This window comes from Peromyscus eremicus, chromosome 7 (assembly GCF_949786415.1).
Source record: "Peromyscus eremicus chromosome 7, PerEre_H2_v1, whole genome shotgun sequence".
Taxonomy (NCBI): domain Eukaryota; kingdom Metazoa; phylum Chordata; class Mammalia; order Rodentia; family Cricetidae; genus Peromyscus; species Peromyscus eremicus.
The window spans coordinates 49,717,864-49,831,338 of NC_081422.1; the positions used below are offsets into that span (position 1 = coordinate 49,717,864).

General features: G+C 48.4%; 1 protein-coding gene across 1 annotated transcript; it reads left to right on the forward strand.

The window, feature by feature from the left end:
* Positions 1–19,996: 19,996 nt before the first annotated feature.
* Tmem266 (transmembrane protein 266) lies at positions 19,997–106,218 on the forward strand. Its single transcript, XM_059266920.1, has 11 exons — positions 19,997–20,215; positions 46,205–46,338; positions 49,587–49,775; positions 67,011–67,165; positions 69,757–69,830; positions 82,752–82,808; positions 83,840–83,978; positions 86,273–86,388; positions 99,145–99,334; positions 103,687–103,749; positions 105,366–106,218. Exons 2-11 carry the CDS (start codon positions 46,301–46,303, stop codon positions 105,953–105,955), a joined length of 1,611 nt encoding a protein of 536 aa, XP_059122903.1. The 5' UTR covers positions 19,997–20,215; positions 46,205–46,300; the 3' UTR covers positions 105,956–106,218.
* Positions 106,219–113,475: the final 7,257 nt, after the last annotated feature.

Genomic DNA, 113,475 nt, shown 5'->3' on the forward strand with positions numbered 1-113,475 from the left:
GAAAAAAACTTAATAAAAAACACACAATATGAAAGAAAGAAAAATTTAAACAACTTCCTTTCTAACCCTGGAGGCCACCAAGGGCCAGTTCCTTTGCATCTTGAGGCTTCACAGTGAGCTTCCCTACCTCACCCCTATCAGCAGTCTGGGCCAGGTAACCAGACTGTGGGGCCGTCCCGTGCATCTCCTAAGATGTTTAGCACCATCCCTGGTCCTTGCCTGGTCCTGGTAGATGCCAGTGAGCTGTCAGCCCTCTGCAACCCCAAATTACCAAGTGTGTCATGGGGTATATATCTTCCTGAAATGAGAACTGCAGGGTCACTACAGAAAACTCAGTGATGGTCTGATTTGTAAACTATAGAATTGGGGCAATTTGGGTCAAATGAAGATCATAACTAATGCGTGAGACAAAGTTGGCTTTAAAATTTGAAATAGACTTGGTGTTTCTAAGCAATGCCTAGATTATTTCATAAATAATGAGATGTAAACAAAATAGCTACAGAATTCAGATTGTCTGAACTCCCACAGGTCTTAGGTCCAGATGCAACAACATATTCTAGGATGACTGCAGTCATCCTTGGGGTATTTTATTTGGGCATTTTAAGTGTACAAAATACTGTTAGGACTGGAATAATAAGTTTGTCAAACAAAAAATAGTATTTCTGCAGAACTCTGAGTGGTTTATGATTTGAGGAAGTCGTTTGACCTGTAGAGTGCCAGCTCTGCTCACCAGTTTCCTTCTGACCAAAGAGCTTCTCCAAGACAGCCCTTCAGGGGCCTCAGGGTGAAGGATGAGTGACAAGGTACTTTGTGCTTGGTGAAAGGCCACAATTGCTCAGTAATCTTCATGGCTGTTAGAAAATATGGCTGTAGACGTGTGATTTAGGGCCCACCTCCAATCTGTGTTCTTTCTAAATGCAGTTGCAGAAATTGCATGCCACACCCAAAGACTGTGACAGTTAAATATATGCTTTCTGGAAGACTTAACGTCTTTGGAAGAGACCTGCTTTGGCTGAATGTCACCTTTGGCTTATTCATTGCCTTTGGGGAAGGGAGAGCACACACTGAAGACAGCCTGATGCATTTTCTTCTAAGATCAGAGGAGACTGGGCATCTTCAGGGTAGTATGGCCATAGACAAGGTATAGCCCAGGATAGCTTCAAACTTGTGATCCTCCTGTCTCCACCTCTTCAGCTTCTCCTACTAAGTGAAGGGAAGAGCTTGGAACTGGGTAAATGACTGAAGATTTGATTTAGACCAGATGAGGTCTTGTTAATACCTACACACCAGCCTTAAATGAAGCAGTTCTTACCTGTGTGAGGAGGCAGAAAGCTGAGGAAGCTGTGAAAGTTGTCTTCAAGGCCAGAAAAGAGAAGCCCAATGGAGACATTTTGAGGACAAAGACAGGAGAAAATGAAGCCATGTCTCGTTGTCACTTGTACACATTGACTGGTACTGGTTCCTCCCCCTTTCTAAAGATGGTAACACCTCACATTATAGCAGGTCACATTCTTTCCTTCTTTTAACAAATTGAAGGCTTATGTCAACCATGCATGAGAAGAAAGTTTATCTTTCAAATGGTTCAGAGGATCATTAGCAACAAAGAATCATAAATTAAAGTTTATACATTGCTTTTAATTTTCGTTTAGATTTTCTCATTTTATGAATATGATTGTTTTGCTTGCATGTATGTCTGGGTACTATATGCATGCATGGTACCTAGAGGGATCAGAAGAAGGTGTTGGAACTCTAGGAACTGGAGTTACAAATGGTTGTGAGCCACCATGTGAGTGCTATGAACTGAACCCAGGTCCTCTGCAAGAATAAGTGCTCTTAACCACGGAACCATCTCTCCAGCCCCTATACATTGTTTTTTTAGATATAATACTATTATATATATATATATATATATATATATATATATATATATATGTACAGAATAGTATAAATGGAACTTTATTGAGAAGTCAAAATACTCATGTGACTTGCTTTAAGTTTTTTATTTTATTAATTCTTTGAGAATTTCATACCATATATTTTGATCATATTCACCCCAACTCTCCCCAAATTCACCCCACCTCTCTACCCCCCCAATTTTGTGTTCTTTTAAAAATGTTTTTATAACCTATTGATTCTCAGTTTGTGCTGATCATACATTCCTGGGTGTGGGGCCATCTGCTGGAACATGGTCAATCTACCAGGAGCCACACCCTTACAAAAAACTGACTCTTCCTCCCCTAGAAGCCATCAGCTGTCTGGAGCTCCTCAGTTAGGCTCATGAATCCCTTCCCATTCCATGACAGATTGCTGGCTGGCTTGGTTTTGTGCAGACAACCACAGCTGCTGTGAGATCATGAGTACAGAGATCCAGTTATATACAGAAGATACCGTTTTTGGTCTGGCCCTCCTCACCCTCTGGCTCTTACAGTCTGCTCCCTCTTCCATGATGGTCACTGAGCCTGGGACGGGGCGTGTGATCGAGATGGCCATTGAGCACTCCACTAACACTTATTCCCTACACTTGTTGTGATTTTCTATGTTAACCACCATCCACTACACCAAGAAACTTTTCAGATGAGGGATCAGAACTGCGCATCTTCTGTAGAGACATACAAATTTAGAGGGCCATTTAAAATAATAATAATAGGTATATCTCTAGGGCCTATGAGCTCCACTATCAGGGATCATAGCTAAATTTGCAGTACCAGGCATGTGTTTCCTCCTGTAGTGGCCGTAAATCCCATCAGAAAGTGGCTGGTTACCCCCTAGCATTTGTACCATTATTGCATGCATGTGCGGATCTTGCCATCCGGGTCGTAATTACCGTTTACCAGGTTCACAGCTGGGTAAGATTATTAAAATTTCCCACCAGCAGTCTGCACAGCACCCTCATAGCACCTGTGAAAGATAGCCAGTCTGGAGGAAGCTTCCTGATCAGTACCAACTTAACTGTTCCATGTTCTGTGACCAGTCTGTGTAGTGTCTTCAGCCATAGGGTCTTACTATCTAGTTCTGGTGGGCAACTAAGAGAAATGTCAATATCCTGTATTTTGGGGGTATCTCCAGAACCCTATGACTTGCATTATTATTATGTTTATTCACTTTATCGTAGCAGTATAGACCTGAACCCACAATACCTCCCAGGTATGTCTGTAAAATTTTGAAAAGAAGTACTAGCTTAAAGTATCAGAGTTTTTGGACTCTAGTCTTCACTTTTCCACAAACTAGAGGTATAGCTGCAGACAGGTTACTTTACTTTTCTAGGTCCTGGCATCTTCTCTTGTCCAATGATAAGAACGAGCTTGTGGTTTAAGTATCCAAAAATAATTCCTCTGCTCTGTTAAACCACACAGTGCCTTAGGACAGCCGTACAAAATAATTCACACAAGTGAGCTGGCTTTACAAATTATGCTTTGGTTATATTTGTTGGAAGGCTCGAGCATAGATGAATGGCATTTGGCAGGAGGAAACCTTGGTCTGTCTGAAACCCTTAATTATACACTGTAGGCAGCTTTGTAGCTTGGTCTGTGTCAAAGGACACCACATTGTCAAACGACACACCAGGGAGATAGAATTTTGATGCAGCTTGTTCATCTGTAGATGATTGGCTTGTGTCAGAGAGGTAGCTTCCAGATTCCAGCAGAGTCTGCTTTGAAAACCCGAGTCCTCCTGTCTTTAAAGTGCTCATGTCTAGTTCCTATGGAGACAAGTCCATGGTCATTGACCACACTCAGTAAGGACCACAGGTAGTTACACATAGGATTTGTTGCAAGACTTTGTTTATAGTCATGTAATATTACCATACTGGGTATAAGGTGGTGTGTGTGTGTGTGTGTGTGTGTGTGTGTGTGTGTGTGTGTGTCCATGTGTGACAGCGCATGTGGAAACCGGAAGTCCATATCAAGTGCCTTTCTCAGTCCTTCTCCATCTTAATTTTTGAGACAATCTTTTTCTGATCCTGGAACTTTCTGATCTGACTTGATGGTTGGCCAGCAAGCCCCAGGAATCTCCCCATCCCCACCTCCCCAGTGCTGGGATTACAGCTGTGTGCCTCTGCACTTAGCTTTCACGTGGATGGTGGGGATCAAACCTGGGTCTTTATACTTGCATAACAAACACCTGTAGACTGAGCCCGCTCCTCAGCTCCCACAGCTGTACCTCCTTAGGAGGCAGAGTTTCACACATCTCAGGCTGGCCTTGAACTCACTGTGCAGTTGAAGAGGACCTTGACATTCTCATCCTCTTGCCTTCATATCTGAAGTACTGAGGTTAGAGGTGTGTGACCACCATGCCTAGTTTATGGAATGCTGGGGACAGGACCAAGGGCTTCCTGCATGCCAGACAGACACTTTACCAGCTGAACTGTACCTCTAGCTCTTAGGTGTAGGAAGGCAAGAGGCGGCTATTGGTACCTTCCCCATTGCTCTCCGCTTTACTCCTTGGAGACAAGCTCTCTCCCTGAGGCTTGAGTTCACTGTTTTTCTGGCTAGGTTGGCTGGCCAGCTAGTCAAGGTGATCCTCCTGTCTCAGCCTGCTACCCGACTCTGCACTGGGGTTACAGGCACACATAGCCACACTCAGCTTTTTACATGGGTTCTGGGATCCAAATTCAGGTCCTCATACTTACATAGAAAATGTGTCTTCCCACTAAACAAGCTCCCTGGCCCAGAAAATCTTTTTATACTAAGATTATCTATATCTATATCTATATTTATCTATCTATCTATCTATCTATCTTATAGATATATCTATTTACCCATATCTATATTAAACACACACACACACATATATCATAGACATCTATAATACCTATTGATAATTATTACCCACTGTTGTGGTAATACCTATTATGAGTATTTTGAATTATTTTCAGTTGTGGTAAAACACATAAAATTTACTAGTTTAACCATTGAATTCAGTGGTATTTAGTGAATTTACAGCATCATGCAATCATCATTGCCATTCAAGTTCAGAAGTCTCCATCTTGCAAAACTGAGGCTCTGCTCATTAACTACAAGAATTCTGTCCCTCCACAGCTTTATGTTACTGATAGCTCAAGTACCTCTTTATTATATTTTATAAAAGCTTTTAATGCTTTCTATTTAGTTCAGCTTCCTAACTTGCTGAGGACAGCAAAAAGGCCTGTGTAACGAGAATGCTGAAATTAGGGGAATAAGATGGGAAAAGGAGCTTGAGGGCCATGTAGATCTCATTGACAATGTGGAGCTCATAAAATTTATGCGGACATCTTTGGAGTGTGGTGGACAAGTGAAATGACCAAATTTGTTTTAAAGGATCATGGACGTCCATGAAACACTGACTGGGGCGTAGGACGGCAATGGGAGAACAGCCGGAGGCAGTTGCCTAGGTAATCCGTACGGTGACTTGGCTACGGGGCTGTCAGTGGAAGTGGATCAGGTGGTTGGAATCTGGGCACAGTTTGCAGGTGAAGCCCACAAAATTGGCTAATGTGTTGGGTTCAGGGTGGGAGAGAAAGAAAAGAATGAAGACTGACCTCATAGTTTTTGGGTTGAACAGCTGGAAGGATGAGATTGCCATTTTTTGATATGGGGATAGAGGAGGAGGAGGTGTTAAGTGGAAGAAATGAGGAAGAAATGAGGAGTTCTGTTTCAATCATGTTACATTTCACAGTCTATTAGAGGCCTAATTGAAGATGTCAAACAGGCAGTTGAATATGCAAGTCTGGAGTTCAGGGAGAAAGTGGGGCTGGAGTCAGACATTTTAGAGTAGAGATAATATGCAGGTGACATTTGAAGCCATGAGTTTGAATGAACTTACCTAGGACAAGAAAGAAAGTATGGATGGGGGAAAGCATCATAGAAATGAACCCAAGGCATGTCAATATTTAGAGGTCAAGGGGAAGAGCCAGTGATGGAAATAAGACCACCCAATGAGGGAAGAGATTGACACCAGATGGTATAGTCCTCTCATAACCAAGTTGTTAAAGTGCTTCAAGGGATAGGAGTGGCCAGTAGTATCTAAAGTGGCTGTGAGATGGAGCATTGTATTTAGCAATGGCTTAGGTTGGGATGAACCTCCAGACACCACACTCTGTATCTATCGGATGATGGGACTAGATGGGGACTCTTGCGTCAAGCAGTTCCACTTCATTTTATTGCTACAGCAATTTGGCTGGCACTTATCAAACGTGGCTTACCTCATGTTCATCTATGAACTGAGAGTAGCCAAAATGAATCACGTCACAGTCCTGGATCTCAAAGCAGGTTAGTGATCTAAGACCAGCACTTAGAAATCCCTGGGCTGAGTCTTCTGAGTCCTAGGGCTCTGTTCTCGGATAGCCGTGTACATTTTTCAAACTGGGGCTGTATTTTGTCCTCACCAAAGCCTGGCATTGAGGTGGTTCTTTAAGCTTTCTGTTCTTCCTTCTTGAAGATCAATACCTTATTTCTTGATAGACAACCACCTCCCCTGTTTCCTGTCTTACCAGCAATATAAAGAATTTTTCCTTCTAACTGAGTGTTAAGCACACTCAGGAGGTTGCTGTCTAATTTTCTGAATATTCTCTTTTGAATTCTCCAAGAGATTGAAGAATGGTCTTGTTTTTGTACAACCTCTGATTTATTAGTTCACCTTACATACAACAGTTCATTTTCTTTTTCTTTTTATATATCTGTACTATATTACATCATTCCCTCCCCTCTCTCTCTCCTTCTGTGTGCCATCCATTCCTTCTCAAATTAATGGCCTCTCTTTCTGAAATTATTGTGACACACACACACACACACACACACACAGAGTACAATCTGCTGAACCCATTTAGTATTGCTTTTATGCATCTGTTTTTAGGGCTGACCACTTGATATTGGATTGCCGATTAGAGAGCTCATCCCTGGGGAAGACTGATTCTCTCTTACCATAATTAATTGTCTGTAGCACTTCATCTACAGGTGGAGTTTTGTGAGACTTCCCCTACCCATAGCCAGCCGTTCTTTAACAAATAGATTTTGTACACTGTTATGGGTAGAATGTGACGGGTCTCCAGTGGGCTTATCTGTTTGAACACTTGATCTACAGCTAGCGGGCTGGTTGGAAAGGTGATGGAATCTTTGGGGTAGGAGGTATGGCTTTCCGAAGTGGTTCGGTGAGGATGAGCCCAGCCTAGTTGGGCCTACTTCTGACCCAAGGTCTCTGTTTCCTAGTCCATTGAGATGAGGAAGCTGCAGGATAAACTCCTGCCCCACAGATTGACCCACGCCCACCACTGTGTTGTCTCTGCCATGATGGACTGGTTTCCTCTTAAGCCATGGGTTGAAATAAACCTCTTTTCATGTAAGCTGCTTCTGCCCAATATTTGTCACAACAATGAGAAAAGTGACACACTGAGTTTCTAGTAGGGTCGTCTTTTCAGGAAGTTGACCGAATCTTAGGTAGAAATGGCATCCACAGGCAGGGCAAGAAGACCTCAAAGAAAGACATGAGCACAGGGAGGTAGATGTCTTGAGGGGTTCCTGAGAAGGGACATATTAGATGGAGTCGGGGCCTCAGGAGGTAGAAAGGGGACAGGGACGAGAACTCATTCAGCAAAGTGCTCACCTTGCAAACATAAAAAGCTGAGTCTAGGATGTAAAAGGCTAGGCATTCTGGCACGTACTTAAAATCTCAGCACTGGGAAGGTGGAGGGAGATGGAACCCTGGGGCTGGGTGACCCACCAACCCAATATGCTTGGTGAGTTCCAAGTCAGTGAGAGATCCTATCTCAGAAATTAAGAGATGGTGCCTAAAGCATGATACCAAAGATTGTCCTTTGACCTCTATATGCATGTGCACATGAACCTGCACATACACACACTTACAAACATGCATAAACATGCACAAATACGTGTGTGTGTGTGTGTGTGTGCACACACACACACACAAACACGCACAGACACCATGTATGCATGAGGTAGAAATGACTTAAAGGCAAAAGATAGTCACATGAGACCATTTGATATCCTAATTAAAGATAGCATTAAGCCTCATAACTGCTACTGATAGGTTAGCCTGAAGAGCTGAAGTCAGGGTCAGGTAGCTTTTACCATATTGTGCATACAGGAAACCCATTTGGGTGTTAGAAGGGTCTAAGGTATGACGTTCAGGATTATCTCTTAGAGAATGCTAATGGGGTAATAGCGTGTAGTGGTCGTCAGGTGAGAATTCGGAAATAAGTTGCCTTGGTTTCTATACTCAGTCTCACACATCCATGAGATACCGAGGGTGTATCAAACAGATAAGTGGCCTAGTGAGATGGCTCATCGGGTAAAGGTACCCGAGTGCAATCCCCGAGACCTACACAGTGCGAGGAGAGACTGACTCCCTCAAGTTGTCCTCTCACTTCCACAAGTATGCCATGGCATGCGCACACAAAACCTGATAAGGTCAAAATCTACATAACATAGTAAGTTTTAAAAATGGATTCCTGCCCCCTTCCTACCCAAGGCAGAATTGTAAAATCCTTAGGACTTGTGAGTTCCAACTTATTTGGAATAAGGGTCTTTGAAGATGTGATCAAGTTAAGGATTTGAGAGGGAATTCTGCACCATCAGATGGGCTGTAAATACTATTAGAAGTATCCTTTTAGAAGAGAGGCGTACAAAGCTTGGATGCAGAAGAGATGGCATTGTGGCTGTGGGGACAGATTGGAATGGTGCAGCCCTAGCCAAGGAACCACCAGAGCCACCAGGGAGCTGGAAGGAGCAAGTACCAGGTTCTCCCCCTGATTCTGGAGGGAGCCCAGTCCTACTGACAACCTTGACATACATTTCTGACCCCTAGAACCATGAGACAATCAGAGTGTCTGTTGTTTTCAGCCACCAACATCACAGTGGCCTTTGCAGGTGCCTCAAGAAACCAAATAAGCAATACTAGTTGTTACGGGAGTCGGGGAGCCCACACCTGAGGTCTGATTTGTGATATTAGAAAGTCAAGTTCAGGGCACAGTTGTAATCTAGCAGCAGTTAATTGACACTCTGTTTAGAGGCCAGTTCCTTGGGAGGAAGTGGGCACGTTGTCCCAGAACATAGGAAAGAACTATCCATCTGCAGCCAATGCCACAGACTCTGTGAGGCCCGGAGACGTGTTCTGCTGTGGCACGGGGTGGGGGAACATCACTGGGCTTTTTCGTGGTATGGATGGAGTCTCTTCCAGGTTCTGCTCCTTCACTTTGATTCACTGTAACTTAGACTCGTTATCAGCTCACAGGTGTGGGACCGTGGGTCCCTGGTGGTCAACATAAGCATTTGGGATAACTAAAGAGAACCTTGATTGTTTTCTCACACATACACAGAAGAAACACATGATCAGCCTCATTTTCTTTCTTTTGAATTTGAGGAATTTGATTAGCGTCGACTTCATTAATTAAGCTGAGATTGATTCAACCTTGACAGTGACAGAACTGGCGTCTACACCCCTATTCTTAGTAAATGCGCCAGGCTAAAGCCACACATGAGCCTTTCATGCGCAGACACCATTTAATGTCACCACAGAGCCCTCTGTTTACCTTTGGGGGACCGCATTCTCCCTCGGAATCTAGGGTATGAGTTTATTTGGGTTTTTCCTGGCACTTGCCTAAAGGCCCCTCCGGTGCCCTTTCCAACCACCTCAGCCTTCTCGCTGCTTTCCCGCTATGGCTGTGAAATGCATCACACACGTTGCTTGGTAAACCCCAAGGGCTTAAAACAATAGAATATGTTTTTCTTTTTACAGTTCTGAAAAAATGGAAGTTCCAAATCAAGGTGTGATCAGGGCCATACACCTTCCCCATTCTCTTGGTGATTCCTTCCTCATGTGCCTTGGCTTGTGGCTGCCTGGGTCCAGCCTCTGCCTCTGGCTTGCCCGAGATTTCTTTCCTGTGTCTTTGTTTTATATAGGGATAGGTCATTGTTTAGTATCCAACCCTGACTCAGTGTTACCTCGCTGTAGTGGATTATGTCTGTGATATATAATTAATATATATATATTACAGTTATATATATAACACTGGCTGTGAAGTTTCTAAGTCAGGTCATATTCTCTAAGGTTTTGAGAGGTCATGTGTCTTGAGGGAACACAATTTAGCTCACTGTAGGTCCTAAGGTTAGGAAATTTACAGCATCTATGGTGACTAGGCAAAGTAAGGCATTTATCATTTGTTAATATAAAAGCGTAAGGAAGACTGAAGAGAATAGTGAGACCATCCTGTCTGCTGTGAGCGGTTCAGTTAAGACCATAGTTCTGCTGGGAACAGCTACCCATCCTGAGCTCTCCTGCTCTCCTCTGAGACTACTCCAGCAGGACTGTTCTCTACAGATGGATCCAGGTCCCATGTCACCTGCTGTTTCTGCTGATATGGCCACCTGTCTCCTGGCCCAGGGCCTTTGTTGTTTTGTAGTTCTCTGGATATTTTGGGGATTTTTCCAAAGGCTCCCTTGCTCCAGGTAGGTGTATTTCTCCGTGAAGGATCACTCTCCCTAACCCCACCCCCACATTCACGAAGGTCACTACCTGGCTTATTGCTATCTTTGCATTTGCAAACCGGGCTCTAAAGTGGCCCAGGAAAGCAAGTTTCTGTGTCACTTGTACCATGTCATTATCTGTACAGACAAGTCATTGACCTCATCATTAGTTCACCAGTATTGGGTCCTTTCTCTCTGCAAGAAAGGGTACTGCTTCCCTTAGTTTCCTGTTTCATATTTTGTGATTGCAGTTACCCACAGTCAGAGAAATAGTAAATGAGAAGTCCCAGAAAATAAACAGTTTGTAAGTTTTTGTTTGTTTGGTTCGGTTTTTGGGGTTTTTTGTTTTTGTTTTTTTTTTTGGGGGGGGGGGACAGGGTTTCACTGTGTATTCCTGGCTGTCCTGGATCTCACTCTGTAGACCAGGCTGGCCTTGAACTCACAGAGATCTGCCTGCCTCTGCCTCCTGAGTGCTGGGGTTAAAGGTGTGTGTTACCACTGCCCAGGCAGTTTGTAAGTTTTTAACTGAATGCTGTCCTGAGTCTCATAATGGTATTTCCTGCATCCCCCAGGATCCAAACCTGGATGTGAAGCATCCCTTTGTCCGGTTCTTTAGCACTGTCTGTGCGACCCTGCCATTGCTCTCTCTAAGAGCCTATCAGAGCAGTGATCTCGATATCACAGTGTTTGTGTTCAGGTAACCACTATTTTGCTTAATGATGCCCCAGAGCACAAAAGTAGTGATTTGGGGGGAATTCTAATATGCCAAAAGGGAAGCCAAAAAGTGCTTCCTTAAGTAAAAAAGTGATCATTCACCATAGATATATATGTACAGAACAGACAGCAAGTAGGAATTTGGTACTAATGTTTCTAGTTTCATGTGTCCACTGGTGGGGGGGTGTCTTAGGACACCCCCCCACACTACTACAATTTGTACTGTAACCAGGTATCACATTACATTCTACACTCTCAAACTGCCACGTTTCTCCGGTCACTCACTAGGAGATTCTGTACAGGTTAAACCCCCACTACAGACATAGGGCCTTTGTCACCGTAAACTATCTCTGCTCACTCAAGATGACATTCCTGCCATACTGGAGCAAGATTGGGCTCCCGACTTGCCATAGCTCCTTGCAGCATCTGTCAGTCTTGATTCCAACCCCAGATCAGCCGCTCACGGTCTGTGTAGTCCTGTGTAAGGTCCTTAACATCCCTAAACTCAGATGTGCATGTCCCCAGCACAGTTACTGTGAGATCTTAGTGAGATGGGGAATGTCCACCAAAGCTTCCAACATAGCTGGTTGTGGTCACTGCTCCGTAAATCTGCCCACGGTGATTACAAGTACTGTCAATGGTACGGCCGAGGAATGGCTGTCTTCCAGCACCATGCAGATTCAAGAAGATGCCCTCTGGATCACATGGCTGTACGAGCATCCCTCCCATCAGGTAGTGTTTTATTTCTGGAGTATCTTCCCCCCACCCCCATTTTTCACCCTTTTCTCTCATTTCACAGGAAGAATCATTCTTCCCTCTCAAAACGAACAATCTTTGTTCCGTCAGCCCTGCCCCTTCCCACCTGTGCAGAACCTGAATGTGAAGTTTCCATCACCTCTCCATTGGCTGTACTCTCTCAACAAACTCCATTTGTGCCTTTGCTTAAAAACATGCTCAGCCCCGCAGCCCACTTACCATACTGTTTAGGGGGTGGTGAATATGATCAAAACATACTGTACAAGACTCTAAGCTCTCAAAGAACTATTAAAAATACAACTAATAAGTAAGTAAATAAAATTTAAAGATGCTGCTTGTATCTTCCTTCCCCATCAAACTTTGTGAACTCTTTTAACATTTATTAATTGAACAAATAATATATTTCATAAGCCCTAACAGATACAATGGCAGGTCCAGGGAGCTAGATAAGGGATGGTACCTCCATTGTCTTGGCGGCGTGGTCTCAAGCAAGATCCTCAGCCACCCCTGTTCTGGCACCTGCCTAACCTTCTTCCTTATGCCGCTCACCTCAGCTTCTCTTCCCTGCCCAGTTTCACTCTCTTGAACAGCCCATTGTTCACAGCATGTCGCCTGACTAGCTCATACATCGCTTTTTTTTTTTTTTTTTTTTTTTTGGTTTTTCGAGACAGGGTTTCTCTGTGTAGCTTTGCGCCTTTCCTGGAACTCACTTGGTAGCCCAGGCTGGCCTCGAACTCACAGAGATCCGCCTGGCTCTGCCTCCCGAGTGCTGGGATTAAAGGCGTGTGCCACCACCGCCGCCCGGCCATACATCGCTTTTAGATCCCAGTGCGGACGTTGTTTCTTTGAGGAGACCCCTGCCTTGCCCTCAGCTGTTCCTTCTCTTGTCCAGAACACAACTTGGTTTCTAGCTTTCCCTCCCCAGTCTCTGGGCTGCCTTTTGTGTGTCTCTGTGGTGCTGAGGATCGAACCTAGGGCCTCAAGCGTACTAGCCAAGCACTCTAACACTGACCAGACCTCAACTCTCTTTTCACTCCACCCAGAGCCTTACGGGAGCAGGGATTATGTCTTAACTAGTCATCCCATGCTCTTCTGCCAGCATGATGTCTGTCTGATGGTAGTCCCCCGTGATAAAAGAAAGGGAGGGACGAAGGACATCTTGTAAGAATCAGTCAGAGGGAAGAAAATAAGGTATTATGACATGTTGAGCAGAGTGTTACGGTAGAGTTCCTGTATGTTTGGGGAGCAGAGAACAGGAGTGAACTCACAGAAGTGTGTGAGATAATCAGGAAACACCTCTCTGAAGGCAGGTGGGCGTCAGAATGAAGGAAAGGGGAAAAGGGGATACTGGCAAAGGGAAGGCTTTACAGAGACATCAGAGAACTTTGTTTTCAGAATTCTATATAGACTGAGGCAGGAGAAGCATGAGTCCTGGGCCATCCTGGGCTACATGGCAAGACATAGTTTAAAAGGGGGGGGCAAAAACAACAACAAAATTCGTGAGTTAGAGAATTTCATCTGTGAGCCTGGAGAAAAGGAAGCTTGTAAAGAAATAGCAATGGTGAGACCGGGCACATTGTTCACTATGCTGTGGTGAACCTGGTCTATTTCCTGTAAAACTGAAACATCTGGAAGGAGCCAGGGAGAGGAGTTTAGAGCAGAGCCATGGTGTGATTCGATTCGCATTTTAAAGGCTGTGTTAGGCATCGCGAACTCCCATATTTGGCTGGTGTGTTAGAGAACGGTGTAACTATTTTAGAAAGCTGTTTGGCAGCGTCTTACAAAGCAAACCATAAGCACATCCAAAAAACTGACAACCCTACTTAGATATTTACTCTAAACTGTTGAAACTATATATCCAAAAAAGACTTATGCAAAAATGTTCATAATGCATTTTTGGGAAAACGAAAGCTGAAAATAGGTGAGTTTTTCATATGCAGGTAAAAGGGAACGAAGCCGCTACCCACCTATACAGTTACGCACACCTGCAGTAGAAGGCGCAGACTAGCACTGAAATTCATGGATGTTATGTTAAGCTAAAGAAGCCATACACACAGCCGGGCGGTGGTGGTGCACGCCTTTAATCCCAGCACTCAGGAGGCACAGCCAGGCGGATCTCTGTGAGTTCAAGGCCAGCCTGGTCTACAAAGTGAGTTCTAGGAAAGGTGCAAAGCCACACAGAGAAACCTTGTCTCGAAAAACAAAAAAACAAAAAAACAAAACAAAACAAAACAAAAAAGCCATACACACAAAAGTCTCTCCTATATAATCCCTAAAAATCCTACCTAATTCAAAAGCAGCAAAACCCATCTATGGTGCTAGAAATCAGAATGGCAGTTGCCTCTGGAAATGAGGAGCGAAGGGTCAGAAAGGAATGTTCTAGGAAATAGAAATGTTTTAGTATGATATTTATTTGCTCTTTGTGTGTGTATTTCCTGTGTATGAGTACAGGCATGCACATGCCATGACATGCATGTGGAGGTTGGAGAACCACCCCGGGTGCTGGTCTTTAGCTTTCTCTTCATCTGAGGCAGACTGCGTTGTTTGCTGCAGTGTCCCCCAAGCTTCCAGGAGTCTCCCATCTCTGCTGCCTATTTTGCTACCGGAACACTGGAATTCAACTGTGGGCTGCCATGTCTGGGGATGAGTTCTGGGGATCTGAACTCGGGGCCTCATGCTTGAGTGCATTACCCACTGAGCCGCCCTTCCCAGCCCACGTTTTAAATCTTAAGGGCGTTGGCAGCCTTGTTCATACTCATGAAGCCGCACATTTAAAATGTGTGTGATTGTATAAAAATTACTCTTCGGGTTTCAACTTCCTTGAAATCACTGTGGAAAAGGGTAGAAAAGAGAATTAAAAATAAACTTGGAGAGGTGCACGCCCAGAATTTGAGCAGTGAAAGTGAGGTAGGAAGGAGGGGTGGAGTTTCTGGATCATTAAGGTGGTAGACTTCAAAAGTAGATTGGAGAAGAGAGGGTGGAGAAAACGGGGGGGGGGGGGGGCGGGGGTGTGTGGGTCCAGTTGACAGAGAAAACTGTTTCCGGAGGAGACCTTTGGGGATGGGAGATGAGATGAGTTTCAGAACAACTGGTTGATGTATCTCTTGGGCATCTGCGGTTCTGGTGGGTCAGAGATACAGGCAGACGGACATCAGGAAGGAGATGTCATGGAGGCCATGGTGAATGGGAGAGTGTGTGTAGACTGAACAGAGACAGGAGCTAAAAACAGAGCCCTGGAAACCTTGACATTTAAAGGGCAGGAGAGAGAGAGAACCCCTGAAGGAATTTGAAAAGATGCTCAAATGTCTGTCACGTGGCCAAATAAGCGCAAAGTGGTTCAACAAATATGGAGGGCCTAATCCCCAGTGCTACAGAAGAGCAGAGGGGTCCTCACCACCAACCCAGCCCCACTAGCTGAGAACCTCCAGGCTCCTCCATCCCCTCCTCGTGCTATGAGAATGTTTGTCCTAAAGGTGCCCAAAGCTCTCCGGGTCTCTAGATGGTTGACCTGTTCACAGCTGTACCATCTACATGCTCTGCACTTTGCCCGTGGCCTTTGTGACCCGATAGGTCCTTGTTAGCCTCATCAGGGTACCTCTTCTTGCCCCGTGAACACAATCCCTTCCTAAGTTTCTTTCCTCCCTTCTCTTAGCACTCACTGAGATGTGTCCTCTGATGTATATCCTGTGCTAGGTGCTGAGGATAAAAAGTGGAGGGTGGGCCCGGCTGCCTAGGTGTTGACAGCATAGTTACAGAAAATGAAAATAAATAGCTTCAATAATATAATATGATAGAGAGTTATTATCAGGGTACCCTGGAAATATGGAGGGACCCTCTGGGCTGGGGAGACGGCTCAGCCAGAAAAGTAGTGGCCATGCCAATATAAGCACTGAGTTCAGATCCACATGTGTAGATGTGCAAGATGACTCAGTGGGTAAAGGCACCCGCTGCCAAGTCTGACAACCCAAGTTTGGTCCTGCGACCATCACGGTGAAGGAAGAACACTCAAATGTTGTCCTCTGACCTCCACATACGCTCCTTAAATTGGGCGTTGTGGGGGGGATGTGTATACTGCCAGTGCTGAGGAGGCAGAGACGGGCTAATCTCTGGCACTCACAAGCCAGCCAGTCAAACTGAATCACTGAGCCCTCGGCCAAGTGAGAGACCAAATGGAGAACTACTAAAGAAAACGCACAGCCTTGACCTCTGGCTTCCACGTGCATTCACACATGCCCATGCACAAACACATATGACTGTACACACGTACAGTAAGTTAGGAACAAAACAGTAAATATAAAATCACAGCGACATGGAGGGGACCGTGTATTGAGGTGGGGCAGGCCCCCCAGATCGTCTTGCTCTAGTTGTAGGATGTGTGAGGTTGAGGTGACATTGGAGCTTGGACATGTAAATGGAGAGAAACCACAAAGTGTTACGTTTAAAACTAAAGAGTTGAATCATTTTCCTAAGAGCAGTTGGGAGCCAGCTGGGATCTTGATTAAAATAAATGGTCAACAGATTTGGAGAGGGGAGGAGATAGGTATCGGAAGGAAGGACAGATGGACAGAGGAGGCTGGGGGCACAGGGCCCAGTTAGGATGCTGTTTCAGTAATCGAGTGAGAAGTAATAGTGTCGGAATTAAAGGAACAGCGTGAACAGAGAGGGTGAAGTTCCAGGCTCATGTCTGATACAGCTTTGAGAGGATTTAGCAACTGGCTGGGGATGTGAGTGAAGAAAAGGTTGAGGATGTGGTCCAAGTTCTTCAGTAGGGAGAACTGGGCGGATGGTGACTTCATGAACCCAAAACACCGTCATAGGCTTAGAAACAGCCCGAGTAGAAGTGAAATGTGAATTTGGGGGCTTAGATGGCTCAGTGGGTAAATCACCTGCTGTGCAAGCATGGGGACCTGAGTTTGGATCTCCTGCACCCACAGAAAAAACTGAGTTGTGGTAGTGCATGTCTGTCCCCTAACACTGGGAGGAGGGGACAGGGAAGTCCCCAGCTGCTCACTGGCAAATCTTGTCAATTGGTTCAGGTTCAGTAACAGACTCTGACTTAAAAATTAAGATGGCAAACTATGGAGGAAGACTCAGTGTCTGTCTCCATACACACATGCACACCACACACACACACACACACACACACACACACACACACACACACGGCCAGGCTGTGTCATTTGGTTAGTGCTTTGTGTTGTTATGTGGAACCACTGTGCTAGCATTTCAGAAAGCCCGTGTAGGGAATGGCCATCAATGGGCAGAGGTGGAACGTTAAAGGACAGCGGTGTTGAAGGTTGTGAAGAGGAACTGAACACCTGGAAATGATTTCAAAGGAAAAGAATAAAGAGTGTTTGATGCACCGAGAACCAACCACATGGGGAGTTGGAAGAACCCTGGGATGATCACCAATGTCAGTTTCTACAGATATGAGTGGGATTTAAAATGCCCACTAGGTTTGGTAATTAGCCACCAAACACAGAGAAATTATTTTCATACAGGAAGTGGAGAACACAGTGTTGGAGTGGAAAGAGAGAAACTGGAGAAGGCCAGTGTAAAATGTAGTCATTTCAGTGTGCAAAGACTCAGAAATTTTCCTTCTCATCTAATTTGCCAAAAACATTTTTATTTGAGGATATACTTCAACAAAGAAGATAAAGGAATTTATTTAAAAAACAAAACAAAAAACAAACCAAAAAACAAACCAGAACATGGATCCAGGTCAGGATGACAGTTGATCAGCAGATAGACCCACAGAGTAATGACCACTTAACAAGAAAACTAGATATTTTGATGATCATACTATACTTTTTTTTTTTTTATAAACATCTGTTTCTACTTTCCATAAGAAAAAAAATCAGTAAGAAACCTTTGAGGGACAGAAGGGAAACCTGTGGAAGAAATTGAAGACTAAATACGAAGCAAGTTAAAATGGAGCATGCGTGTGAGGCTGAAGAGGCAGCTCCAGAGGGTCAGAGTGCTTGCCTTGCAAGTCCAAGGACCCAGGTTCAGATCTCCTGCACCCTCATGAGAAGCTGGGTGTGGACACCAGCACCTGTGACCCTGGGACTGGGAGGCGGGTGTGTGGAAATAGGAGGATTGCTGGCACTTGCTGGAGGACCCAAACAAACAAAGAAAACAAACACAGAGCTCCAGGTTCAGGGAAAGACCTTGTCTCAAGGGAATAAGATGAGTGATAGAGCAGGATGCCTGACATTCTCCTCTGGCCCCTGTGTGCATACCTGTGCACACACAAGTACATAAACACCACACATACATGTGTGCCCACACATGGACACAGTGTGGTATAATTTTGAACAACATGATGCAGTGTAAGACAAAGGAAACATGCAGTTGAATTTCTCCATCTGATGATGATGCCCTCCCTGGCTTTAATGAAATCGTGCTATATTCCTTTCTGCCGTGATTGACTTGCACTGCCTGATTCTGCAAGGTATATAATAATATAAATGCTTTTTGTTGATCTTCAGTTCGGATCCAATGTATTAGCAATTTTGCGACATATAAGACTCTAATTTTGGAAGTCTAAATGGTTTAGACAGTGATGTGTGAAAAAGTATTAATACAGCTAATTGAAGTCGGAATGCTGAAAAGGATATGAACGGTACAACAGTCATCCTTCACTGAGCCAGTGCCGGGCTCTAGCCAATGCTCTGGCTTTGACAGGTTACTGGGTTTATAACAATGCTAAGAGTTGGGTTCTTATTTCCAGTTTCCAGGTAAGCAAGCAGGTGTGGCGAGGTGAAGTCACTGCCCAGTGTCATGTAGTTAGAAAATAGAAGCATTGGAATTGGTACAGGTTCTGTGGCTCCAGGATCTTCATTACACTGCTTTCCTGCTTCCCTGGGAGAGGAAGAGAGAGGGATGCAGATGTCAGCAACCGCATCCTCCATCCTGGAGAGGCAGGAGGTACTGACCCAAACTAATACTGGACCCTAAAATTAAAACGTAGCCTAAGTGGTTGCCTTTGCAGGTCAGAGCTGGGAGTGGGAGACCAAGGGGAAAACCTCATCTCCATCACTTTTTGTACTGTCGAACCATTATCACTGTGAATACAGATTACTCTCATAACTCAAATCCGGACATGACATGGTGGCATGCGCCTTTGTTCCCAGCACTTTGGAGACAGAGGGCAGGCAGATCTAGGTAAGTTCGAAGCCAGCTTGATCTACATAGTGAGTTCCAGGACATCAAGAACTACATAGTGAGGCTGTAGTCTCAAAAATGGCTAATAAAAAAATTCAGACTCTCCATTCAAGGCCCTGTTAAAAAGTTCTCTCCAAAAGCTTCTCAAAAACTCGCTCTACCCTCTGGGCTCCCATGATGCTCTGCTGCCCCTGACTTCACTGCAGCTGTCCTTGGAAAGCTAGATTGTCCTGCCTAAGGTGGGTCTCGGCCATTGGTGAGCGAACTGGATGAGTAGCTGTCCCTAACACTGGACTGTCACTCTTTCTTCCAATGCAAAGAACTTGGGGGCTATAGCCTGTGGCCACAAGTGAGCCGTTTGGTTGCCGCTGTGGGAGGAGATGGGCAGAGACTGCAGAGTGGATGATCTGTTGAGCCTCCATCGAGTGAGACTCACAGAATAGAAATGAGTCTTGGCTCGTTAGGTTCAACGCCATCATTTTGTAACATAAAAGAGGAAACTGAGGCCAAGTGGTAGCGAGGACTCAAAAGCCCCAAGTGAACTTAACTTTCAGTTACAATAGCGGCATTAGCTCATGTTTTAAAGTGTTTTTGTTTTTCTAATGACCAAAATAATATATAGTCAATGCCTACCTTGGATTTTTTTCCTATAGTCTTTATTTCTAGCTTGGCTTTGTGCTTTTGTTTTTCTTTTAATGGTCTTATTTTGTGTCGTAAACTGGCACAAATTCCTTTTGGATGTCACTACATGACAGATAGATGGATGGGTGGGTGGATGAATTAAGGACTTTCCCAGGATCGTATATGGTTGGTCAGCAACAGATCTGAGACCTAGCAACCATCACTGTGGAATGTCAAGCCACTGAAGTACCTAGTACAAAAGAGCTTCAGGGTTGCCATGACAACTAAAGTAGTCCTCTAATTTCCATCCTCTGCGTAAGGGTCAGACTCAGAATGCTATTTACAGGCGCAGAGGTTACAGTACCCATCAGGGACTGTTTGCACAGGCTCCTCCTGCTATGGAATCAGCAATTTGATAACAGGAAGGTGGACCAGATCTAAAAGATGTGAGCAGAGAAAGGCGTCTAAAGAACACAGTCCTTCAGGAAAACTGTCATGAAGAGGTAGGAAGTAGACCCAGCTCCTGTCCTGGTTCTGAAATTAACCCATGGAGTGAGTGTCAATAGGAAGTTGCTTACCCCACTGTGGGCCCTGTTCTCTTTATCCATGAAGTGAGTTGGTTGGGCTAGTCCCTTGGTGACATCTAAGGTTCTTACAGTATAGAAGCACCCCCAATTCAATAACCGAAGAATGTCCCATCAGTACCATAGAAGGCCAGACCTGGTGCCAGAACCCGTGGCTGGACCCACATGGAAGAAATGTCCTTGCTCCCTCTTCATCGCCCACACACTTTCCTTACATTATTTTATGTTTCTCGTTGTTATATGGCCTCTGTGCCTCAGCTGTCAAACAGTGGGAAGCACTTCCTCAGGCAGTTGCTTTCGATCAGGCAATGTCTTCTGTGGCATCCCTGTGGCAGGCACTCTCCCTTTCAAATGAATTTGCATGTTCACAAATTGGTACATGTTGACAAATTGGGAGTCTTGCCCTCGGACTCCAGGAAAGAGCTTAAGAGTTCTCTTTAATGGTGTTCGTTCATTAGACAAACTGTACATTTTTCATTCCCTTCTGCCCTCTGCCACTGTAGATCTGAATACACAGAACACCAACCATTCCACAGCCTGAATGCGATGCTGTCTTGACCTTTCCCACCGAAGAACTTAGTTCATTACTTTTGAAGGCAGCCTCACTCAAATCCTTAGAACGGAAACAGGGTGCAGCTAGCTCCTTCAGCATAATGTAACACCCGACAGTACCACCCTCCCAACCCCTACCCCCCACCTCCTACCCCCTGACCCCCGTTCCCAGTAGAGGTTATCTCCACTGAGGCCTCTGGAGCTGGGCTTCCACTATCTGCATTTCTCCTAGCATTTTGGTCTTCTGGACTCTCACCAGGGAGGCCCAATAAGCTCTACTTAGAACAGTGGTTCTCAACCTTCCTAAGGCTATGACCCTTTAACACAGTTCCTCATGTTGTGGTGACCCCCAACCATAAAATTATCTTCATCACTACTTCGTAACTGTAATTTTGCTACTGTTATTAACCATAATGTAAATATTTTTGGAGATAGAGGTTTACCAAAGGGGTCACAACCCACAGGTTGAGAACCCCTGGCTTACAGCATTCTAGGGCCTATCTAGCTCACAGCTTCAAAGTCTTCTTCCACATTCTGCCTAAAAAACAATTTGGTCAGGTTTATCATATCAACAACTTTACTACTCACTACCAGTATTCTATGTTAGTTACTTTTCTGGCCGCTGGGACAAAATGCCTGGTTAAAGTGATTTTAGGAAAGAAAATTTTATTTTAGCTTCCAGTTTGAGGGTACGGTCAGGCAATCATTGTACAGCTCCAGCTGTGGCAAAAGGAACATGAGGCAGCTAGTCATGTTGCATCCACTCAGGAAGTTGAGACGTATGATAAGGTGCTCAACTGGTGTGGTGGTTTGAATGACAATGGCCACCTTAGACTCATATGTTTGAATGCTTCATCCCTGGTTAGTGGAACTGTTTGGGAAGGATTAGGGGGTGTAACTTTGTTAGAGGAGGTATATCACTGGGAATGGGCTTTGAGGTTTCAAAGGCCCACACCAGGCCCATTCTCTCTCTTTCTGCCTGCTGCCTGCTGCTAAGGTATAAGTTCTCAGCTACTGCTCTAGGGCCATGCCTGCCTGCTTGCCTGTCACCATGTTTCCCACCCTGATGGTCATGGACTAATCCTGTGAAACTGTAAGTAAGCTCCCAATCAAATGCTTCCTTTTATAAGTTGCGTTGCTCATGATATCTCTTCACAGCCATTGAACAGTAACTAAGACAGATGTTGATACCAGGAACTGGGGTATTGCTGTAACCGGTCTGGCCATGCTGTTGTTTGGAGAAATATGGGAGATTTGGGGACTTTGGATTAGGAAAGCAGTTGAATGCTGTCAGTGGGGCTTAATGGGCCCTACTAGTAGGAGCATGGAAGACAGCGGTGTTGAGAGCAGTGTGGCTGTGGAGGCCCAGCTCAAGAGGTTTCAGAGGGGCATGCTATTAGATACTATTCTTGTGATATTTTGGCAAACAGTGTAGCAGCTCTCTGCCCTTGTCCTAAAAATCTGCTGGGAGCTAAACTGAAGAGTTTTGGGTTAATGTTGGCAGAGAAGATTTCAGGACAGCCTAGCATTGACTGTGTCACATAATTATTAGTGATCACTCTTGTGCAGATCTATAATGAAAAAGGAGCAAGCAGGGCAAAAGAAATACAAAATGCACAATTTGAGGTAAAAAAGAGAACCAGGAAATGTAATGTTGGATCCAAGTCCTGTGCTCAAAGAGATGAGAAGTTTAAAGGCCTGAGCCAAATCTAATAAAGGGAGTGGTACCCTCAGGGCAGGACCCACCCAACTACGGTTCTGTGAAAAGCAAAGCTTATCTGAGAAAGCATCAGCAAGTCAATGTATTACGTATACATACAGACACTTACATATACAGTATAATCACATTATGCAAACGTAATTCAAGGAGGGGGCCAGGTTCCAGCCCTAGCAGGCAGCAGAACTTGGCAGTCATGTGGTTCTGGCTTCATCAAGAAAAGTACAAGAAAGGGGTTGTGGAATTTTCCTCCATAATTAAGGAAAGCCACTGAGACCATGTGCACAACAGGGGAGTCCCTGCATAATGGCCCTGAAAGGCCATCGCATGAAGCTGTGAAGGTGAAGCTTGGATTTTGTTGGAGATGCTAAGATGTTGGAGCTGCCAGAGCCATGGGATCCCTGCTAAGGAAAGCTGCAGGGAGGGTGTGGAACCAGCCCAAGAGAGAGAAGCAAAACTAGAAGGAGCAGGAGATATGAAGAGCCATCTAATAAGCCCTTTCACATTAGACACAGAGAAGAGAATTTGGAGTTTGCCCTGCTGGGTTTCAGTCTTGATTTGGTGTACTATATCTTCACTATGCCTCCCATTCTTCAATTTTGGAAGGGTAATGTATATTTTATGCAATTGTATGTTGGAAGTATGTTACAGTGAAAAGATTGCCTTGATTCTCAGAAGAGACTTTGAACTTTTAAATGGTTTTGAGACCGAAAGAATGTGGGGATTTTTGAAATTGGACTGAATGCATTTTGCATTAGGGTATGGCTACAAGTTTATACAAGCCCCATAGGCTCATATGTTTGAACACTTCATCCCCAGTTAGTGGAACTATCTGGGAAGGAATTAGGAGGTGTGGCCTTGTTGAAGGAGGTGTCACTGAGCGTGGGCTTTGAGGTTTCAAAAGCCCTTGCCAGACTCAGTCTTGCTCTCTTTCTGCCTGTTGCCTGCTGTCAGGATGTAAGTTCTTAGCTACTGTCCCAGCACCATGCCTGCCTGCCTGCTGCCACACTTCCTGCTACGATGGCCATGTACTAACCCTCTGAAACTGTCATCAAGGCCCCAGTCAAATGCTCCCTTTTCTAAGTTGCCTTGGTCATGATCTTTTCACAGCAATTGAAGTCCCTAAGATATCTGGCTTCCTTCTTTTTTCCCTTTATGTTTCAGTCTGGACCCTGGTCCACGAGATGGCCCACATACATTCAGGCAGGCCTTTGCTTCTCAGGTGTGCCCCCTAGGTAATTCTAAACCCAGTCAAGTTGATAATGAGAATTAGCCATGGTGCCATCCCATGCTGGTAGGTGGGTGGTAAGAAAAGCACCCTGAAGCTTGGTGCATCATCATTTCCCTGCTCTGACCAGATGCACACTCAGACTGGGGGTAGAAGTAAGGGCCTGGGAATACACTGTCATACTCCAGGGACTGCCTTCTGCTGAATGGAGAAGTCATGAGCGACTCAGGCTACTTGAACCAAAAAGAGCATTTTTCTGTGTGCAGTCCGAGTGGAGCCTTCCTCTTACTGCACACAGACAGAGGCTCAGGGCATGTTGGCAGTGCTGTGAGGAGTCCCCGGGAGAGAGGGGTGGGCTGGGTTGCAGATGATCTACAATGCCTTTCTGTCCATATCCAGACCCCGTATGCTGTGTCCCTGACCTTGGGCTCTTTGTGAGCTGTGTACCCTCTAACTTCTCTACCTTCCTATACTCTCTTGCACCCAGGATGCATTCATTCAACATAAGTTGGTGAAATTGGGACAGGCTAGGAAATCTCTTACAACCTTCCCTCTGAGAGACAATGGGGCTTGTGCCAGGATGTGGGGAGTGGTGACGAATGATAAGATCTGGGGTGTGCTCTGAAAGAACTGATGGATTTGCTAACAGACTGGATGTGGGATGAAAGGAAGGAGGAATCGGGGTAACTCCAAGCCTCTGGGCCTGAGTCACTGGAAGGATGTAGTTGACATTAATAAGACGGGAATGGCAGTGGGGGCACATTAGACATCCGAGTGGAGATGTCCAATAGGCAATCTGGGGTAAGGTCAGCGAGTGAGGACAAAGATGTGCCAGTCATCAAGCAGAGCTGTACTGCCCAGTAGAGTAACTATCAGCCACACGTGGCTCTTGAAGTTCAGAATGAGATAAAATGCAGTTCCATAGTTAGATCTGCCGCATTTCCGGAACCCCTACAGCCACACGTGATGGGGCTTGCTATACTGAACAGCACCCATGTTGACTATTTCCAGTTTTCTGGGAAGTTCTGTTGAAGAGTACTGATATATTTTGAGTCTCAGTGACTCTGTGAATGAATGATGGAGAAAAAGGAGCATTTAGAAGTTGGAGAAAAGTGGAAGAGTAGCCTGTGGAGGCAAGGTAAACTCCGGGAGAGAATGGATTCCTCCGTGCTCATGAAGCATGAAAATGGAGGGAAGGAGATGTGGCTCCTGGAGAGGACAGGATTCACCAGGCCAGCTGCTGCTCGGAGGTCAGATAAATCAAGGGTCAGTCATTGGCAGATTTAATAAGTAGGTTATTGGCGACAAGATTGGTTTTGAGGCAGCAGCGTACAAGACTGAGTAAAAGTGGGGAGTGAACAGAAGAGGAGGGAGGCCACACGAATCACACCTTTCCAAATCCATGTGCCCTGACGGAGCAGGGTCGGTGATGCTGCCCTGAGGATGGGAGGAGGCACGCACCACATCGGAAGCATCGAGATCAGTCTCACGGAGAGAAAGAAACATAATGCAGGAGTGAGGAGAGACAGTTGAGAGAACTGTGCCAGAGAGTAGGAAAGGAGGTGGGTGGAGGCAAATCCCCAGGCAATGGGGGTGTACTATGCAAGGACGGACGACAGTTGAGACAGTTGGGCCACAGAGCGGTGGCAGGCAGGGGACAGCCTGCGGTGGTGGGGGTGTGCGCAGGTTCACTTGTGGTGGCCTCGATCTCCCCAGGGGAAGAAAAGGTCACCAGCCGAAAGTGTGAACAGAGGCTTCCTGGGTCTGAAGAGAGACGGGGAGGTGTAAAGTCATTGTCCTGAACAGAGGGAGAATGGGGGGATTGGGCACAGAGGCAGGGTTGCTGAGCTCTCCCCAAAGCCAGACTCTGTGTTCACATAGGCAGTTGTTTGTTGTCCCCGAGTCCCTTGTGGTTTCCCATCCCTGCTGTCTGCTGAGTCAACTCTCCTCCTCCAGGCTGCAGCATGGGCTCCCTGTTCGTGATTAGCCTTTCACGTCTTGCTTTGCCCAGTCCTCTCCCATCTAGCCATTCTTGGCTTATGCGTCCATTACTCCAAGGTGGAGGTCAACAAATATTTCCTGAAAAGTGACAGATAGTAAATATAGTTTCAGCTTCACAGGCCATATAGACTCTATCACACTGATAGACCCCTGCACACAGAATACAGAAGCAGCCAGACAACATGTCAAAGATGGGACATTACTGTGTTCTAATAGAATACTATTTGCAAAAACAGACAGTGGGCTGGATTTAACCTGTGGACCATAGTTTGTCCTGCTCAAAGTGATGATAGGGATGAGGTCTCAATTATCTCTGTAGCCTCCACAGCTGACATGAATCTGGGTACTGGGTAGGGACTCAGAAACCATTTGAGCAGATGAGAAATGAGTTGATATGTTCAAATAAGTGCTTAGGGCCGTCAAGGTGTGCACGCCACAACGTTCCAGCACAACTGTCAATCATTAGCCCTTCTGTACTGTGCATATGGCAATATGGGAACACGAGCCTTGGATGCCCAGAATAAAAAAAAAAAAAGGTCAGAGGTAGTTTTGTGGTGTGTCCTATCAATGCTAAGCTGCTGCCCTGTCTAGGCAACCTTTCTCCTAGGTTCCTGGGTACACAAGCCTCCCCTCCTCAGTACATGAGACCATCCATTTCCCAAATAAGTGTTGTGTTCATTCTGACTTACTGTTCCTGTTTCCCCTCTGGCCCCCAGCTCCTTGCAAAGAACAAGTAGCTTTCAGGTACCTATCATATGCAAGGCATGATGGGAGAATCATAGACCCATCCCTTAAGGAGCTTGAACATCCCATAGATTCTGTCCTTTGCCCATTGTGATGGCTATTCTTGGTTGTCAACTTGACCATCCCTGGAATTAACTAAACCCCAAGCAGCTAGGTATACGCATGAGGAATTTTTCTTGACTGGATCATATGAGGTGGGAAGATCCACCTTAAATCCAGATTATTTAAGGTAGCAGCCTATATAAAGGATTCGGGAGAAGGAAGCTTTTGCTTTTGGCCTGCTTGCCTTCAATCTAGCTGACAAATTCATTCCTTCACTGGCATTTGAGTCTACTTCTTCAGGATTCCAACATACACTGAAGACCAGCTGAGACATCCAGCCTCATGGACTGAACAACTATTGCATTCTTGAACTTTCCCTTGGGAGACAGCCATTATTTGCCAGATGAACCACAGTTGTAAGCCACTCTACTAAATCATATATACATATATATATATATATATATATATATATATATATTATTTCTATAAGTTCTATTTCTCTAGAGAACCCTGACTAATACAGCTACCCATGATCTCCTGGCCTCCTCTTTAAGGCTTCCCATGGAACCCCTACCCACCTGATTTCCCCTTTCCTTTCCACTTGTTTTGTTAATTGACTAAAATTATATACATTTATGATATACAACATGATATTTTGAAATATGCATACATTATGGAATGGCTAAATTATATACTCACTACCTCACCTACTTATTCCTTTGTACTCAGAACACTTAGAATCTCCCTTCTTAGCAATTTCACACGTCCAACCCATGATTATTAACTGTAGTTACCATGTTGTGTTCCTTTTTCCTCCTCCTCAGTCCTGCCTTCTGGTGGGTTCTCTTGGGTCTGAGTGCAAGTGTGGATATTTCCTTCTCAACACATCACACGCACTGCCGAGCCCAGCGGAAGCCCACTCTAAGTTCTCTGAGGTCAGTGGTATCCAATAGAAATATAACTTAAACAGATATGCAATTCTAAGTTTACTAGTAGCACACTCACAACATCAAAAAAAAAAAAACCAAAACAAAACATGAAATTCATGTCAGGCTAGTGAAATGGCTCAGCAGATAAAGGCCCTTGCTACCAACTCTGGGACCCATGTAGTAGAGGGAAAATGGCAACTTCATAGTGTCCTCTAACCTCCACATGCATGCCCTGGCACAAATGCATGCCCCACACAGGCTTATATACACACACCCTGGCACAAATGCACCCCCACACGGGCATATATGCATACACCCTAGCACAAATGCACCCCCCACACGGGCATATATACACACACCTTGGCATAAATGCACCCCACACACAGGCATATGTGCCCACACCCTTGCACAAATGCACCACCACATGGGAATATATGCATACACCCTGGCACAAATGCACCCCCACACAGGCTTATATACACACGCATAATAGATGAACGGATATAAAAAGAATTTAATTCTAATTAGTTTACTTCATAGAATACTATGAGATCCACATGAAATCCATATAAAAGTTACCAAGGAGAAACCTTGCATTCTTTCATTCGTGTTGGGTCCTCCTCAGTGGCCGGCATGTGTTTCTCACACTCAGCACACTACAGCTGCACAGGCTGAAAGCCGGTGCTCAGTAGCCGTGTCTGGCTTGGGGCTCTGAGTATATGCTCACACGGGACCCAGGCAAACGGCCAGCACATGCAGCACTGAGCACCTCTGGTCAGGCACTTCACAGTCCCTCTCCATCTTCGAAGCACCTTATGGAGTGGAGTTGTCCTCATTGTTTAGGTGAGAAAACTGATGCATGAGCTTCTTATACCCAACTGTAGGTTACAGAATTCATACTTGTAACCCAAATTTGAGTTCAAAGCCTACACTAAAGTAAGCAAGTAAGCCTGGTTACTAAAATAGAATGTTTGAGGGGCTGGAGAGATGACTCAGTAGTTAAGAGCACTGGCTACTCATACAGAGGACCTGGGTTTGATTCCCAGCCACCTGCAAAGCAGCTAACAACTGTCTGTAACTCCAATTCCAGAGGATCTGACACCCTCTTCTGGCTTCCGTGGGTACTGTACACACATGGTACACAGACATGAGTACAGGTAAAACACCCATACACATAAAATAATAGTAAATAGGTCTCTTAAAATTTTAAAAATAGAGTATTTGAGGAGCTGGAGAGATATCCCAGTCAATAAAAACACTTACTATGCAAGCATGGAGACCTAAGTTTGATTCTCAGTACCTATATATAAAAAAAGGGGGGCATGGTAACACATGCTTGTAATCGTAGCTCTGGGGAGGTAGAAACAGTTCAAAGTGCAATCAAGAGACTTCGTCTCAGAAGGTGGATGTCTGCTGAGGAATGACATCCAAGGTTGACCTCTGACTTCCACATGCGTGCGCGCACACACACGCACACACACACACACACGTGCATACACTCACACACACACTTCATACATACCACACAAAATAAGAAGATATTTGAGCTGGGAAGGTTTTTGGAAAAGTATCCAAATGCTGAGGTCCATAAATGTCCAGTGTGCCCAGAACCTAGTCTTCTGTCGGGCATCCTAGGGGTTCAATCACGTGAATGAATGAATCTAGTCTCACCTTATGGGAGTAGACATTAAGATCTAAAGACAGGGGAGGCTTGTCTGTCACCCTGGAGCCCATGTTGCTGGTCCCCACTACACCGCGCTTCTTTGATGCTCTTCTGCCAGGCAGCTGACCTGGTACATGAAAACACAGACTTCTGACACCCAAAGATTTGTTTTCAAGGGAATAGATTGTAGCAGAAAGCCTTCCCTCTGTCCCCAGCCTCAGGGTGTGCCATCAATATTCCTTGTCAATTCCCATCTTTTTTCCCTTACTCTGGCTGCCCAGCTGATGGGTGAAGCCAGCAGCCAAAGCCTGGTTGCATGATGAGAAGCCGGGTCTCCAAGTGAAGCCCACACTGACCAACAAAACTCACCACACGTGGCCACCACCCCCAGCTTCCACCTCAGGGTTGTGATCTGTCATGACAACTCAAGCTGCTTCCCTGGCAGGCAAGCAGCATGACTCTCCAGGAGGGTCACACTGACCCACCAAGCCAGTGGCTGCCTGCCACGCCTGGATGCCTGGCATAAAAGCCCAGCTGCTGGGGGGCACCCTCAGGTTTGTTCAGGGCCAGTCGGCCAGCGTCCTCTCAGGGACCTCCAAGCAGCTGCCTCCTGACAGCGTCACAGTAGATGTCATAGATTGTCAAAGTATAGAACTAAGAGAGAATTTGAAATCATGCATCCCGGGGCTTTTCAAACTGCAGTGGAGTACACCTCTGTGGATGCTGTCAAGGCACAGATTTTGGATTCACTTGGTCTGGGATAGGATCTGGGAATCCTTACTTCTAACAGGCACCAGGTGGTGTTCCTGCCACAGCTGGTCCAGGGACCACACCTTGGAAAGTGAGGCTCTCTCTATCCCTGTCTGCCTTGCATTTTAGGCGAGGAAAGTAGGGTATGGGAATGATGTGGGTCACAATACAAGGCTCGTATATGACAAACTATATGTACTGCCCACAGGACTCCTAGGCACTTACTGCTTACAGACTTGCAGTGACACCCTCTTCTTTCAATTAGATTGTTGGAAGTAAGGATACATCCTGTTCTCCTGTGGGTCTCTCTTTGATCCCATCTAAGAGGCCTTGTAAGCTATGGAAAACATACTCTCTAGGGTGAGAACTTCTGAGAGTGTCTTGTCTTTGTACCACGTACTCCTGGGATCAGAGGCAAAATGGGTCAAAATCCAAGTTGGAACCAGTTATCAGGCCTGAAGTGACAGCGGAGGAGAGAAGTGAAAACATCTAGTGCAGGAGTCCAGGTGTCCAGAGGGTTGTCCTGAGGCATTCAAATGACAGTCCACAGGCTGAGAGAGAAGTTTGTTCACTCGCCTCGTTCCATTATGTGCTGGCTAGTGTTTATGTCAACTCGACACACGCTAGAGTCATCTGAGAGGAGGGAACCTCAATTCATCAAATGCCTCCATAAGATCAAGGCTATAGGCAAGCCTATAGGGCATTTTCTTAATTAGTGATTGATGAGGGACGACCCAGTAAATTGTAGGCCGAACCACCTCTGGGTTGGTGGTCTTGGGTTCTATAGGAAAACAGGTTGAGCAAGACATGAGGAAGAGGCCACTAAGCTCCACTCCTCCATGGCCTGTGCATGAGCTCCTGCCCTGCAGTTTCTCACCCAGTTTGAGTTCCTGCCCTGGCTTCCCTCAGCGGACTGTGACTCACCATATGTAAACCAAATAAACCCTTTCCTCCCCAAGTTGCTTTGGGTCATGGTGTTTCATCAGAGCAATAGAAGTCCTAACTAAGACACATTATGCCCATGACGTGCAAGAGAGGTCGTGTGGCTGCTTTTCAAACAAGGAGCCAGCCCCAACCCTGGTGCCTCTAAGAACGCTAACATTTGTTGAATAAACACACAAAGGTCAAAAAAAGACAGGGCACTAATAACCAAACATATTGAAAGACTCCACATACTCAGCAGTGATCGCACACTTCAAAAGTGGCCGTGGCAAAATCGGTTTTCCCTTCAGTGCTAATGAAGGGGTCTTTTCAGGGTGTTCACAGCCCAGCGCAAGCCTGAAGGTGTAGGATGCGCCAAGGCTACCCAGTAAGTGCTAAGGGTCAGAGTTGGCCTAGCTCTGTCTGCTGTGATTGTCACTTCCCCAGTGCTTAAGAAAATGGATAGAATGAAAAGACAAGCCAGCATCTTGGGGAAACAGCTCTGGTAACAGAATTGTCTCCACAGGAAAGTAAAGGAGCGGATGGAGGGATGGCTCAGTGGTTAAGAGCTCTCCCAGAGGACCTGAACTCATTTCCCATAGCCCACATAGGCAGCTCACAACTGCCTGCCTGCAACTCTAGCTCCAGGGATCTGACTCTCTTCTGACTTCCAAGGACACCTGAACACCTGTGGCGTTTGCTCAGACACACAGTCACACATATACATATACATTTAAAAAATAAAACATGAAGGAAGACTTAAAAAGAAAATAAAGGAGAAGAAACCCAGTCTAATTAAAAAGGGAGTATCAGGATAGACCACCAAATTAATGTATGGAGGTTAAGCCTGTGAAAAAATGTTGAGCATCATATACAATCAGAGAAATGCAGATGAAGACTGTGAGATGGTTACTCACCAGCTGCTGGCAAGGATGTGGAACAATGATGGGGATGAAAAATGGTACAGCTAACCTGGGAGACGGTTGGGCAGTTTCTTGCAAAGCAAAACATAGCTTTCCCATGGTGTCTTGCAGTCATACTCCTTAATATTTACTCAAATGATCTGAAAACGATGTCCACATAAAAACCTGCATACAAGCATGTAACACAGCTTTGCTCATAACTGTCCCAAACTGGAAGTAACCAAAGTATCTTTCAGGCCCTCCATGTGGTGCAGTATTGATCAGCAATCAAAAGAAATGAGCTATCAAACCATAAAACAATATGAAGGGATCTCAATTAATATTACTAAGGGGCCAATTTGAGAAGACTGCATTCTGTATAGTTTTACCTGTTTGATGTTCTGGGGAAGGAGAGAGTCTAGAGACAGAGGGAAACTCGGGGGCTGCAGCATGTGTTGGGGTGATGGAGGGAGGGGAGAGTGGGTGAACCGTGAGGATTTTTAGAGCTAACAGTTTGACTTCTGTATGATGCTGTGGTGGTAGACACATATTGTTGCAGATCTGTCAAGACCCATAGAACCCAACAGCACAAAAACGAATCTTGGTTTAAACCTCGTTTAATGATAACATAGTGATATTGATTTGCCAAATTTAACAAATGCAGCATGCTAATGTTGGGGAACCGTAGAGGCAAAGGCAGGAATATGTGGGAATATTGCATGCTTTCTAGTCAACTTTTCAATAATCCCAAATCTTTTATAAAAAAAAATTAACTCCATTAATTTTTTTTAAACATATGTTACTGAATCAAGCAAGGGTATACACATTCGGGCATGTTTCTCCTTAGGCACAAAGATGACCTTTGCCACTGGTGTCTCCTCCTCCATGGCATGGGCTTGTTGGGAACTTTCCCTCCAGTTCAATGGATTAGTGAGAAATACCCTTCACATGCAGAAAGCATTCTCACAAGACCATCCTGGGGCCTTACCTTGATTTGATTGTCTTTGGAAAGCCGATAGAGATGAGCCTGGGAGGTTGCTTTTTAAGTTTGCTGATTGTGACCCTGACCCAAAGAAGTGTATACTCCAGAGTAGAGGGTACATTAATAAAATCTACTGCAACAGAAAACAGAAAAGTGATTCGTAGCCTGTGAGACAACTGAGGTGAGGAAGAATGGCTTTTTCTCCTGTCCCAAGTGGAAACCATGGGATGGTTGGAGAAAGCTTCATGTAAGAGCCTTTTTCCTGTATTTCCCCATTACTGAAACGATCAGGATCTTACACTGACGTATACATCCAATATGACAGTGTGTCTTTTTCCTTGACAAGCTGTTATTAAATTGACTGTGTACCTTATTTTGATGGCTTCTTAGAGGCAAGGAAATGTGGTGTTTAACAGTAACAATCCTCCTGTGTTATGACTCTGTCACCCACCAGGATTAAGGGAAACATGATAAAAAAGAGACTGAGGTGGGTTAGTAAGTTGTCAGTTACTTGTTGCAAAACTGAGCTCTGACTAGCGTTTCCTAGCTTCTTAGCTGCCCGCTCTGAAGCTATTGTTACCCCTATCTTTCACGAAGTCCGTGTTGTTATAAACCCTGGTGAATGAGTTGCCCAGATTAGGTAGGTCCAAGGGAAGCCACAGGAATGGGCTCAGGCAAGGGGTATCTGGAGAAAGAACAGGGTTTTTGAAGAAGAAATAAGATGAGAATGCCAATGGGTCCACAGGAGGACACTCGTGAGACAGGACTGGAGTAAACTGAGGCCTGTGGGTGTTTCTGAAATTAGAGACCCTTACTAAGGTATTTGAGAAATTAGCAGTAAGGGGTGGGATAAATTAGGTCATTGTTTCTCAGGTAGCCATTCACCTGGGCTGCTGAAGGAGTTCATTTCCCCGGCCGCCTTATCAGAACTGCCGGCATAGCCCAGGAATCTGTGTTGTAAGCAAGTGCTCCAGGGGGTTGTCCCTGTCAGAGCCTCCTGAGACTACCTACCACAGGGCTCAAGGCCAGAGGACTGAGTCTCCTTTTTAACCTGCTTTGGGCTAGGTGAACAGTCTGCAGCCAGGCCTGCTCACCATTCCCGTGAGAGTCACCCCAGTCTTCCCAACTGTGCTATCCCCCTGCCTCGGTTATGTCACACCTTTCTCCAGATCATTCATCTAGCTTTCAGCAGACTCTCTTCCATCATGACTTGCCTTTTCCTGCCTTGGGCCCTCTGTTCTGATCAGATTGAAAGCCTGAGTGCGGGGATTGCCTTGGACTGTGCTGCATCATGGTGCCTACCCTGAGCTTGGTACTTCCCATTCTCGCTGCAGGTGCCCATGGCCTGAGGCACCCTGGTACAGCCATCTGCAACCTAGATGCCATGCCTTGTTTGTCCCTTGTTTCTTCCTTCTGGGAAGAAATTATCTTCTGAAGGAAATGAGATCCAGCATCCTGTGAAATTTATGACCAGCATCACCAGGTTACTTCTGGGCTCTGAGTTCCAAGTGGGCCTGGTTCTTCAAAGAGAGATGCTGGTGAGTGGCATTTCTGGAAGTCCTGATTCAAACTGGACATTGCCTGGTATCAAGGAGCACTGTGCCACTGGGGTGCAAATGAGAGAGTAGCAAAGTCTGGCCTTTGTCATCATGACACAAGAATCTGTGGTCGTTGAGAGGAGATTGGTGTTTCTGGGAGTACAGTGAGCAAACCCTATAATGGAGGGTAGGATCCCGGAAGCTCAGATGCCACTTTCAAGGAGTTTCTAGCAATAGTTTGAGCAGTGAATTACATATTGGTGGTCTACTTATTAAAAGAGATTAAATCTTCCTAAAATTCTTTTCCTGATTGGTCTGAAATCTATTGAATTACGTCTGCTGTGTTTCTACCCACTCTGTCAGCTTGTAGGTCCTCCAGTGTTGGGAGGAGGAGGACACTAGCAGAACCCTATGGATTAGCTATGGGTTTGGTTTATTTGAGAGGTGGGTGTTTATGAAGAAAATAGGATCCTCAACAGATTGGCTGTTGCTGAAACAATCCATAGAAACAGTTGATGGGGTGGTTCCCAAGCCAACTGTGTATCCTTTTGTTGCAAGGACATCTGTGGCTACTTTAGATTTTTTTTTTTTTTTTTTTTTTTTTTTTTTTTTTTTTTTTTTTTTTTTTTTCTGAGACAGGGTTTCTCTGTGTAGTCTTGGTGCCTGTCCTGGATCTCATTCTGTAGACCAGGCTGGCCTCGAACTCACAGAGATCCGCCTAGCTCTGCCTCCCGATTGCTGGGATTAAAGGCGTGCGCCACCACCGCCCGGCGCTACTTTAGATTTTTACCATTGGTCCTCTGCTTTTCTAATTGTAATTCCCTCGCTCCATGGGGAAGGTGCATCATTGAACTTGAACGGATCTTTGGACTTAGTGAGTCGACAGCTGTCTTTGAAGCTCATGGTTGATTCAGGGGTCTCCTTTCCGAGGAGAACTTTCTTACTTTGCTGTGGAACGTGAATAATTACAGCCTTTTAGAAAGACATTTTATTTAACTATTAAAGTTTTTTTTTTTTTTTTTTTTTTTTTTGGTTTTTCGAGGCAGGGTTTCTCTGTGTAGCTTTGCGCCTTTCCTGGAACTCACTTGGTAGTCCAGGCTGGCCTCGAACTCACAAAGATCCACCTGCCTCTGCCTCCCAAGTGCTGGGATTAAAGGCGTGCGCCACCACCGCCCGGCTTATTTAACTATTAAAGTTTTAAATATATTACTCCTTATCCCTGAAATACCACTACTGGGAATCCATCCCAAGTAAGCAAAAATATCAGCACATAATAAAATATATCCAAGCATTTTTCACAGTAACTCCCCACAGAAGTCCAAAAATAAACCAAATCTGAGCAGGGAAATTGTTAAATAATTGGTGGGCATTCACAGCATGGAATATGATGCAGTCATTCATTTAAAAAAAAATAGGTTAGAATCTTCCTGCTTGACTTGGGAGTTTCTACAAGCAAAAAGCAAATATATGTGAATTATGTTTTTTGACATAAACAATGAAATATTTCTATATAGTTTTCTGAACACAAAGAAAAAGAATGGTGGACAATTTGTTGACATTGGTAGCTACTTACATACATGCATATGTGTATCAAGGCAAGACAACCGTAAGGTAGGCAATAGAGAAGCAACAGACCCTACTAAAACATGGAATTGTGACAGCTGATTTGTATAAGGTTATGTGTATATGCATGCACATTTATGAATTAAGAAGTAAGAAAATGTAAAACATTACCTAATTTATGGAAAGGATGTGTGATTAAAAGTGGAAGGATTTATTTTATTTTTTTAAAGAAAAACCCATCAAAATTAGTTTCTATATGTTTTCTATCTGAGCTCCTAATGTATTTTACTGACCGCCCTATAGAGCAAAAGGCTGCTTTGGTGATGTGCATAGCTGGTGTTTCTACTTAGGATTTGCTTGGTCAGGGGTTGGGGAGGGCTAAGGAGACAGCGCATGCTTTACAACCCTGCTCATTATCGCTAATTCCCTAGTCAGAGTGCTTTGAGTTCCCCAGTGTCCCCGCAGAATTCTGGAAAGAAAATGACTTCACTTGGAGCGAGGTTGCTGGTGATGTTCTTTTCTGCTTAGACTGTCCAAGGGCAAAATCTGGGGTGTCGTCCATTCTAGCAGAGGTCACCCCAGTACTCTCAACTTAGGGAATTTAGGGAAACTGAAAATTGGGAGGGGAATGATATTGAGGTGAAGGAAGGAATTATGAGAGTGATCCTCTTAAATTCCATCTCTGAATACTCATTTGGATGATTTGGTTTGGTTTTGTGTGACCCACACTTCATGAGGTCAGTAGTGACAGAGAGAATGCATCGCGTTAATAAACAAACAGCAGACAGAGGGGTCCACAAAAGACCCCATGCACCCAAAAGGAATGCCACTGTGGGTCTGGCCATTTGCTGAGTAAATCTGCAGCTGAAATGTTTGCAGTAGACGGAGAGTGGAGGAGAATGCCTGGGCAAGTGATTGATTTTCTTCATTTTAGCTCCTTGTTAATGGAGCAAGGAATTAACAGGTCAGGGCGACAACAAGAGTGACCTACACTGCTGTACATAAAACCTCCTCATCCACTGTGTGTGTGGGGGGGGGTGGCTAGCTGCCTTCTCCTGGGGGTGTGAGCATCATGTCTACCAAGGTATTGGAGTGTAGTGAATTCTCCCCACAACCAGTTTCTGTAGTAGACTTTTGATATCAAACCTATATCTTCCATGCATGCAATTCTATTATCTCCAAGTAAAAGAGGCACAGAAGCTTGTGGGGGTTTTTTGGGGGTTTGTTTTGTTTTGTTTTATTTTGTTTTTTAACAGCATGGCCTTGTAAATTTTTACCAGTCATTCACCAATTGGTCAGTCTCCTTTGAAAGCCCAGGTGTAGCACAACCTCATTACCTAGGCAACAGCTCTTTCTGACTCTTTCTTGCTAAAAGAACTGAGATGATGTTTATGGAAACATTATGCTCCCCAGATGGATGAATCATGACTGGTCTAGGCTGTCCTAGAACTCCTAACCCCTACCTGCATGTTTTCCTAGTCTTCTTTGTAGCCATGGGACCCAACTCTATGAAGATACTAGCTGGCAAGTTTAGAAAGATATGCCTATGGAGGCTCCTCTTTGTGCAGACACAAATTTAACTCTTTGTAGTTTGGAGCTAGTATGAAAATGTGCACGCTGAGACTGAGTCAGATGTTCTGCAACCACAGGGCAGCCAGCATGAGGAACACATCATACACAGAGTAAAGGACCGTGTGAACGGCAGGAGCCTGGTTCTCAGTACGCTGAAAACCAGTGAAATACTGATGAAGGATTGTAGAAGGCACAAATACATGGAAAAATATCCCGTGTTCATGGATTAAAAGAGATCCTATTTTAAATATCCATACTGTTCAAAGCAGGTGTGTAAATTCAATATAATCATCAACAAAAGTCCACTGTCATTTTTCATAGAACTAGAAAAACATCATCTGGGGTGGCGCACACCTTTAATCCCAGCACTCGGGAGGCAGAGCCAGACGGATCTCTGTGAGTTCAAGGCCAGCCTGGTCTACAGAGCAAGACCCAGGACAGGCACCAAAACTACACAGAGAAACCCTATCTCAAAAAAACAAAACAAAACAAAAAAGGAACTAGAAAAGAAATTTAAAATTCATTGGAACCACAAATGACTCCAAATAGCCAAAGAAATATTAATGGGAAGAGGTTGGAGGCATCCTATTTTCTGATTATTATGCTTCAAATCTGTAGTAATTAAATAGTGTAGTATGGCATAGTATGGTACAGACACAGAAATCAGTGGTAGAGAATGGAGAGCCTACACACCAACCCTGCATGTGGGACTGGGGAGATGGCTGAGTGAGTGGGTAATGTGTTTGACTCACAAGCATGAGGACTAAGTTTGGACCCCTAGCACCCACTAAGTCAAGTTAAGTCAACTGTAGTGGTGTGTACCTCTAATCCTGGCACTGGGAGGTGGAAATGGTCCTAGAGACTCAGTGGTCAGACAGTCTAGCTGAACAGTGACTTCCCAGTGAATTCCAGGTTTAATGAGAGCTCCTGTCTCCAAAAGTAAGGTGGAGCCAGGCTCTGTGGTACACACCTTTAATCTCATCACTCAGGAGGCAGAGGCAGGCAGATCAAGGCCTGTGAGTTCAAGGCCACCCGGGTCTAAGAGTGAGTCCCAGGACAGCCAGCGATACTCAGAGAAAGCATGTCTCAAAAAAAAAATTTTTTTTAATGGGCAAAGGAGGGTGCTGGAGAGATGGCTCAGCAGTTGAGAGATTCCAGAGGACCTGGGTTCAATTCCCAGTACTGACATGGAGGCTTACAGCCATCTGTAACCTAGTTCCAGGGGATCCAGTTGCTTCTTTTAACCTCTCTAGGTACCAGGCAAGAAGTGGACATAGGTATTAAGTAGACATTGCTCCAGTGCTGAGGCATAGAAGGGCATAAGTATGCAAAAAGGTGTTCGGTGAAGCCAGTCATCACTAAAATACATAAAACCATGAGGCATCTCCACACAGCTGTTAACATGCCCTCATCAAAAGTCACAAAGTATATAGAACAGGGAACCCCTGAGCACTGTGGGATATACATGAGTATAACCAGTTTGAAAACAGTATAAATGTTCCACAAAAAAGTAAAGGTACTGTATAATTAAGCAATCCTACTTTTGAATATAGACCCCAAAGAAATCAAACCAGTATCTCAATGTGAGATCTACAGTCTCATGGTCACACAGCATTATTCACAAGGACTGCAGAAACAGAATCAATCCAAGTCTTGGGTTAGTCGGTTTCCCTTTACTATAAAAACACCTGAGATAATTATCTATCAAGAGGAAAGGTTTATCTGGCTTATGGTTTTAGAGGTGCCAGCTCCTGATCATGCACACCCGTTGGCATTAGGCCTCTGGTAGAGATGCCAGATGGTAAAACTGCTCACTTCATGGCCAGTAAGTTAAAGGGAAGAAAAGGAGGCCAAGACCCACAATCCCCTTGGAGGGTCTTCTCCCCAGGAACCTAATGGCCCTACCCTCTTAAAGTTTGCAGGATAAGGCAGTAGTGCTACCCTGGTGATGAAGCTTTTACACATGGGTCTTTAGACGCCACTTAAGATCCAAACTATAGGGGATGGAGAGTTGCCTCAGTGTTTAAGAACATGTATTGCTCTTGTAGAGAACCCAGTGCTCCATTCCCAGCATGCACATGGTGGTTCATGACCATCCATAACTCCAGTTCCAGGGGATCCACCACCCTCTTCTGACCTCCACGGACACCAGGCAGGCACACAGGTGGTACATGTACATATATGCAGGCAAAACATTTATATATGTACAATAAGTAAATCTAAAACAGATCCAAATTATAGCAGACTCTACTGACTGATGAATTGATAAAGAAAATATACAGCAATATTATTTAACCTTAAAAAGAAAGGTATCTGCCATTCCAACATGGTAGATGAATCATGAAAACATTGTGTGGAGTGAAATAAACCAGACATAGAAATATAATACTACATAACCTCACTTATATACAGAATCAAAATAAAAGGTTGAGTTCATAGTAACCAACACCTGAATAGTGGTGATCAGGAACTGAGAGGTGAGAGGAAGCAGGAGATGTTGGTCAAACAGTAAAAACCTTTAGTTGCAAGATAAATGAACACTAGAGACCTACTATGTATCGTGATGACCAATAATGATAATGATAATGTGTTGTTTACTTGAAATGTGCTGAGATCACAAGTGTTCTCATTACCACCAAAATAATAGCAAAGATAATGCAGATTATTACTTGATGGGACAGAGACAATAGTTAGCTTGGCCATGACACTCACTTCATGAAGATTGGAATCTTTCTATGCTGCCCAAAGTTTGCCTTGAGCACCAAGGCTCAAGTGATTCTCCTGCCTCACCCTCATGAGTACCTGGGACTTCAGTCACAATACCCATCTCAAACCTTTTGTTTTACATCCTAAATATATACAGTCTTACCAAAGCTTAGGTCCTTGTAGTATTGCCAAGCCCATCTTCCTGCAGGAAAGATACAAACAGCGGTCACTGCCTTTCCTGCTTGCAAACAGCATTCCCAGAACCATCCCTGTTTCTACAGCCTGGCCAGAGCAGGTTAACTTCACTTGCCAGAGAGAGAGAGAGAGAGAGAGAGAGAGAGAGAGAGAGAGAGAGAGAGAGAGAGAGAGAGAGAGAGAGAGAAAGATCTACGTACTTTACCTTGACTAATCTTACCTATTCAAAGTGTAGTCTGTATGTGAGTAGATCTGTTTCCAACAGAAATGTGTTAGAAATGTAAATGTTCAGACCTCCCCACCACCACTGTGCTAAATTAGAAATGTCATCAGCAGTCTGAGACCTGTAAGCTCCCAAGAGAATCTGGTGCTGGAGCAGTTTTGAGAACCACTGAGCTAGAGGGTCAGAAACACATGGACACTTAACAAGCTTCCCATCTTCCACCCCCGAGTTCGGCTTGACATCTTTGCAGAGTAGCCTATGAATTTATATTTCCCAGTGGGTCAGAGTTAAAGGGAACCGGTGAAATAGGCATGCCATTTGATGTAAGGATGAAGAGGGAACCGCGACCTCTGAGGACAGGTGAGCTGAAGTGAGGTGTTTTTTCATGTGGTGGGTAAGAAACTAGTTGGTCTCAGAAGCCCTTTTAACCCCAAATCCCGAGGACAGCAGAGTAGCTGCAACCATCAAACATGGCATCAGTCAATAACATACGACCAACAGGTAGAAGCGCCTAGAATTTCGCTGAAGCCTAAAAAGCAACCTCCACCCACCCGAGCCAGACTCAGTAAATCCGAAGCAGGTTTTCTCTTCTACTTTCACCAGGTTTAGGGGGCGGCAGGTTTGCACTTCAGATGTTCATTTATGGAGTGCCAGACTGCACCTGCTTCGTGCTAGGCTTGTGCTTTGAGGGTGGTTTTGTTTGGCAAATATTATTTTTAAATAACAGCCTGCCTGAGTGTTCCCATTATCTTAAGGCATTTTGTCTTTTAAAACGTGCCGCTTGCCAAGGACCAGAAGTTCCAGCACAGTGGCTAGTTACTGTCCACGCGATGTGACTCCACCCTCTTCCCCATCTTACCCTTGCTGGGGGGCTAAGAGACAGGCATCCCTGAAAGATGCATCTCCATCTCTTCTCCAGGAAAGGGCTGCCACCTGTCAGGGACTCTGCCCCCCAGCCGGCCCCTGCAGCGTAAGCGAATGACCCCAGGAGACTATTAAACATAGCAAACGCCGCATCAGTCACTTTGGAAGATGATGAGAGACCAAGTTATTGTTCTGAAAACTAATAAAAAACAAAAGGTGTCTTTTTCCTCTATATATGAATGAACTCTGTCTTGGTCTGATCAAACCATTGATGCTGATTGATAACTAATATTAAAATTAAACTCACCGTTTTGTAAGCTTAATGAATGGATGGATCTAGTAAATCACCAATGGCTGTTAATGTCATCAAAAGAAGGACAAAAGTTAGCATTTGTCTCCTGGTAGAAGTTGTGACACTATCCATAAAATCCTGTAAAACAGAAGAACCTGAATCTAGCTAAAGTCTATGGAGTAATTACACTTTACAGGAAATATATGAAACAGAGGGACATATTGATTAATTGTATCTACTGAAGGGATACAGTCACCACAATCCAAGCGTATGGGACAAATGACCAGTTTTTACCGATGCTGTGCACAGGATAAGGAAGGCTGCAGAGGGCCCTGGGGGTGAAGTGTGGCCGTGGGTTGGCTTCTGATCCAGCTTGCTTTCTATCACTGTGATAAAGACCATGACTGAAAGTGACTTGGGAAGGCAAGAGTTTACCTCACCTCACGGGTTACAGAGGGAAGCCAGGGCAGGGAGTCAAGGCCGGGGCCGCAGCAGGGACCAGGGTGAACACTGGCTTGTTTTCCACAGTTCCTTCAGGTTGCTTTATTATGTAACCGAGGCCCACCTGCCCAGAGTGGCATCAACCTCAGTAGGCTGGGCCCTCCTACATCAATCATCAATCAAGAAAATGCCCCACAGACTTGCCTATAGACCAATCTGATTAAAGCATTTTCTTAATTAAGGTCCCCTTTCCCCAGATGATCACAATTTGCATGAAATTGACAAACTAACCAGCACAGCTCCTTGTTGGAAAAGCCTTTTAAAAACTACAGGACTGGCAAGGAAATGTTGGGTGTTACTAAGAAAATATTGACTTGGGATTGATGATACATTTTGTGATATGCCTTTCTGGTTGTGAGCCTTAGCTCTTAATGGCAGAACTGAAAAGCCAGTAGGGGTAGGTAGACTTTCCTGGGAAGGGAAGAGGAACAGCAACACAGAGGAATAAGTAACATTAAAAATGTTTGGAAAAGCCATAGGGAATTATATTTATGGATACTTAAAATCACACACACACACACACACACACAGAGGCTACACCATTTGGGGTGACAGTCCTTCCCAAAAAGAAACCCAAAGACTAACAACTCCTTTGAGTTGTTGCTCAGGGAAGTTCAAGAGACTCCCAAGACAATATAGGCTATTGATGTTGCCCTTGGTGCCTTTCAGAAAAAGAAGGTAAGACCCTGTTACTGAAGACGCCACACATTTTGGACACTGGGTTTAGAGGAATCGATCTGGTTCTGACCTTGAAGCCTCCTCACTGAGGACTAGCTCTTATAGTTTCAGAAGGAGCCAAGCATGCTGCCAACAGAGAAGAGCAATCAATAGTCCTATGCAGCTGTAACACCAGTGAACACTACACTAACCAGGATGGCAAGACACTCTGAAAGGTGTAATAGTGGCACCTAGAACCTGGAGGTAACCAAGAGGCACGTAATTGGACTTAAGGCCTGATCCACAAGAGGGATTCGTGCCTGGGACTATACATTTAGCCAGCTGCCTATGGCTGGTAGAGCCATATACCTAGAAGAAACTCATGACATCCAGTTTCCTAAGCCAGTGTTGTCCTAACTGTAATCTAAATACTTATCCACACATAGTGGGGTTCTCACCTCTTATCAAAGAAGTTTTTTGGTTTTTGTTTTGCTTTGTTTTTCAGAGACCATTACAGAAAGCCACAACCGGTCAAAACACAGAGAACAACTGACTATGGGTTGATACACCTACAACACTTAAGACTTGGGGAACGTCATGGAAGGGGGGGTGCAAAGAGTGTAAAAACCAGATAACTAAGAGTTACTATGAGAGTCACTTCAAAAGAGAGAGAGGGAGGGAGGGGGGGAGACAGAGACAGAGAGAGAGGGAGGGGGGACACAAAGAAGAGTGAAGGGGAGATGGGTAGAAGAATATAATTATGGTGGTTTGATGAGAATGGCCCCTGTAGGCTCATATGTTTGAATACTTGGTCCCCAGTAGGCAGAACTCTTTAGGAAGGATTAGGAGGTGTGGCCTTGTTAGAGGAGGTGTGTCACTGGGGGTGGGCTTTGAGGTTTCTCTCTCTCTCTCTCTCTCTCTCTCTCTCTCTCTCTCTCTCTCTCTCTCTCGTGCTTGTGGATCAGATGTATGCTCTCAGCTACAACTCCAGCACCATACCTACCTACCTTCTACCATGCTCCCCACCATGATGCTCATGAACTATAACCCTCTGCAACTGTAAGCCTCCAATAAACTCTTTTTTTTTTTTTTTTTTTTTTTATCTTTTTTTTTTTTTTTTTTTTTTTTTTTTTTTGGTTTTTTCGAGACAGGGTTTCTCTGTGTAGCTTTGCGCCTTTCCTGGAACTCACTTGGTAGCCCAGGCTGGCCTCGAACTCACAGAGATCCGCCTGGCTCTGCCTCCCGAGTGCTGGGATTAAAGGCGTGCGCCACCACCGCCCGGCCCCAATAAACTCTTAATCTAATAAACTGCCTTTGCCATAGTGTCCTATAACAAAAGAAAAAAGATACTAAGACAATGATCAAGACATGTACGAAATTCTCTAAGAATAAAAATATTGTATAAAAATAAAGGAGCCTTTTGTTCCTTAGCTCTATTTATGGAAATAGTCTCAGATCAATAAGATGATATCCAGGATCTATTATTTTTCTTTTCAAAATAATCACAAGGGCCAGAGAATGGACAGGTTTATAGAAGAAACAGGACTGTTGTGAACTGTTAAGTATTGAGGTTGGGTAGTGAAGAACTAGAGATCCATTACACAGTTCTCTACAGTGTTATATATATTTGAAATTTTCCTTCCTAAAAGTGAAATTAAAATCCTTTACAATTATAATTTCTTCCTTTTTGTCCATTTCATATTTGCCATAACATGTTGTTCTAATAGCTTATGTTTATTATTTCTAATTATAGTCATCAGTTTTTACTCTTCTTTAATTAGGCATGTAAAAAGCTTGGAGTTTTCTAAGTTGCCAGCCCACCAGACTGGAGGTGTGTGAACAAAAGAGACTGCCTATGGTATCCTCACAGGGCTATGACCTTGTATAGCATTTCAGGTGCTCATACAGGAATGGCGGTTTGCCAAGACCCCATCTGGGAAAGAAGTGTTGCTCACCTGGGTCCAGCTGTGGGTACCTCCCCTCTGGTTCCATTAGCAGTTGAGGTTAGACAAGCTTCTCAATACCAGGAAGACATTGTGTGTGTGTTCACAAAGAGAAGGAAAAAATTGGAATTGATTAACTTTGCATGGTGGGTGATGAATTTTATAATGTTTCCTGTATAATTAATATACAACCCCAAATATTTTTAGGGGGAGTCTTCTGTTTAACGTTTAGACCTCTTTGCTAAGGTCCACTGAAGCAAGGTAAAACCCTTACCTTAGTGAGGTATGTCCACAAGACATCTTCCACACTGGCCCTGCCCAAATTGTCTCTGACCCTTTGTCCCAAGTTATCTTACGCCCTACTGACTTCCGGTGTCAAATGATTGCCGGCTTGAGCCCCACACAGTTCTCGAGAGCTCTCCTTTCTTCTCTGGTTACGCTAAGTCCAGCCATCCCAGAGCTGCTCCCGCATCATGAGAGTGAGCTCCTCCCTGGCCATCTGTTCCTGGTGTTTCCCATCCTGAGAGTCATTTTCCTCCAGTATGACTCTCCCTTTGTCTCTCCAGCTGAGCCTCCTCTCTGAGCAGAATTTCAGGTCAGGAGAATGAGGTTTCTATCCTGTGAGGAATTCTGGTAGGAACAGCAGTTTGTGCACGGCGCAGCCTACGAAGATTACCCCTTTGAACCCCCTCCATAGTGGCTTGTCTGAAAACGTCCAGGGCAGGGTCTGTCTGCCCATGTCTCTTCAGGATTGTTCCAGCTCACAGAGGAGCCACCTGTGGTACTGTCACACTGGTTGGTAGAAAAGCATAAACTATTTACCTAAGCCGAATTTAGGGAGGAAAGCTTTATATTTAGGTCTCCAAATAGTTTTTTGGGATGTGATCAGACTCAACAGCTTGTACCATCTTCATTTATAAAAGTTTCTAAACACAGTAATAAAAGCCAGCACTTATATAGTTTGCTACTGTTCCAAGCATCTCCTGTGACTCTGTCATTTAGGTAGTTCTGGTGTTATCCTTGTTTGGTGAAACAAGCAGAGCGTGTAGGTGCAAGTGAGGATATGACCCTCAGCAGACTGGCCGGAGGGCCAGTTCCCCTAGCTGCTGTCTGTCTGCTGGTTCTCTCACTGAAGACTCAATTGAGAAGAAAAGAGAGACAGAATCATAATTCATGGTAGGATTTGGGGGTGCAGCAGCTTAGTGGGAATAACATGGGTGAATGAGGAAACCTGGGGGTTTGGAGAGAGAGAAGCGTAACACCTAACATTACCACTTCAAGGCATTACTGGAAAGATCCATTCAGCAGCGCCATCAAGAAAAGTGCTGTATGGGAGATAGTGCTAAGCACTCCATTTTTAGATGAGATTAGGAGGAATTCATTTTGGCCTCTGAAGGTAATAAATGCCCATTTATCATTTCAGGGCACTCTGTTTTCATGAATCTTATAAACGCCCCACTTGGAAATGCTAAGATCAGGCTTAAGGACAGCTGAGCCCCACTAGACATCAAGACAACCCATGGCTTTGGTTGCATCTTTCAACATGACCAACCCACAGTAAGTACCTTCGGAACCTGCTCTCCGGATCTAGAACGATGCTGCTAGTGTCTCATGAGGTGAAGTTCTGCTCCTTCAGGCAATGGAAGCAAACCTCGGAACAGGACTAGGAAATGCTAAGGGTGATAATAAGATGAGAATTGCAAGGAAATTTAGAAATCATAAGAGGGTTTCTAAAAGCAGGCTTTATGACACCAGGCAAAGGCCTCTTAAAGGAGAATTGCTTTCAGTTCCCGAAACCCAAGGTGCCATATGGATGAACCATTTAATCTTACCAAGTGTGGTAAGTCATCAGGCGGCAATTTATTTTGTGTCTGGCAACTCACTGGTAAACAATACCAAGATAAAAATAACCCTCCGTCTATTACACTATGCTGTCCCAGCCCCTTTAGCTGTGTGCCTGGCTCCTCAGTCATCAGAAGCATGAGGACGCATGAGTGCATTCTCTCTGCCACTGCAGTGCTCTGTGACAACTGTCCTCAACATGGCACAATGCAAGATCACGTGACCAGGTAGTCAGCTAGGTGGTCAGCTGATCTCACCTGGGATCGCCCTTCACTGTGGGCTTTGTTGTAGAGCTGACAGCTGATCTAGGAGAGAACGGACTTTAGTCAATGGGTCTCTGTTCATCCAATGGTCTAGACTGATCACTCTCTACTGGTGATACTGCTGGAGTAAGAGCCAGACAAAAAGTCACAGGTGTCTCTCATTCTTCTGCTGGTAACCTGTCTACTATCATCCCATTGACCAAAACATGTCACGTGGCTGACCACCCAATCAAGGGTTTGGAAAAATGTAGCACACACTTCTTTTTGACAGGAGAAGCTGCAATGCCACGTGACAAAGGGGGTAAGTAATAAGGGTGGTGTTTACCCCTTCAAGGAAATCTGATAGAGCCACTAATGCGCTTCATCCACCACAGTGTTCTTTATAAGCAAGACCAATGTGTAGGCTCAATAATTAGACTGTGAGCTCTGAGAGCTTCATTTTGACCAAAGGAAGTTTGGAGTCTCTGCTGAGATGACCGTGCAGCCAGAGATGGAGCTGGACCACTACGACCACTGTCCAAGTGTACTGGAGGGCAGGGATGTGAAAGGCAGATGCAATTTGTCCCATACTTGTCAGAATCAGACCCTGTTAGTTTCAGAAACATAACTTTGACCCCATTGATTAGAAAGTTCTGTTTGTTCAGTTCAAAAATCCTGCTTCCTTAAGAGAACAAACTAACCCAGCTTGTACTTTTTAGGAAACATCTGGGGTAACTGGGATTCCCCCAGAAACACCCACACTTTCAGATCAATTGTTGAGAAACACAGAACTGCACATCCGATGACTGTTCTGTCTGAAGCTCTTGAGTCATTTTGTAAATGTCACACTGTGATGAGTACTATTATCGGTGCTTGGCAGGGAGGAAAAAACCAAAGGCTTAAGGGGGAGCGGGGCTATGCAAGCAAATCTGGGCATCGGGAATTACCTGGTGAGTGTGGGTGGTCCAAGCAGCCCACCTCTAACCCTCGAATGATCCAAACAGAGGAAGTAGGCAGATTCAGCTCTGAGCACCGCAGGTAACTACTACTGTGTATTGCTTGCTGGGTCTCAGACTGTGAGAAGTATTTCAAGTTTAGAGTTTTCCCTTGGAGAGCAAATGGGACAGGCAAGTGGGGCCTGCCACTTAGAAGTTCCTCTCACTGGAGACCACAGACCACAGAAGCCCTCAGGAAGCCTGTTTCAGTTAGAGAAACTGAGGCCATGGAAAAGCACCACACAGAGAGGTACCAGAGCCCAAGAACGATCTACGGCAGACTGGCTGCCTCAGGATTGTCACCGGCTCCTCATTCCCCATGCACAGACCCTCTGTGTCCCCCAAATGTTAAGTTTTTACTGATCCGTGCATACTACTTTCCCTTTCTAACTGTGTTGTTGGCCAGCGACACAAGAATCAGCCTCAGACTCTACAGGATGAGACAGGGCCAAGGATGTGCAGGCGGGACCAAAGATGCCCAGGAAGGGACAGCCAAGGTCTCCATCCTGCATCTCCCATAAGGAGATGTTAGGCACAGCACACAGCTGTTGGCCACCTTGCAGGATGTTTATGTCTCCTAGGTCTCCATTTCTACTCAGATACCAGTGGTATTAAAAAGGCCTCCACAAATTGACAAAACTCCTGAGGGTTTGGGAGGTGTCCCTGTCCCTGGCTGAGGCCTACTGTGTGCCAGTGAAGCTGTGGGCTGGTGTCATTGCCCAAGGTAATCCTGCCTAAGACACAGACTGACCCAGACTCCTCAGTTTGCTCAGGTGACCCCCAATTTCCCACCCCCAATCTTGAGAACGGAGGTGTGGTGAGACCCCTTTGAATAGGAAGGGGTCTCACCCTCTTAGCTGTCCTTGGCTTTCCTCCTCACCACCCCAAGGCCCCTAAGTCTCCAAGAAGCCGCTGGCTACCTGGAGGAGATATCCAGTTGGGAACAAGAGTACCTTTTATTATTGTGACACAGATAACGGAACCACAGCAAAAAATCACATGCAGTGATTCTCAGTATACCACGGCAATAGAAAGTGCAGTGATGCACACTGCTAAGAGCTGCAGCTTTTTGTTTTTTCTGGTTAGCAGAAGGTCCTTACCTCCCCTATAAAGAACTCACCCCCCCACACACACACCCAAACACATGTTCAGGTCTTTCCATTCACCCTAGCTGGTGAGGAAAAGGAGACTGACCAGGCCCTTGGACGGGTCCCTGACTGGCCAGTGGGGAAGAATAGCAACCTTGTGTTTCCCTTGCCCTGCAGCACAGCACAGCACTGCACAACACTGCACAGCACAGCACTGCACAGCACAGCACTGTACAACACTGCACAGCACAGCACTGCACAACACTGCACAGCACAGCACAACACTGTACTGCACAGCACTGCACAGCACTGCACAGCACAGCACAGTACAGCATTGCACAGCCCTGCACAGCACTGCATAGCACAGTACAGCATTGCACTGCACAGCACAACACTGCACAGCACAGCACTGCATAGCACAGCACAGTACAGCATTGCACAGCACTGCACAGCACAACACTGCATAGCACAGCAGAGCACTGCACAGCACTGCACAGCACAGCAGAGCACGGCACAGCAGAGCACTGCACAGCACTTCAGCAGCTTCCTGTGCCTTCGCTCGCTCTCCCTTGACCCAGAGCAGAGGGTACACTGTTCTCAGGGCTAACCCTTCCCCATTGCTCCTCCTCTCCACCTAGGCCTGCCATTGAAGGAGGGATTTCTGAAGTTGAGATTATCTCCCAACAAGTAGACGAAGAAACCAAGAGCATTGCTCCCGTGCAGCTGGTGAACTTTGCCTATCGGGACCTGCCCCTGGCTGCTGTGGACCTCTCCACGGGGGGCTCACAGCTCCTGTCGAATTTGGACGAAGAGTACCAAAGAGAAGGGTAGGTTCTGGCGTGGCTGAGAGCCTCTTGCATAACTCCTGGTGTTTCCATGGGTACCTCCCCAGAGGCCCTAGCGGAGGTGAGATACACTGAGCAGAAGAGGCCAGAAGTTGGCATTAGGTCACTCAGACTCCATTTCCTCAGAAAAAGACCTTGGGTACAGAAAATGTTGCTGGACAACCTCTTAACGTCTTTTGTGATGTTCGCTTAGAACTTAGGTAACAATAAGGTTTATCTTCAGACTGAAATGATCCTTAACGTTCCTTCTAACTCACTCTGTACACCTCACAGGGGTTAGGAATGTGCCCAAGGTCACAGAGCCCATAAGGGATGAACTTGGACTGCACTTGGCTCTGCACACAGTGGCACTACCTCTCTCCCTGTCCAGGGGAGCCCGCAGGGATGCTCTCTCTTGAACTCCTATATTACTTGTCAGTCGGATCAGTGGGCTTGTTTCTCACTTGATTTCCCATTAGCCTGGTCTCCCTTACAGATCCACTCTTCAAAGGAATGGTGTGATGCTCCAGCTGGATGGTGGCCAGGGAGATAAGAATTTGATCTCCTGTTTTTCAGGGGTAGGGGGTTGGAATGTTGAAAGCCACAGAAGGGCAGAGGTACATCCTCAGGTCATAGAGTAGCAAAGACTTCTAACTCCCACCTAAGCTTTCTCCGGTTCCAATCCTGTGGCTTTTAGACACAGAATTGTAAACACTGGTCAGCACCGAAGAGCCAGCTCTGGGCAATGCCCCCAGGTGCCTGTAGCCATTTTAGAACACGCTGGCTGCTCTAGACACAGAAAGGAGGGGGTGCCATGCAGTTTAGAAGCAAAGGAAAAAGGCGTAGCTGAGTTAAACTTGCAGAGCTCGGATTCCCTGTTTGGTTCCTGAAGGGATACCCCCTTCCTAAGATAAACTGCCAAACAGCTGGGAAGCTGTACACCTGCTTCTGCAAAAATGACACCCCAGTGGCTTTCTCTGAAAATATAATTTTTCCAAGTAGTGTAAACACAGCGAGTAGGACCCCAGAAGAAAACGACAGGCAAATCGATAGGAAAATCTCCGAAGGGGTCGGGGAGATGCCTTAGTGGAAAAGAGTGCATGTTCTGCAAGCAGGAGGATGTGAGCTGGAATCCCCAGCAACCAGACCGACATGGATGCATGTGCCTGTAACCTCAGGCGGTAGAGAAAGGCAGATCCAGAGAGCTCACTGACCAGACAGCTTAGCCAAAATGGTGAGCTTCTGGTTAGTGAGAGACCCTGTCTTAAGGCAAAAAGGCAGAGCCCCACAGAAGGTGCCTGACTCCCTGCTCTGGCCTCCGCAGGCACCACACCCTCACATTCACATGCATGTGCCATGCATGGAAGGAAGGAAGGACGGACATTTCTGAGGCATGCCTGGAAGAGGCAGTATTGACCTGAGCAACCAAAAGCAGACTAAGGAGCCTGCTCTCCCTGGTCTCCTGTGGCTTAAAGCCTGAGTTAAATCCTGGAAGGCCCAGAACTGGAGCCAGCTGTGTGAACACGTGGCCTATGCAGCAGCCCCAATCGGTGCTCAACAGGATCACAGAGCTGAGTTCACTGCTCTGCTCCTGCCCTCTCTGAAGTTCAGTTCTGTGGACTGCAGTTTACTAGCTGGAGGGTCTTTTCCCTGAGCACCCAGAGAGTCACCGTGTTCCTGCTCTCTGGTGGTCAAATGCGGTAGTACAACCTCCGGAAATAGCCAGGAATATGTTCTACCCTGGTCCTTCTACCCTGGCCTGATTTTTATCAGGCCCAGTTCAAGTGCATAGTTAAATGGCATGGAAAGAGATAGGAAACCCTTTAAGAGCTCTGGTTCAGAATCCACAACTGCTCCTGTCACTGTATAGTGAGTGGGTGTGCCCCATGCAGGTGGACCACACCACAGGGTTTCCAGACTTACCCCTGATATGTTTGCCCCACTCCCCAGGTTGTCAGAGGCTCCACTCAACCATTCAGTTAGTTTCTGAATTGGCTGTCTGCAAGGTGAGGCCTTTGATTTGATTTGGCTCTCCAGGTGTGCTCCCCACCCCCACCCCCACGCTGCTCTTGTTATGCAAATAGGAAGCCACAGGGAGACGATGTGCTGAGAGCCCTCAGTGGGACCCCTGTTGCAGCCAGACTGCATCCTGGGAAGGAAGAGCCCGGCCCGGAACAGAAGCTGGGGGAAGGACCAAGTAAGAGCATGCTGTGAAGGAGCCGGGCTGTTCCTGGCCCTTGCTTCATTTCCCAGGGCTTTCCCACCATTTTCAACCCGGCTCTTCCTGAAGCAATGCAATCCAAGAGTAAAGTCCAAGTTTACGTGCTCAGGGTTACTTTCGTCTGTAAGACCTCTTCCCGCTGAGGGAAGCACTATAGCCAGGAATAGATCTTTCCTGTAGGAAACCAAGGGACCTTAGGGACCCTGATGCAAAGCTGCAGTGACTCATCTGCCCTACATGTGTGTCCCCGGAGTGTGGGGACAGTGGATGCTTTCCAGTTTCCCATACTCCGGGCTGGAGAGCTTAGTGAATGCTTGAGAACTCCAACAGCATGAAGAATGTGGTCAGGTCACGTGGTAACAGAGAAGAGTGGTGCTGCCCCTTCTTGGGCAGTTCTCACTGCCACTGTCCCCAGAGAGCTCCCAACAGTGACACTATACACTATACAGCCTTTGGCACCACTGTTCCACCCCATCCTTAAATATGACCGTTCCAGGCATCTAGTGTAAGTGAAAACATACAATATTTGTGTTTTTATGAATGGCTTGCTTCAATAAGAATACTGTCCTCAGGGTTCACCCAAGGTGTAACATGGGCCAGAGTTTCCTTTCTTGTAACCCAAATAATATCCATTATTATATATTCTACGTGTTCTGCTCACGTTATGGACACTCGGGTGGTGTCCGCATTTTACCTATCGTGGATAGTGCTGCTGTAAACAAATATCTCTGAGACCCTGCCTTCGGGTCTCTGAGGTGTATACCCACAAGCGCACTTTCTGAACCTCAGGGCATTAAAAGCAGAACTACCATTGTTCACAGAAGCTGTGACATTTTACACTCCCACCAACAGCGCGTCCTGAATGTTCCATTGCCCCATGTCTGCTCCAGTCCTTGCTGTTCACCATTTTGAATAGTAGCCATCCTAAGAGTGTGAGGTATGATATGATTTGAGAATTTTGAAGTGTGCAGTCCTGTTTGTGCACAAGAGTCCTGTGAGGTAAAATGGGCCATCATCATAACACAGACTGAGCCACAGGCACAAGTGAGGGGCCAGCCTCGACTTGCTGAGAAGTCTGTGTTTTCAAGCTTTTGTTACTGTAACAAATACCCCAGAAGTACCTAGAAACACCCTCACAGACACACCCAGAGGTGTGCTCTACTAAAGAGTATCCCAGACATCTCGACGTCCAATCATGAAAGCAGTCACAATCAACCATCGCCTAGCCTTTGTCCAAAGACACGTGCCTGCCACCGTCCACACTGTCTGTCACCTGTGACAGTCAACTCTACTGTCAGGCAGCTTGGGGTTCAGAGGGGAAAATCAGGCTACTGTGCAGGCTGGCGCTGCCTCCGACTCCAGGTCTCCACCGAGCCTCAGCCTGACTCTCGGGTGTGTTTGGCAGTCCTCTTTGTCTATGTCTCATGGCTTCTGTTTTCTTCAGTCCTTTCCTGAAGACGACATTCTCTCCCACAGCCCCATGAAAGCACAGCAGCCCCAGATGGAACACACTGCATCCCCAGACTCTTCCTTCTTCCCTTCCAGCCTGGACTCTTCTTCTGAGCTCAGGTTCCATCACTTTCTTCTTCCCAGGAACCTCACTCCTTCAGTACAGCCTTCCCACGTCCAGTGTCCCACCCTCCTCTCTCCTAACCTCCACTCTACACCCTGACCCCTGTTGGCCTCCGTCACTCCTCCCTCCTCTCTGCAATCAAACTTCTTGCAAGCTTCAGTGACGCCTGCTGCACTCCTCAGTCTACCACAGTCTGGCTCCCGTCTCTTCCATTGCCCGCCACTCTTCTCAAGGGCATGACGCCTAAGCTTGATTCCCAGCTTGACTGGATGCAAAATCACCTAGGAAACACGTCCCTGGGAGCGTCTATGAGGATGTTCCCAGAGAAGTTTAACAAAAGAGGTAAGATCTACCCTTACTGTAAGTGACACCACCCCATAGGCCCTAAACTGAACGAGAAGGGAAGGGAGGAAGCCAGCTGAGCACCAGTGTTCCTCACCCTGCTTCCTGACTGCAGACACAACGTGACCAGACATCCCCCACTCCCACCCCCATAGCTTTTCCACCATGATGTAATATGTATCCCTTTGACCAGTGAACCGAAACAAGTTCTCTTCTCTTAAAGCTCCCTTTTGTCAAACATTTGCTCTCTGGGACAAAAATAAGTAACTAACGCAGGCATCCACATCCCCTTGCTACTGAAAGCCTTACATTGCCTCCTGCTTGCAATGGTATCCTGATGCCTACTACCCCAAACATGTCTCCCTCTGCCACTGTGCCTTCTAAGCCTTTGTCAGACAAATAACAGTTACCATCTGCTTGTTATTTAGCTATTGGAATACACACACACACACACACACACACACACACACACACACACACACACACGCTTTCACTACCCTTTTTCTACATGCTGGCTAATTTTATCCATCTCTGTAAACTTTTAGCTAGTAATGATCAAAGCCATGTGTCTGGCCTCGATCTCCCTTTCAAACTCCTAAGTTCTTTCTGGACATCTTCATAGGGATCCCCAAATGCCTTTGAATCCTGACAAATGTCAATGGAATGATCTAGTCTTCTTGTTCTGAGTTAGCTGCATATTTGAAAGGAGAAATGTTCTCATCTATACCCAGATCATTTTCTTCTATAGCCTTTTTGGTGATGACCCTCAAATCCAACCTGAGGAGCCACAACCTGCCCATTACTGCCATCTCAGATACAGCATGTCCCCAGAATTCTCTCCTCAAAGTGGAAACGGCTCAAAGCAGTGGGGCACAGAAGTTGCTTGGTCCTGATCCTTCACAACCAAAAGAAGCCATGAGCACCTAAGTTTCCCTCCAGTGGCCCTAAGCCCCCTTCCCACCTCAACAGGAACCAGTGTTTCCATTGCACCTCTAAGCTGCCCGAAGTCTGTCTGTCTGTCACTCACAGACACCACTGCGGTTGGAGATCTTGCTCTCCATTGCTTTGACTCACTCTCAGTCCCGCTCTAGTGCCCATGAGGTCACTACTGCCAAAGGTGTCCACTGTGGGAATGCTAGTCCCCGTTCCGAGGGTACCTGGGAAGCTCATGCGGTGTGGGTTCCATTCGGGTAAGGACAGAACATTCTGTTCCCCTTGACTCCCAACTCTGGCTCCTGCTGACCACATACTTCTCCCACCCTCTGTAGTTCTGCTGGATCTCGCCTTCACCTCCCTGCATCCAGGTCCCCAACGCAAACTGAGGAGCCGCCCTGACTCACCATGCCCGCTGATGCTCTTCCTTCCCCTCTCTGTGTCTCCCTCCTTCAGCACTGATAACACAAAACCTCCCCTCCACGTGAATCCACAGAGGTGAACAGTCTGGGGAGGGGGAGAAGGAGAGCAGAGGTGTCAGCCCCAACTGCAAAATCCTGTGACAACCAAGTGCTGTGAGACTAGCTTGATTTCCTCCCTCATACCTTACGCCCTGTTACTGAGTCCTGCACATTTGCGTGACTTTCATTTTCTCCTTCACATTCTTCCTGGAGGACTGACTACCACCCGTTAGTTGCTGTGGACTATGTGTAACGGAAAATCCACCTCAAACTCATTGGCCTCCAGAATGTGGACTCCAGAGCTAAGGCAGCTCTGAGGCCGGTCGAGAGGACTCAGTGTCAACAAGGACCAGGTTCCCCTTATCACTGCTGTCAACGGTATTGACTTCATCTTGACGCCAAAAGTGGCCTCAGTTGGTGCATTCTCATTCGTATCTAGCAAGTGAGAATAGGCTGCCCACCATTAGCTTGAGAACAACATAGAACCTCCCCAGAAGCCTCCAGCAGTTCTTACCTAATGTATTATGGGCTGGAATTGAGTCATTGGGCAAAGAACGCTCATAGGCTGACTGGACCCGTCTTTTGAATGGTAAATTGCTATGCAGATGTGGGAGGCTCACCCACAGTACATCACAGCCTAAAGAGAGCATGTTTCAGGCTGGCAAGAAGGCTCAGCTGGTAAAGGTGCGTCTCACTGCGGAACCTGTCAACCTGAGTCGATCCCCAGAATCCACATAGTGGAAAGAGAGGACTGGCTATGCCAAGTTGGCCTCTGACCTTCACATATGCCCAGTGTGCATGTACACACTCTCACATACATGTGCGTGCACACACACACACACACACACACACACACACACACACACTTTTTTAAAGGGAGAACTAATTTCCCATTTCTAACCGGACTCCCAGGCAGGTGAAGCTTGGAAGAGGCACAGGTCTCAAACAGGCTTAAATGGAGACGAGACTAACAGCGTCTTTCTGCCAGAATTAGGGAGTCAGAGGAAGACAACATAATGGGCACAGGGATATTTTTTGAGATGTCAGGTTAGAAAAGGAAGACAGGCCCAATATAGCAAACACCTCTAAATAAGGACTGAAATAATTTTAGATATGACGGCAAGCAATAGCTGGGGGCAAAGAGAGCCAGGAGGGGGACTATTAAGCCACAGCCCAAAATAGCCTCTTCGCGGCGGAATACCTTAAGGACACATCCTCCAGAAATCTCCTGTCCCTCCCCCCATGCTCCCACAGCCCGCTCCTTCCGTGTTGTCAATGATTAGGAAAGCAATACATTCACAGGTATACTCTCTGTAAGCAAAGTGCTCACCCACTCCTGCTTCGTCACAACTTGCAGATAGGTGCACACAGCCTTGGACAACCTCTGGGCTCTACACTTCCCACGTCTAACCCCAGCCCTGGGCCAGGAAGTTCTTTCTATCAGGGACCAGATCATTTGAGACTGGGATAGGGGGCAGGCTGGTAGACTAAAGGAATGAGTTGAATGCCTGAGTGTGAGTGAATGGGCAACACTACGATCAGATGGCATGGGAAAGCCAGTTCCCCTGGAGAGTGGTGTAAACTGATCTCCATGGACTTGATAAGACCACAGGACAAGGAGGGAGAGCAGAACCAGCCTTTTTGTGCCCACAGGTCAAAGCTGAGCTGGAGCCGGGATACCTCCTCTCCACAAAGTCAGCCTAAAGGAAAGAAATCAGATTGGCCTCAGAGCATGCCAACTCCACTTAGTAAGAATTTAGACGTGTTCAGGGCTAACAGGCATGCCCACCCTAGCCGTGACCATGCAGGTGTGAAGCCTGGGGGTTCTGTGTCACGATTCATGGAAGGATGGGAAGATGGGCGAGAGGGGAGGAAGGGAAGAGATTTGCCTACAGTAAAATACTACCCTTCTTCAGGCTTTCACAAGGGTTCTCTAGGCTCCAGCTATCAAAGAGAGCTTTAGTTAGGATACAAAATGTATTAATCATAGGCAATATCATTTTCCTATCATCCGGGAGCCTCTCATTTTTATTTGATTAAGCAATCAGTTCACAGATACATTATTAAAATACTCACCCACCCCTACCTACTCACAACATACGTGGTGTACAGCCTTTCGGGACCACTAGATGGCAGCAGAGTGCCTTGGGTGATCAGGCATGGGAGTGGGCACTTGAGCTCAGCCTGGAGGGAGGAAAGTCTGCACCCTCAGGCTGGGTGCAGAAAGCCAAGGGAGCCTGGGTTTATGGTTTCCAACATGAGAGCCCTAGTTATCTGTGGAGACATCCAGGATCCAGAATTTGGCAGAAGAGAAAAAAGGAGAACATGACCAACTTAGAATTTACCAAATTCCTGTCAACCCAGAGGGGCAGGGCAGGAGAGGAAGTTGTACCTGACACCTGACCCTGCAGCAAGCTTTTTCCCACAGGGTTAGGGAGTTGACCTCATCTAGTAGCCCTAGTTGCTAAGACTAGTACAAAGGAAGTCCTTAGATTTGTGGTAAGCTCTCGGAATAGAGGTGTCTCTCCTGTCCAGCCTGAGCGTTCGTTTTGTGAAGTGTGAGTGTGTGCTCCGAGACTGTGTGCTGCCAGGGTTGCCTCCTGGACTCAAAGGGGACAGAGCTTGACTCCCTGATGCTCTGGCTCACACGGGGAGAGGGAATGAAGCTCCAACCATCTCAGGTAGTCAGCTAGAGGGTGTCCCTGTGGCTCTGGGTTGGTGGTTCTCACAGGACAGGCTGTGTCTCTTTGGGGAAGTCATGCTTAGCTGAGCTCATCTCCCTCTCCTGCTTTTCTCTCTAGAGTGGTCCAGGGCGGGGAGCCCACAGCAAGTCAGAGTTCATTTACAAGATTCCAGACTCTGTGGAGATGAAGGCTCCCTTCCCCCAACGTGTCCAACACCCTGCACAGTGCCTAGATATGGAATAATATATATTCCACCATTTCCTCGAGTCAGATAATCCACCCGCTAATACATGTATGGGAACTACCATTGTCCTGACACATGCTAGCTTCATGTATGCTATTTTTAATATTTCAGATCCTTCAAGCACTTCTGCAAAGGCCGGGATCACATTTTTAGGATTAACAAACTAAGGCCCCAAAGACTGGCTTCAGGGTCTAGTCAACATGTGGCTGGGATTAGATACTAATTGCCACCAAAGCCAAGCAAGTCCTTTTCTCCACCATATATTTATTTGTTTTTGAGACAGGGTTTCACTCTGTAGCCCTGGCTGTTCTGGATCTCGCTCTGTAGACCAGACTGGCCTCGAACTCACAGAGATATGCCTGCCACTGCCTCCCAAGTGCTGGGATTAAAGACGTGCTCCACTATGCCTAGCTATAAATTAACCTTTTAAATGCCCAGAACAGCTCCTGATGCATAGAGTGTTGTAGTTGGCTAGGTTTTTTTTTTTTTTTTTTTTTTTTAAAAACTCTTTGCTGTCTGGGGACCCACCATCCAGCTCCCAAATAAATACTCAGAGATGTACTCTTATTTATAAATGCCTGGCCTTAGCTTGGCTTATTTCTAGCCAGCTTTTCTTAACTTAAATTATTCCATCTACCTTTTACCTTTCTCTATTCTATATTCCTTTCTTTCCTCCTTACTCTGTGGCTGGTTGTGTAGCTGGGTGGCTGGCCCCTGGCATCCTCCTCTCCTCTTTTTCTTGCTCCTCTCTCTTCTCTCAAACCTAGATTTCTCCATCCATTATTCTCTCTGCCTGGCAGCCCCACCTATCTCTCTCCTGTCTTGCTATTGGCCATTCAGCTCTTTATTAGACAAATCAGGTGTTTTAGGCAGGCACAGTAACACAGCTTCACAGAGTTAAACAAATGCAACATAAAAGAATGCAACACATCTTTGTGTCATTAAACAAATATTCCACAGCATAAATGAATGAACACATCTTAAGCTAATATTCCACAACAGATTGTACCATGTATGTGTCTGTTAAACCAACAAAAATGAAGCATAGATCAAGGAGAGACTTGGATCTCTGTCAACCTCACGGCTTTCTCTGACCATGTGCTAGCCATCTGCAATGAATACAGTAAAGGAAAACAAAGGGAGGACCAGGACATGCTGCTGACTGTCAAAGCCACCACCAAGTCCAGCGGCTTCCATGGTGCCAGTGCTGAGCATCACAGAAACAGAGCATGTGGGCCGGACCGGCTCCTCAACCTTTTCCACCCTGAGCCCAGTACAGAGAATCTATTACACAACCATAGGCACATAGGAATATAAAGTAGGTATACAAACCAAACACTGATAATACATCATAAAGGAGTTTATTTAAAATAATTCTCTGGTAGCCATATAATTCCCCGTTAAAGGCTAAAGCAAATTTACACATTAATGAGGTGAATGTACCTGTTTATGTTTACAGAAAGAATTAAGGCCGGGCGGTGGTGGCGCACGCCTTTAATCCCAGCACTTGGGACGCAGAGGCAGGTGGATCTCTGTGAGTTCGAGGCCAGCCTGGTCTACAGAGCGAGATCCAGGAAAGGCGCAAAGCTACACAGAGAAACCCTGTCTCGAAAAACCAAAAAAAAAAAAAAAAAAAGAATTAAATCGTGACTGAATCTGTGATACTCTAGGGTAGAGCATCTTCAACAATATTTTTTTAAATCTCTAGTGTTGAGACCGTCACTTCGCATAAATATATAACACAAAATGACAGAAGTGTGTTTGTTTAAGGCTATTTCAAATGATTGGAGTGTCTGTCCTGATCCCAAGCCAAAATTCCTTTAATGATTTCTGTTTTTGGAAAAGGGTCTCCCTATGTAGACCAGGCTAGCCTCAAACTCTCAGAGGTCTGCCTGCCTCTGCTCTTGAGTTCTGGGCTTTAACAATTTCTAAATGAAAATTTTCAGCATCTTAATGAGCAATTAAAAAAAACAATCTAATATATTGCAATCTAAAGATATACTAATTTAATATGTATATTAAAGATAGATAGGAAAGATAGAAAAACAGTAAATGTTTCTATTTCCCATAGTTAAACCATACTGTCTCTCTAACAGGAGAAAAGTTTGCTTACAGAATAGGAACACTGCAATTCATTAACATTTCCTTGTCTCAACTTTGAGCCAAGGTGTTTTAGGAAGTGTCCATTGGTATTGCGTGGCGTGACAGCCTGTGTTCAGATCCAAGGCTACGGTGAAGTTGGGTGATGCAACATGATGTGTTACACGTTTAATATTTGTGGGTGTGGTACCAGAGACTGAGCCTAGGGCTTCATACATGCTTAGGCAAGTGTTTTCTCCACTGAACTACCCCCAGCCCTCTTTTGACCTTTCTTCTGTGTTTTTTAATGTGTGTTCACATGCCAGTGGAGACCAGAGATCAATGTCAGGCATTTTCTTTAATCATTCTCCAACTTGCATTTTGAAACAGGGTCTCTCACTGCACCCGAGCTAACCAACCAACCAGCAGGCCCCAGGAAGCTGCCTGTCCCTGCCTGCCTAGCTTTTTACATGGGTGCTAGGGGGTCAAACTCAGGTCCTTGTGCTTCTGTGGCCAGCACTCTACATGCTGAGCCACCTTCCCAGCCCCGTGAATTTATTTGTTTCGGGTTCAGTAACCTTTAACCAGATTTTTCATCACCCTCCCTATAAGTGATGATGCGGAGAAACCACTGAACTAGACCGCTCCTCGGCTAGAGAGGAAGGTTTGTTGGGGATCGAACGCCAAGTCCATCTCAGGAGGCATTAGTTCCGTGACCTCCCAGTGTGTCTTCTGTTGCTATGACAAACACCAAAGGCAACTTGGGGAGGAAAGGGCTAATTACACCTTCCAGGTCCACAATCAAGAGACCCTGAAGCAGGAACTCGGGGTAGGAACCTAGATGCAGGAACCAAAACAGAACCATGGAGAGACGCTGCCTATTGTCCTGTTCTCCTCAGCTCGCTCAGCTTGCTTTTTTAAATACAACTGCCTGCCAGGGGTACCATTGTCCATAGTGGGCTGCTATTCATTAATCATATTAATTAATTCATAATTCATATTAACCAAGAAAATGCCCTTCCAAACTTGCCTACAGGCCAGTCTGATCAAAGCGTTTTCTCAATTAAGGTTGCCTCTTCCCAGATGACCCCAGCTCATGTTGGGTTGACAAAAATCCTAACAAGCACAATGACCCCCATGTGAGGTTGCAGTTCACGGTTTAAGAAGCTAAGCAGGTGGAAGAGACCACCCAGGTCTCCCTTGATGATCCTCCGTGAGAGTCAAGGAGTCCCTGCATCTCCTGAGACCTCATGCACAGAGCTGTGTTTTTGTGCAAATTTGGGGGCATATGACCATTGTTTTCATCAACTATGGGATTGTTCTGCTCCAAGAAAGCTGCCAAGCCACTGGTGTAGAAGACAACTTCCGGCAGGGATGGGCTAGGAAAGCCTGGTGCTCTGGGCTTCAGCTCAGCTGCTGCAACCACTTGACTTCTTGACCCATTCCGACCTCCCTCAGTTCTTCTCTTGGAACACTTGAGGGATGGCAGTATACATGTGCAACTAACAAGGTCTTCTGGCCCCGTCACCCCAGGGGAATCAGCCTTTCTGATGTCACCACCCCCACTGCCGTGGAGCACCTTTTAGGATGACACAGTGTCTCCACCATCTCCACAGGCTCCACCCAGGAGAAGGCAGGCAGTTTCCTCTGCCCCTCCGTTGCCTAAACACACAGTGGATTGTGGGGTGGAAGAGGCTTGGCCCTGGAGGAGCAAGCTCAGCCCTGACTGGTCCACACCACATGGCCTATTTCACCTTTAGGATGGGGCTGTTTCAGTGCCAAGCTTGGGAACACTGCCTGATCCTGCCTGCCTGCCTGCCTTCCAGGCCAGTGCCAGGATTGGCCTTGCCTCCCAATAAAGAGCCTTGGGGGGAATCTCCAAAGTTCATTTTCATATTCTAGAATTTATTCTCTCAAATTGTTACTGGAACAACTAAGAATATAGAGCAGAAGCCGAACAGACCCTCACCTGCTTTCCACCCCCGGACTCCTGAGGCCTCAGGAGGGGGTGCCGGAACTTCTCTGGAATACCTCCTGCTGTCATGCCCATCTGTCGGTATTTGAGACTTGGGCAGCCCAAGCCCGCCCCAGGCTGCCCCTGGCTTTTGTAGCGCACTTTGGGAAATAGGGGCACGCCTGCCCTCTGGTGGCAACTCCAGGAATGACATCACCCCGGGGCTTTGATTCCCCAAGGCCACCAGAAAGTAGTTTTTCTCATGCCGGCTTCAACCCAATAAGTTCCGTGATCTTTAGTTAACCGCTCAGGGATCTTTAGAAACGGGAAATATTTCCTCCTCTTGCCACGAACACACACTCTCCTTGCAATGACTGAGTCACTTGCATTTCACAGGAAGTATTACCAGCTGTTCGGGACCCCAAACCTGGAGCCCCCCAGGAACCTGCAGTTAGCGCCACCGCCACAGTTCCGGCTCCCTCTGGAGCGCTCTGCCGAGAAGCCCAGGTCCTTACTCCTGTGGAGCTGTACTGCCCTGTCCAGCTCTCTCTTGTTCAAAACAGAGCCACAGGCAAGCCTCCTGGGCTTCTGGGCTTCATGCTGAGCTGGTTGTGGCCCTGCTTTCGGTCACCAATATCTCCGTCCTGCTCCTAAACTTCCTTCACCACACACCCTGTTCATTCTCCGTAATACCTGTCACCTGTAAGGACAGCTCTCGCCCGCATCACCTGGGCTCTCATTGAAATGCAGCGCCAAATTCAGTGGATGTTGAGGAGGACACAGCTTCCGGAATTCAGTGGGTGCCCAGGTGATGAAGAGTCAGGACAGTGGGGTTACACCTTGGAATCACCCCAGGAAGTTAGACCATGGTCCTAACCTGGAAGTGGGTAGGGCTTGAACCTTGGGGCTTTACGACAACCTCTGACCTGGATGCAGATCCCAACTCCCACCTCCAGGCTTGGACACATCCACCCACAGTGGTCCCTTATGAGATGGTCTTCCTTTGTCCGTGTCTCTTAAGTCCCTGCTGAGTTGTAGGGGTCACTGGGAGGAAAGAGGTTCCCCCAGTAGGTGTGATATCACCAGTGATACAGACATCACCTCCTTGTGCAGCCAGGGGACAGACACTCCCAGGCTGAGGTAGCTGAGGACCAAGCTCTGGTTGGGCACACCTAAGCTGCCATGGGATTAGACATACAGGACCTGAATAGGTAGGCTTGGCTTTGCACCTGCTTTGGGGTTTGGGGGTATCTATAGGGGTGTGGGTGCTCCTCTCCAAATAGGTTGTACCAGAAAGTCTTTGCCCAGCAGGAATGAGGACTCTCCCGTGGTTAGCTATATGGCGCCCCCTCCCCTAGACTCCTCAACTATATATTCTAGCCCCATTCAGTTTGGGCAGGGTTGGTGGGGAGCAGCTGGATACTCAGGTGAGGGTCCCATGTCCTTCCCACCCCTTGATGAGGGGATGGAACGGTCAAGAAGTCCTGCTGGGGTAATAGTTTTCAAGTAAGCAAGCTTACAAGCACAGGATGGCGAGCAAGGCTCAGGGGATGGCCCTGTATACCTCGACACCTGGTTTTAAATGTCTGCTCAACTCTTCACCATCCTGAGTCCTGCACTGGCTCTGGGTTTCCCTGCTAATGCCCCCGTCACCTTATAGCACCTTATAACTGGTTTGAGTTCCTCTTTCCCACTACAATGTCACCAGTTTTGCTGACTTGGGACACAGGGCCCACCTAGCCCATACTGGGGGCATAGCATCCTTTGACATCCAGATCTGCCCCTGCCTCCTTTTTGAGGCCTTCCATCTGATCCTCTCCGTGGCTCAGGCTAACCTCAGATTGCCGCAGGTGACTCCAGGCCTGCCCACACCTCTTTCAACAGCAAAGTTAGCATTTTCACACTCAGGTAAGCTGCAGCCAAACAGAGTACTTTTCCGCCCCTTGGCTTGGGGCCTCTCCTCTGGGGCAGAGGGAGCAGCAGGCTCTCGGGGTGCATCTCACGCTCATCAGATGTACAAGACAGGGGGCGGAAGGATGCCCAGCTGCTTCCCCTGACCACGAGGGTGAAACCTCCTGTTCACCACTGGACGTCACCCAGGGCTGACAGTCTTCCCAGCTGCCTGTTTTATTTATAGCTTCCAAAGCTGCTTGGCTCCCATTTCAAATGACAATGAAATGGCACCAGGGTTAGTGGCCACTAACAGTGGATGTGGAACTAGAGCTGAGGGGTCTTTGTGCCCTGGAAGAGAAGGCATGCATTGGAAGACCACAGGGTGGGAAGGGCACAACACAACATCTCCACAAGGCCCAGGCTGAAGGCTGGGCACAAACTGAGAGGTATGAAAGGTACGAACAGGGCCAGGCAGAAGGGGAGATTGGTGTGGCACAGGGGAAAAGTACGGAGCAGGTAGGACGGGGCAGGGTGTGTGTGTGTGAGGAGGGCAGACGGACAGAGTTCTCAACAGCCAAGAGTGTTCGCTGCAGGAAAGCATCTGCAGAGAGTGGACCCAGTGAGCAGCGGCCTTCCACTTCTGGGGGCCTCCAAGTGGCTGGGAACAGGTTGTCCGTGAGCACGGGGTAGAGGCTTCGCTGTCCAGTACTTCCCTCTGCCTCTCATGGTGACAGCTGGCCTCAGGGGTTTCCTCTAGATTTCTCTGGCTCCTCAAGGTGTCCCAGGGCCGTGTAGCCTCAAGAGAAGGATATTTATCACTCAGAAAGTACTTCTCCTGGCTGCTAGGGCTCTTTTGTTTTCTTTCTCGGAGTACAGTTGAGAAAATCAACCTTGGGCTTCTAGGAATATTGCTTTTTCAAATACTATGATGGCCTCTTTCTTCATCCGTACGTTTCTCCGACTAAATTACAGTCACTCTCACTCAGGCTCCTTGAGACCTTCAGCTCTGAGTTTGCCAGACCCAGCAGAGAGCAATACATAGGGCCCTGTAAAGTTTGAATGGCGTGTGTGTGTGTGTGTGTGTGTGTGTGTGTGTGTGTGTGTGTGTATTTAGTAGGGGTACCTTCTATGCAATATCTGGGATATACTTGCGTTAGGAAGTTGTTCGTTGTTTATCTGAAATTTGAAATTATCTAGCAGTTCTACTGAGCTCTGTGTGGCTTCTGTTTGGGTTGACCTGTGGGAGCCCGAAAACAAAACAAACCAAAAACAAACAAACAACAACAACAAATGAGAAGTGTGGTCAGTGCAGTGCATTTGAAGTTTCACCTGCAGGGGGCCATGCAGATCCCATTGCTGGTCTTTGTGATTTAGCTCCCACTGGGCTTGGTAGCCCTCTTTTCCATTTGCCTCTTAAAGAGAAGCCTTCGCTTCTGACCTAGCCAGTCTCTTCCTCTCTCACTCCATACGCTTGGCCTTTGTTGGAACTCATGTCAATCATTTTTCCCCCATCCAAAATGACCTACTTAGCTTCCTCCATCATGTTGAGGTCTCCAAGTGTCTCTTTCTGGAACCTGCTTCCTGAGTCTCGAGAGGACCATGTCTGGTCTTTGCGTCACCACTGAGCCAAGGATAGAGACCATCAATCATTCCCATAGGTATTAGAAATATCCAGAGAGACTTGAGCAAGCCCCATTTCCTGGCAGGTTTCTTCAAGACTGTCACCTCTGGCATTCAAGCTTTCTCTGAACAAACTATGAGGAAGACGTCACCAGTGTCCACATCATTTTTTCAGCGAGTGCTAAAAAGCAGGGCTGCCTTCCCAGCCCGTTGACACCTGAGTATTCAAGAGGACACTGGTCCTGCTTGCAGCAGGCTGACTCCCTCTGCATGGGAAGGATGTGGGGATGGCCAAGCATTTGGGCCATCAGATATTATTATCCTGACCATCAGTACCATCATCACCATCAGCAGCAGCATCACCCTCAGTATCATCATCATCATCATCATCATCATCATCATCATGTCATTTCAGCCACACCGTGTTTTCAGGTCAGATACATTCTTTCGTTTACCTTTCAACAACTCTGCAAGTTAGCAGTACTATCCTTTACTTTCCAAATGGGGAAGTGGAGTCCCAGAGTGATCTGGTGTCTTTGCACATGATCCTAGGGCAATGGGGTAGACCCCAAAGTCAAGACTTCCCTGGCTTGTCTCAGCCTGTTTAGGGTGTATAATTCTCTTTAAAAAACAGATGGGCAGGCAGGGACAGGTCATAAACAACCAAATCAGTGAGGTTTGAATGCAGCGCCCTCTTGTGTTCCTCAGGGGTGGGGATCTAGTACCCTGAGAGGCTCAGCTGCTCTGAGCTCCTGTGGCCTCCTGTCCACTCCCGACCTATTCAGGAGAGTCTTGTGGTGACAACAGCTTGTCCTGTGGCTCTTGCCCCCCCCCCTCCCCACAAGTTTGACTCACCTGTGGGAGTGAGGTTCACACCCATTTCCGAGCTGAGAAGCCTGAATCCCAAAGAGTTCCCGTAAGTTCCCAAAGCCACCCTGTAAACGCAGCTGCGTCCCTTAATGAGATTGTTTTACTCTCGGGACTTTACCCAGGGGCCTCTTGAATAAGCGCAGTCTCTCATGAAGCCCTGCTGCGGATGTAGCTCCGTGGTGGAGTGCTTGCTTAGCTTCGCAAGGCCCTGACTTCCCTCCCCAGCACAGCCTACAAAACGAAATAACATCATGGTGAGCCCAGGCCCTGGGGAAGCCGAGCTGGTTGATCTGAGGCAAGGCTGTGGCCAAGGTCTCTCCCCTCAGCCCCTCAGCCTCTCTTCTCCTTGCTTTTGTCCCTGCAGGTCTAACTGGCTGAAGCCGTGCTGTGGGAAGAGAGCAGCCGTATGGCAGGTATTTTTGCTCAGTGCGAGTCTCAACAGTTTCCTGGTAGCCTGTGTAATATTGGTGGTGATTCTCCTGACTCTGGAACTTCTAATAGATATAAAGCTTCTCCAGTGTGAGTAGCCAGAGAGATACATATGCAAATACATATGTCAATATTCACTGTGCATCTGCATCCCTCAGGGGTCCCCAACCTGCAGACTGGGATCGTCCCCCAGTGTGTGCCACCGCCAAGCTGCTGGCCCCACGACAGCCCATGGGGATTGCCCCTGGGGAGGGGACACATTTGGCGGCTTCTCTGTCACTATCAACATGGCTTCGTCTTCTGTCCAATGTGGCCTCTTTAGTCCCCTCCCTAGCATTCCAAAATCAGAAACTGATGAGACAAAAGCAAAAGTTGGGGACCCCTGTATGCATCTTTTTTTTCCTCTATTGTTCTCATTTGGAATTTTCCAGGGTGAAATTTTTTTCTGGCTTAGACAGTTCCGTTTTGAGAAGTTGATCACTGGTAATCACTAGCCAGCAGCTGCAGGGCTGGTGTGGGTACCAGCCTGAAGTGGGCAGCATCATTTACACATGCCCTGATCGCTTTGAAAATGCTTTTCCACACCTACACCTTCAACCCTGCCCGCAACCCTGTGGTGCCCAGGACTGGTAGGACAGGACCCCGTTTTACAGAAAAAGCAGACAAATTAAAGTTTGTGGGAACTGGAGACTCACCTAGGTCAGAGGAACAGAGCAGGACACTCCAAGCCTCCAGACTGTTTAACTGTTTGGCCACTTTCCTTTCTTTGGGGATTCCTTCCAGCCTCATGATGGTGGCAGTTTGGTGCATGTGGCACCAGGAGGCTTGACTTCTTCCGATGCCCTGTGACAACGTGGCTGTAGCGTGGAGGCCCGCTTTCTGTGCCCACCCTTGGGAACACCCTGCTTGGTGCAGCAGAGGGCCAGAGGCCCACATGTCTGGCCCTTGCCTGTGGATGAGCATATAGCTTATGGGAAAGTCCCTACACACCTTTCTGGATCTGGGAGGTGAACCATTTAAAAGTGGAGTTAGTGGCCGCCGAGAGCTTTCGGTGTCCACCATTGACAGAATCCAGGACAAGAGGCTCACCCCCCCCCAAAACCCATTTTGTTCTTTGTTTTCTCAAATGCCCCAAATCCTTACTGGGTCTTCTATGCTCAGGGGTTGTCACGGCTCCCTCCAAGACACGCCAGCCTTGTCTGCTCTCTGAGAGAGCACAGAATTGCTTTTGTCTGATAAGCCTAGTTGGGTTTTATGTAGCCGGTGGCCCCTTGGTTCCAATTAAAGTATCTTCCAGCATTAAGTGCCCAGTACTGGTTTTACACTCAGCCTGTCTTCAATTAAACCATGCTGTAGGCTTTCCCCCCTCGCATCCAGACTGTCTGTGTTTTATGAGACCTGACCAGAACGGAACCCTTCTTTCCCTATGGTGGGCTATACTGGGGCCCTGAGCTCGGGTTGTGATGAGGCATCGGGTAGAACTGAGAACCCAGCCGACACTGGAATTTTGCTTAAAATTAAGTATCCAGGAGATTGATTTTGGTGGGAGATCCAATAGCAGCTCATAAAAGGCATCTTAAATTCCATAAAACGCACAATCCGAGATTTATTGCTCTTCTAAAGCAAACCGTAAAAAAGGCACAGGAATTCATTTGAGAAATAATGGGGAGAGATTTTATGTTTCCAGAATCATCTGAGGTCTTTTCAGAGTCACACAGGCCTCGGCTTCGTGGTTCCCACTGGTATTCATGTGGCTCAGAAGGAGAGGAATTCAGTGTCTCCAGGGCTCATCCTTCGAGGGTCATACAGGCCCTGAGCCAGGGAACCTATACATCTTCCTCCTGGAACCCAGAACTGCAACCTTCCTCTTGGATTTGCTTGAAGACCTCATTTTTACCCACTCCCAGAGTTCACAGATTCTAAAACATGGGGAATTCCAGCCCTACCCAAAGAAGATATCTTTCTTTGACCCCAGGGGTCAGCTGAACAGCTTGAAACAGGCCCTCTAGAGAGTCAACATGACCTGTTTGCTACAACACCCCTACCTCCTGCCCTCAAAGTTCCCTTGATCCATCCAGAGGATTCCCTCTGGGGACCATTTTTCCCTGTTTCTGCCAAGGTCACCCCACCATTGCCCTGGACTCCATTGCCCTGGACTAGCCTCACTAGTACCTAAACTGCGACCCCCGCTAGTGTTTGGAGGCTGTGGTGTCCTGTCCTTTAGAGTGACTGACTAGCTGAGATACAGTAAGGAGCCATCAGTGCTGGCCTCCCCCTTGTGAACCTGGAAGGTACGTTTGTTGTCCCAGCCGGCAGGCTCTGCTGCCTTCACCCATCAGCTCCCCGTGCCAGGCATCACTCCAGCCATCTTTCCAGAGCACGTCACTGTCACCACCATCTCCAGTACCGCAGGTTCAGAATGGAAGGGCAGAGGCTTACCCAGAGCCCCCCACAAAGTGCGCTGAGCTGTGGGGCTGGTGTGCTGTGGATCTAGAAGCTGCCCACTCAGGCCCACAGCCTGGTTGTAGCTACCCTTGCTCTCCGACCCAGTTTCTAACAGATCCAAATGTGTCTGCAAGCACCCAGGGGTCCCCAGAGGTCTGCCTCCATGCCACAAAGCCCCCTGGACTGATGGACTCAATTCTTTGCTCCTAAACCTGGCCTCACTGTGTTCATTACAGTTTCCAGTGCATTCCAGTTTGCTGGTGTCATTCACTGGATCAGTCTGGTCATCCTCTCGGTGTTCTTCTCAGAGGTAGGTAAAGATTCGGGCCCTGAAATCTCCTTGGGGTGACTCATTCCTGGGAAACCCAGGTTTCATTTCACTCCACATGTCCTAATGTCAGGCCCTCTGCTATCCCTGAGGCTGAATTTCACCATACGATACAGCACAAGGAATGTCTACGGACACAAACATGCAGGCCGGTGGCCAACTCTGATGGAGAGATTAGTCTCTAAGCAGGTGACCGCTGCTCAGAATCCAGAACGTATGCAGGGGTTGCCACGTGCAGTCCGGGTAATGGGTCTGTGTAGGTGAGACAGTGCATGACGTAGCTGAAGGGCAGAAGTTGTGTCGCCAGTGATGAGTATACAGGAGGCCAGGCCCAGGACAACCAGATGCAGAAGCAGTTAGGATTTGCTTGCTTCAGGGCCGAGGCAGTGGACTTGACCAGGTCCTGTAGAAGGGTGAAGTCCCAGCTGGAAGGTGTCCAGATGTTTCCTGGTATTGCTGGAGTTGATGGCTGAAGTCCACGTCTGAAAAGCTAACTGGAGTCTCCTAGCCCCTGGGTTTAGTGTGGGAGTAGAACAGGCCCACATGGCTCCTGGGTCATTTGACAAACCTCGATACCAGGGGAATGCCTTGATTTTTCCATGGGGAGTGACATCTCTTGAGTAGTCCCATACCATCAGTGATACTGTGGCCTGTGCTTGTAGGCTACTGGCTTGCAGCTGTTTCCGATAGGGCCTTCTGGAAGGATGGGGAGGGCTGTGGGCAGTGAAGGGCAGAGAGTTTTGTGCGGAACCTTTTCTTCCAAACAGAGCCAAGGACTGACTAGGTCAGCTGGCCACTCTACCTGGCTGTCCTCACCTTCCGCCACAGGTACCCATCTGCCCACAGAGAGCCCTGTAGCAACTTTCAATGGAAGATAAACACAAATAAGTTACAGAGCCTTCTGGGAATGCACGGGCATGGGTACACACATGCAGCTGCTTGTATACTGGAGAGAACACAGCACAGGCTGACAGCGAGGGTGTGAGCCTGGAGAAGAGAAATAGCGTGGGCGAGGCTGTGGAATGAGAGATTTTTTTTATGGCCAAAGGACCCAAGAGGCTTAATCCCAGGGCCTTCTCGGGCCTTGCCAATAGCTCTGCTGTCTCCCTAAAAAAATCAAAGGAGGTCTAGGCCTTAGCTTTCTAGTTCAGAATGCTGGGTCTGGGTGGGGCCAGGCAGGGTAGCAGGCATTCCAAGCGTAGATAGAACACTGTCTTCCCCAGACCTTGACTCCTGTAGCTCATAGAACTGGCCAGGAAGCTTCCTAACCAGCTAACTGAGGCCATTGGTGGTGCTCAGGTGCTTGGAAGAGGCTGACCAGTAGTTTGGGATCCCCAGAGGGTCCAGCCCTGCCTGGCCCCTCATCTCTGCTTGCTAGGATTCCCTCCTGCAAATCCCTGGGCCAGGGCCAGATGTCTCCTTGATGCAAACCTTGGAAAATGTGCCCATGCCTGTGACTGCCAACAAAAATGTTTAACCAGTTGCTGTGGTTCTTCCCTCTAGCCCTCTGCTTTGGTTTTATTGGCTTTTGCAGAATTTATTGCCCAGCGTTAATTTGGCATTCCCTTCCTGTCCCTGCCAGAGACAAACCAACCACCTGAAACAGACAAGCTCCTGTGTGCAGGAATAGAAGCCTCAGAGGCCTGACAGTCAACCCCCACAAAGTGGGGAAGGGGCTGAGCGTCCCACAGACTCGGCTTTCTCTGCAAGCCTGTGGGAATGAGAAGGGCTAGTCCCTTGCCTTGGACCTTGTCATAGGCGGGGAGGATGGAATGGAGCTAGGCTATCAACACAGAGGAGAAAACTCTCCCCGTATAGTCTGCCCAGCATGAATGAGGCTGTGTGCAGTGATCTGCTGAGGCGTCCCGGCTAACAAAGGTGGGCTTCTGTAGACTCACAGAGCATGAAAACCCAGCATCAAAACCTTGTTGCCAGCAAGCTCTCAGATGTCCCCACAGCATGCATTGGTGAATACGGGTCATTTGTGCCCTTGCAATGAATGACTGGGGTACCTCTAACAGAAAGAGCCAGAGAGCCCATTATCCCTCCGAAGTGTTTCAGGCCTACGTATTTGCCTGCCGGAAAGCTAGTGTGGTCCTTTTAAAACACTACATAGGGCCAGGATGTAGCTTAGTTGGTACAAAGCTTACCTAGCATGCAGAATCCTGAGATCAATTCCAGCACTCCATAAGCCAGGTGTGGTAGTGAGTAACTGTCATCCCAGCACTCAGGAGGCAGAGGCAGAATGAACTGAAGGTCAGAGTAATCTCCTGCTACAGAGAAAGTTCAAGGAACAGCCAGGGATCCACGAGACCTTGTCTCAAAACACACACAAGCACGTTCATACACACACACACACACACACACACACACACACACACACACACACACATTATATATATATATATATATATATGACGGTTATGACTGGATGACTGGACCAGCTCTCTGGGCCTCTAACCTGTCTTTCTTGTCACTGCCTTCTAGGGGCCTGGCATTGGCAGGTTGAGAAGAAATCAGGAATCTGGGGGAAAGATCAGGGCCAAGGTCAGGCAGAGAAAAAGGGCCTAACCAAGCAAGGCCTCTGAGCACAAACGGGGGTAGGCAGTCCTCTCTTCTCATCTGGGAGGAACGGCAGTGTCCTCCTTTAGTTCTGGCCCCTTCTTTCTCTGGAACAGACTCAGGGGTGAGCTGAGAGCCAGGGGTCTCTTGAGAAGTCATGGCTTACCTTCTCCAGCTAGTAAGAGGACTGCCTTACTCAGGCTCGTTCCACACAGGTGAACTGCCAAGGGCTGCGGCCGCCCCAGGGCCCTTGGCCTGTTTCTGAGCATTGCTCCACCCTGGTTTCAACCGAGCCTTAGGGAAGGATGACAGGCCATGTTACAGGTTGGAAAACTGAGACCTGGAGAGGAGGAGAAAACTGTCCAGAGTTCACAAGGATAAGCCAGACACAGGCCTCTGATGGGTGAGCCGTCCACTACCCCAGAGTTCTGAGGCTGCCCCAGGAAGATGGGGCACTTTGTCCTGGGCAGGCCTCAGAAGGCAGAGCTACGTGAGAGTCTGCCATGGGGTCAGTTCAAGGACATCTGTTCAAATGGGCCACACTACTGAACAGTGAGTTGGGACCTTCTAAAATAGCAGGAATGGGTGCCCTCAGGCAGACTAGGGGACAGTCCCAGCAGGACCTAAGGGGAGAGTGTGCCCCCACAGCTTCCGGGGCCCTGTGGTGCTTGGTCATGCAGGGTCACCGTGTTCCCACATGACCTTGTGCACCAAGAACAAGCAGAGTCTTGGGAATCAAAATGAGAATTGTGCAAATGGGGTTTCCTAAGCACAGCGTGCCCTTGGCTGAGACCGGGCCCAGCTGGCCACTTAGAAGCAGAGAGTCCACTGCTCCTCTTCCTGTGGTTGCCAAGGCTCTCGGGGCCTCCTGAGATCCTGCCCGGGAAGAAGAGACACAGCAGGCGTGTAGACAGGGGCTTGGGGGTGACGGCTGTGCAGTGGTTGAGGCAGCTGCTTCCCCCCTCCGTGTGTGTGTGTGTGTGTGTGTGTGTGGTACTTGTGTATGTGAGCTTATGTGCACATGTGTACACGTGAATATGGAGGCCAAAGGTCTCTGCTGGATTCCTTTTTCAATCTCTCTCAACCATATTTAAAAACAAAAAACAGGGTCACCTACTGAACCTGGAACTCACCAATTCAACTAGTCTAGGCTGGCTAGTAGAGCCCCAGGAGTCCTCTGGGTTTTGCCTCCCCAGTCCTGTGAGAAAGATACCACACTAGACTTTTACCTGGGTGCTGAGGGGTGGCACTTAGTACATACACAATATGCAACTGGTACCTCCAGCTAGCTCCAAAGCAACTTTACCCCCCAAATGAGACCCCACACCCATCAGCAGTCACTCCCACATCCCCTTTACATAGCTCTTGCCAACCCAAATCTACTCTTTGTCTCCATGAATGTTAGTATTCTTTATGCTTCCTGTAACCGAGATCACGCACGGTGTGGCCGTCTGTGTCTGGCTTCTGTCACTGAGCATGTTTTCAGGATCGGTCCATGCTGCAGCGTGAGTCAGGACTCCATTCCTTTTTATGTCTGAGTAATAGTCCATCATGTGGGTGGAGCACATCAGTCATCAGCTGAGCCAAGGGTCTCCTTTCTAAAATGTACATGGTTATTACGGGGAGGAGGGAGAGGGTGTGTGATCCTCTGAGTCAGTTCTCCCCGACATGTGGGTCTCAGGGCACGAACTGAGGTCAGGCACGTGGAAAGGACCTTCAGCTGCTAAGCCGTTTTACCAGGCCCAGCCAGGTGTCTTTTGATGTCAACCACAGGAGCCCCCTTCTGCCAGAGGCTTCACAGAGCTGTCCCAGGGCAGCACTGACTCGGGAGGGAGCCCAGTCCTGGCCCATCTGTCATGGGAAGTCCATTGCCAAACCAAACTGGACCACACACTTATCTCTCTACGTCAGCAGCCAGACGGTGATTTGGGGTCCTCAAGGGATCCCTCTTGTGCCTATGCTTTGTCTCAGGAGGCTCCTTGGCGCTGTCATCAGATAGGGAATGAGGAGTGTGTGGTACTGTGCTCTTTTCTCCAAAGGATGAAGGGTGAGTTTGCTTGCTCTCAGTGTCTGTTGGAGGGAATAAATTCAGCCACTGAGACGCTGTGTGATCTTAGACAAGTCGCTGTCCCTCTCTGAGTATTGTTTCATGAGCACCAACATCAGGAAATTGGCCCAAAATGTGGGCTCCCTTCCTGACCTGACCTGAGGTGAGCCCGCTGCAGACTCTAGGGTAGAGACTGTCTTCTCTTACCCCCTCTGTGTTCCACAATGGTGTGAGGGAATCAGGTTCTAGACCTGCCCCCTCTAGCCATGGGATCCATCATTGACTTCTGCCCACATGCCCATGCAGAGCGGACAACATGTCCAACTGGAAGGCTCAGCCAGCTGCATCATTGGAGATGCCGTGAACAGCTCTTAGGTCCTGAGCTACAGGCTCCCAAGGGCCTGCCTTGATTCTAGAGATCTCTAGAAAAGTTCCATCCTGCCTCCCACTTCATGCTATGCCCTGTACTCGGTTATCTCATCTCTTGGGCACAGAGACAGGGAATGGAAGACTTAATTCTGTTCCCCTGCCTCCCTTTATCTCCTGGCAGAGGGCTGGGCATGTGGCCTCGACCACCAAAAGAGTGAATCAAACTTGTTTCTGAAAAATTACTCCTCAAAACCTCCTTTCCACTTTTTGATTTGCTATGACCTTGACAATGACCTTATGGAGCTGGCAGGTCAAATGTGAAGATAATTGTTCTAAGCAAGCTGGAAGGTTCTGTTTGCTGTTCACAGCTTAGCTCACAATCAGCAGAAGTTTGCAAGACCATGTCGATGGCCATCTACCAGGTTTCTGGACCAGGAATCACAACAGTGCTATGCTTGGGCTGTGGATACAACAGTGGCTGTCCCCTTCCATCTCTGAGGCTAGAAACAAACCCAGATCTGGAATGTTCTAACTACACAGCATTCTCCTAGGAGAGCATCCTTGCTGACCTGGCCTTGGAAGCAAACTGGACCTGATATTCAGCCATCAGGATTAGGCTGAGACGGGGTTGGGAAGCCGTGGAGCAGACAGCCTTGATAACTGCTTGTGCCTCATTTATACCCAGGCCATCTCAGAGACTTCATCTGAGCAGCCTGATATAGAAAAGAATTGGTTTACTGTTTATAAGAATGATTTTTCCTATGTATCAGTTTAAAAAAATCAACAAGCCCAGATAAGAAAACAAACCTCTCTTTATAGCCTCACCAGCCACAGATAACCACTGTTAATTTCACCTATGTCCAGCGGCCCTTCTCCCTCCTGCCTTGGTGTGGGTTCCCCACAGGAGACATGAACCCATGGCCTGGTTGGCTCACATGAGGGACCTGCTAAACAACTGTTCTTTGCAATCTTGAAAACCAGCTCCCGCTCCTGACCTTGCCCCGTGCACTCCAGACTGCTGAGCTGGCCAGCATTCCCCACGGCTTCCCTCCCTTCCCGCGCTGGGTTTTGCCTTCTGTCACACTGACGAATCACTTACTGTTTCTGCATCGACTCCCTTCTCACAAAGGGAAGAAGCCTTGTAGCTGTAGCTGCGAGAGCGGACATTCCCCTGTATTTTCTTTGCTGCTGTGGGATGGTTCCTGGAGAGACAGAAGTTGTTTGGACTCCATTGCTTTGCTGGGCAATTTTTTAGGTGAATTAAGTAAGTTCAAACATGTCTCAGTGTATTCTAAGTATAAAAGCCAAATAGAAATGGCCTGGCTAACAGGGAGCATGCTTACCTGGTTTTATGTACTCATCTGAATGATGTGTATCAACACACTTACTCTATTTTACTGACATCTTAGAAACCTCTTTATTCTTTGAGAAATATTATCTTTTTGCATATGTATGCATGTGTATGTACATACATGTGTGTGCAGGTGCATAGGTGTGTGTGTACACATTGGTGTGCACACAGAGGTGCTAGAGGACAACCTCATGACAGTCTTTTTATAAGCTGTCTGCCTTGTTTTCTTAAGACAGGGCCTCTCCCTGGCTATTACCACTTAGCCTGGCTGCACAGGGAACCCCAGAGTCTGCTTGGCTCCACCTCGCCGGCACTGAGCTTACAAACGCTATGCCTGGCTGCTGAGAACTGAACTCAGGGTCTCATGATTGTATGGCAAGCATTTTACTAAGCTATTCCCTATCGTGGTTTTTCTTTTCTTTTCTTTTCTTTCTTTTTTTTTTTCTTTTTGAGGAGGGCTGTGTTGAGACAGGGTTTCTTTGTGTAGCCCTGGCTGTCCTGGAACTCACTCCATAGACCAGACTGGCCTCGAACTCACAGAGATCCACCTGCCTCTGCCTCCCAAGTGCTGGGATTAAAGGCGTGCGCCATCACCGCCGGTCCCCCTATCCTTCTCATCATCTTTATTTCAAAAGGAAAAACCCAGTTTTGATGTCCTCTTCTCTGAGAGCAGTGCAGTGTTGGTATCTGTCCAGGAACATCCAGCAACTCACTCCATGACAGCCAGCCATAACCAGTGCTCAAACTATGCCATCCTTTTGGCTTGCTGACTTACAGAGGAACTGGATCCACTGCTGTTTCCTCGAGTGGTTTTTAATATCCCAAAGCATTTGAAAACAAAATAAAGGGATGCCTCATAAGGAGATCAACACCAGGAACTCTAAAATAAAAAACAGATTCTGGAGCTGGAGAAATAACTCAGCAGTTAAGAGCACTAGCTGCTCATCCAGAGGACCCAGGTTCAATTCCCAGCACCCACATGGCAGCTCCCAACTGTCTGTAACTCCAGTTCCAGGGCTTCTGACACCCCCACGCAGACATACATGCAGACAAAACATTCGTGAAAGTAAAATAAAAATAAATTATAAAAAAAGAAAGAAAACAGATTCTGAGTTGAGGAATATTTTATGATTCACTAGGAAATGCCTTTAGCTGAAATTACTGATTTAATGAATATCTGTCAGGCTATCAGGAGCTGGATGATTCCTGCTGTTCTGTTTATTCCGTTCACAGAGACCACATGTACACATGTGAAACATCAGTCTTTATGATACAAGATGACACATTGAAGTCAGGGATTTTAGCTAGAACTGGTGTCTGGAGAGCTGGTGAGGGAGAGGGTCCAGGCTTGGAGAGATCCATACCCCTTGTAGCAAGTGGGAGCTGCTGAGGCGCTAGGCAAAGGGGTCATGATGAAGCTCTGGGGCCATGGTCAGGGTTGGAGGTTGTCAGGACAGGAATTCACAGAGCAGTTAGGAGGGTGATTCAGCCAGAGGACTAGGACTCTGAGCCAGAAAGGCAGTCGTCAGAAGGGAGAGTTAAAGGAACAGGGAATGGATGGAGAGAGGGCGGGCAGGAAGAGTATGGGCACAGGGATAGGAAGCAGAGGTCTCTGAGGGTCTGGCTCAGTCAGTGAGGGGACAGGTAATCAGGAGAGACATCTAGGCTGCAGACATAGAGTTTGGGGCTTCAGGGAACTGGAGGTGGGTAAAGGCAAGGGTGCAGGGAACTGAAGAGAGGCAGCAGCCCTGGGAGACGGTTTTGGTGTGGGCAGAGGATGTAGAAACCTTCGAATGTAGCTGGGAAAATGTAGCCAGGGAGATGGAAGGAAAGTCCGGGGGTGTGGGGGTGGAAAGGGAAGAAGGGGGTTGCCCTAGAAACAGTGCTCTTCCAGCAGGGCAATTGCTAGCACGCAAACTGCCTGTAAACCTGAGCCAAACAAGACACTCCAGGGCTTTGGCATCAGGGGCTCGTGGGTAACCCCAGGACCGTCTTACTTTGGCATCAGGGGCTCGTGGGTAACCTGGGACCATTTTACTTTGGCATCAGGGGCTAAAGACAAGTTCCAACAGATTCACTAGAGATGCCTTTGTTGAGTCAGCGGCTCCGTGGACACATGTGGTCCATAAGGGATAGTTTATTTTAATTTTTAGACTTGAAAATGTTCTATGCTGAGAGGAAGTTCTGGAACTCTAAAGCCTTGCCCGTCCTCTGCTCAGCAAGGTCTGGGACACAGCTCCATGCACTGTGAGTGCCCTGTCAATGTCAGCCACTTAACTGGCAGACACACAATCACATGCCTGCTGCCCCTTGCTTTCCCCTGTAAGCCTTGAACACACACCTTTAAAATAGCCAGGAGTCATGCACCAGTGTGAGGAGAGACAATGAGGTCAGCTTGCCTGAGAGCTCAGGGCTGCTGCAGGGGTCAGCTGCTATGTCTGGTTGGATGCAGCCTTTGGACCCTGGGAGAAGGCAGTCTATCAGGTCACCAGCCCTGTCTCCAGGGATCTAGATGGAATAAGCTACAGGGAGTGATGATATGTTTTTGTGTTCCTTCTCAAAAGATCCTTGTCACAGACATTTTATTTTATGTGTATGTCTCAGAGTTTGGGTTTGTGCACCTGAGTGTAGTGCCCAGGGAGGCCAGAAGAGGGCAGCCAATGTCCAATCAACAGGTAGTTGTGAGCTGCTAACTCAGGATGTGCTCTTAATCATGAAGTCATTTCTCTAGCCCTAGAACTCTACTTTAAGAAAGCTCAAGACTGATTAAGTTTCTTCTTCTGCAGCGTTTCCCACTGTATTAGTCAGGGTTCTCTAGAGGAACAATACGGATGGGGTGAACACACACACACACACACACACACACACACACACACACACACAGAGGTGGAGAGGGAAGAGGAGAAAGGAAAGAGAGGAGAGAGGGGAGAGAGGATTTATTAGAGTTGCTTACAGGCTGTGGTCTGGCTAGTCCAACAATGACTGTCCCCAATGGAAAGTCCAAGAATCTAATAGTTGTTCAGTTCCCAAGGCTGGATGTCTCAGTCTTCAGTACATGTTGGAATCACAAAGAAGTAGACTCTAATAGAAGGAAGGAATGACAGCATCAGGACAGATGAACTTGCCAGTGAGAGCAAAGGCAAGCAGGCAAAAAGCAAAAGCATCCTTCTTGCTGCCCTTTTATATGGGTTGCCACCAGAAGGTGTGGCCCAGATTTAGGGTGGGTCTTCCCACCTCAAATGACCCAATAAAGAGAAATCCCTCACAGGTGTGCTCAGCTGCTTGGGTTTTAGTTCGTTCCAGCTGTGGTCAAGGTGACAGCCACCACACCCACATTCCTTTTAGTCTGTGTAAGTTGGACCCTGATTCAGGGCTTCCTCCCACTGCTCTCATTTAACCCCAAGGAAAATTTGTCCAAGATCTGCATCCCCCCCAGGATCATCTCCAGCTCAGGGACCCAGGGACCACTCACTTCCAACCCCACCAGGCTGAAGCAGGCCATGGCCTGGGGACTGGGGTGTTGCCCAGCTCTGCTCAGGAAGCATTGAGCCAGGAGGAGCACCTCTTAAAACTGCCCAAAGCTGATGCAATTCTAGCAGGTACGTCTTCCTCTATCCACTATGATCTTCAAACTGATTCCCCCATAGGGAGGGTCTCAAGCCACAAACGGGCAGGAGGCCTTCTGCCATTGGACCAGATGCAAAGCTGAGGTCTCCACCCCTCCCTTTCTGCCCCCACACAAAGTCAGAATTTCCTCCCTCTGGATTCATGAGCCAGGCTTGATGGAAAAAAGGTGAGGCAGGAGGCAGGCCTAGGCACCGGAAGATTTACCTGCCCCCTGAACCTCAGTGCCTGCACCCATCCTATGGAGCAGGAGCTTGGTTTATAATAAATACCAAATGGATCCTGTTTGAGGTGTGGCAAGATTCTTCCCTGCCTTGCTGATCTGAGCCACCATGGGAAAGAAGCAGCCAGGGCTGAAAGTGCACCTTCTCCCAGGCTGCTGGAAAGTGCACCTTCTCCCAGAGCTCTGCACTGGAGTTTTGCCTCAGCCCTGTTGATAAAGCATAGTCTAGGCCTCGAACACAGAGTCTAGTGTCCTGGGTCTCCCTGGGAGTCCAGGAATCTGGTGTTTTAAACACACACACACACACACACACACACACACACACACACACACACACACACACACACCATGTTGCTGGAACAGAGTCCCTGCATGTTGAGAAGCATATCTTCAGAGATGTAGGATGTGCTAGGTTTTGGGGGTGATGGGGCAGGTCCTTTGGTCCATGTACACAGCACAGATATTTGCAGAGGGAAGGATGCTGTGGGGCCTGAGCCAGCAGCAGGTGGGATGTTGTGGAGCTGGATTTTCACTCTGGCTTTGACCCCAACTGGAAGCAGCTGAGTCGGGGACATTGCTTGCCAAAGTGTGCCCTGAGTCCTTCCTCTCACAGGTGTCTTTGCTGCAGTGTCTGCTGGCCTAGGAAAGCAAGTCTCCCAGAGCTGGAGGTCAGGTGCACAAACGGACCACCAGAGAGGTCAAGCAGGGGGTCACGCACAAACTGCTCCTCCTGCTTCCCTGACACCACAGTGGTCAGCAAAGCTAGATGCCCACTTCCTTCCTGGGATACCTGGGCCCCATGGGCTGTCTGCTGCCCTCTCCTCCCCTGCCTCTCATTCATGCCTGGCCACACCCCTCCCCACATCCTTAACCTACATTCTATAGACTTCTCATCTAAGACCAGCCTTATTTTATTTTGATCCAGGGTCTCATTATGTAGCCCTGGTTGGCCTGTAACTTGCTATGTAGAGAAAGCTGGCCTCAAATTCAGAGACCCACCTGCCTCAACTTTCCAAAAGCTGGGCTTAGAGGCACGCACCACCACGTCCCCAGCTTTGCTTTTGAAGAAGTGTAACAGTTTTTCCCGAGTGAGGCTCCTGAGGAGTGGAATCATAGACGCAGAAGATGGATTGGAGATGGTCAGGGGCCGGGAGCATGGCATTATTGTGGAATGGTGCAGATCTCCGCTGACGGTTGTGTTAAGGGTCTGGTGGTGATTGCCACACGCGTGCATATTTAATTTTGCAGGCGTGCACCGAAAAGGTAAACTCCGTGTGTCGTGTCTCACAGCGGTCGGTGCTTAAAAATGAGTAACTGTGGCAACAGCAGCCATCCCATTGATCATATTCAGCTTAGGTCATTTCCTTCCCCCCAGTCTGGGCCTTTTTGCCAGGGAAGCCCCAGAAGTTGAAGATGGATTCAAAAGAGGAAAGTACCACGTTTCAAGTCAGGCAGTGTGTGAGGGAACAGGCAGCAAGAAAAGAGGCCGGGAAAGTATGTGGTATTTCTACTCAGCTTGAGTACGCCCTGTAGAAAAAGAAACCTCCGCTCCAAATAGCAGCCTCCCTCAGTTGCTGAGGACCTTGGGTAGCTTCTTCAATCTCCCGAGACTCCCATGGGAGGGGGGCTGGCGCAGCATCTGGCTCTCAGTGGCAGAGCCTAGATGGCAGGTGTTATTCTCATCCATGTCTGGAACGGTCATCGAACTCACTTCTCCAGCATAAGAGAAAAGTGATACCCAAAGAAGAGATTTCTCAAAGACACAGGCAGCCATTATTGTGTGTGACTTTTTAAGAGATCTTGGAACACTCCCGCTCCCGCCCAGAACTCTTCCTACTCCTGTAGTTAAGGCTGGAGGAACGGGTTTTGTTGAGTTAGGAGTTAAGACAGATATGTGGGCTTGGAGCTGGTAAGGACCCAGCAGGCTTCCACCTCTCTCCCTATCCCCTCTTTACTGAAGAAGGTACCACCATGCCTACACACCCACATTCTAGAAGAAAGAGAAAGGAAAAGTGAGCAGAGCTAGGTCTATTCAAGGACACAGCCCCAAAATTATACATGGTGCTTCTCCTCATCAGCCATTGGCCAGAACTTAGTCACATGGCCCCTCCCAAGCACGAGGAAAGCTGGGAGATGTCATCTTTAGCTATGTGGCCATGCTGAAGACTTAGTGCAGGACAGAGAGATATGGAGAGAATCAGCTCTCACCCTTTGCCATGACGCAGTGACAGGTAATAGAAGAGAGTCTGCAGATTTGTGAGTGGTTTTGTCATGACGGGATGGCAAGAGATGATGCTGAAGAGGGATGCAGGGTCTTGGGTACCATCCATCTAAGGGGTTTGGAGTGTATCCTGTATGTGCTTTGAGTATTGAAGGGCTTTGCATGAGTCTGGTATAAGGGATACCCAGGGGATAGCACACAGATAGGTGGAGAGCCGAGCCTAAGGACTGAGGACAGAGGGGACCACAAAGGACAAGGCCACCACTGTACTGAAACTGGGCTCTTGTAGTGCGGATAGGGAGGGTGTCGACTGGGGACTGAACAGGGGATGGTGAAGACCTTAGCTTGTTATTATTGAGCATGGAGACAACAGAGCTCCAGATCTGAGCTCTGGAACCTTCTTTGCTAAGAGAATAATAATCTTCTCCTCCTTCTCTCTCTCTCTCTCTCTCTCTCTCTCTCTCTCTCTCTCTCTCTCTCTCTCTCTCTCTCTCTCTCGTCCTCAGACTGTTCTACGGATTGTGGTGCTGGGGATCTGGGATTACATCGAAAACAAAATAGAGGTATGACTATTTTCTATCCCCAGATCCTAGAAGCTCGGAATGTTGCCTCACCTGGAGCTCTGTCCAGCATGCATCTGACCACAGGGGTGCCACTTGGGTGGAATGGGAGGAAGTGGAGGCTTGGAGGGGGCAAATCCAGACATTTTCCAAAAGGATTTTCTTTGAAACTTCCCTTGAGATTCACAAAACATATACGGTTCAAGTTGAATCAATCTGAAAAGCCTGAGAGATGTATCCAATAACAAATAAATCTACTCTAGAATTACCCAGTGGTGGCTCTGAGAAACTGTGACCTCTCTTCTTAGCCTGGGTGTCCACACTGCTTCAGGGAGATGGGGGCTGGGGTGTGTGGAGAGGTCCCTACATGTAGTGCTGGAGGCCCAGTGGCTGCCAGTGATTTGTGCAATAGGCCAAGGCCAGGTTAGGTGTAGTAGGTATTCAGTGCCAGCTACATTTTCCTCCCTCTCCTCTATGTCTGTATTCTAGCCTCTTTGAGCCCAAACCTGGGAGCCTACACAGAGGGCCTGGCCTCGGAGAGGCCCACACAAGGCCTGGCTGGGGCAAGTAGAGAGAAAGCCAGTGCCCAAGGCTTAACCATGTGGACTACACCTCTCCTCTCCTTGTTCTGTCCTCTTGCCACGTTAAAGACTGCACTTGTGAGAGGTGACACACTGGCCCTGGGTTCTTGCCACCCACAGATAAAGAGGCCCCTATGGCCATCAGCTCCCATCCTGTCAGTGAGGGAGTCACTTCAGTCTCTGCCCAGGGTCTAGGACATGGGATGCAGGCCTCAGGTTGTCCAAAATTAGCGCTGGAGGATGGCTGAGGTCATGAGAAGTACGAAGAATGCTTGATCGTGTCTTGGAGGAAGAGGGCCTCTCAGAGGGAGTGAGCGCAGGCAGCTGGAGATGGGATGATCTTCTGGTAGGCAGGCTACCTAGAGAACATGGCCTTCAGCAGTGGCCTTCCTGGCTGCTCTCCAGCCTGCCACACAGCCTGATCAGGAACACTAAAGTACTCTTCTTCCTCAGGTGTTTGATGGGGCTGTGATCATCTTGTCCTTGGCCCCGATGGTGGCATCCACTGTGGCTAATGGACCCAGAAGCCCCTGGGATGCTATCAGCCTCATCATCATGTTCCGAATCTGGCGAGTGAAGAGGGTCATTGATGGTAAGTAGCCTGAGAGGGGGTCAGTGAGGAGCTGCCCAGTTATTCCCAAGGACCTGCATGCCCTCTCCTCATCCTGAGAGAGACCTCAAAGGACTATCGGATATAGCTAGAGTTTTCCTGCCTGGCCCACAGTCAGGACAAATCTCTGTCACCCGCCAGTCCCACAGCCACTCAGACCCAACCAAGTAAACACAGAGACTTATATTGCTTACAAACTGTATGGCCGTGGCAGGCTTCTTGCTAACTGTTCTTACAGCTTAAATTAATCCATTTCCATACATCTATACCTTGCCACGTGGCTCGTGGCTTACCGGCATCTTCACATGCAGCTTGTCATGGTGGCGGCTGGCAGTGACACCTTCCTGTTCTCTCAATTCTCCTCTCTGTTAGTCCCGCCTATACTTCCTGCCTGGCCACTGGCCAATCAGTGATTTATTTATTGACCAATCAGCAACACATTTGACATACAGACCATCCCACAGCACTTTCCCTTTTCTTTTCTTAAAAAGGAAGGTTTTTAACCTTTATACAATCGGAACACAGTTTAGAATCACTACAATAGCTGTTAAGTTTCTTTCCAGCCCTGAATTTTGGCTGCAGTGGTAGTGAGTTCCTTCAACAGTGTCTGCTTGGCAGGTGTAAGGCAGGCAGGAGGCCGTCCTGGGTCTTCTGTCTGTGAGAGGACAGCCTCTCACCCTCCCCACCTATGAAAGGAGGACAGTGGTTCTTTTCCAGGCTTGGCTGTGTCTGTCATTATAATACAGCATCAATACACATTAAACTGGAATGTGGGGGATCTACTCAACTTAGGAAGTCTGGGATGGCTTGAAGAGCTCATCCAACACACTCTCCTTATTTGACAGATGGGGAAACCAAGTCAAAGAAGAGTAAAGGTCACACTGTGAATGGTGCTCAGAACCATGATTGAAGCCCAGGACATGGACACACACACACACACACACACACACACACACACACACACACACCACCTCAGTGCTTTTTTGGCTGTTTGATCCATCCCTCCTGCTCAGGTCCTATTCTTGGTTCTGTCTCTGAGAACATCTGCTCCCCTCAGGGCAGAAACAGCGCCTCTAGATCCTGCTAGCTGCCGATGGCTGCACACCCCTCACTAGTGGAGGCTGAAAGCCCCTTTGAACCATCTTCTCCTCTGTTCACACTTGCTAGTTTTTGTTCTCACCCTAGGCATGAACTGGTCTCTGCAACAGCCCAGGCAACGGCAGTTAGGGACAGCTTGGAGGTGGGAAGCTGTAGGTGCTCATTCTGTCCTTCTTCTCAGGGATGGGGTTGGAGAGGTCTAGAATATAGTACGTTCTGAAAAACTGGAAAGGGCTGGGCTTTGAAAGGTGTGAGCCCCTGGTGGGTAAAGTGCAGAGGTCAAGGTCAAGATGTGGAGTTGATTCTGAGACTCTTGTGGATCCTAGAGCTGCTAAGCCCAAAGACCTCCCAAGGGCAGAGCTTGTGGGGCTACTGTTAGCTGAGAAGTCATGGGGACCCCATACTCAGAGCCCCGGCTTTCTCTTCGGCATCTCACTGTGCATCATGAGCAGGATAACCTGTAACCGAGACCCAGAATTGCACTGACTCGCACAAAGCTCAAGCTTACTTCTCTCTTACAGAAGTCTGCAGAAAGTGAGTGGCAGATGTCACTCGCCACATGTAGGTAGTAACATGGCACTTGCTCTCTACTCAGTGTTCTGAATATACTTTCTACTTTGTTGCTGTGCTGCACATAACCTACTTCTCAGAGTCACCTCATGGTCCAAGATGGCTGTACCAGTGCTAACCACAACCCTCACCATAGACAGGAAGGACAGAGGGAGAAGGAACAAGGCAAAAGGAGACCCTCCAACTAACTGGTGTCTATCTGTCTGTCTACCTTCCTTCTGCCTACATCAGATCTAGCCTTTATTGTTGGATTATCTCCAGAAACCAAAAAGGCTACGTTTCAGTTATACCTTATGCCTGCAGGATCTGAGGTCCCCAACTCTGCCAGAATTTGTCTTATGGCCACCTGTAACTATAACAGAAGCTAGACTATAGTCATTCTTCTTAGAAGTTATACCAAAAATCCAGGGCTCTGTCACTATGGAAAAGAAAGAACTGAGTTCAGGTTGTGGCCCCTAGGTACTTTCTGGATGCTTTGGGCACCAGCCCCACCCCCACCCCACAAATGAAGTCTGGGCTTTGAAGCTGCTGCTGGCTGAACGCTGGGCTTGCCTCTCCCCAGCCCAGCTGCTGGCCCAGTTCTTTACATGGCTCCTTCTGTCTTCCAGCCTACGTCCTGCCAGTCAAATTGGAGGTGGAGATGGTTACCCAGCAGTACGAGAAGGCCAAGGCCATCCAAGAGGAGCAGCTGGAGAGACTGACGCAAATCTGTCAGGAGCAAGGGGTAACATTTTCAGATCTACCCATCTCTGTCCAGGCCTTGCTGAGGACCCTGGAATGCCAGGATGCCAGAGCTTAGGGGCTGTGCATCATCACTTAGCTTCTGGTTGTGCCCCAGCCCCAGGCCAGGCTCCATTCACTGCAGATCTCAGTAAATGTGTGTTCAGGGTTTCTTTTGACTCCTCAGTAGATGAGTGTGGGAAGCTGTGGAATGTCACCACATGTCGACCCTTGGAAATATCCCCACAGGACTGTGCACGCAGCATCTTCACATCATCCCCTTGGGATGTCTGCCCATGAGCCAATTCTTTTTCTGTACTCCAGAAACATGGCCTTTTTGTTCTTACAAAGTGTACTTGAGAGACTGGAAGAGCCACTGTGGACCCAACCCTCAGCACATTGTCCAGGGGCCCCTTGGACCATGGCAGTCCATATGGGATTCTGCTCTGAAGAGATTGACTCTCCGCTCTCGCCCATTCCCTCACCAGTGTGCCCAGCCTGGCCATCAGGGGCCTGCTCTGTGCTGCACTTGAGCTAGGCACCAGAAACTCCTTTCCAAATGGGATACAGGCCAGTTCTCTCCTCATGGGAGCTTGGGGTACCAGCACTTGGTGGCCAAAGCTTATGCAGAGACAGTCTGGTGTCATGCGTGCCTCACGGGGACCCTGTAGGCCGTGGTGCATGTGTGGGATGTTGGCAGAGGAGCTGGCCTGAACAAAGCCATCTGGGAGAGCAGGCACGAGGCCCAGTTTCCAGTGTGAGACTGGGGACTGAGCTGGGCTTCAGAGGCCATGTGCCTTGTGAGCTAGGAAAGGCAGCAGGAGGGTAGGGGTGGGCCTGGAGGGGCTCTGGGCTGATCAAGGCATCTGGGAAAAGAGAAAGTGGCTCTGTGGAAATGTTAATTTTCCATGGATCTTTCTGGTTGCTTCTAGGGGGTGGATAGGAGGGGACAGGTGGGGATAGAAAGCCAGGGTAATAGCAACACACTGGGTTTAGGCTGGGAGTCTGGGAAAGTGAGAAAGGACAGCTGGAAGTGTCACCCAGAAACCAGCTGGAAGTGGATCCGAGAGCTCTTGGTCCCCTGAACAACAGGAAAATAGAGCTGCATCACCCCTCCTGAATTCACAGATGCCCAGCGGAGAGCACAGCCCTACCACAAGCGGCCATCAGCCACATATGTGCTTCATGGCCAGGAGGAAACTCTAATGGCAAAGTCACGACATAGCCTGTGTCCTGAGCCACGCAGGTTCAAGTCACTCCCCACATGTAGGCTCTTTCCTCGGGGTCCCGGGGAGGGAACTCCCTCAGAGTCGTATAGGAAAGAGCAATAAATAAAGAAGATCCTTGCTAGGGAATGACATCTGGAACGAGATGAACAGAAATGAGCTGTTTGAATTTAAAAAGCACCTGAAGCCTGTCATCTTAGCTAAGACTGCAGCGAGGGACAGACCACTGGGGTCCCTGCAGGCCCAGGGGGACGGTGGGGAGGTGGCCTGGTGGAGCAGGGCTCAGCTTCTACAGACAGAGTGGGAAGCAGGCCACTGCCCTTTAAAGCTGGAGCCCACTCCCCAGAGGCCAGGGACAGCAGTGCATGGCAGTGTGGGCCCAAGTTTGAGACAAGCACACAACAGAGGCCCTGGAGGAGATGTGTCGGCTGTGGATGTTAGCCAGGGTGTGGGTGATCGAGAATGGCCATTAGGGACAGACTTAGTTCCAAGCCAGCCCTGTTGCCTAGTGACTTTGCGGCTTTGGACGCTGATAGAACCTTGGTTTTGTTAACCTGAAAAAATGGTGGTGGTAAGAAAATCCCCAAAGGGTGGTTATGAAATTTAAATACTGACTAACGGGGGCTCCCTCAGACTGCCTGCTCGCTCCTGCATATACCTGGTTTATATGATATGATATTTATGGTAATAAATCTGAGTAGTAAATTGTCCAGGGCACCCCCCCCTCTTAGAGTCAGGGACAGATCTAGGTGCTCTTCTTTCCCAGCCCACCTTGTTGGGGGCCATTCCTTATCCTGTGGTTTCTATTCGGGCTCAGTGAAAACACTGCTCAGAGCTGGTGGTGTGTGGTATGTGCCTGTACTAGCACCCAGAGCAGAGGCAGGAGGATTGAGAGCTCAAAGTCAGCTTGGTCTAAGTAGTGAGTTCTCAGCCCAAGCTACATAGTGAGACCCTGTCTCAAAAAAAAAAACCCAAAACACCACCACCAACAAAAACCTGAAAGAACATTGCACACAAAGTCAGGCATGGGGCAGCCTGATTGACACTGCCTGAAGAGCAGCCCCCTTGCAGGCACTGGCCCAGACTCCTCAATAATCTAGAGAGTGTTTCCAGAATCTCCGACCTGCTGTCCACCTAGCCCTGCCCCAGACCATCGTTCTAGTCTTGGCCACAGCTCGAGTTCCTAGAATGTATTTAATAGGAGCCTTTTCCAGGTGGAATTCATATGTGCCTCACACACAGAAACTGACGTGTACATGTGGGGAAACACACAGGTTTCTGGTTTATTTGATTGGTTATTGATTGACCGACTGATTGATCTTTGGAGATGGGGATTTCACTGACCTTGAACTTAACACCCTCCCAGCTTCACTTCCCCACCCCTCAGGGCAGCCAGTCCCGGTGCTCCTCCTTTGAATAAACTTACAGAGATATTTGCCCTGGTTTCATGCACTTTAGTTCTCTTTTTAAAGCTGTTTTTGAGCCGTTTTAGGTTTACAGATTTCCCACAGACCCTAGGCAGAGTCACCCATTTCTGCTGTCTTGTATTTGTATCATTAGTTACAATGAACGAACCAGTACTGATACATCGTTCCAACTACATCCCGTTCCAGGGTCCACGTCTCATGTCAGCCCTCCTATCTCCCTAGGCTCCTCTCTGTGACGGTCTCTCTCTTTCCTGTCTTGATGACTTGGATGATTTTGAGGGCACTGGCTGGGTGTTTGGTAGGGGTCTCCCTGTCGAGACTTGGTGCAGTTTTTCTCTTGGTAATATTGTTTGGAAGGAAGTCTGCGGGTGTGCTGTTCTCACCAAGGGCGACAGGGACACACAGTCGGACTGATATTGGCCTGACCACCTCGCTGAGACAGTTAGGCTTCTCCACTGTAAAGATTCATGTGTTCATTGCCATGTGGCATCTCGTTTCTTACCACAGGCCACTCCCCAGAGCCCTTCATACCTGAGAGGTGTGTGATGGTGATGGTGTGGGTCCAATCTAAGATTTAGCAGGTGAGGAAGCTGAGGTCCATGGAAAAGGGAGTGTCACACAGCAGTTGGAGGGTGAGAGTGGAAATGCCAGTGTCTGGGCTCTTTGTAATGCGCGCGCGCGCGCGCGCGCGCGCGCACACACACACACACACACACACCAACCACATGAGTGCTCAAGTCTGGACAGGGATTCTCTGCTTCTCTCGTTCCCATGATCCCTTCTGACCACTCGACACCTTTTTATTCGTCAGAGTCCCGTGAGGAAATGGGAGCGCAGAGGATCCTGATGGGGAGGACACATGGTAGTCCATTCTTGCTTCTGAGCCCTGGCCAGCTCTTCGCAGTCCGAATCTGCGACTGTGGAGTGCTCTGATCCACAACCCTCAGCTTGAGGGCCTCTAGTGACTGATTTGTTTTTTCCCCTGACTGGAATACAGCCAGAGTTCTAATCCCCATGATGGACACATCGATCCCAAAAGAGGCTGGTGGCCGCCCTTCAGGGAGGCAGTGTGGACCTTCTCTCTCCCTTGGTCCTGGCCATTTCAAATATCAAGGCACATTAGATTAGTGGTTTGGTCCATGTGGCAGTACATTTTTCTGAGTCATCCTACACTCCGCTTCTGAGATCTCACGCTTGTTGACGCTCAGGCTCCTGCTGTAATTCTGAAACACACCGCACAAGCCCAGCCTGTCCACCCTTTGCCCTTCAGGTCTTGTCACAGTGCTTGGCCCAAACGAGTACAGACTGACCTGGTACACTTGGAGAGTTAGTGTCTGTCCTCTGTTGAGTCCCATGGGGATGAGAAGGAAGTGGAACTCTCTTTACCCAGCCACGTTAACCTTGAGATTTGGAGGAGATACTGAGGGTCTGGGGATCACTGTAGGGTGATTAGGGGACAAGCCTCTAAGGAGCCCTGTGGTACCTGTGCACCCCTTAGTACAGCCTAGACCTTGGACAAGCTTCGGTTCCCCAAAGACGCATCCAATGGATGGTAGACTTCAAGGTGCCAAAAACGTGCTTATAAGAGTTGCCAGCGAGCTGGTTCCTACCTTTGCTCCACTAGCAACTAGTTGTGCCCCTCCTCAACCCTGAGCACAGCTTCTTCACTGGAAAGATGGAGACAGCAACAGAGTTGTTATTGCGTCGGTGCTGTGAGGGGGCAGTTCAGTTGAATGACACGTATAGAGGCTCTTCATGGATGAGAGAGTACAAATGCTCCTGAATGGACTTCCATAATGCTCATTATTTACAAATGCACTGTCAAATACTTGATGTCTTTTGACTTGGATGGTCAAGATGGTCAGGCTAGGTTTTATTAATCTCTCTACAGATGGGAAGACTGAGGCTTCCACAGGCTGGCTCTTACCTGGTTGAGTCCAGTTTTCAGTGTCATTTCCATACTGAGATAGGGTGTCTGCACAAGGCATGGCTAGTAATGGTGGGTACTGCTAGCTGCAGCATCAAACCTCCACAGTTGGGGCAGGAGGATGAAACATGTTTGTCATGAATGCCTGAGGACCTGAGCTCAGATGTCCAGCACGTACGTGAAAAGCTGTGTTTGTAGTACATACCCACAGTGCTGGGGAAGTGGAGAAAGGAGGATCCCTAGCTGAAACAAGGAGAGACCCTGTATCAAAAGGTAAAGCAGACAGTGAATGAAGAAGACACCCACACGTTGACCTTTGGCTTCCCCATGCATTGCACATATGTGTACATATAACGCACATGTACACATGCAAATGCTTATACATACACACAGAGCACTCTCAAGACTTGACACATGAGGAGTGTGTTTGTCATTCTTATTACCAGAGCAGGTTGTGGCGTACAGAGCATAAGGAACTATCTGTTTCACTGTCACTCTGACCCCAGGCTCCTTCCATTGTGTGGCTCCTCTGGGTCTTCTCCACCCAGCAGGGCAGAAGAAAGGAGAATGGAGAACTGGCCACAAGTCTTTACTTGCCAGGCATGGAGGTGGTAGCATTGCTTCTTCCCCTATTTCACTGGCAGATCTTACATAGCTCAAAGATGCTAGATGCTAATGATAGTGACCTGTGGGCCCCCAAAGAGAAGAAGTCACGACACAGTCACCAAACCCACAAAATGAGTTTTATAGGCTCATAACCCTCTTGTATAGTTGGAGGGACAGTCCCACTCACCAAAATCCTCCCTGTAACAGACTGTGTCCCTGATCAGTTTCCCCAAGAAAAAGATGAGTATTTCTACCCAAGCTCTACACATGTCTGAGGCAGGAAAGGTAGGGAGATAGACCACCATGTGCTCATGTGCTAGGGCAGACTTTGTGGGTGCAGAGGGCTGGGTGTGAACCAAGGCCGTCATCCTGGCCTCCCTTTGGACCTGGTACTGAGAATCCTGAGTGAGGCCCTCAGCTCTGTACAAAGCACTCACCTTTGAGGCTGTGCCCAGAACTGAAAGAATCAGCCAGAGGACCGGATAACAGGAAACAGGTTCTATACAGCTTCAACAGTGGCTCATTCTAGAGAGTTCCTTCCCTGCAGAAGTCTTCAGCCCCACCTTTTTGGCACAATAGCCTCTGTTACCTGGATTTTTCAAAATTTCCACTGAGGGAACTAAAATTATTATTATTATTATTATTATTATTATTATTATTATTTTAACATGGGAAGTGGTTTGTAAAACAGCCGATAGCTTTAGTGACAAGCCTATTTAGCTGATAAAATTAGCCATCAGAGAAATAACATATGTTATCCTTTTACTATAATTTAAATTTATGGCCATCTACCAGTCATCTCCACAGTGGATGGAAGGGGGCCAAGGTCGATTTCAGCCTCACCCTGCTCCTAAATCATTAGTTTGCAACCGTCTCCTGATTTTTATTGTTACCAACAATGGTGAACCTAATGGAGATAAACATTGGAAGCCATCCCAGCAGCAGATGGCTTTGAAGGCTGGGCAGCCTATGTAGACGGTACGGACAGAATGGAGCCAAATTATTGCTGTTACATTAGATGCCATCGCGATTGCAGGCCAAAGTGTGCATTGATCAGGTTGCAGCCTGTGTCAATTGGACTCCGTAGCCAGCCCATTAAAGGCAGAGAAGGCTGGGTGTGGCCACTGTGGAAGGAAGGGCCTGGTTTGCTCCAGTAATGCACACTTTGGGCCTCTGGGCGGATTCCTGTGGACCAGGTTGGGCTCTCTGATTAGACGTACTTAGCTAATGATGTACAGTAAGTGGGGCCATGACTGTGCTTTAATTCCTCCCTAGCCTAGGGACGGGCTTTTGTGTAATGTTTGCTAGTGGAAGACTTGCTTTGTTTTGTCATCAAAGGCACTGTGCATCTACCTTTGTCAGAGGCCAGGCTCTCGTGAGCTCTGGAGATCCTGCGGGCATGGTATTTCTGATTGGTTCTAGCAGACTGACTGCAAGGGGGTCTCCGAGTTGGGGGTGCACCAACCCTGTTTAGGCATGCCTAGAAGTTTCTTTTTCTTTTTCTTCCTATTTTTTCTTGAATAGAGCCGACTGATCGCTTCCATTGCATTGTGAAGTTTGGGGCTAGATTTCTTTGTCTTTTTTGGGGGGGAGGGCGGTTAATGAACACACGGAGCACATGCTCGACCACTGAGCTACACTCCCGGCTGTATGATTTATTGCTTCTGTCCCGTTCTCCAATTGTGTTGCATGTCTTTCAGGCTCTATTCTCCTATTGGCTGTCCCTCTCCTCCTATTGGCTGCCCCTCTCCTCCTATTGGCTGTCCCTCTCCTCCTATTGGCTGCCCCTCTCCTCCTATTGGCTGCCCCTCTCCTCCTATTGGCTGCCCCTCTCCTCCTATTGGCTGCCCCTCTCCTCCTATTGGCTATCCCTCTCCTCCTATTGGCTGTCCCTCTCCTCCTATTGGCTGTCCCTCTCCTGCACCGGTAAGTTCTGATATGTTTATAGTCCCGCCTCCCATCTTGAAGCTCAAGAATTCTGTCTTTCTCTTTGCCCAGACTGCTGTAACACTACCTGAGTATTCCTTCAGATATTGTATCATAAATCGTGGTTTGAGTCTCATTCTCCACTGGAAGGTTATTAAGGGACTGCGTAGCCCAGGCTGGTCTTGAACTTGCACTTCTCTTGCCTCAGTTCTTCAGTTGTTACAATTCTGGGTGTGGGTCACCATCCCTGACTCATTTGCTTTCACAGTATCACTCATCATGTTAGATCCTTACGCGTTAGCTTGAATACTCACACATCCGTCCGCCCCTATTAACTGCTTTCGCTTCTTGTAAGTGATGGCTTCTCCCCGCTTCTTTGCCTGGCTAGTCAGTCTCACCATCTGCGACAGACACACTGTTGATGATGCGCGTGAGGGTTCTGGATTGTGTGATCATTCTTCAAAGAGTCAGTCTTCTGGGAAAGGCTTATGTCATCAGCAGCAGGGTTGGCCTTCATGACAACCCTTGAGAATTAGCTGATCCTGAACTTCATTACCCCAGCCTAGCCTCAGCCCCCAAGCTGGGGCTCAGGGCAAGACTCAGAGCTCAGCTTGAGTTCATTTGCCTTGAACTGTACAGAAAGTGAAGTGAAGCCCAGAGGACACAAGGGATGTATCCAGCGTGATGGGAGGGATGGACTAAGGGCTCAGAGCCCCTCCCCCAAGCCCGACTTTGTTCCTGTGGGGACCTGGTGTTCTGCTGCTGCCAAGCTGACCCACCCCATCTCACCCTCAAGGCTCTAGTTCCCTGTCACAAGGTCGCAGAGGATGGAGGCCAAGGGCAAGGGCTCCATCTTTGGCTTTGCTTCCGTCACACCTAGTGGTCCTGGCCTTCCCTTCCCCCTTCCCACCAGCACGGAAGGCTCCTTCCACCTCCAAGCCTCAATTAACTCATCTGACTAACAACAGCCTGCCATTTCTCTAACAACCCTCCAGTCAGCTGGGGGAGGTGTATGGAGTAGTGTTAAGTAGCAGAAGAGTCTGGAGCCAGTGCCTAAGGGTCTCACTGGGGCACACTGAGAAACCCCCACGGGCAGTCTCAGCCAGTGGCCAGAGTGGAATGCCATCTGGCCCATCTGTAGTTCTCACATAACGAATCAGCCATTCTTACTCAGGGTGAAGCCAAATAGCACCCAGTCACCCAGCATCTAAAAACCTACCCCTGCCAACACCAGTACTGAGGCAGGTGGACCACTGTGTGTTCCAGGCCTGCCTGGTTTACATAGTCAGACCCTTGTCTACAAAAAATAAAATAAAACCCAGCTACCTCTTTAGCAGGCTGCCCTCTCTCTTACCCTCATTTCAATATATATTGTGTAGGGACATTCTCACTTCTCCCCCACCCCACCTCCCACCCGCTTTCCTCTTATTTCCTTCATCATAGTCCAAATCTGGCCATCTCTGGTCTGGACCACTGCAGTAGGTCCCGGTAGGTATCCCCACATCTCCCGTTCTCCAGCCTGCTGTCAGCAAGGTGCCCCTGATCGCTCCTCTGGGTCACAACACTAATGCCACAACTCTGCCCTGTGTGGAAATTTTCAGCTGTTTCCTGTTGCTCTTTAGGCTGAGGTCCCTAAAACATCTCTCCATGGTAACATGCTCTGCTGGGTAACCTTTCCCTGAATCTCCTGTATTCTCCCTCTGCCTCAGGCACTACTCCAGGACAAGACTTGTGATTTCTCAGAGGTAATGTGGCACAAGTCATCTCTTCCCTGGGATCACAGGACTCTCACCTTTAAGCCAGGGCAGGCATGCAGAATTTTAACATGGCCCCTACCTGACTTCTGAATGAGAAAACTACATGGACTTAGTGTTCACATCTTCAGTTCAAAACTTGTTTCTGAGCATATGTGGTCTTGGGTTGGGCAGGCCCTGACCTCCGGCTGGCTGGCCTGAATTCCAGGGAGACTCCCCGGAGCAGCTCCATATCGATTACAAGCCATCAATAATGCATCCCTTCAGAGGGGCCTCAGAAGCCTTTAGCTGGGCCTGCAGCTCTGATGCGTGGCCTTGGAGAAAGTGGCTGCATGTGCCCATGGGAAGTTCCCATCAGCCTAGGCAAGGGGGCTCCCAGCCCCACAGAGCTTGGGAAGGTTGCCTCATGGGCTGTTATTGACCTTCAGGACCTTGTTTCTAGAGAAGTGGCCCCTTGCTGCTCCCTACAGAAAAGGCCACCATAAAATTTATAAGCTGTATTTTCTCACACTCTTGAGACTGACAGCCCCATTTGACTGCTGGGTTGTTGAGATCCAGTGTCTTGAGTCAAGAGTTAGGACTGTGACTGTGCCAGGGTTAGGGGTCCATATCAGACCCAGGTTGGGGTTGATAAAGTATAACAAGGACCCATTTTCATGTGTGACCAAAGTCAGGGTTCAGTGTATGGCCAGTAGTGGAGGCTGAGATTGCTGAGTCTATACTGGGTATATAACCAGGATCAGGGCTCAGTCTATGGCCAGGATCTGGGCTCAGTGTATGTGGCACAATCTTTGTCTCTACTTTGGGCTATTGAAGCTCAGGCTGTACCTAGAGTTAGGCTTAGTCTGAAACCACAGGGCTGAAGAAGCTAACTAATTTTACTTCATTTATTCAGCAGCCCCCGAGTGTCTCCTGGGTATACACAACAGCACAGACAAGGTCTGTGTGCTTCTGCATATACTTTCCAGGGTGCAGGGGATCATGGCGTTGGTGTGCTGCGGCTCTTACGAGCTTAGAAGAACCAATCACTCTCGTTTCTCAGTTTCCCATGACATTGTGCTAATAGCTTGCAATCAACCAAGATGGGTTTGTGTAACGCAGTTCGGACAGTGGCATACGCTGTGAATTAAGTGGATTTTACTCAGGTTAGTTTCTTTCATGGTTTAATTAATTAATTAATTAATTTGCATGCAAAGTAGCAGGTTTCCTCGTGGCATTTTTGGTACCTATGAAAGTTTTGTTTCTTTTTCTACCAGCACACCACTGGGGCAGTTGGTGTGAAAGGTAAACTAATGAGTGTTGTAACCACACATTTGCACCCGATGGCATCACACTAAGATGAGATGCCACTAAGAGAGGTAAGGGAGACCCCAAATGCGTAGAACTTAGGAGACAAGCCTGGGAGGTTGGGTCAGAGAGGGGACAGATTTCAAGGGCTTTAGGCAAAGTGGACAAAATCGTGACTGACATGACCACAGGAGAGGAAAATGGCACCAGTTCTGCCCTCAGAACCCCAGAGATTCTGGGAGGAAGGGGTGCAGTGTGAAATGAATGTCAGGGCAAGGGGACTGGGTAAAGTCCATACAAAAATTTAAAATACTCCAAGACTTGTCTGGCCAGGAGGCCAGACTCCACCCTAAAAGAGGCCATGGGTTTGTCTTCTGGAGAAATCCAGAGGTGCAGCACCCAGGCTCTGGATTGGGCAGGTACCTGGGGAGAGAGATACAGGGTTAAGAGAAAGATACAAGAGTTAAGAGAAAGTCCCCTTCCCTGGCGATGTCCCAGCTCCCAGTGCAGAGCACTCACCTGAGTCCCATCAATGACAGATTAATGAACTTTCTGGAAACATGAGTGGTCCCAGACAGAAGCCTGCCGGTATTAACACTGGGTGTTGTCCCACACCAGATCACTGCTAGGCCATTCCTGTGTGAGTAAATGCTTTCCGCTGTGCTCACGTTTTACTTATTTCACAAAAAGAAATGAATTGGGGGCTGGAGAGATGGCTCAGTGGTTAAGAGCACTGGCTGCTCCTCCAGAGTACCCAGGTTCAATTCCCAGCACCCACATGGCAGCTCATAACCGTCTGTAACTCCAGTTCCCGGAGTTCTGACACCTCCACGCAGATACACATGCAGGCAAACACCAATGCACATAAAATAAAAATAAATAAAAAATGAAAACAGGCTTGTGGGTGTGCCACAGTTGGCAGAGTACTTGCCTAGCAAGCAGGAAGCCCTGGGTTCCTGGGCTCTGGTCCCAGAGCTGCATGGAACCAGGGCATAGTAGCATCCCAGCACTCAAAAGGTGTGGGCCAAGCACTGGGAATTTAAGGAGTCTGAAGCTAGCTGAGACTATGTGAGGCCTTGTCTAAGAAAGGGAGGGAGGGAGACAAAGGTAGCTGAATGCAATCAGTATGATGTGAGGCTTCAGAGGCCGATGTGACTGAGGGTGGTAGGTGGGAGACCAGGGTAAGGCCCTCTGAGTGGAGGTCAGCCATGTGATCTGGGACAGAGGGAGCAGTTGGGAAAGTACCTTGTGCCTTTACAGAACAGCCAGACTCTTGAGGGAACAGGCTGTGCAGAGGCTTGTGGAGCCAAGGGCAGGGAATTTGGGCTTTCTCCCAAGTGAGGTGGTAAACCACTAAGACTTACGGACAGGGTGTCATGATCTGATGTAGGTTGGCCAGAGTCCATGTGCGGGTGTGCAGCTGTCAGTCGATGGCCAGCGGTAGAACTGGAGAGCACTTGCAGGTGGAGCTGGACTAAGGGCTGGGTTGGATGCCGAGAGGACATTTTTTGGCTGTGGCTAACATGAGCTTAAAAAAAACGCTGAGGGACAGGTCTGGGGGGACAGTGGAGTGCTGTTTCGACCAAGCAAACTGCCTACATGGTGATTGTAAGCGGCCGCTGGAGGTGCAAGTCTAACATTCTAACAAGGGGTCTGGGCTATTTTGGGGTCTCATGGACAAGTAGGTAATAGAATAGCATTGGCACCCTCGCTGGGTTAGATGGGGTACAATGTGTACTTTGAACACTAGGTGGCAGTGAATCCTCATTACCGTTTAGCACACACAGACCATTGCCCTACACACTTAAAAGTCCCAGTAAGATTTGGAGTGTGGACACCCATTTCAGTCACAAACACGAGACATTTAGAAGCCTTCCTAAGCTTTCTAACGAAGATGATGATGATGATGGTGTTGATGGTGTTACCGCTGAGATTTTTATTTTACCACATCTTCAGAAAGGGACATAAAACTCAGAGATATAAAACTGCATTTACAAACCAGGAAACTGAAGCCAAGGAAAGTGAAAAGGCCTTCCCAAGCTCACATATCCAGGTAATATCTAGCGGAGAGCCACCTCCCACAACTCGTGGAAGCGGAAATGGATATTACTGGAAGACAAAGAAGCTGGACCAGCATGTATGTGAAGCCAGAATGCTTAAGTCGTGCTAGCTTGGGTGTGGGGAGTCTTCTGACTTCCATTCAGCACCTCTCGGAGCAACCTGAAGAGAGCTTTCCTTTTTATTCCTTGGAGGCGCAAAGTAGTTAAAGGCGGATTCAAATCCGATTTCCTCACCGCTGGTCCAGTGGTCTTCCTACAAACTACAATTGTCTTTCTAGTCACAGCCATTTTCTTAGAGTAGGGCCTGGCCCCACAGTATCCGAGACAAGGGCTCGCACTCACTGTAAAAGGTTCTAGTGTGTTTAGTGTTGGTGAGAGCACGCTAAGGAGTCCAGCGTCCTGCCTTTGGGGGCTCCGCCCTTTCATCCCCACATCCTAGTGTGCCATCCAGGGGCAAAGCTCCTAGCGAGGCTGCGGACCCCGTCCCCACTCCCACGCCACCCCACCCCACCAGCGCACCCACCCTCCACCTTTCTGCCTCTTGCAGTTTGAGATCCGGCAGCTGCGCGCGCACCTGGCCCAGCAGGACCTGGATCTGGCTGCCGAGCGGGAGGCGGCGCTGCAAGGCCCTCACGTGCTCAGCCAGCCACGCAGCCGCTACAAGGTAGTGGAGGCCAGCACGTGGGCCGAGGAGACTGCAGCCGAGAGCATCGTGGAGGAGATGAGGCCCGCTCAAGGTGAGCCCACGGTCCGGTCCCCAGAGTCCCATGGGTTCCTCCCTCACCGGATTCCAGGGCTCTGCACGCAGAGGTTGGGTGGGACACAGGATTCCAGGAGCTGGGGCGACTTCTTGCAGGTCTGTACCTTCTCATCTGCTCCGACCTGCGGTGGCACTCAGAGGTCAGCGCCCTCAGAACTACCTCCCAGAGCCCAGGGGGAGCAACTAACCAGGGGATCTTGACACAAACTAAAAATTATTCAGATCCGGGGAAACCCATTCAAAGGTCCATAGTTGTTACTTTCCTTGTACTTGCAAAAAATCCCTGATAAAAGGAAGGAAGGTTTTCTTTTTTTGGTTTTTTGTTTTTGTTTTTATGGCAGACGGTTACAGAGCGCAGCCCATCAACCCGGAAAGCGGCAGGGGCGGAGTGGGCACCTTGTAGCTCCAGTCAGGAACCAGATGAAAATTGGTACTTAGGTTGCTTTCTCCATTTCTAGCCCGTCTGGAGCCTCAACTCATGGGATCGAGCCACCCGCTGTTAGGATGGTCTCCCAACCTCAATTAACCTACTCCAGATACTCTCTCATTGTTCTCTCTTCAGTACAGAACCTCCGGTGCCCGGGCGTTTGTCTCCTAGGTGATTAGCCTGTCAAATTGACAACCAGCATTAACCATCACGTGGTAGAGCCAGGCTCCGAGTTGGAGGTCTGAGACCCTCCTAGTGGACTGCCACCTACCACAGCCCAGAAAAGAAGTCCAGGCCGAAAACCAGAACAGCCTGTGACCTAAGCCTTGCAGATGGGGCAAATTTGAGGGCCATAACATGAGTAGTAATGGGGACGGGACAGTACCGGAACAGTACCCAGCCAGGCACTGCACCGATGGAGCAAGATGCAAAGGCCATTTCTTCTTCCAAGCAGCTCTCACCTGGGCAGGCAATTTTGCTTCTCTGGACCCAGATTTTTACCTGTGGTCAAGAGAGTTCCTTGCGGGGCTGTAAAGAAAACAGCCACACAGCCAGAAAGAGATGGTGTTGGGCCATCTAGACCTTAGACTTCAGGACACCAAAGTCAGCTTGATCCAGGAATGACTTCACCCTTTGCATCAAGGACAGAACTAGAAAGGGCAAGCAGAGTGGGATGCTGTACTCTCGAGCTCCATTGCCTCACAGGAGGTGTGAGGAACCAGTAATCTTCCCCCACCAGTATACAGTGCCCTTCTAAAATCCTTCATGTCACTCCCTGACATAACACCTTAACTGGTTCTCTGTGCTCATTCTGGAAAATGCCTAAGTCCCTTAGAGTAATATGGTCATTTGTTAGATGTCTGTATCAAAATAAGCTGAGTGACCTGAGCAATCGAAATAGCCTCACAGTTTTGCATACTAGGAGTCTGAGATCAGGCTGTTGGTAGGGCTGGTCCCTCTGAGCGCCCTGATGGAGAACCTGTCTGTTCCGTCCACTCACTTCTGTAGTTCTTGGTGACTGTTGGCAATCCTTGGCTTGTAGACACGTGACTCGGCCTCTGCTTTCATTTTTACTTGGCATCTCTTTGTGTCTGTGTCTAAATTCCCTATTTGTGTAGGTGTGCCCTACTCTAATATGGCCTCACCGGGACTAATTTCATTGCAGTCGTGTTTCCACATAAGCTCGCATCCTGGCACCAGGAATTGAAACTTCTGTCTAACACACTGGGGAGGGACATGGTGGTAACAGACGAGGTGCCTTCCTTGCCAACTCCCGCTCCCTGCTACCCCAGTGGCACCTCTGGGTTCCTCCCTCCCTTTTAATGCACACCTACCTCGTGTGTAGCAGCCACCCCCACACAGTTCAGTCCTCCGTCTGAATTTTCACAGCTGTCTCCAGAGCCCTCAGGGGCACAGCCAGTGCCTTGGAAAGCAGAGGGCAGAATGCAGGGGCTGAGAGAAGCCTCCATGATTCACGGCCTGTAGTAGTCCAGGGACTCGGGGCATCCCCCAGCTGATTTCTCCCTGACCAGAAGCCATGTCCGGGGTGGGATTTCCATGACATTAGAAATTACAGTCAGGCGAGCCCAGAGCGTTCTGGGCCACTCTGAAGATTAAGAAAGGGCAACATTTGTTAGTAGCTGTGACTTCCAGGCTAGTAGAGCTCAGAGGCCCTCTGCATGCACGATAGGACACAGACAATCCAGGCGTTAACCTGCAGACATAGGAGTGAGAGTCACAGGAGCCTTGGGACGTGGCCAGCATCACCTCTGCCTGGCTGTCACTCCTTAAGTGGGGGAGGGCTGCCGGGGAGGGCAAGAGTGCCAGCGCCAGCCCCAACCCAGCCTCATTCCTCTGAGAGGGAAGAGCTTCCCGAAGTTGCCAGCAGGTCACAGTCAGACTATGCCGACCGGCTTCTGTTTAGACTTGCTTTAGCACAAATCATTTTTAAAACCAGGGCCGCAAAGTTCCAGGCTTTGGGGCCTGCCAAGTTCACAGTGCCCCTGTGTAGTCATTAATACTTCTCTCCCAAATTTATTAGTCTTGAAACTCGCCCATAACTTATGAATTACAGCTCCTGGTAGGGGTGCCACAGACTTCACCATATATCACAGCTGTGGCGTCCCCCTTGCGGCACCAGCATCCAGAGAAACAGCCACAGAGGTGCCTCTGGCCAGTCTGCCTTTGGTCTTCCCTCTGCCAAGCAACAGGGAGCAGGAAGTTGAGCTGGTCCCAGGGTTGATCCTTGAAGGAGACAGGACCTGTCTGCTCCTGGACACAAGGTCCCCTTGCTGGCCCCATGTGTGTGAGTCTGGTAAAAGTACCAGGGACCGTTAGAGCCCCAGAACTTGTTGGATAGACCCGAGAAGTCTGACACAGAGTGGCATTTGAAGTAGCCTGCATGAATTTGGAACCCAAGTCTGGCTTTGAATCCCAACTCGACCTTGAAGGTCACTTTGCAAAGGGATCCCACTTTCTGAATGTATTGGATAGACAAGCCAAAGGCTAGAGAAAAAGCCATGAGGTGTCACCTAAGTCTAGAAGCAGGGCCTTGGCAGAGGGGTCACACTGTTGATGGAAGTTGGGGTGCTGTTAAGGAAGGTGCAGAGGCCCTCGGCAGTGACCAGGATCTGCTGTTGGGATGGAGGGCCATTAGCCAAGGTGAAGCTGTGCGCATGGGGAGAGAGAACATGAATTCTGATTTGGACTTGTTGAGTCACAAGGAGCTGGAGGTCATCCAACTGTCCAGGGACTGTTAGCTGGCCAGACCGTCAGTGCTCAGGAGCATGGTCTTGGCTGAAGGTCACCTGACTGAGCTTATTTTTATCAACAGCCTGGTGAAGATGTGGCCTCCTCAGACATGTAGGCAGCAGAGTGAGGAGGCAAGCCTCAGGCACCTGGGTGGCTGAGATGTGGGATACCTAAGCAGGCTGCTTAGCACACGGCGCTCTGGACCACCACTCCCCACCCCACGTCTGGGATGGTGGTGAGGAGTCTGGGTAGGGGTCACAGGAGTGCAGGGTGTTGAAGGCCCGGCTCTCTGTCATGCCTACAGAGGAGAGCAGAGTATCTGCTGGCCAAGAGCTTGGTGTGAGTCAGCAGAGTTGTTAAACACATTTGCAGGGTATAGACTGCTTTAGGGGCATTGTTATGCCGGTTTTAGAAGGAGCAGTGGGGCAGTGGTGAGGTTTACAGTCACAAAGGGTTTACCTTTGGTTCCCATAAGCAGGGCAGTCGCAGGCTCTGTAAAGCTCTAGGTCAGTGGTGGCATCAGAAAACAACACCTGATTAAGTGAACAGCCCCTGCTGCCTGACCCCTTGGCCCAGTGGCCCTGCACCCACCACGGCTTGCTGGGAACAGTTACTCCTGCTTCCTAGCACAGGGGCAGAGCCAGACTGCAATTATAGCAAAGGTTATGGATGGCCAGAGAATCTGGCCTAGCTAATGCAGGAGTAGGGCCTGGAGTCAGCCACAGAACACACCTCTGACCACAGGCATTTCGAGATCAAAAGAAAACTTCTAAGATCCGTTCCTCTAGCACTCAGCCTCTAGACCTGAAGGTGGTGGCCTGGCTTCAGCAGCCCACTCAGGTGTGCTTCAGAAGGTAGGTAGCTTCCAAAAGCATCAGGTCTTGTCACTTGCAGACCTCAGCGGGCAGATAAGCCAGAGGGTGTGCAAATCCCTGGCGGCCTCCACGGCCTTCCATAGGTATGTAGCGGATGCCCTTTGTGTGTCTGGCTCCACTTTTGGGATCTGACCTGCCTTTAGCTCTCCATAATCTCGGTAATAACTCAGGAGTGCAGTCTCCACGCTCACCATTTTACAGTGGCTCAGAGAGGGCAGCTTAGCTGAAACAGTGACATACCATCACATGCGCCCTTCTCTGTCCTCATCTCTGTAGAAGCCACAGCGAAGGACGACATGAACAGCTACATTAGCCAGTACTACAACGGACCTAGCAGTGGTAAGTCTGGGTTGGGACTGTTTGCATGAACTACGCAGCCCCAGGACACCTGTGACCCAGCAAGCCCTTAACCCAAGGATAGGTACAATCTGGCCTGGCTTCAGGGAGCGAGGCCTACCATTATGAGCCTGTGGACTTCGATTGTAGAACTCAGGGTCAAAACACCCGGAGCTTCACTCCTCAGCAGACTGTTAGCTGAAACTCTGATGCCCTAGAGCCGAGCCTACAAGGTGCCAAGGTCGGGGCAATCTTATCTCTAACCCGTGAGGGTTGAGTGTGGAGCCCTCCAGAGGGAAGAGGCGATAATCCCGAACCCAAGTGATCTCTCATCCCAACTGGAGACATGTTAAGGTAGCCCTGATGGAAAGCAAACTTGCTCAGCATAACTGGCTAAAGGGGCAGCAGGCCTTGGGTAGTCCTGACACGCTTTATGCTTTCTTCATACTCTTAAAATCTTAGGGGACACCTGGTGTGTTTTCCTAGGGGGCAAGATTGATTTTTATACCCAGACCTTTTAGCATCCTGTTCTTCTGTAGCCAAAGCTTAAAATTCTTGCACTCTCCACTCCTAAGTATAGACTATATTCTATGTAACCTGCATTTGATTATTTTTCTTCTCCACTACTTAATCCCTTAAGGCAACTTCTCTCTTTTCTCCTTTCTCCTAGCCTCATTCAAACTGCTGGTTCTCCAGCCCTGACCCATCTTCTCAGCCTTCTCCCCCTAACTTTGGGGAGAACCCTGTAGCTCTATACCCAGAATAGTCCACCATCACCCCCCCAATGCCTCTCAGAGAAAAGAGCTGCTGAATGTTGACTGTTCTGAGGCTCATCAGTCTGCAGGAAGCAGACTACTCAGGATGTGGCTGTCCTATCCCAGCCCATTTAAAACTCCCTCAGGTGTGACAAGGTGGATCCCAGGGGCGCTCTGGCTAGCTACCTGGTAAATCCCAGTTTCCATGAGGGATCCTATCTCAAAAAAAATAAGGTAGAGGGTATTAGAGAAAGACATCCAATTCAGCCCCTGGCCTCCACACTCACATACTTGGGCAGGCACTCCTGTACTCATGTGCATACACACATATCAAGAATAGTAATAATAATAATAATAATAATAATAATAATAATAATAATAAATTCAATGACTCCTCAATAGAACCCTAATTCCTTTTCTTGGGACAGGCTTTCTGGGGTGATTGGGATCGACTAAGTTAGTCTATTGTGAAGACACTTCTGCCTCTTGATTTAAACAAAGACCCACAGCAAGCTGTCCGAGGCTGTACTCCCAGACCATCCCCAGCACCCAGAAGACAGCAGCCTCCACTGACTGAGCACAGTGTGGGCCTCAAGGGGAAGGCACTAGCCGGCTTCTAAAGCTTCCACTGGGAAGTGTTGTGGGCCCCTTCCCATGGTTGGCTTGTTGAGTGTCATGTCTGCACTTCGGTTCAACAAGGTGGATTGGCAGCATCTCCCTTGGTGCAGGCAGTGATAGTGACCTCGGTTCTCAAAGGCCTCACCATGGCTACTTCCCAAGACCGGGCCACACTTGCTGGTGTGGGCTTCCAAGTCCAGCCGGGTGGGCAGAGGCATAGCGTGACTAATTTTACCTTTCTTGCAGAGAGTGGGGTCCCAGAGCCAGCAGTGTGTGTGGTCACTACAGCTGCCATAGACATCCACCAGCCCAACATCTCCTCAGACCTCTTCTCAGTCGACCTGCCTCTGAAGCTCAGTGGTAACAGCGCTAGTGCCACCTCGGAGGCCACCTCTCACCCCACCTGTGGCTCAGTCACCAGGGCCCAGAGCGCCAGCAGCCACACGCTGGGTTCCTCCACAGACTGTAGCACCCCCCGAGAAGAGCTGTCCTCTGAGCCTGGACCTTCTCCCCTCCCACTGCTGCCTCCCCCTCAGCAGCAGCAGGTGGCAGAGGCCGCAGTCCAGGACCTGATGTCCTCTCTGTCGAAGGACCCCTGCCCATCCCATAAGGCCTTGGACCCAGCACCCCTGGCCCAGCCTACCCCTGCGGGCTCAGCCCAGACCAGCCCTGAGCTGGAGCATAGGGTAAGTCTGTTCAACCAGAAGAACCAGGAGGCCCTCCCTGTTCTTCAGATCAAGCCTGTCATCCACTTGCAGCCCACAGCGGGGCTGGAGGAGAAGTTCAGATCTTTGGAATCCAAAGAGCCAAAGTTGCATAGGGTTCCTGAGGCCTAGAGAGCCTGCAGGCTTGTTGAGTGGAAAGAGGGGAGACAGCCATCTTGAAACACTTTCAAGACCCCAGAGGCCACCCAGGGCCACAAATGGGGCTCAGGATCCCGCCTGGCCTCCCTCAGGGTGCTGTCTGCCGCCGGGGAGGTGATGCCAGGCAGAGGCCACATGCCTCAGACCTCAGAGTCCAGAGCTGGGGCCTCCTCTCGCCCTACTCAGGAGAGGGTGGTGCTCATGGCTGGGGTTTGGGGTTTTTGTTTTTGTTTTGTTTTGTTTTTGTTTTTTTAAATCATTTTTACAAAACCAGCCTATGGCCCAGCTTCAGCAGGGTAGAGTTGTGGGGGCCAGCTCAGCCTATTCCGTGGCCTTCGTTCCTGATGCCCACCCCGGATTCTCGGGAACAGCACTGTGAGCAGGGGCTGCCCAGCCTCACCCCAGGGATGCTGGGGGAGCCGACACAATCAGACCACATCTGACATTCTCTCATTTCAACGTGGACGTTTCCAAGTCTTCACAGGTCATGAGGGGACGGATCTGGAGGTGGGAGGGTGTGGGAGGGCAGGGGCAGCCATTTTACAACCCTGGCTTTAATAATAAAAACCAGCTGCACTGAGTCTTCGGGGTGACAGAGGTTTATGTCCGGTTTCCAGCCCAAGTGAAGTGTCTGGAGCGGCTCACTGTGGGCGGAGTCGGCCGGGCTCACTGTGGGCGGAGCTGGCCGGGCTCACTGTGGGCGGAGTTAGCCGGGCTCACTGTGGGCGGAGTCGGCCGGGCTCACTGTGGGCGGAGTTGGCTGGGCTCACTGTGGGCGGAGTCGGCCGGGCTCACTGTGGGCGGAGTCGGCCGGGCTCACTGTGGGCGGAGTTAGCCGGGCTCACTGTGGGCGGAGTTGGCCGGGCTCACTGTGGGCGGAGTTAGCCGGGCACACACTTAGCCAGGCGGCTCTATCACCTCTCTGGCAGCCTCAAGGCCTTTACAGAGGGGAGAGCCCTAAACCCACCTGTGTAGGCCAGTGAGTGCTTTCCCCTCCCCCCGTCCCCAGCAGAATGGAGCCCACAGCTGTGCCTCTCACTGGCAACTCCCAAGTGGGGCCTTTGGACTCAGGGCTCCACCCCTGGGGTCCTCAAACTCAACCTGGTCCAGAGCTCTGAGTTCAACATTTTGTCCACAGTAATAGTTTCCAGCCTCGGCTTTGCCGCCTGCCCAGTTACAAAGCTGCATGACGTCACCAGCTCCCTGCCCATCCCTGGTCATTCTCCAAGTTACCTGACCCCAGCTCCCGTCCTAGCCTTGCTAAGGCCCATGTCCTCCAAGGGGCTGGGCTGCAGCAAGCTCGGCCTGGCCTAGCCTCTGGCTTTCCCTTCTCCATCACATCCTCCCAGGCTGCCCTCATCCTCACTGCCCCAAATGTCAGAGTGTTGTGAGTGTGACCATCACGGTCTCTCTTGTGTGGGGAGGGGGGGGGCAGGGGGGTAAGGTTTGCCGGTTTAAAGGTTCCTATTCCTCCAGAGGACCAGACGGCGAGTCACAGTCTTTTATGAAGTAGCTCACACTTTCCAATCTCGTTCCCCCCTTCACTCTTTACAGGTACTTGCAGAATCAGTGCGCAGCATGCCCGGGCTCTAGTAGGCCAGGGGCCTCCAGCTCCTGGGGCCCATTGGATCAGCCCTGGTAGGGCAGCTGCTCCTCTGCCTACTTCTTAGGTTATTAGAGGCCCAGGGCCCAGGCCTAAGCACAGAGCCATGCTGGAAAGGCGCTTGGATCAGAGAAAAGGAGGGACATTGCTCTGTGTAGGCAAAGACCACCCCTGGTTCATGAGCTCTGCAATGGGGGCGCAGGAGGATTGCAAGGTTTGTTCCCCGGCACGGAAGGACAACCATGAACAACCATGAAAGACAGGAGAGGAAGCCGCAAGAAAGGGAAAGTAGAAGCTTTATCCCTTAGAGTTTGGGGAGCCCGAGGGCTGGGAGCCCGATAAATGGACACAGGCTTGGGTATTTACAGGGCCCCAGGGTCCGCGCGTTTTCCCCATGGGTTCTGTTTAGATACCATCCCCCTTACCCCCACCCCGCCCGCACATGGCCTCATGTCTTCTCACCATTCTCCTCAGCGTCTTATGAGAACACACAGCTCCATCTCACAGAGCCCATGTTCCGCTTTCCTCATTTACCTCTGTCCCTCTAACCCTCCTACATTCTCACTGACACTGACTGCTGTTGGGGGTTGGCCAATGGCTACTCCAGTGCTTCCTGCTGACAGGGGGTGGAGTCTAGGAGCTGTGGATCCCAGAGAGAAGAGACTTTTTTTTTTTTTTTTCTTTTTCGAGACAGGGTTTCTCTGTTTAGCTTTGCGCCTTTTCCTGGAACTCACTTGGTTGCCCAGGCTGACCTCGAACTCACAGAGATCCGCCTGGCTCTGCCTCCCGAGTGCTGGGATTAAAGGCGTGCGCCACCACCGCCCGGCGAGACTTTTATGAGATGGACTCCTGGGGGCTGTTCAGGGGGTTTCAGTAAAATTCTGGCAGGCAGTGCATCTCTTGCCCCATCTGCAGGAGCATGTGTAGGGGCAGAAGGGCTGCAGGAGTGGAGAGGAGCGTGTTAGAGGGCACTACAGCACAGCCCGGATGGGCAGCCATCTAGACCACTCCCACACGGTAGCAATCAGCCCTAGGCAGCTATCAAGAGTGAGGAAGCCAGGATCTGCTTTCAGACACTTCCATAGCTGTCAGAGTGGCTAGAACCACAGTGTGAGGTCCCTCCTAGATAGGAAAGGGGGGGGAGAGGGAGGGGAGGGAGGGAGGGAGAGAGAGAGGGAGGGAGGGAGGGAGGGAGAGAGGGAGGAAGGGAGGGAGGGAGGGAGAGAGGGAGGAAGGGAGGGAGGGAGGGAGGGAGGGGTGACTTAACCATCATTTGATTTTTAGGTTTAAACCATAGCGGGCCCATATCTCTTGGCTGTAGGTAGGCACTGCAATGTTGAATTGAGCCAAGATCATGATGTCCTGTATCTGGAAATAACTGTCACAGGCCTTTACTCTTTGGCTGTTTTATTGTTCTCCTTTCTCCCTGTCACAGAGTCAGAGGGCCAGCCTGACTCAGGGAAGGGGGCATTGGGGAATATTTTGAGACAAGCACCCTTGCGTCTTGTTAGTTAGGGAAACTATTGCTGTGATGAGACACCCTGACCAAAGCAGCCTGGGGAGGACCTACACTTCCGCATCACTGCTCTTCACTGAAGCAGGTCAGACAGGAACTCACGCAGGGCAGGGACCAGGAGGCAGGAGCTGATGCAGAAGCCATGGAGCGGGGTGGCTTCATGCCTTCTTCCCCTGGCTTGCTCAGCCTGCTGAGGGGCCTTTTGGGAAGACAATTCCTGGTTATGCAAGCTTCACACCCGTGACTTAGCCTCAAGTCTAATGTCATCCAAAAGAAACGGGTTCATTCGTCCTCTCAGACTGTCCAGGGTTCTAGACGGGTGCTGGGCCTGCTTTTAGGCCAATGCTACTCTGCCCATTTTTCAACAGAAATTGGCCATTGGTTTCCACCTTCCCTAGTACATGAACAGAAGGGGTGGATCCTATACCTAATAAACGGTCCTCTCTGTTGCTTCTGGGTACAACTCTAGAAATGCCCCCCTTTATTGACAAAACTTGGCTTAAGAAACACAGGGACCTACAAAGCACATCAAGCTTCACCCAACAAGAATCTGATCTTTGTGGCTCTCAACCCATGCTCAGAGCTGTGGAGACTTTCCACCCTCTTGGTTTACTCATTAAGTAGTTCCATCCTGATCGACAGTTCCTACTAAAGGCCACTTTTTTATCCTCCAGTTTATGACAGGCCTGTGTGCTGAAAAAGCAGGCATTCTTTTCTTAAGGCCCATGGGTCAGAGAAATCCCAGTGGGTCAGGGGTACAGTGAGGGGGGCCTCTGCTGCTGCTGAGCCGTCTATAACATGAAAGGAGAGCCATTATCCCTCCCTCCAGAGCATCCTCTGAAGAGTTTCTGAAGATGGGCTTGGATACCATGTCCTCTCCTTTCTCATTAGCAACCACGAGAGGAGGGGGAGCCTGTTCCAAATATTTGCTCTTATTGATATGACTCTTCAATACCCTGTGACCTTAATGAATTCCTAATCTTATATGATCCTTCATTCAAAAATACCTCTGGAGTAAGTGTTCCCATTGACCCCCTTTTCTCAGGCTTATCATCATGTACGTGAGCATGATAAGCACCCAGAGTGAATAATGTGCCCATAATCTAGAGAATATTGAATGCTCTTTTCCCCTGGTCTGTTTATGTTATAGCATCTAGAAAGTAAAAAAAAAAAAATAATAAATTAAAAAAAAGTAAAGCAGGAGTGCCAGAGCATGATGGGACAGAAGCAAAACCTGGCTTCGAAGAGGAAAGAATAGAATTGGAGGCACCAGGCAGGAAGCAGAGGCATTAAGACCCGTGGAGTCCGCATCTCCAGCCTCCAACCCGAGCAAGCCGGTCCTCCTCGGCCTCCAGCTGTTACCTGAGAAACCGCTGCTGCGGCAGAGGGTCCTAGACATACGTTTTGATAAGCTAGTCCTTTAAGTGCTACTGAGAGCAGGCACGAGCAAGCCATGAGAAAGGGAGAGGAACAACTTTGCCCCTTCAGGATAGGAGAGGCCTACGGGCTAAACAGTCCCTGGATCCTTCCCTTCCCTATCGATCCTGTTTAGAGACCCGTCCTTTGTCCCCATGCTTTCGCTCCATTTTTCCTCCCATTGCCTTCTGGGAAAAAAAAGCAGCTACCATCTCAGGAAGCCTATTTGCATTTTGTCGACTTATGTCCCTCTGACTGAACAAGAGGGTGACGAAGGTGTTAAAGGAAATCCAGCTGGCATGTGTTAGGGGTGACCAGGCCTGCCACAGGGAGGCTGTTGTGAGGACAGCAGTCTTGGAGGTAGGTTGGGTCACCTGTCAGCACTGTGAGGTCTCCGTTTCGCAGGCCTTTCCATACTTCAGCAATCCTGTGAAGCAGGTTGATGTCCTCAGGTCAACACCAGCGGGAGGGACATGTGGCACCCGACTGGGCATCCGAGTTCCCCAGAGCACGAGGAGGCAAGGCTGCCATTCCAGTCTTCCGCATCGTGATGGCAAGATGGCAGTGCAGGATGTGTCGTCTGCAGGACTGAGCCTACCAAGTCAGTAATCAGTAACCTGCCCCCAGAGGACTGACACCAGCCACCTTCCTCAGCCATGCGCCACTCTATGAGCTCTGTTTTCCCCAGTCCCGAGCTAGGGCAGATCATCAGCCAGGATGTGGGCCAGATGAGCACTGCAGATCTGCTGCGAGCCAGCACCCGCCTCTGCCGTGGCCTTAGCTCTAACCAGCCAGCACCCGCCTCGGCCGTGGCCTCAGCTCCAGCAATGAACCACAGGACAGTGGAGGAGACCTTTACAGGGGGATTTTAAAAGAATAAGAACACCACGGTTTTTTATGGAGTAGTTTTTACACTGTACTGTAAACACCACCTACTTTCAGAAAATGAGCAGGGAGCCAGCTCAGAGCGTTAGAACAAATAGAATGTTGGATGGAGATGGTGAGCTAGCCGGGTGGCAGAGGCGCAGGAACATGTCAGGGAGGCGGAGGTCTGCAAGAGCAGGAAGAAGTCTAGTGTTAGGAAGTGTATCGGAGTAGAGCCATGTGGAGATACATAGAAAGGATCAGTGGGGGAGGTCACCGAGGCCCTGAGTGCGGGCTTGAGCTGATGTTCATGGACTATACCACAGAAGTGCTGGCAGTGGGGCCTCGTGGCTGTGGTGGGATGACTGTCCAGAGATGGATCAGCAAGATAAAGAGCATAGGGGCTGAGAGGGTGAGAACCTACAGGGCTGGGCATCCCTGCGTGTACAGTGTAGGGGAGGGGGACAGCAGAGAGTCGAACAGCCACGTTCTGGTGTCTGAGATCCTAAAATGTGGAGATGGCTGTTTCCGGTATCATGAGCACACACAGGGTGTCAGACACATTATGGTTCTTTCTCTGGACTCCTCTCAGAGAGGGAAGAGGCCAAGCCTCAGTTATACCCTCATCACAGAAAGATTCTGAGGCAGGTACTCGAGGCCTGTGGTAAAAGCTTTGGCTTTCATGGCTCTCCAGAGTGCTATAGACGGGGGCCTGTGGAGGTGGGCCAGCACTCCTCAGGAGGTCTCCAGCCCAGAGAAGAGGCTCCCTGCTCATTACTCCTTTAGAAAAGCCCACTCTGGGGTCTCAAGGGAGCTGTTTGAGACTCCCACAGAAGGGGGCAGCTTAGGTAGCCGTTGCTGCCTGCTGTGGGCATATGGTGATAACAGCAATAGCTATGCTTATTTATGTCCCGGGCACGTTTGACAGTCTCTCCTTGTCGCAGCCCCACAAACTAGGCTCTACTTCCCCTGCAAAGCAAGGAGAAAGGACAGGCACAGCGTGATGAGATAACTGGCCCCTGCTACAGACCGCTAACCAGTAAAATGTAGTGGCAGGATTCAAATACAGGACTCTGGGTGAGCTGCCATGTGGGAAGCGGTGAATCAAACCAGGCACCGACAGGAAAGCCGGAGACATAATCTGGACTCCAGCCTCTTAGTGCTTTGCAGCCTGCTGTGCCCTAGAGGGCTGGCTTCATTGCTCAGCCTTGCTTCTGGAGCCTCGAGAACCTTGTGACCATCCCAACATGCTGAACCCAAAAGCAAGGACAGCAAGGCTCAGAACCAGCAGTGTATGGCCAGCCTGCAGGGACCCGGCAGCCCTGGCCAGAAGACACTTAGGGTCAGGGGCTGTAAGGCCTTCTTTAAGTAAGTAGCATGACTGGTCCAGCCTCCTGAGCCCCCAGAAGAATTCAAACCAAGAACCGAACTTTTCAGGTCAAGTCATATGGATGGAGAGGGCAAAGGGCACCACAGTTCATCCTGTGGAGGCTGGGACAGTGTATTCATTACCTCCACAGCTTAGTCAGTCCCCTCTCACCCCAGGACCAGTCTGGGCCAGTCAAGAGAGCAAGGTTCTCATCACTAATGAGAGACCTAGAGCCAGGGTCATTCTCCCTGGGAGCTGTTGAGAGCCCACAGTACCTTGAGCTCTACCTACAACTTGTGTAGCTGCTGAACAAAGACTCACAACTCTTGGAATCTGAACCGGGCTGGAGTAAAGTCTGCTCATCCCTGTCCACCCCAACTCCAAGTGCCGCTGTCCCTTACAGTGTGCAAGGCCTGGGCATCTGGATTCCTAGACCAGCCCTGTTTCTGTCTTGCTTTGTGACTCAAAGCAAATCCTTGAGCTCCTCCCTCGCTAGCACAAGAATAATGACTCCCGGGTGCCCCACCCCTGAGGGTTGCTGGGATGACTAATGACATAATGGAAGGGAAAGCCCTTTGAGAATGTTTCAAGGGAAACACAAGCTGAAGGCACCCTTATTAATAATAGATGCCTGGGGTGCGTTTCTGCTAGCGCACGCTCAGCACTTCTGGGGCGGATGCCCAGGAGATACTCCGTTATTTCATTTGCTGCCACTGATAGTTCAG

Excerpts from the sequence above, each read along its gene's own strand:
- Tmem266 (XM_059266920.1), top strand. The coding sequence starts at position 46,301 with ATGGCTTTGGTTGCATCTTTCAACATGACCAACCCACA. Across the intron at positions 46,339-49,586 it reads TTCAACATGACCAACCCACA|GCCTGCCATTGAAGGAGGGA; the intron begins GTAAGTACCTTC and ends CTCTCCACCTAG. Across the intron at positions 83,979-86,272 it reads AGTGAAGAGGGTCATTGATG|CCTACGTCCTGCCAGTCAAA; the intron begins GTAAGTAGCCTG and ends TCTGTCTTCCAG.